This window comes from Ylistrum balloti, unplaced genomic scaffold, assembly GCF_031769215.1.
Source record: "Ylistrum balloti isolate Yb309-2 unplaced genomic scaffold, AGI_CSIRO_Ybal_v1 Utg370108, whole genome shotgun sequence".
Classification (NCBI taxonomy): domain Eukaryota; kingdom Metazoa; phylum Mollusca; class Bivalvia; order Pectinida; family Pectinidae; genus Ylistrum; species Ylistrum balloti.
In genome coordinates, this window is record NW_026782131.1 from 231,120 (window position 1) to 375,298 (window position 144,179).

The 144,179-nt window shown below is 35.4% G+C and overlaps 3 protein-coding genes across 6 annotated transcripts; 1 reads left to right on the forward strand and 2 right to left on the reverse strand.

The window, feature by feature from the left end:
* Window positions 1–9,954: 9,954 nt before the first annotated feature.
* Window positions 9,955–36,833, reverse strand: LOC132550160 (ADP-ribosylation factor GTPase-activating protein 2-like). Of its 4 annotated transcripts, none has more exons than XM_060214175.1 (14): window positions 36,756–36,829; window positions 35,267–35,458; window positions 34,931–35,062; window positions 34,548–34,580; window positions 32,303–32,480; window positions 31,631–31,752; window positions 31,002–31,147; window positions 29,531–29,659; window positions 28,932–29,102; window positions 28,613–28,756; window positions 25,923–26,049; window positions 23,839–24,048; window positions 21,547–21,576; window positions 9,955–13,313 (listed from the first exon to the last, which is right to left on the reverse strand). In XM_060214175.1, exons 1-13 carry the CDS (start codon window positions 36,825–36,827, stop codon window positions 21,571–21,573), a joined length of 1,662 nt encoding a protein of 553 aa, XP_060070158.1. In that variant the 5' UTR covers window positions 36,828–36,829; the 3' UTR covers window positions 9,955–13,313; window positions 21,547–21,570. The 4 variants fall into 4 exon arrangements, with proteins under 4 accessions (XP_060070158.1, XP_060070159.1, XP_060070157.1 ...); XM_060214176.1 differs by having other exon boundaries at window positions 21,527–21,576; XM_060214174.1 differs by lacking the exons at window positions 9,955–13,313; window positions 21,547–21,576 and having other exon boundaries at window positions 23,818–24,048.
* Window positions 36,834–36,938: 105 nt separating this feature from the next.
* On the forward strand, window positions 36,939–42,173 carry LOC132550166 (protein AMN1 homolog). The gene is made up of 7 exons (XM_060214183.1): window positions 36,939–36,985; window positions 38,118–38,250; window positions 38,518–38,662; window positions 39,857–40,074; window positions 40,393–40,449; window positions 41,688–41,799; window positions 42,067–42,173. Exons 1-7 carry the CDS (start codon window positions 36,939–36,941, stop codon window positions 42,144–42,146), a joined length of 792 nt encoding a protein of 263 aa, XP_060070166.1. The 3' UTR covers window positions 42,147–42,173.
* A 14,767-nt stretch (window positions 42,174–56,940) lies between these two features.
* LOC132550165 (synaptotagmin-9-like) lies at window positions 56,941–91,280 on the reverse strand. Its single transcript, XM_060214182.1, has 5 exons — window positions 91,214–91,280; window positions 75,199–76,043; window positions 67,054–67,174; window positions 63,241–63,412; window positions 56,941–57,172 (listed from the first exon to the last, which is right to left on the reverse strand). The coding sequence occupies exons 1-5, from the start codon at window positions 91,278–91,280 to the stop codon at window positions 56,941–56,943; spliced, it is 1,437 nt and encodes a 478-aa protein (XP_060070165.1).
* Between the last annotated feature and the right edge of the window lie 52,899 nt (window positions 91,281–144,179).

Here is a 144,179-nt window from a genome sequence, read left to right on the forward strand (position 1 = left end):
AAACAATAGGATTTGAAAAACACTTGGCACCTGTAATGAGTAGGTGTATGTTGTGTGTGTGGTGTGTTTGGGGTGCATGTATCTTCTAAAATTTGCTAAGCTCTCCATTTTTGTGGAACGTATTGTGCATTATGATACAGTTCTTGGTGTTTTCTGTTTGCATGTTGAAGAGCTACCAAATATTTTCTTATGAACTTCCTTATCCCACTCTCAAGGTCATAGGGGTCAAATGTATCAAAATCTTCAAACAATTCCTCAGTAACCAAAATACTCGGATACTGGGCCTGTAGCATGCTGGGATGAAGGGCTACAAGGTTCATTCAAATGGATAATCTTAATTGGCTTTCAATGTCATAGGGGTCAAATGTGTCAAAATATCTTCAAACAACTTCTTCTTAATAACCAAAATGTCTGTTACTGAATATGTAGCATGTTAGGATAAAAGCTTTCAAGTTTGTTCTGATGAATTACCTTGACTCACTTACAAGGTCATGGGGTCAAATGTGTTAAGATCTTTGAATGACTTCTTCTCCATAACCAAAAGGCCCAGGATGCTGATATTGAGCTTGCAGCATGCTGAAATGAAGGGCTACCAAGTTTGTTAAAATGAATTGCAACACTCTGACCTGGTCACAGGAGGCAAATGTGTCTTTTAAAGAAAATTTTGATAATAATAAAAAAAAGATAGGGGCATAGTATTTGTATGGTAGCCTGCTTAGGAAATTGTCTCTCAAGTTAGCGGAAATTGGCACAGTTAGCAAAGTCTTCTTAAGATGCAGAAAATGTGAGTAGTACATCCCCATAGGTTTTTTTGTTTTCTAGTCACTATAGATAAGACACTGTAGATATACTAACTACCACTTATGTCAAACTTCATGAAATCAGCAAATACCTGATAAATTGGTTTGTTTACTTGATTAGAGAAAATAATGAGTGGTAAATATAACAAATCTCCGACCAAAACTTGACCTTTGACCTACACCAAGTGATTCAATAAGCTGGACAATTAATCTTCCACATCATTGCACCACTCATCAATCAGTCGTAACTTTCTCATCAGGGAGTTAATATTCCTTCCGCGGCTGACCGTATATTGGACAGTTCACACAGGAAGGAGTCGACCAATCACACAATGACATCACAGATTACAATAAACCTCCATCATCATGATTACTGATGACAAGACAGCATCTTTAATACAACATCCTCAGTTTTGTATAGAAGGCAAATATATATCACTACTCTTACACATCCTTCTCCTTAACAACAAATCATCTGTATCAGGACTGTATTTCTAATATATCACTTTGTATGGTATGAGGTTAGTGTATTAGATAAAAAATTTAAATATTTTTGTGTACAATTAATACACTATATACATTTCTTCATATCTTATATTTTCTGCATATTTAAGAAAAAATTCCAAAAATCACCTTTGTATGAAAAATCTCTGTGTCTGATATAAGGATAATAATGCACTGAAATACTAGGTGAATTTTTGAGCGACAGTGGATTTATTTAACTCTAGATATAGTGAGGGTTTACTGAGACCAAGTGATGAGAAATCATACATTTGTAACAGAGGTTATTTCTAAGCCTCGTCTGGGATTCGAGCCCGGGACCTCTGGCACTAGTCTGACACTCAACTGAACAAGCTAAACAGAAGTTTTCTCTAGCTAAGCAGTATATTTTCCCAAGGGTTACAGCAATGCTGCTGGGGCATGGCTAAGCATTATTCCTGAGACCCTACAGTGGAACCGATGTAACAGAAGTCATCATTCAATTCCATGCCTCTCCTGAAATTCAAACCCGGGACCTCTGGCTTAGTAGTCCGAGACTCAACAGTTCGAGCTAAAGAGAAATTGTCTCTACCTGAGCGGTATATTGCCACTAGTTTTTATCAGGGTTACACTTCTCACCACACAGTGAAAAAATTTGTTTTCTTAATAATATACATTTACCTGTATGAGTGAGTATATCTCATGGGTACCAAGGAACTCTTTGTTCAGCATTGATATTAATCTATTATTATACATCATTATGTTGGCTTAACAATCAGCAAAGTCTGATATTGATATCATTGATATTTCAATACAAAATGTTCCCAGAAGATCAAGAAAATTTTAAATTATAAAACCTGGTTAAATGGATAGCTCAAATACCTTATCAGAGAGGGGGAAAATTATAGGATACAAGGGGATAGTCTGTAGGATACAAGGGGGATAATCTGTAGGATACAAGGTGATAGTCTGTTGGATACAAGGGCATAGTCTGTTGGATACAAGGGGATAATCTGTTGTATACAAGGGGTTAATCTGATGAATACAAGGGGATAATCTGTAGGATACAAGGGGGATAATCTGTTGGATACAAGGGGATAGTCTGTTGGATACAAGGGGATAATCTGTTGGATACAAGGGGATAATCTGTTGGATACAAGGGGATAGTCTGTAGGATACAAGGGGATAATCTGTTGGATACAAGGGGATAGTCTGTTGGATACAGTGGACAGTCTGTTGGATACAAGGGGATAATCTGTAGGATACAAGGGGATAATCTGTTGGATACAAGGGGATAATCTGTAGGATACAAGGGGATAATCTGTTGGATACAAGGGGATAGTCTGTTGGATACAAGGGGATAATCTGTTGGGATAATCTGTTGGATACAAGGGGATAATCTGTTGGATACAAGGGGATAATCTGTTGGATACAAGGGGATAATCTGTTGGATACAAGGGGATAATCTGTTGGATACAGTGGACAGTCTGTTGGATACAAGGGGATAATCTGTTGGATACAAGGGGGATAATCTGTTGGATACAAGGGGATAGTCTGTTGGATACAAGGGGATAATCTGTTGGATACAAGGGGATAATCTGTTGGATACAAGGGGGATAATCTGTTGGATACAAGGGGATAATCTGTAGGATACAAGGGGATAATCTGTTGGATACAAGGGGGATAGTCTGTAGGATACAAGGGGATAATCTGTTTGATACAAGGGGGATAATCTGTTGGATACAAGGGGATAGTCTGTAGGATACAAGGGGATAATCTGTTGGATTCAAGGGGATAGTCTGTAGGATACAAGGGGATAATCTGTAGGATACAAGGGGATAATCTGTTGGATACAAGGGGATAATCTGTTGGATACAAGGGGATAATCTGTTGGATACAAGGGGATAATCTGTTGGATACAAGGGGATAATCTGTAGGATACAAGGGGATAATCTGTTGGATACAAGGGGATAGTCTGTAGGATACAAGGGGATAATCTGTAGGATACAAGGGGATAATCTGTTGGATACAAGGGGATAATCTGTTGGATACAAGGGGATAATCTGTTGGATACAAGGGGATAGTCTGTAGGATACAAGGGGATAGTCTGTTGGATACAAGGGGATAGTCTGTAGGATACAAGGGGATAATCTGTTGGATACAAGGGGATAGTCTGTTGGATACAAGGGGATAGTCTGTAGGATACAAGGGGATAATCTGTTGGATACAAGGGGATAATCTGTAGGATAATCTGTTGGATACAAGGGGATAATCTGTTGGATACAAGGGGATAATCTGTAGGATACAAGGGGATAATCTGTTGGATACAAGGGGATAATCTGTAGGATAATCTGTTGGATACAAGGGGATAATCTGTTGGATACAAGGGGATAGTCTGTAGGATACAAGGGGATAATCTGTTGGATACAAGGGGATAATCTGTTGGATACTAGGGGATAATCTGTAGGATAGTCTGTAGGATACAAGGGGATAATCTGTTGGATACAAGGGGATAATCTGTAGGATACAAGGGGATAATCTGTAGGATACAAGGGGATAATCTGTAGGATACAAGGGGATAGTCTGTAGGATACAAGGGGATAGTCTGTAGGATACAAGGGGATAATCTGTTGGATACAAGGGGATAGTCTGTAGGATACAAGGGGATAATCTGTTGGATACAAGGGGATAGTCTGTTGGATACAAGGGTACAAGGGGATAATCTGTAGGATACAAGGGGATAATCTGTTGGATACAAGGGGATAGTCTGTAGGATACAAGGGGATAATCTGTTGGATACAAGGGGATAATCTGTAGGATACAAGGGGATAATCTGTAGGATACAAGGGGATAATCTGTAGGATACAAGGGGATAATCTGTTGGATACAAGGGGATAGTCTGTAGGATACAAGGGGATAATCTGTTGGATACAAGGGGATAATCTGTAGGATACAAGGGGATAATCTGTTGGATACAAGGGGATAGTCTGTTGGATACAAGGGGATAGTCTGTTGGATACAAGGGGATAATCTGTAGGATACAAGGGGATAGTCTGTAGGATACAAGGGGATAGTCTGTTGGATACAAGGGGATAATCTGTTGGATACAAGGGAATAATCTGTTGGATGCAAGGGGATTATCTGTTGGATGCAAGGGGATAGTCTGTTGGATACAAGGGGATAGTCTGTTGGATGCAAGGGGATTATCTGTAGGATACAAGGGGATTATCTGTTGGATACAAGGGGATAATCTGTTGGATGCAAGGGGATTATCTGTTGGATGCAAGGGGATAGTCTGTTGGATACAAGGGGATAGTCTGTAGGATACAAGGGGATAATCTGTTGGATACAAGGGGATAATCTGTTGGATACATATATATATATATATGGTGTCAACTGTGTGAAATATGTGAAACCAAAGATTTGACATGGTATCATTGTAAATCACATGTTTTATATTACGATTAAAATTCGCCCTTTCATCTGTATTATCAACTTCATTATAGATTGTTTCCCCTTTTCTTACAGGTAGTTACTACTGTCCACTGCCCATTCCCTTTCAGTTACATAATCAAAATTACCTATAACAGGGGATTTTCAACAAGTCCATTGAAAAATGCTTAACAAGAAAAAAATACATCAAAAGATAAAATAGATAAATAAAATTGATATAATTCCTCCCCATGGATTCACAGCTGTCGCCTGTCTTACACAAGGAGTCTGCATTAGAACCTGAAAGGCATATTGATGTATACTCGGATACCAACACACAATCACTACTGTACGGACTTCAGTATAACAAACAAGTTCACTATTACGACATAACACAGTCTGTTTAACCTTTTTAGAAATCTTATTCAAATATCATGTGCGAGATTAATAATTTTAATCCAGGTTTTATTTAATTGCATCAATTAAAATGAAGTTATTTAGAATCTTAAAATCTTTATAAATATACTCATTTTTTCATATTGATTCAATACTTTTCAAATTCTTTTTTAAAACAGTTTTTGATTTATTTTCTCTCTGGGATGAACACCTGATTGGGTAATATTTTCCAAGGAATAGCCCTAACCATCCAAATAAGAAAAACGAAACAAAGTGAAAATGAAATTACTACAGTGCAAGTTTTTGCACATTTACCATAGTCATTGTGGTGAACATTCTCAGGTACAATTATGATATCATAAAACCAAATGAGAGGAAATTTAAATGCTTTGTCACACTCTGATTGAATCATACTTCGATATTGGCCTTCTCAGCCAAACCGTTATCTTTCAACTTCACTTGGCAAATTGATTTCTTATGATCTGCTATTAATGAATTTCATTATGCCAAAATATCAGTTATTGAAAATGAAGAATTCTCAAGAGAGAGAAATATGAAAAATCTGGAAAATGTTCATGATTGCTGGTGGCTGTCCTACACAATACAATCTTTCTGAAAGAAAATATTTTTTTCATATATTGATTTTATTATCGATTTACAAAATCTTAAAATTGAAATACTGACTTCATAACCTTCACATTTCAAAGTCTGGAAAGTAATCAAAGAAATAAAAAACAGTACCGCATTATATTTAAATAATATTGATATTTATATAAATAATTGGGCTATAGGTGATAGGATACTGTAAACAGAGTCTGTGTTGTGTCAAGCAGAACAAGAGGTTTAGGCCATAGTATAGTCATTTCTCAGTATTCATATCAGTACTAAAGACCGACTTGTTGATGATCATAGGAACACACTCATGGCCATGAAAAATATTTTCATATAAAATATGTTTTATTGACATCTGTAATAAAAGCACCTTTTCTATCACACAATGCTGTACGTCAGAACCTGTGATAGAATCGTCTGTAAACTTTACCCTTTAGACTTCAGAACACTGCGAGCTTTTATCTCACACAGGGAAACAATCTGTCAATTATAACTAAGAATAACACTGTGACAGTGATTAAATGTATAATACTAAAGCCAACATGAGTTTCCAAAGATTAATTTTATTCAGTTTCAATCTGCTCATTGATTATTGCGACCTTGACTCTATCAACTCAGCCATTAAGAACACAAACCATATAGGGAAAACATTCTCGATCGTGGGACCTCCAAGAAATTAGAATTATATTTCTGCAAGAGTGACATTTATTTGACATCCCATCATGGGTTGGTTTTTACTTGTCACAAACAATGCTGAATACTTTCAAATATAACGAGTCCATTCTCAATTGATTTTTGAAATTGATCGAGGTTACACTGTCTTGGTAACATTATGCACGATATAAAACAACATGCACTGATCAGTTATAATTTACTAGAAAAACAATACAAATAGTTTGCCACCAGATAACTCAAGATGTCACTACTTTAAACAATTTTCAAAGCTGCTGTAACAGAAGCCTCCGGAAATTTATTGGGTTTTATTCCTACTTGTTATACTGTTTGAAAATAATGAACACAATGCTCATAACCATTACAGACATCCCAATCGGTCTATTACTCTCTGTAGGCCAAGGTCATCTCATGTCTGTTTTCAACATTAAACTTTAGAATGTTCCTCATTTCCTGTCCCCTCTTGCCTTGTTGTCATTTGTCATTTTGGGAAAAATATTTCTCTCTCACCATTTTTTTTTAAAGATCTCGATCTCGACTCAGAAAGAAAAACAAGAGGCCCATGGGCAGTAATGGTCATCTGACCAAAATACACGGAGAATGTAGATGCTCCTCACAAAATAATAAATGGAAAAAATAGTAAACATGAACAATTCAGTAAATGTTTGGAAATTATTGTTCTCCCTGTTTTATGTTTCAGGCCAAATTTGGTTGAAATATATTCCGGCATGTCAGAGAAGAATTTTAAACCCTAATTTCCAAATATCCCCTAAAAGTCCTAACCCAGTGGTCCCTAGGGGCCACAACATCTTCATTTATACAAATTATAATTGCTGTCCCCAGTTTCAGGCCAAATTTGGGTTAAATCAAGGCGGCCCTTAAGAAGGAAGAGCGTTTAAAAGCAGATTTATGAAGTTCCCCCTTGAGGCCTCATCTCAAAGTCCCCATGGGTGGAATCAACTTCATTTAAATAAATTAGAATTTTCTTCCCATAGTCTATAATTATTTTTTCAGAATCAATTATCTGGATGAGGATAGTGGCAACATTTAATGAACTACATTAAAACTGTTTGAGTCTGATCTTTTTGACATTAAAATCTATATATGTATATTAAGTCAGTGACCCTAAATTGGACAAATCATATAAAAACACTCCACAGCAGTTGTTCTCTACCTTTTGAATTCTATTAGATACTGTACAGGCAATTCATTCTATGGAATATCCTTTTCGTTTACAACTTTGATGTTTGACGAGCCATTACGCTCCAAATAATCATTAGATTCTCCTCTAACTTGCATAAGTGTAAATTGTATCATAAATCCTTAAAGATTTGCTAAACTCTGCTATCAGCTACAGTTTCTAAAATTATGCAACGTATCCCTCTGAAAGGAACTAGAAATAGACATCCCCCATGTTGCCTAGACATAAAGCTTAGTAGGAATATAACCCAAACTTTGAAGTTTGGTGTAAAGGTCAGAGGGTTTATACCCCGAAAGTTGAAGGTCAGTGTTAAGGTCAAAGGGTTTATACCCCGAAAGTTGAAGGTCAGTGTAAAGGTCAGAGGGTTTATACCCCGAAATTTGAAGGTCAGTGTTAAGGTCAGAGGGTTTATACCCCGAAATTTTAAGGTCAGTGTAAAGGTTAGAGGGATCATACCCTGAAAGTTTAAGGTCAGTGTAAAGGTCAGAGGGTTTATATCCTGAAAGTATAAGGTCAGTGTAAAGGTCAGAGGGTTTATACCTGAAGTTTAAGGTCAGTGTAAAGGTCAGAGGGTTTATACCTAAAATTTGAAGGTCTGTGTAAAGGTCAGAGGGTTTATACCCCGAAAGTTGAAGGTCAGTGTTAAGGTCAGAGGGTTTATACCCCGAAATTTTAAGGTCAGTGTAAAGGTCAGAGGGTTTATGCCTAAAATTTGAAGGTCAGTGTAAAGGTTAGAGGGATTATACCCTGAAATTGTAAGGTCGGTGTAAAGGTTAGTGAGTTTGTACACGAAAATTGAAGATCGGTGTAAAAGTCAGAGGGTTTATACCCCTAAATTTTAAGATCGGTGTAAAGGTTATTATTATTATTATTACAGTCTTAATGGCCCGTCAACACATAAAAAGGTCATTAAGGCCATCAAACGGTAAAACACACAGTGATCCAAAGGAAATAACATTAAACAAACCAAAAGGTAAAAGACAAATGTTAAAAATCTTAAATGGGTATGTTAACACAAAAGATTAAAATGGTACATGAATTTTACAAATCTCATCAGTTTCAAAAAGGGATTTTAGACATGTAATGTTAAGATTCTCGAGTAGACAGAAGGTCAATGCAGTCCAATAAAAAATGTTTAACGGTGAATGGCTCATCACATCCTATGCACCATGTATTATCTTCGCCTTTCAACATATATGAATGTGTAAGGTATGTATGACCCATCCGAATATGGGCAAGCACAACTTCGTCTCAGTGGTTGTCTCTATAGCCTGGAGACCATTCACCGATAACAGGTTTAACGGAGTGCAATTTGCTTTTGGCATTAAGTATTCCGTTCCTCCTGCCACTGAGCTTTTAAATTTGTTTTAATAAATGGTTTAAAATCGGTAAAATGAAGTTTAAACACAACAGGTGGTAGCCATAAAGCTTCCTTTGCGGCACGATCTGCTTTTTCATTGCCTGGTATTCTCATGTGCCCAGGAACCCAGCAAAAAGCAATACGAAAGTTGGAGACAAGTTCATGATATAGTATTAAGGAATTACGAAAGAAAATATTTTCGATATTTCTATTGCTAAGACTTTGTAGAACGAAAGAGAGTCTGAATGGATAACTGCTCTCATTACTTTGTTTCTTTGAATATATTCAAGGGTGAGGTAGATAGCTCGCTCTTCTGCCGAGAATATTGAGGCGTTGTTCAGTAGCCAGCATCCATAGGTTTCATCTTGCATAACCATGGCCGCAGCAACCTTATCATTATCTTTTGAACCATCAGTATATAAATGTAGAAATGTTTCATATTTTAACTGCAATTTTGAGAAGGAGGAATGAAAGGTGTAACTGTCTGTGTCTGATTTAACCATTTCATAAAGTGAAAAGTCAACTTCAGGTGAATTCATGAGCCAGGGTGGAATTTCTAACATTCCAAATGACTGAATTTGGTTAACGTCAATATTTGTGTTTTGTAAATAGCGGAAATTCGAATACCAAATGATGGAATGGTTTTTGGTTTGTGTTGAAACAAGGTTTTATATTTTGGATCAAATACAAGGGAAAAGGCAGGATTTGAAGGACTTGACTTTAGCTGAATGGTGTATTGCACAGCCAATTTGGAAGGATTAAATCCCGAAATTTGAAAGTCGGTGTAAATGTTAGTGGGTTTGTTTTGTCTATTTATCAAAAACATATTCCCAGACATTACACATGACTAGTAACACAACATTAAAGTATTTTGTCACCAGGTATTTCAATGTTGTGACTTTATCAATTTTCAGAGTAAATAATAGAGACTTTTTAATTTACTTTGCTTTCTGAGACATTCTTCACTTATTTGGTGGACAAGAAGAACAACAAAACAGATATTCTATGGAAAGTTGTTTTATTTGACCATATTACAGATATGCTCCATCTTCACCATCTAATCACTGAATAGGTTTAGAGACCAGCTTTAATCATCTGTCTGGTCCAAACTGAACATCATAATGAAAACTAGTTACCCATTTATTTACAGAAAAAAAAGTTTGGTCAATTTTGACCAGACAGTCAATCCTATTTGTTTTAAAGCATGCAAGAAAGTGTACATCATTCCCAGCCCATTAAGTTTTGTTACAGATATACCCTGGTATTACCTAACTACACCTGGTACATGTGATCAGTGTTAATGTTACATCACGTAATATACAACATAATTATATTTGTGTTATAGTGAGACTTCCAATATTTGACCCCAGTTTTACATTTGACCATCAGTAGATCTTCTAAATTAAATAAAAAATTCAAAATTGCATCAAGTCCAAAAGAAAAGCAATTTATAATATCTTGTTTTAAGGCGGTTTATAAAAACACTTTTCTGAGGCTTGAAGTTTTGAATACCTGTGATCTCCAATGGAAAAATATGAAGTACAAACTTTGTCCTCTACGATATATATTACAAATATTATTTGAAGTCTCGTACATCAAGTACCTATCTAAACAGATCTGAAAATTCCTGTTGATTTTTTTTAATGATTTCTGAGCTTCGATACAGGTGGGAACTTATATTACTCCAAATGTACAACAGACAGACAGGCAGAGCTGGAGAGGAAGTCTTGATAAAGTCTACAAGGTCAGAATCAATCGCAGTTTAACTTTAGTCTCCCAGCACCTTAGCAGGACCGAACGGATAGTCAAAAGTAATATACTGTAGGGAAGTGCCACCTAAATATATATAACTGACGATGGTGATTGTGTAGCAGGTACAGTCATAGTATTTAGAGTTTTAAGATACTGAATCAGTAGAACAAGTCCCTTGTATGATATAACAAATCTTTGTAAATAAATACCTACCGCATCAGACATGATGATCAAAAACAAATTCAACAATGGACAAGGAATTACATTTTTAAAAAATCTTTTCTAGTCATCAAATGTCCTTCACCTTTCTGGATATCTGTATACATGGTAAAGTTACAATGTGAAAATGGCAGCATGTACAGCTGTAATACCTCAGATATCATTACAACTCTTCAACACATAACATATTAATATATCATAAATCTCTCCTGTCAAGTCATTTCATATTAAGTAACAACAGCTCATCCAAACATTTTCTCATCATCCATGTATATCTATATTACCTTTCAAATTTAGCCTTGACTTTATGTGAATAAGCATTTCATTCACAGTATACAGATGAATGTCAGTGACAATACCACAATGCATTAAGAAAACAGGAATAGATTTCTTATCTGATGAAGGATAATAACATATTATCATAACTGATAAAACAGATGATTTAGATACAACCTTGATTGCCTAAAGATTCACGTAGGATGGCCTCTATTTGGAATCATAAGATGTAAACTAGATCATACCTTATAAGTAATTCTGTCACAATTAAAAAATGTCGCAACGTTTTCCAAATCCTATTCATAACCACACATTTATTCCTCCTCTTAACAAATTTTTAAAAAACGTAAGCACTAAATATGTTTTATCAGTAAATAAGACAAGAAATTTCCCAATTTGTGTTGAAATGCTAATAAAACATAACTGAATACAGTGCTGTTACATATATTGTATATAAAAGAGCACTTATCCGCTACAAACTGTTAAACTAGCTACCTTCATCTTACAGCTGACATGCGAATTCTGAGGAAATAGGTGATGTAGAATTAACTAAATATCAATTAGAACACTTATTTTACCATGTCTTTTACCTCTCACACAGTGTGACAATTACCTCTGCAGAAAAGCATGAGGTGATAATATGACAAGGGAGATAACTTTCACAAGGATTCACGGTGGACAAAAAAAACCAAGTCACAAAGAAATTTTTTTTAAAAAATGCCATATCTAATATACAATATCATCTGTACCTGACAAATTATCACACACAATCAGACAATCAGTCTGAACAAGAAACGCACAAACTCTCTTGATGTAAAGTAACATCACCACTCTATATATGATACATTATTAAGATTGAGTCACGACTGTCACACTCTCTGTTTGAGATTAAATAAAATTTAATAGCGACTGTGAATACCTGCAAAAGCTTACCAATAGTTTTTTAAACTGGAAAGGACAATACTGTATCTTCTTACTGACTGCAGTACTTTTAAGTACCGATATACAAATTTTACTTCAAAACAAACAAAAATTATAAACCAAAATAAACAAAGCTTTCCCATATTTTAACAGTACTTTGATATACTTTTGTGTTGATAAATCTATACAAGATACTATAATTTAAATGATTACAAGATAAAAACAATGTCCACATATAAATAATGTTAAGACTGATGTCGATCACAGCCAATTGTGTGATCACAAACAAATCTTTTTATAACGTTTCGCCTTTGGTTTCTTAACCGAAGCCTCCAGCCAGTGAGAATAGACCAACTCAATGAGATAATATGACTACCAGTTTTATCATTTGTAACTCTAGACACATCACAAGGTCACACACACAGTTCAAGTCACTCACATTCTCAAAATAACAGATAAATAACTTCTTCTTCCATATTGTGATCATCCTGCAACAGTGATCACTTAACAAACAGAGGAAAAATTTATACATCGCTACACAACTTGTATGTGTTACAGATTTTTTTTTCTGAATCTTTTTATTGTAAATCTGACAGCAGACTGGAATGAATGCTGTTGTTTATAGGTAGAATAAGTATTTGTTAACTGAGCAGTGTAAACAAGAAGTGGGACACACATCTTTTTTTTTACAAACATTGCCTCTCCTTTTTCATACAGATATATTATTACAACAAATCAATCCCTTGTTCTGCCATCTTCATTTTGCACATTGCACAAGTTCAAATGCCCTGGATTGCATTAAACAACAGTCACATGACCTAAAATTTCAATGGTAGATATAAGCCAAGAAACTTCTGGATAAAAAAAAAATGATGGTAATATGGCAATATGTGTTGTGAGTTTCCTAAGGCAACCATGGATATAGCAGTACATAGGGATAGTTGTGGCGGAGATGGTTCCTTCATGAAGGTAACAGACCATAACTCTCCAAAGGAACCCAAATGCTGACTAATCACCATATCCACCAATGGTCTGCTGTATCATGGTAACTGACAGTTCTATGTCTAGGGCTCGAAATTGTTGTGCGATCTTGGTAAGCTCCGATGTGTTCCAATGGCCAGAACCAAATCAAACACTCCTTTTTAATTGGCAGTAATTTATCTCCAGTAGAACATTAACTTCCATATCTATCCTGAAAATACACAAATGAACATGGAATCACAAAGAGCAAAGATCAATGTAACTGCAGAGTTCAAAGCAACGCAGCAAAATATTAACTACCAAGTACTGTTCACTTTCACCATGAGGAGAATCAGTATGTAAATATGTTTTCATTTGTCTCTATACTGTGATCAAATTAATTCTCATTTAGGTTCTTCATCAACCCTATAGTTTTATCATAGGCCTCAGAGAAAGCAGTTTATTTCATCTATGTTAATCGCGTTTGTTTTCTATTAACGATCAGTCTGCCTTGTGTCACTGATCGAAAACCAAAGTGGGATTATCTTTAAAATCATAACACATTATAACAGCTGTAAGTAGTTTTCGAACACATATTTGTTTAATAGAGAAGCTATTTCTTAGCCAGAATGCCTAACAACATACTGAAACTATTGACACACCTACATCACAGTCAAACTTGCCTTAAAGGTCACACGAAAATCTGTCTGTACAGGTCATATTTATATGGCAAATACCTGTTTATACAGGTCATATTTATATGGCAAATAACTGTCTACACAGGCCATATTTATATGACAAATACCTGTCCATACAGGCCATATTTATATGACAAATACCTGTCCATATAGGACATATGTATATCAAATACCTTTCCATACAGTCCTTGTGTATATAACAAATACCTGTTTATACAGGTGACCTGTATATCACAAATACCTCTTTATACAAGTGACCTGTATATCACAAATACCTCTTTATACAGGTGACCTGTATATAACTAACACCTATCTATACAGAACATCTGTATATCACAAATACCTCTTTATACAGGTGACCTGTATATAACAAATACCTCTTTATACAGGTGACCTGTATATAATAACACCTATCTATACAGAACATCTGTATATCACAAATACCTGTTTATACAGGTGACCTGTATATCACAAATGCCTCTTTATACAGGTGACCTGTATATCACAAATGCCTCTTTATACAGGTGACCTGTATATCACAAATACCTCGTTATACAGGTGACCTGTATATCACAAATACCTCTTTATAGAAGTGACCTGTATATCACAAATACCTCTTTATATAGGTGACCTGTATATAACTAACACCTATCTATACAGAACATAGGTATATCACAAATATCACAAATACCTCTTTATACAGGTGACCTGTATATCACAAATACCTCTTTATACAGGTGACCTGTATATCACAAATACCTCTTTATACAGGTGACCTGTATATAATAACACCTATCTATACAGAACATCTGTATATCACAAACACCTGTTTATACAGGTGACCTGTATATCACAAATACCTCTTTTTTACAGGTGACCTGTATATCACAAATACCTCTTTATACAGGTGACCTGTATATCACAAATACCTCTTTATAGAAGTGACCTGTATATCACAAATACCTCTTTATACAGGTGACCTGTATATAACTAACACCTATCTATACAGAACATCTGTATATCACAAATACCTCTTTATACAGGTGACCTGTATATCACAAATACCTCTTTATACAGGTGACCTGTATATCACAAATACCTCTTTATACAGGTGACCTGTATATCACAAATACATCTTTATACAGGTGATCTGTATATAATAAATACCTGTTAACACAGGTCTTTAATTTCTAATAAAGTAAACCCCTAATCAAGGCCACTTTACTCTGTTCCCTATTGTGGCCTTTAGAGACAGGTTTTGACTGCATATCTAGTATACATTATGTCCCATCAAAAAAATTACTGATATGATTTTTTGCAATGTACACCTGCATAAGAGCTGTAAATCAGAGGCAAAATAAAACCAAAGCTGTAGAAGACATTGTCCATGAAGTTATAACGGTGATAGGGACAAATGTCTCAGATGTCTAAATATCTCTACAAGCCAAAAATGAAGCACATTTAGCAAATAATGATTTTGTAGTGAATCTAGCAGAAATTTCTTATGTGTTGTAAACTATCAGCCACAAAACAAGGGTCTACTTGATTAAAGAAAATTGAAAATTTACAACCATATAACAAGAAATAGTTCCCGAGATCCACTTTCACCCAGTGCTGGTCCATTAAAAGGAGCTATGATCATTTTATCCAATCAGATTAAGCCACTTCGGTCAAAATTCTGAATCTTGAATTCAGAAAAATTCCAATTTTTAACACATATTGTGTCCCAACCATTCCCCTAGTTTAACAAGCACTTATAAAGTCAGTGTCACTTAAAACATGTAATTTCCAAATCTGTATCATTCCCTACTTAGTATATCATACACTGACAAGGAATAGCTAACACAGATCTGACACATTCTACATTCCATAATACACTGACAAGGTGTAGCTAACACAGATCTGACACATTCTACACTCCATAATACACTGACAAGGAATAGCTAACACAGATCTGACACATTCTACACTCCATAATACACTGACAAGGAATAGCTAACACAGATCTGACACATTCTACATTCCATAATACACTGACAAGGAGTAGCTAACACAGATCTGACACATTCTACACTCCATAATACACTGACAAGGAATAGCTAACACAGATCTGACACATTCTACACTCCATAATACACTGACAAGGAATAGCTAACACAGATCTGACACATTCTACACTCCATAATACACTGACAAGGTGTAGTTAACACAGATCTGACACAATCTACACTCCATAATACACTGACAAGGAATAGCTAACACAGATCTGACACATTCTACACTCCATAATACACTGACAAGGAATAGCTAACACAGATCTGACACATTCTACACTCCATAATACACTGACAAGGAATAGCTAACACAGATCTGACACATTCTACACTCCATAATGACAAGGAATAGCTAACACAGATCTGACACATTCTACACTCCATAATACACTGACAAGGAATAGCTAACACAGATCTGACACATTCTACACTCCATAATACACTGACAAGGAGTAGCTAACACAGATCTGACACATTCTACACTCCATAATACACTGACAAGGAATAGCTAACACAGATCTGACACATTCTACACTCCATAATACACTGACAAGGAGAAGTTAACACAGATCTGACACATTCTACACTCCATAATACACTGACAAGGAATAGCTAACACAGATCTGACACATTCTACACTCCATAATACACTGACAAGGAGAAGTTAACACAGATCTGACACATTCTACACTCCATAATACACTGACAAGGTGTAGTTAACACAGATCTGACACATTCTACACTCCATAATACACTGACAAGGAGAAGTTAACACAGATCTGACACATTCTACACTCCATAATACACTGACAAGGTGTAGTTAACACAGATCTGACACAATCTACACTCCATAATACACTGACAAGGTGTAGTTAACACAGATCTGACACATTCTACACTCCATAATACACTGACAAGGTGTAGTTAACACAGATCTGACACAATCTACACTCCATAATACACTGACAAGGAGTAGCTAACACAGATCTGACACATTCTACACTCCATAATACACTGACAAGGAGTAGCTAACACAGATCTGACACAATCTACACTCCATAATACACTGACAAGGTGTAGTTAACACAGATCTGACACAATCTACACTCCATAATAAACTGACAAGGAGTAGTTAACACAGATCTGACACATTCTATACTCCATAATACACTGACAAGGTGTAGTTAACACAGATCTGACACATTCTACACTCCATAATACACTGACAAGGTGTAGTTAACACAGATCTGACACAATCTACACTCCATAATACACTGACAAGGAGTAGCTAACACAGATCTGACACATTCTACACTCCATAATACACTGACAAGGAGTAGCTAACACAGATCTGACACAATCTACACTCCATAATACACTGACAAGGTGTAGTTAACACAGATCTGACACAATCTACACTCCATAATACACTGACAAGGAGTAGTTAACACAGATCTGACACATTCTATACTCCATAATACACTGACAAGGTGTAGTTAACACAGATCTGTCACATTCTACACTCCATAAAACACTGACAATGTGTAGTTAACACAGATCTGAAACATTCTACGTTCCATAATACACTGACAAGGAGTAGCTAACACAGATCTGACACATTCTACACTCCATAATACACTGACAAGGAGTAGCTAACACAGATCTGACACAATCTACACTCCATAATACACTGACAAGGTGTAGTTAACACAGATCTGACACAATCTACACTCCATAATACACTGACAAGGAGTAGTTAACACAGATCTGACACATTCTATACTCCATAATACACTGACAAGGTGTAGTTAACACAGATCTGACACATTCTACACTCCATAATAAAAGTAGTTAACACAGATCTGACACATTCTACATTCCATAATACACTGACAAGGTGTAGTTAACACAGATCTGACACATTCTACACTCCATACTAAAAGTAGTTAACACAGATCTGACACATTCTACACTCCATAATACACTGACAAGGTGTAGTTAACACAGATCTGACACATTCTACACTCCATACTAAAAGTAGTTAACACAGATCTGACACAATCTACACTCCATAATACACTGACAAGGAGTAGCTAACACAGATCTGACACATTCTACACTCCATAATACACTGACAAGGAGTAGCTAACACAGATCTGACACAATCTACACTCCATAATACACTGACAAGGTGTAGTTAACACAGATCTGACACAATCTACACTCCATAATACACTGACAAGGAGTAGTTAACACAGATCTGACACATTCTATACTCCATAATACACTGACAAGGTGTAGTTAACACAGATCTGAAACATTCTACACTCCATAATACACTGACAAGGTGTAGTTAACACAGATCTGACACATTCTACACTCCATAATAAAAGTAGTTAACACAGATCTGACACAATCTACACTCCATAATACACTGACAAGGTGTAGTTTACACAGATCTGACACAATCTACACTCCATAATACACTGACAAGGTGTAGTTAACACAGATCTGACACAATCTACACTCCATAATACACTGACAAGGTGTAGTTAACACAGATCTGACACAATCTACACTCCATAATACACTGACAAGGTGTAGTTAACACAGATCTGATGCAATCTACACTCCATAATACACTGACAAGGTGTAGTTAACACAGATCTGACACATTCTACACTCCATAATGCACTGAAAAAGGGGTAGTTAACACAGATCTGACACATTCTACACTCCATAATAAAAGTAGTTAACACAGATCTGACACATTCTACACTCCATAATACACTGACAAGGTGTAGTTAACACAGATCTGACACATTCTACACTCCATAATACACTGACAAGGTGTAGTTAACACAGATCTGACACAATCTACACTCCATAATACACTGACAAGGAGTAGCTAACACAGATCTGACACATTCTACACTCCATAATACACTGACAAGGTGTAGTTTACACAGATCTGACACATTCTACACTCCATAATAAAAGTAGTTAACACAGATCTGACACATTCTACACTCCATAATACACTGACAAGGTGTAGTTAACACAGATCTGACACATTCTACACTCCATAATACACTGACAAGGAGTAGCTAACACAGATCTGACACATTCTACACTCCATAATAAAAGTAGTTAACACAGATCTGACACATTCTACACTCCATAATACACTGACAAGGTGTAGTTAACACAGATCTGACACATTCTACACTCCATAATGAAAGTAGTTAACACAGATCTGACACATTCTACACTCCATAATACACTGACAAGGTGTAGTTAACACAGATCTGACACATTCTACACTCCATAATACACTGACAAGGTGTAGTTAACACAGATCTGACACATTCTACACTCCATAATAAAAGTAGTTAACACAATCTGACACATTCTACACTCCATAATACACTGACAAGGTGTAGTTAACACAGATCTGACACATTCTACACTCCATAATACACTGACAAGGTGTAGTTAACACAGATCTGACACATTCTACACTCCATAATACACTGACAAGGTGTAGTTAACACAGATCTGACACATTCTACACTCCATAATAAAAGTAGTTAACACAGATCTGACACATTCTACACTCCATAATACACTGACAAGGTGTAGTTAACACAGATCTGACACATTCTACACTCCATAATACACTGACAAGGTGTAGTTAACACAGATCTGACACATTCTACACTCCATAATAAAAGTAGTTAACACAGATCTGACACATTCTACACTCCATAATACACTGACAAGGACCAAAAGAAAGAGAGACACGCCATAGTAAACAGAAGTATGATGATGCAGTAATGATGAAATTGGCAAAAAACATAATATATATTAAAGATTATTAAAGATTTCTTTCTTTAGTCAAAAGATATTGACAAGCATTTTACTTTATCACATTGATGAACTGATGACTTTCTAAGTACAGCTAATGTGTTCTATAGAAATATCAGATGTAAATGACATTGATATACATTTCAATACTGTTAAACAAAATGTGAGAGATAGCTAGTGCACTCAGTTGAACAAGTCATGAGAAATTTCTTACAAACACACAATATCTATCTAGCCTTACTTTTTCATTTAAACTTGCTAGGACAAAACTGTCATCCCAAGGATAACTAACACACAATGCAAGTACCTAGTCTGCCTAAACCTTAATGACATATCAATTTACAGATTAATCAACTGACAATGACATATAGACAGACAGAATTGCTGATTTGGTAAAGAGTTTGTGTGAGTGAGGGGAGATGGGGGAGATGGGAGGGGGTTATAAATATATTTCAAATCATTTGAAGTGTAATTGAAAGTAAATATATAGTATAGTTTAAAAATCACACAACATAGCTCATTACAATGAACATTGGACATGTTGCTGAAATCAACATAGTAAACACATTATATCCAGTTTAACAAGAAGCAAGAAGAGGTATTTAAATGCTCTCTAAGGCACTAACTTAGTTGTTGTAATGCAAAAAGCTACCACTGTTTTGTCCTGTTATCACACACAAGTAGGATGAAGGCTGCAGGGTACAAATTACAAGGAAGGCAACCGGGTAGGAAAAAAAACAAAAAGATGGAAGGACAGAAAGATGGAAGGACAGGAGGATAAGGAGAAAAATGAAGGAAAAAGGGAAAAAGAAAGGTCAGGTAGATGAAAAAAGACAGAAAAAAAGGTGAGTAAAAGTATAACAGGAAGAAGAAACAAGAGGCCCAATGGGCCTGCAGCACTCACCTGGAATATATATCAAGCCTCTCAGCCTTTTTGTTCATGAGAAGAAATCATTTTAATGTTTTACCAAATATGACCCCTGTGACCTTGAATATAAGTCAAGGTCATTTCTTTTTGCAAATTTTTTCAGACTTCTTCCCAGAAACATACAAGCCAAATATCAAAACATTTGGCCTATTATTGAGAAGAAGTTGTTTAAAGGAACAACAATGCGCCCTTTTGTCCAGCCGAACTAAAAAAAGGGAGTAGAGAAAGTCAGGTGGGAGGAAAAGGATGGAAAAGTGAAAGGACAAGAGAGTATAAGGATAGTTGGAGGCAAGAATGATGAAGTAAAAGGTCAGACAGAAGAAGGATAGAAATAAGAAAGGACAGGAGATTATAAGGCTGATATAAAAAAAAAAGTGAGAAAACACAGTAAAATGTAAGGACAATATCTGGGAAGAAAAACACAGCAAGATAGAACCAGGGAGGAAGGAAAGTAGGCCAGAGGGAGAAAAGGCATGACAGGAAGGTTTAAAGAAGATAGAAATGTAGAAATGAAGAATATGGATCTGTAGTAGACGAGTGAAGAACAGGAAAGTAAGGAGATAGTAGAAAGAAAATGGAGCAGTGAAAAAGAAGGCCAGGGGTATACAAGACTGTTAAATGAATGGGAAAGGAAGCAGGTGAAGAGAACAGAAGCAGGAAATATCAGCAGAAAGCAGAGTGTTATGAAACATGGTTTTGCATGACATTATAGACATTACACCACTCCATATCATTTCTGATATCATTAACTGTCAATTAAGTGATAAGTTGATTTGTTTATTCTATACTAGCAATTGAATAAAACAATTCACATGGTTAGATCTAATAGGAGTTAGTTATGTCAGAATTGTGAATACAGGACAGAACAGGGTTAAAGCTAAGATAAAACACTACATACAAGATATGAATTATATCTACCATTCATGTTCTGTTGTCTAGGCTCTAGTTCTGAAAGACAAACACAGTACACTTGTGATAACGCATACAGTAGCAAAACACATCAATTTCAACCTCTGTGGAAAAGGCGATCAGTTTGAACAGTAAACGGCAGTTGGTCAAACTTAACACAAAATACTAATGATATTTTCTACAGCGAGTCAAAACTGAACACAAAGTGTTGATGGCAACCAATCTAGCTAAAACATAGTCATACAAGGGTATTAAACACCTACACGTTTATGCATTAAAAAGGATTCAAACAGGTAATCTGGTGCAACAGCTGCAGAAATGTCAATACATTTTTATATAATACAGCTTGTCTACTACATAAGTACATATTACTTTTCAGAATAGGTGTTGTTTGTTTCTTGTGTAATATATAACTACAAGGGTGTCAGTCGCTGTGTACTCTATAAACCATAGATTCTATTTCCCATAGTATTGTAAACTCCTCGGTATCTCTATGTATATAGATCCTATATCATGTACCACATAGCAATGTAAGCTATATTATACATGTATAGACCATCTGCTATCCACTCATTTCCATATAGCATTGTATGTTCCTATACATGTAGAGATGTTTGCCATTGTCCCAGTCTAGGCTAGCTCATGGTATACAATTTTGCAGTTTTCCCAGCTCATTCTTGTTCATGGTTATTTAATTTTAAAGTTTAGGCTAGTTTGTGGGTTTACAATTTCACTGTTGTCCCAGTTAAAACCAGTTCATGGGTATTTAATTTCATGGTTATCCCATGTAACGTCAGTTTAGTAGTATTGAATTCCACAGTTGTTCCAGTTTAGGCTACTTCAGGAATAATTTAGCAGATGTCCCATTTAAGGTTGTCGTTTCAGTTTAGTCTAGTTAATTTCATACTATGTTTATTGATCTTGAAATAAGCAAATTAAATGAAGAATACCAACTGTACAACAATGTGAGCTATTCTGTACCTAGAAATGTACATACAGTCTGTCGGAAACATCCTATTAAATTTAAGCCCACTTGTGTATTGAATGATTTTACAGTGTTAAAATAAATAAACAAAAATTATACAAGAATTTATTTACTTTCAAGAAATGATATACAGGTAAAAAAATATGTAAGAAGTTATTTTTAAGCTGATACAGGATTTGAAAAAGCACAGTAAAGTAAATGAAATCACTTAAAAAATACAAAGAAAATTTTTGAAAATTGCAAATATAAATATGATGATGATGATGAAAGCTTGATCCCAAAGCTATGACTGAACCCATCAATGATACCAAGTACCTCACAAACCTTGAAGGAGCCCTATATGCACCATGCTAGACCCCATAAAACACATTACCTATTTAAGTACGCATGGTCATCATTTTCTCTGTAAGGGAGATACAGGATATTTAACAATGCCATCAACAATGACATTTATATTTATTCACTGTGAATTTGGTATCTTTCAGGAATGCTCAGCACGAGAGTAGATACAATATTATCAGTAACACGAGTGAAATATATTTGTTCCTGAAATTATTTTGCTATTAAAATTTTTTTATTTTCAATTATTGATATATTTTTTGTATTTTATTTTGTTTGGGATTTATTGTTGTTGGTATATAAGGCTTTTTAATTGGTCAATTCTATACCATTGAAAGGGTTTTCTAATTTCATTTATGGAATTCTTCAAATCATTATTTCAAGTAACAACAAAAGAGCTACTAAGGTATTTTTCATTGCAGCAAAAAAAAACCACTTATATCCATCTAATATTTCTCAATATTTCACTGTTGAAAATTTTAAAGAATTCTTTTCTCTCATTTCAAGCGATCATAAACTTTGAAAAACATTTTTTTAATCACAAGTAAACTAAAGTTCTTGCACATATTGGACATGAATAAATTAGAGCCAAAAGCAGTACACGTTCCTATAGGAATACAATGCAAAGCACACATATCAAATCAGTGTCACATCTTACAGACAGCTTTTCATTCAGTATTATCAATATTATAATGTAGCCGACATCACAAACGCTAGCAGTGACATACTATATATACCAAATGTCATTCCCATGTACATTTAAATTAGTAAATCAGGACATCCAAACAATAATGTTTATTGTATAATGCTTCAGCCATGATTACTACTAGATCCTCTTAACCTAAGGGCTCTGTATTAAAGAAAACTGCAGTACCTGAACTTAATTTGATGCTGGACATACAAAACCGTTACCTACAACCATGTACTTATATACTCCTGTCCTCTTGACATTTGACTTAGTGACCCTGTGAGTTTACCTGTAGAGAGTTCATCACACCATTGGCTAATGTCGAGAGTTTGCCGGCCACCTTAGTTACTCCTTGTTTCACACCATCCTTGATGTCCTGAAAGTCTGGCCCAGAATTGTTGTAGTTCTGTGAGCGTTTACTTGATGATTCCCCGTAAAAATCTGCACTTGATATACTGGAGCTTCCCTCAAATCTAGACATATTCTGTTTCATTGAAAACTGTAATGAGAAAAATTATATAATTAATGTTTCAGTTTTAAGCATTTGTAATAGAACTTACTGTCCAAGAAAGCTGCATGATCCCAAGATGAGATATAAAAATACAAAATATTTAACACATAACATTATCTCATTCTCAAGGCATCATCCTTTCATCAAACATAAATTTAAGCAGTTAAACATTAAATAATGTGTATCAGTTATATACGTAATTCTATATTGTTTTTTATTTCTCTATCACTTTTCTCCTTCAGTCTTTACATCAAGACATTAATTTTTTGTTGTTTGAGCATGAAAACAGCTTTCTGAGTCAACAATTTTTTAAATTTTTTCTTGATCAAACAAGAGATCCTAGAGGGATCTTTGTGCCCATTATTGTTTTATCTTTATTTGCTCTTTGAAAGTTGGATCCTTTTCCTTCTTTTATCTTTTCATCTCTGTATTTGCTCTAAATGATAAGAAATTTTAACAATCATTTGTAAAAATAGTGATGATAATCTTTACCAGCCAAATCATATAGAGGTCACCTGGAAACCATTTTGTTTCGTCTGATCAGACCCAAAATCAAACGGGCAAAAGAAGAGACCAAACGGAACTTAAACTTATGTATGAAATTTGAGAGAGATGCATTCGATACTTCTTAAGAAATAAGCATAACAATCTTTACTAGGCGAAATACAAGATGGCTGCCTGGCAGGCATCTTGTTTTTCTGATCAGTCTCACAATAGACACAACTAGGGACTAAGGGGAACCTACATATGAAATTTTAGAAAGATCCATCCAGTACTTCTCAAGAAATAGCAATAACAATCTTTCAAAATAAAAATCCAAGATGACACCTACATAGGAAATTTTGACAGATCCATCCAGCACTTCTTAAGAAATAGCGATCACCAATTTCCAAGTTAAATTCAAAGATGGCCACCTGTCAGCCATTTTGCTTTCCTCATCAGTCCCGAAATTAGATGGACAGAACTAGACACCAAACGAAACCTACATATAAAATTTGGGCGAGATCCATTGAGCACTTTTTAAGAAATTGTGATAATAAACTTTATTGAAAAAATCCAAGATGGCACCTGTCGGCCATTAGTTTTTTCTGATCAATCCCAAAATTACATGGACACAACTAGGGACCAAGGGGAACCTACATATAAAATTTGAGAAAGATCCATCCAGTACTTCTCAAGAAATAGATATAACAAAAACTGTTGACAGATGGATGGACCACAGATGTAGGGCGATTTGAATAGCCCACCATCTGATAATGGCACACTAAAAAAACCCAATAAATAAAACATCTAGCTCTGCCCACATGATGTTAATTGGATGAGTTGATGGCACCATGCCACTTTGCATAGGGTCTGCTTGAATTGTGGGCATTCATTCAGTTTGCAAATATAGGTTTTTCTTTCAAATTATCAAATAACAGGTACCTGGTAACTCCAAATAACTCTCAAAATTTCCAACTTCAGATATACTCAAACCCTTAGACAAACAATAAACAGCAATACTTATATGCGACATTCCACCATCCTAACAGGAACCTGGTAGCTGTATTTTGTAATACACATGAAATACATCACAGACAGTATGTGATGCAAGGACAGACAACTAATGGTTGGTAAACCAACTCTAAAATACCCTTCATTAGTACACGTAGGAGGCTAACTTTACTGCAAAGTTATAAATATATCGCACAGCTTCAAAAAGTTGCTTTCGAAAATACTTAGCTTTTTTTTTCAGATGAGTTTTTCTGGATTTTTTATCTTTTTGTTTGATTTTCAGAAACCTTTGCAGAAGCACACTCTCATCCTCACACAAGTGGTAGGTATAACAAAAAGTCAGATGTTATTATTTTGTTGAAACTTACATCCATGTCCTTGTTACCAAAAAACTGGTCAGATGATATAGACTTGGCACCTGCAAATTTTTTCTGGGCCTCATCAGAGATTTTAGAGGGTGTGTTGTAGTCGTAAGCCTTTCTACTGCGACTAGGTCTGCAAAGCAACACAAACCAAGGCACTTAAACAGCAACAGAAAAAATCTTACTGGGCAATATGTTGGACCTTTCTTTTCAATTATTACTGACAAGTTGTGTCAGGCCTGTGGTTAGCCTATCTTTTTTATAGAGAGGTTATGCTACCCCCTCCCTTCCCCTGGGTTTATTGGGGGATCAATACAATATTTGGAGGCCAGTTTAGACAGGTTATAGGTTATATCATATCTATCATTAACACATAGAACAGTTGGCATGTTGGTGATTCAGGATAACACTGTCATCCTGATGCATGAGATTTTCACAAGAGGGAGTTGACTTTTTACGTTTGATTCTGTCATCACTTAGTAGTTGTTTCTGAATGTAAGTTCTGTCTAAGGTTATATGATCCCTGACAGTGAGAACATTTCAGTCTTTTACTGGTCCAATCATTCTTGGTATCTATTTTTGTGTTATACTGGCTAAACCAATCCTGTGACAAAACACTAGATATACAAAATCAATCAATAACCTCCATTTGTATTGATCTTTTCTTTCTTTTCCCTTTTTTTAAAAATTAATCAGGCATTAGTAATGTTTACATAATGAATAAGATATTAGGATTTTATTGTAATGGTTGGAGTTTTATATGGGGCTACAACGAGACTTCAATACTAAGTTAAGATATCTCAGCGACAGAAACAGATAAAACTGATCAATATCTGGAGTTTATCAATGTCATTCTTCTTAACTCATGCATTGAAAAACATGTATATCACAAAAAAAATAAATATCAATGCGAGTACTAGTGGTGTATAGTTGTGGCTACTTCACCCGATCACCTCCTTAGGACCAAGCCTTGGTTATAACTAATACCATTCACAGTTAAAAACCAATTACTTAATTATAAAATATCTGACAAACTGAAAAAAGTGTATAGTCCTAGCTAAAGGAGGAACTATTCAGGACAAAAGTGGTTTTTTACTTTTTTTTTCTTTATGTATAAAGTCATAACTACATAGGAAAAGTCAAAACAAATGTACAAACTACTTTCCATGATAATTAAATGTGAGTAGTTTCATTGATGGAAATTAGACAATATTTTATGAAAAGGTGTATGGACAGTTTTCATGAAAAGTTGACATAAAAAGTGTGAAACTAATGAAAGAATTATTAAATTATAAAAAGCATTATTATATAAATTGTGCATAATCCTGTTCAGATACACAGGCTCCAGATGTCTTATTATTACTGTACATCATCCTAAGTTAAGTACTGTATTGCTATTTTCCTTTAAGATATCTAACTTACCTGACCTCTGCATCACAACAAGTTTGTGGCAATTTACTTTTGCAAAACATACCACACTCACACTTTAAAGTCTACACAACAGCAATTGATGTTTATCACCCCTCTATTACTTTTGTGAATTTTCTATTACACATGAATGTAATGTTCTTTAAACAACCACATCTAAAAGCCTGTTGTCTTTTACGTTTTTTTTTTTTAAATATTCCAAATATCCTTGGACAGAACTGCTTCTCGGAAAAGATGCTAAGGAATCATACAGGATTATACGGATTATAAATCAAAACCCACTGCTTGCCATCATGATTTTACAAAATTGTAGTTGTTAAAATTGATCAAAAAAGTCTATTCAATATCCTAAACAGCTGATCACAATATTATGTGCATAAAAATTAGAAAATATTCATGATATTTCGTGGTCTTGTGTAAAATCACCATGATCAAGCATATTTAAAGAAGTTTTTTTGAAGTTTGTGTCTCAACAAGGACTACATGAACCAACACATGCCATAACCATAATAAAGCAGGTGACTATATACTCCTACAGTGTTCAGCAGATACTGAGTCAGGTTCAAAGGTCAGAGTATAAGTAGGGTACAAACTAACACCAGGGTTCATATACTGATCACATCTTATGCGTCAATTAAAAAACCAGTAATTTCTGGGATAAACTAATTAAGATCTAAAAACATGTCTACAGCTAATGGGATAAGCATATGATTTGGTGACCACAGTATCAATAAAGCTATAGGACCCTGACCTTTGACCCTGACCCAAAATGTGACATGGAAGCCATGACAATTACCCCTCATCTACATCACCCTGACTCTCATCCTCCTCGACCTCTTGGCTTGGTAAAAGAATTTACACATCACAATCACATCTGGGTAAAGTTTATTTTGTTTGTTTGATATTTATAAACAAAATGAAAAACAAAATATACACATTGATTGTGAGCCACAATAAAGAATGCTTAGAGTCAACTGCAAACCACTGTTGTAAATCTCTTAAGAAAATTTTTTTCCCAAAACATCCAGCAAAAAATTTAATGGCATTATCTACAAATTGTTAAAATATCAAAGAAAAAATTACCCCTTCCAATGCTGCTTCTTATTACTTGTCTAGTTATAAATTTCGACATTTAAAAAATAAAAGATAAATGGCTTAAAAAAGATATAAACTCTGAGGTAATGCACTCGTAAAAATTCAATAAAATGAACATATCAGATATAGGATTATCAGAGACAAGGGACAGATAGACAAGTGACCTGTCCTACCTGTCATCATCCCGCGAAGATGACAATGTTTCAGAAAAGCTTTGCTGTTTAGATTCAAATCGATCTATATCCCAGCTACCAGACTTGTTGCTACTGCCCCAGCTACTGAAGGAATCCTTCTCTTCACCAAATGGACTGTCATATCTGTCAAAACACAGTATACCATGAAAATTATCACAAATTTTGGATTCATTTTCTTTGAAGACTGATGTCATATATACTAGGTAAAGGAATAAGACAGAGTATTTTATTTGATCTATTACAGAAATGAGACAATTTCTTTTATTTTCTTATAACATTTTAAAAAATGTATGCTTACTTTGAAGACGATGATGAAAATCCCATGGAATCCAATTCATCATCAAAGAAATTCTTGGATCGGGCTGGTTTCCTATCGAAGCGGTCAGCACCATTTGAATTGCTTGAAGACTTATTTGGTTGAGACTGTTCAATAGTCTGCATGTCTGATATAGCAGAATGACTGAACTCTCTGGAAATTAAACATCAGAAATACACTCAATAGTCTCACATTTGTGCAACATTTTTATCATTGTGTTTACTATATTAAAGGCGTCATGCTTCCACAGATTAAAAATTAGAGAAAACCCACTTTATCACAATATGTAGGTACAAAAGGCAACTTTTAAGGAATGGGAGCTGTTTATACAATGAGACATCATTCTGTTTAACTTTATAGTAGACTGTAATTTCTTTTTCAGTTGGAATTTGCCAATCATTTTTATCTGATTTAATAATTGTTTGGGACTAAATGTAAAGGACATATAAACTGTAATCCACAAAATTATCAAATCTGTCATGAAATAAACAATGCATAAATTGTCAACAATTGAGAAATAATGATCTACAACAGTAGTAGTCAATAGTGAACTTAATGCCTTTGCAGTTTGTTATACTTACCTATTTCCGACAAAGCCCATACCGAGCCGCTCATACTGTGCAGCCTTCTTAGGGTCAGTCACCTTCAACTTTTCTTCCTCTTTTTTCCTCTGTAAGCTCATATCTTTGTATGCTAATCTCATGGAAGCCCTGCAGAACAACAGCATTAGAATTTACGATCATAACCATTATCTAAAAAGCTTGTTTTGAAAAGACATTTTAGAAAATAATCAACAATGAACTGTACATTACAATAAATGGTGTATGCTTTGTTTCTTTTTACCATGACCCATGGAACACCAAACTGTGGCTTGTCAATATTGTCATGATAAATGTCACCATCTTAAATTTATGGGAACACATTTCTGATGAAAGCTTAAGATGCTAAAATAACCGTTTTTGAACTTCAAGTTTCATGACATGAAATCTGAATTAGGCCTTATTGAAAACGGAGAATTATCACATGTGTCCCAAAAAGCTTCATCTTCCCCGATATCATAATCATTTTTCTTAAATGATTTGTTCTGGGTAAATTACATATCATATAGAATGAAGATTGAAAATCTAATTGGTCATAATATCAGAATGTTGACTTTTTAATCTTTTTTAAATCACTTATTGCTAGAATTATTGCGAACGATAAAATGTGCAGCAAAATGTACCGAAACTGGATTTTCCTTATTCTGTGTTTCATGACATCTGATTGGACATTAAATATAACCACTAACATAACAGCCAATGAAACTTGGCATTTCAAAGGTGAACAAATCACACTCTGTTGGATATTTTTGTCAGCAATCTTGAGAAGCTTTCTTCAGAACACATTTTATTGAAGTTGCAAAGATACACACTATACATAAACATCAACTTTACAATGATGCCCTATTATGAAGCCTATATAGTAATGGATGAATAAATGATACGACAATACATCAGTCGATGGTAGTGTCATGTACAAATCTGACCATGTGTTAACTGTGAATATGACATGATTATACACAATAACTTATGATACCACATTAGATATATTTCAAAGAATAAACAAACAAAAGTTAAGAGAAATTTCCGTTCTAATGGGGGGAAAAAAATCAAATGACAAATTTCTAGTCTTCCAACAATTTCTGTTAGAAACAAGTCAGTTTGACGCATCAAAAAATTAACTTCAGGGTTTAGACGTCAGAAAAAATGTATCAACTGTTAACGTCCCATTCTGCTAATTATCATATATTCAAGTGACAAATGGAACATGATGTTAACCAGGTTTTACTGTAACAGGTTGTCATAATATCCCCTCTCCAACATCAGTAACTGGTTGTGAATAAGATTTCCTTACCCCTACACAATTTCTAACAACAATTTGTCCCACTTGTTGGCACTAATCTCTTCAAGTAATCTGGACTTCAGTGTCTACCTCTCTACTCCATACACAACCCTAACACCAGTAGCTGGTCACCACCAACATCTCCCTATGTGCTATATATTGAATTCTTACATCTGTTTTTCTTGTTCCTCCTTTGTGCGAGCCTCCACCAATGCCTGATTGGCTGCTAGTGTTTCTCTTTCCTGGTCCAACTGCTGTGCACGACTCTCTATCTCATTGAAGTTGGCTTTCACTCTCTGGGCTCCCATACCACTCTTCTGTTTAAAACAATATGAAAATTGATGTAAATAAGTAGCATTAAAATACTTGCTACCAGAAATACACACTGGTACACTCAAAACTTTTTTACCAAAAATATTTTTATGCCAGTAACCTGACTTACCCCATGATAAGCTTGCACATAATATACTGCTGGTAAGTAGAATCACCATCAAATACTTTGTCAACATTCTGTACTAAGCCCATTTGTTGATTGTGAGAGGTTATATCGTAATATGTCAGCTCCCCTGGGCTTATCGTGGGAAAGCATAGGGCAGTTACAGACATGTATATACAACTCTGAGCTTTCCAAGGAAATGAGTGTGATATGAGCACTGTAACATTTCTTAACTGTTTATGCCTAGTAATCTCAACTTTACATATTACACATACTGATATACTTTGCATACAGAGGTCTAAATTTAATATAAAAGAAGTTGATTTCAAAATATGATTAAAAAGGCAGCCCATTGTATACATACCCCCTTACGACCCCCTGCAGGCTTCTTGGCACCAATGATTGACTTTCTGGGCTCTGCATGAGCTGCTGCCTGTGTTGGGGACATGCTCAAGGCTGCCTCCACACTGGGGCCTTCTGATGGGTCTGAAACATAACAGATGATACATATATAACTAACATACACTTACATATCATACCAATCTCTCTTATTATATAAGAATCTCTCAAATCTATAAAAAAAAATTTCAATAACATTGATTCCTGAATAAGACTGCAAAATAAATGGTACACAATTTTTATATCTGATCCAGTTTTCTTAGAGCTATTCCAGTAAAACTTCTACTTAATGCCAAGATTCCAAATAAATCACTCCATGGCTTGGTCCCAAACTTATTATTTTTAAGCAAATGACTGAATAAAGTTTAAGGATGATACCCCTAAAGAAATCAAGGGGTTCTTGGGCAGGATAAATGTTTTATTTGAATAGCCCTCAGATAGCAAATCATTTAGATGTATAATATACATGTTCCATACAGGACATTTTCTGATTGATGCAGTCAATATACTTTATCAAAGAAATTTATCATCATGTTAAAGTATCATGTTATCAGAGGCACATGCTTTAACAGGATTCAAGGAACTCATTTTTATGTGATGTCTTCACTTGCTTCATTTACATTAAAATTGTTTATACCTATTTCCTTGTTTAGATTGCCATTCTTAATGGGCTTGGGCGCTGTGGAGGAAAAGAGCTTGGCACTATCACTAATGGGTGCTGGGGCAGGTGTCGTATCAAATGATTCTGTGTGCTCATCAAAGAAGTCAACTTCCTTACTGACAGGGGAGGTTGTGTCATGGCTGTCTATATGGAGCTGTAATGGATGGTAAATACATTGTGAATAAACAGATGTATTTCAATGTAAAGATAAAGGAAAGCATAACACACTGGCTTTACAAAAACAGGGGAGATAAGCAGATAGAACAGACACAAAGAGATATATACTGGTAACAAATTATAATACATATTTTTTTATAACACATACCTGTCAATCAAGAGAATGCACACAACACAAACAGAATAAAGATGTTCAGTATATCTATCAACATATTTTACGCACAGTCAGGAAATATAGTGATAAGTAGAATTAAGTCTGTGAATTCACACTGGTAATTTCTAATGTAGCAAATACTAGTGACCGTTGCAATGCTTCAATCTGAAAACAGTGAGTTCAATAGTTCCACAGTCTGTTTTCCATCTTTATGCAATATTTACCATTGTATTCAATCACTATGTGCTCATCATAGATATCACAATTTGCAAATTTTGGACTTTCTGATGAGTAAACAATTATATGAAATGTATTTTAATGATTTAAGTGAAAAGGTTTTGTTAGTAGAACCAGCAAACTTGCTGTATTAGGTGACATGCCAAATAACTCTTAAAAAAGCTTGCGCCAAAACTATACAACCTCAAATACAAGTACCAAAGGAAGCTGGTTACAGCACACATATATATATATATACATATCCCTCTTAATACAGCTAGGAGTTTCCTTTAAGGACTAAGAAAAATTAGCTGCTATCAACAAAGTTTGCCTAGTGGCTAAGTAGTTAATTGTATAAATACCACTGACAAACTAAGATACAACCATTGGGTTTTCTTACCCATTTCTTTTCATTACCATTTTAGCTATCATTATTGTCGGTATTCCAATTATTCTGTTAAAAACATTACATGCAATATGTTGACAATTTTTTTCAAACTTAACACTTTTGATACTTAATTTTTTTCATAATTCATCGTTAAAATTATACCCTTCCATGAAAATTTCAAAATCTAAACTTAAACTACATCTTTAATACTGTGTCATAGACTTCAAAATGGGTCTGTAGTCTTCCACAAGAGCAAGGTACCATATCATCTAAATATGATATTCACCGTTGGGATAAGCACCAGGTTTTATCGACAAATAACTATAAATTTATACATAGGGTGACTATACCAAGTCCATACAAAAAAATGGTAACAAAACCCCATATATTACAATACTATTACATGTATTTAGATTTGTTAACCTTAAAAAATTAAATAGCATGTGTAAGATTTTTGAAATATATTTTACACTTATCTTCAACCATTTCAACATTGTATAAGGAAATATTAAATCTTTGATTTCACAGCATTTATGTTCAGTTTTCAAGCCAATACTGACTATTAATACATGTACATGCAGATCAATTTCAAATCAATTTCTCCCATTCTCAAATAAATATTCAGAAAAATAGAAAGAAATCCCACTTGCTATTAATTCAATGTCCAGAGATAACAAATCTAATGGTAGTCAGTGATAAATATTAAGAAAGATGTAAAAAAGTAAAGAAGCTTTAGATTATCAAAAGCACAACAGGGTTTCTTTAAAACCAGACCTGTTTGCAACATGTAAAATAAATTGGTTTAAAGTTTAACTTACAACACTTTCTCTCTAATTACTTAACTTTGGTTTCTTTTTTCAAATTTGTTCATCATCGCTTCAACATCAATTTAATGTTGATTTGAATATATCTAGTTGTTTATATTACAACATATCATCCATCTAGAGTCTTTTAAAGACATCTTGTCAAGATTTTATACAAATATTTTGAATGCTACGTTAAGCTTTTAGTGCATTATTTTTTCAAAAAACTAAACATTGTAACATTTGTATAATATCATCCCTGTATGTCACTTATAACCCTAAACCACTCCAATGATCCAGTCTTTTATGAATCATCTTAAACACATATTTTATCAAATATGTCCATGGGTACAAATTCTGATTTCAAATCAATTGTCAGGATCAACACTGGAAACTAAATAGAAACAGCAACTGTACAATAAGATCAGTGAACATCAAGTAACAAAGTGCAAACAAGCCTGTGCCTGTCATACGACCTCTGACCTTGTTTCCTCGATCACCGGAGTCAAGAGTCAGCTGAACAGACAAAAGGAAGTCACAATATTACAAATGTTTACTTATACCCAATAACAGTTTTATTTTTTTAAGTATAAGTATAGTTAATAACACAGTCATTACAGCCCGCTTTTCTTACTATATGTATATACTGTATATATTTCAATGGCTGTTTATAAGCCTGTCTTGTGAATAAATTCAATTTTGGATATGAACAGACAGATGTGTTCAACTTGGGGAGACTTTTAATAAAATTAGACAGGTTACATTGTTTATAATATAAATATACTCAGACAAATTACAACACAAAAAGATATATTCAGCATTACCATTAATTAAATCCACAATCTTACAGAAGAGAATTTGTGTACCTTTGTGCCGTGTAATCTGTTGGCATTATTGGCGAGGGATGTAAGTTTCTCCTTGTACATCATTGCTGCCCTGCTATGATATTTCTGCTGGGAATCAGATGTTGTACATCCATGCTGTCTGAAAAATGCTACCTGCAACAAGAAAATTACATCATTTAAAGTATGTCATTCTTAGCTTCTGTAATATAAGCATTATAAAAGGAGGCCCATGTAAAAATTCAGTTACAGCAAAGAGTTTGTAATTCATTTCATAAACAAGACAAATATAGCCATCAGTAGTTGAGATTGGGGATTTCTCACTTCTCATTTTCACAGATAGTTATTCAAGAATCTTACAGCATTGGCATTGCCTCCGACTTGCATGGCTCTAAGCTGCAGCCATGTCCAACTGGTGTCCAGCTGGGTGGACCTGATAAAGGTGACATGGACACCCAATGACCGATGGGTGGCGGAGCAGTCTATACACAGAAACACACCATACGTAACACTGGCCCATGTTGGGTTGTTGCTACCACAGTCAAAGCATTGCTGAAACAGAATTAAAATTGATATATTATACCTGGTAAACAGGAATATCAAATAATGACATGAAATTTTTTAAAAAGATCATCACAGAGTTAAAAGATCATTTGAAGTGCATAGAGCTGTGTCAGTTACTACTTGTAAATTAGGGTGACTGTATACCATGCAACATAGATCAATGAAACAAATAATAAACCACATCATGATATCCAAATTACTAATAACAACCCAACCTGTAACATCAGTCAATATTCATAATAGGAAATTTTCAAAAGAATTCATGTGACAATCTACGCAATATATTTAGATGAAGTGTACAGTGTACAACTGGCAATATATGCTATATGGTGGACTGTTTAAAAGTGTTATCATGAAAATTATACAGGGTTTTCCATAGGAGCCGGTCGCCGGCCAATTTGACCGGCTACTTTGATTATTTGGCCGTCTACACCAATCCACTTCCGTAATAATGTTCCGTACATGACTACACGTACACGGCAGGCCAGCCTCCTACTTTCACTACACAGCCTACTACTAACAAAATTATGGAAAACCCTGATTATATTAATAGAATGGAGAAAAACAAGTTACACTTTTATATTTTCAGTCACTACATTACTCCCAAACTCCTGTAGCAACAGGTAGAATAATGGTTAAATTTATCTGAAGTATTGAAGAATTTGAGTAAAATTAATTATGCTTGACAGACGTAAAAAAATTGGTTATTACCCCTTTCTCAAAAATATTGAATTCTACTGATGAACTTTTGGTTCCAATATATTTATTATCTTCGTAATCCCCCCCCCCCCCCTGTTAACCTTCAGATTTAGAAATACAACTGACAAATTGCAAATTGCAACATGAATCTAAAAAAAGTATATAAAGAGCTATTCGCATCTTATGTGTTCAGTATTGAAATTATATTAATAATATTTTCTGAACAAGTGGCCTGATATGATACCGGGCAAATAGGAAGGGGGGGATGGATGTTAAGGTAGCGGTTGTTTACGACAGCTCATGAGACAGGGGCAGCTGGTAGATAAAATCGAACTAGTAGAAATCAAACATTAGGCATGGAATGAAAAGAAAAGTACAAACATTTTATTTGAAAGGAAAACAACTTTGTAATATATTCTTAGCTGTCAACTTTTGACACATGTTATGAAAAGTTAGGAAATTACCAACACGACATATGCGGTAAATAAAGAGTTAGTTTAAACATTTTCTTTCATTTATTTTATCCTAATGAGACCTCTAATTAATTAATAAGGTCCATGTCTTTGTTCACAAAAAACAAATTTACCTTATTTGTAGGTATAGATCGCAATCTTTTGAAAATTGTTTGGATATCTGACTTCGACGGATGATCTGCCATTTTGGTGACGTTTTCTTATGAGTCACATGATCGCCCAAATATCAGGAACGGGGTGGATGTTATGCTGTCATTTCATTGGTCAGTATTCGATAAGTAACTACCATAAACAACATGGCGGCATTTTGCATTTATGGAAAAGTCACAACACTACTTGATGGGTTGGTAGACGCCATATATATTTGTAATCGTTCGCATTCTTTGAAAAGATGCAAAAATATGTTTCATATTTTAACTTTCAACAGATGTATGGATTTTAAAAATAGCATTGATAGATAAGGTTACTTTTAAGCAAATATACAGCTGTAGGATGTAAGTCTTAGTTTAAGGTCCTCTATTAATAACGCTTATCATCATAAAGGCTTATGCCAGTGAAGCAACAGGAACGTGTTATTCATGATTGCCAAAAATCCAAGAAAAGACTTTGGCAGTATCTTAATTTGAAATTAAGAACATATTTTTGTTCTGATACAATGAAGGTTAAATGAGAGAATTCAGTTATAACCAGCTGTTAAAGTTCTATTCTGATTGAATAGCTCCAATGTTCATCTACATAGTTGAATATGGCAGATTTCCCCAACCTATTAAAATTGTAAAGAGCATGCCTGATAGAGTGTGGCCATCCATAGATGGAGGTCCTGTTTCGAATCCCAATCATTTTGTCTACTACAACATGTTCATGTATCTGAATGTAAACAACTGCGAGGCATAATTTCCAGATGTACTTTGAGGCTACTTGATTGGCCCAGATGTCTGACACCCCCCTTTGGATTTACAACCTGAATACATAGAAAAATACTGATAGCTCTCTAGCAGACAAGTTGATTATATTAAAATATTAGCGACAAGGTCATGCATTTTGAAAATGATTGCGTAAATATCCAGATGAATAACACTGACCCTCTTGCATAACTTTGATGCAGGCCTAGGTGTAACTATTAATTGACCAAAGAAAAGCTAGATGGTCCAAATTTGGTAAATGTTTTTTTGTTACTTTCCAGTCAAATTTTATATATTGTTGTTGAACTTGATTGCTGCTTCATTGACATTTCCTCACGTGAGCTTTCTAACTGCAAACAACAGTAAATTGATCTTACTATTTTTGTAGATCTTAGATACAACATAATTGTATTTGTAGTTAAGAACACAATATTCAGGGAAAAACCCCAAAAAATCAAAAAGAGAAAAATACAATATGTTTGCAACCCAAAGTTCACTTGAATTACAAATGTTATTGTAGATATATTTGTATGGGGAGATGCTATGTTTTTTTAGTTTTCTTTTTGGTTGTAGGTGTGTACAATGTCTGGTATGTAACCTGTCTACCTCAATGGAAGGTATAGAGATGTTACCTGGAAACCTCAAGGACAAATGTCTCTATTTAATGTCAAAAAGAGGCTTTGTCTCTGACACAAATATATCAAAGGTTTGTTGTATAGAATTACTAGACTTCTAGAACTTCAATTAAAAATTAACTCTTCCAGTGACCTTGTAAATTGTAATAATTCATGGTCGTTTCATGGAATTTTCCAACATAAATATCAAAATTTTATTCTGGAATGAAAAGTGACATGGCTGCTAATTCTTAGAATCTGATCAACAACATGGTGATACATTATTTGATTGTAACGTTTTGGATCCACATTTTACTATTGTACTGTACTATGCTTGTTTGAATACAACTTTTATGCAGGTTTTACACGAGAAGTTGAAAGTGCTAGACCTGAGTGAATGTGATGTTACAGATACTGGATTGCAACATCTTTCAAAATGTCCACAATTAAAGAAATTAGATCTCAACTCGGCAAAAGTGTCCCGCAGTAATATATCAACAGAAGGTATATCAAACATTTTTGTTCTTTTTTTTTCTTAATCTTTGCTTATGCCATATTTGTGTACAAATATCTGAAATATGCTGAACTAACTGCACAAAGAAGATATGAAGATGTTATCTCTGTTTCCAGTCATCTTCAAAAACTCATTATGTTATAAGAAACTGTGATTTTTATGAAAATGAAATAATGCTGGAAGATTGTTGTAATTTTGGAAATCAGAATATTGGAGAAGTATTTTATGAAATATCTTTCACACAAGACAACTGTAATTCAGTTGCTCTGATTACTTTCGTAGATAATGGATTGTAAATATTTTAAAATCACTTGCTTAATAACAAAATGTTAACATACATGTATACTAGTATATACTTTTGTTGTAGTGGTGTTATGGCTAAGCATTTGTAGAATTTCTTGACTAGGCAAATTAGTGAAGTAGAGTCCCGAACAGGGCTTAGGTAAAAGATTGTCGTCCTTCATCAGTTGCATTACAATGTCTAAGTATTAATAAATAAACACAACACATCATTTACATATTTAACCCATTTAGATATTTGTTGATACAGAGGTTTCACATTTGAATTTATCTGTTGTAATTGTAACACATTTAACATGTTTATGATCTGTATACAGGACTTGTATGACGTTTTTGTGTGACCCGAGTACGTCAGACAAATAAACTGTAAAGCATACATATCATCTTCACGAGCCGAGGGGGTTCAATGAAATACTGTTATCATGAGTGATTGTGAGCCAAAGACGTTTGAGAATACATATGTATATACTAAGGCGTTAACAAAATATAAGATGAAGGTTGAATCAGCCTATTGTTTTAGTTATGTTTTGTGTACTGGCTGCTACATGAAACTTAAGGCCTTTATGTATATATATCTGATAGTTGGCCAGTTCTGAAATAATGGATTGCAGCATTACAGACGGATAATCCTGTGTACAGTTCTTAAAATTCATTTCTACTAAACAATAGTAAGAAAGCATTTCTAAATACATATGTAGTTTTAATTATGACGTTTGAATTCATGTCCCTTTGAATTTGCATAAACATAAATATCTTGTGACAATGATATATGTATCATGGACACCATTTTGATATTGAAAATATTGTGAAAACCATCAGCTAATAATGAAGTTTGTACAATTTTATTGAACTCTTGCTGATATCATCAGATAACTTACTTGCAGGTATCATAAATGTAGCACATACCTGTACACAGCTACAGACAGTTTACCTGCGCAGGTGTATCAATCTGACAGATGAGGCAGTTATAGCCCTTTCCACTTCCTGTCCACAACTCCGACTGCTCAATATTGGAGGATGTCACCTACTCACCGACAAGTCACTGCTGGCTCTCGGACAAAACTCACACTACCTCAAAAGTGTCAACTTCTCCAAGACAAAGGTAAAGCACCATACTTGTGGTAAACTTACAGATTCATCTAATTATTAAACTTGATTAATAAATGGATATTAATGAATTAATTAATTCTTCTACACTAGATTTGTGTAAATAATTACAATAGGTGTTTAGGTGTAAATTTTGTATCTGATTTTATTGTTAACTGATGGGGCAGATTTTGTAAAAATCAATATTAGAACAGATGTATTATTTCTATGTGTGTAAAAGAGGATAAAAATATAATATCCTTTTACCTGACATATATGGAACGAGCATTTAACATAAAGATCGGATTACTAATAATTTGTTATGTTTGACCAGGTGACAGACAATGGTGTGATTGGACTGGTCATGGGAAGCAGTTCGAAAACATTGAAGGTAAAATAACATGAATCATAACAATGCTTTACTTCTGTTGACGTGAACCTTTCATTAATTCAACCACAGAGGCCTGTAACAATGATTGTGAGGGATGATAGCTTGTATGGTATACTGTACATAGGCCCATGTGATTTTAACATTCAATTAATTTATTAATCAATATGACTTCTCATCATAAATCATAAATAAAGTTAGACATTGTGTGTTTATCTCTGTGAATAGCCAGGGTAATTTTGAGGCAAGGTCTGCTTGTAGTAGCTGGTAGCCACCTCACTGAACAAGGCCCAACACATGCATCCATAGCAACAGGGTAATTAGTAAAGCTTGCTGAAAAAATGCAACCACATCAGTACAGACTATTCAGCTCCTCAGCTTACTTAGAAACATAAACTACCACAAGTAGGGAGTGTCAAACCAGCACAAGTAGGGAGTGTCAAACCACCACAAGTAGTGAGTGTCAAACCACCACAAGTAGGGAGTGTCAAACCACCACAAGTAGGGAGTGTCAAACCTACCAACTGAGCTATTTTATCTCTGTATAGAGTAAAGAACTTATAGAGGGTGTGTATACCCATGGCTGACTGCAGCAAGCACTTCATATTTTATCATTATGGTCCAAAGATCTAAATATTCACACAGGTTAAAAAGTGTCTATATTTATTAAGTTAATAATGACAGCCAATTCTCTAACTGATTGTGATATTTTAAACTTTTTTTTCCATTACCACTTTGATCATACACCAAACCTGATCTTATCAATGATTTTGGACTCTTCAACACATGCTGTTATTATTCCTTTTTGTTTTCTAAAAACCAAAATGACGACATGGTGCTTTGACTAACTAAGATTGTGCACTAATTCTTCACTCCACCAGATAAGTTTTAAGACTACAAAAAAACCCCCTGAAAATGGTTTCTGTAATTGTCCTCACAAATTATTTTTAATTTTGTAATACAAAATCTGAGATTGACCATCGAAGTAGATGTCCTGCTTTTCAAAAAAGCATTTCAGTTTTGTTTACTTGTGAATCTTAGAAGACATAACAGGAGAAACAGTCGAGTAATACAGCATGGAGACTCTATTTATACATGTATGTTTAAAAATAATATATATAGTACTAAGTCACACAACTTAATTCACTATTGACTATTTACATAAAAGTCAGGTACTATTGTTTTTGTGTAGAACAGGTTTATCTGTTGATGTACTACAAAACCCACTATTTACAACACAGGAGGTGCACATGGATGGCTGTGTAAACCTAACAGATGAAGCTGTTGAAGGGGTGTTACAGTTCTGTCCTCAAATCTGTATTCTTCTCTTCCATGGCTGTCCCAAAATCACAGGTAAAAGTATACACATATATACGTCAATGTTAGATCATTGTTGTGCAACATTTTGAATGTAAATTTTCAAACTTGAATCATGAATGACCTGTTGGTACCAATTTTGATGGCTTTTTTAATGTTCCACAGTAAGTAAGATAATTTTGTTTGTTTGTTGGTATTACCTCCCTTAGCACATATTCAGAAGAATCCTAGACCTGTTGAACGGATCGATTTTTTTTCCTTCAATGAAAAGTGTATATTATAGGTATCTGTCTTTGATTTCAGAACAATCAAGACAAGCACTAGAACAGCTGACCATAGACAGAGCAGCACCTATGAAACAAGTCACATGGACTATTTACTGACCACTGAAATGAATAATTTTAGTGTTTAACAACAACTGGAAAGCATGGCAACTGGCCATCTAAATCGGAATAAAATATTTTCACCAATAGTGCCTCATATTGAATTTCATCAGATACTTTCACTTGTGTTTGGGTAACAGGATTTTATAATAAGACATTGATTAGCGTTGTAGCTGTAGGTTCCAATTTACAGTACCCGCTGCATGCAACTTCATTGATTTAGTGGGCAGTTTTTTCTAAAAATATTTTTCCAGCTTGGAATTCCATCTTCTTCACTTACTTTTGTCTGCTAGCCAGCAGACATTGTTCATAGAAATATTAAATATCTGCCTGTGAAATTCCACAATTACCCATAGATTTCCTTGGAAATCCAAGAACAATTCAGACACAGGAAAATCTACAGCTTGATGTAATGCATTGTGAAAAGACATGAAAATATTGTGTTTAACATTCCCCCAGACATTACTTAAAATGAACAGTGCTTGTTGGATGTCTACCTATAAACACTTGTTAATTATACTATCACCTGTAGTTGTAACATTACTAGTATTTTTTATCTTGATTTAGAACTTATGAACTGATGTGAAGATTCTGACAACATATGTACAGATTTGTGATATGTGTCTGTGCTTCCACATGTGAGTTTGTGTGTGTAGGTGTGTAGGTGTGTGGGGGGGGGGGATGGGGTTTGAGTGTGTGTGTGTGTGTGTGTGTGTGTGTGTGTGTGTGTGTGTATGTGTGTAGGGGGGTGGGGGTGATGGTGTGTGCGACTTCGTTACGTAGTAAATCTTTGCTCTCTATACAGCCACTCACAAATACTTGGATGCCTGAATTGTTTGTTTTGTTTATTTTTCTCTTCAAATTCAGATGTGGTTTATTCTACCACATATTTTCATATCTCACATTTCAAAATGAAACTTTTCTTTGTAAATAGCCTTATTACAAGTGTACCTTTATGTATGGATGTGTGATAAACATGTTGTATGGATGTGTGATATACATGTTGTATGGATGTGTGATGTACATGTTGTATGGATGTGTGATATACATGTTGTATGGATGTGTGATATACATGTTGTATGGATGTGTGATATACATGTTGTATGGATGTGTGATATACATGTTGTATGGATGTGTGATATACATGTTGTATGGATGTGTGATATACATGTTGTATGGATGTGTGATATACATGTTGTATGGATGTGTGATATACATGTTGTATGGATGTGTGATATACATGTTGTATGGATGTGTGATATACATGTTGTATGGATGTGTGATATACATGTTGTATGGATGTGTGATGTACATGTTGTATGGATGTGTGATATACATGTTGTATGGATGTGTGATATACATGTTGTATGGATGTGTGATGTACATGTTGTATGGATGTGTGATATACATGTTGTATGGATGTGTGATCACCTGACATCCCAACATATTATTTAGTATTGTTTAATTTAATATAAAGTATGTAACCTTGTCTTTGTTATGAAAATCATTGAATGCAGTTTGATTTTTAGATTTACAACATGTATGTATCTCCATTCAACTTGTGAAATAAATGAAATTTATTTTTTTAACATCTATTCTCAGTAACTTTAGTTGCAAACATTATAAGTATAAGTAGTATATTATATTATTATACTATTTATTGTTTTGTTTACTCTAACTGCTCTGGATGGCATGTGATGGACCTCCTGTATGTTGTTCAGTGAGGTAGAAACTAGTTGCTTGGTTGACAGGTTTTCCATCTCCGCGACTCCTCCCCTGTCCGGGTATTGTCTCACTGACAGACATCAGTGTTCTGGCCACTAGTTACTACAAGGAGGTCCCATCTAAAAAGGTCTCTGCTTGAAAGTTCATAGGTAGATAAATGCATCAAACATACAGATCCTATCTAAAAATGTCCCTGCTTGCAAGTTCATAGGTAGATAAACGCATCAAACATACAGATCCTATCTAAAAAGGTCCCTGCTTGCAAGGGCATAGGTAGATAAACGCATCAAACATACAGATCCTATCTAAAAAGGTCCCTGCTTGAAAGTTCATAGGTAGATAAACGCATCAAACATACAGATCCTATCTAAAAAGGTCCCTGCTTGCAAGTTCATGGGGGGGATAAACCCAGCATGCAAACAAAAGTTTTGATGTAAAAATCAAGTTATTGTTACATATGTCATTACACCATCCAAATTATTGGTGTGGTTGTAAATCATACCGTTTATCTCTCTGATTCTGTCCACATATAAATATTTCAGTTTAAGATTATAAAAGAAGTCTTCATCATACATGCATTTGTTTTATGTCAGAGTTACTTCCCTGTAGTTTTGAGAAATTGGCAGTAATTGCACCATCTATAACAACACATCTGGTCCTGTGTTAGCATTCTATTTCAAAATGATAAAGTCATAATCATGATAAATTGTTTAGCCCTTTAGATGATTTCTTCTTTGTCAGACTATTGGAAATTTACAGTCTAATAATCTACAAAATTCAGCTGCTGTGTCGGAGTGTTAAAATTTTATTATGAATTAAATCGATATAAACAAAAAATGTATTTGGGTTATTAAAATGTCAGTATGATATATAACTTCCTCAACTGGAGAACTGTAAATTTAAAATATTAAAAATTGACGAGTTATCAGACTATTCAGTCATAACACAGCCATTAAACTGCTGCCAAACAAAGGAATTTGTCCTCATCATGTAACTGTTACAACAACACAAAGTAAGACAACAGGCCCAATGGACCTGGCTTACTCTCCTGGTAGTCATTGTTTTTCAGAAATACTTGTGTCATATTACATGTGCATCAATATCAAATATGTGTCAACAAACCTTGAAACTTCTACAAATTGTGGATCCCGTCATGAACAAATCTGTCAACACCACTTTTTAGACAGGTGAAGGCAGTTGAGTATTTTAACAAATTAGAATCTAGTGGCCTTAATTACGGGTAAAGGTCATTAAATCAAGCAGTTGTTTTAAGCTTTATCCTAGGAACCTTACAGCCAAATAATGGTTTTAGGCCTTTTGAATATGAAGTTTTTTGAAGGTTTAACAAATTTGACCTTTGGCCTTTGGACCATTGATGAGCCGCAAAATTGAATTAGTTATTGATAGCCCAACTGTGGATAAATGGCCAGGATTATACTACTTCTACTTTTTAGTATCTCATCCCAGGTCTGTGGTAGCAGACTATGAAATAAATTTTGTACTGAAAAATTCCAGAAATCTTTGTTTCAGGTAGAGTTTCTTACTCTTTGTTTGGAAATCCTCAGTAATTTTAAAACATATGGTAAACCATTGTCTTATACACATGGATCTGATGGGAAATTCACATCAAAATTTTCATTTACAATCATTCAGCAATACTTCCTCTGTCTTTTAACATTAACAGAGAATCTTTATGACAGAAACACAAGAAAAAATAAGTAACAACACAAAAACCTGTATTTTTCCTGTTTGATTTAATGTTTCATCGCAATGAGACCAACAACTTATATAACAGATCAAACAATCACAACAAACAGTCCAAACCATGGCAAGTTACATACTAAATCTAGTATTAACTTTGTCAGAGAGCCATCAATGTAACATGAGGCAGTCAACTGTAAAAAAGAATTACCTTGGATATACTCAAACATGAAGGTTAAGTCGAATTGTATAATACAGAATGGCTATCTACATATCTATCTTATCAATAAATGGGCTGCTTTCCCCATCTCAACCCCCACCCCCTTTTTTTGTACCATTTCAACATATTCAAATTTAATCAAAACTAATTTAACATATTTATTCATCAATAAGCCCATGTCTGGTAATAAGCCCACCTATATCTGTTGCAAGTCAGTTGAAATGTCAGCAAATGCTATATCATTGTCCTGCTGTCTACCAAAGCTGTCTATATGTTGGCCCCCTTGGTTCATAACAACATATATATATAATAATCTATAATAAAATCTCTCTGTATATACTTTAAATATTTAACAGTTGGGCATTATTTTGTTGATGATATGATCTTGCATTCATGATGGTCTAGACTACAGACACATGTGTTGTCAGTTTACAGTCAAAGCAGGGGAAACAATTAATGATTTACTACAGACTTGATAATTTGATAAGAGAATAAGACTAAATTATATTTTATGTGTCACATTGCACTTGCCATGGTCTGAACAGCGGAGTCAAGAGGGTATAAACTGAGACAAGTTTACAAAGCTAGGCCTTATGATGTAGGAAGATGTGTTTATCACAGAGAAAGTCCACAATGTCACAAAGGGACACTCAGGTATACAAAATATATCTCATATATACAACGTTATATTTCTGGTAAAAGACGTCAAACATCAACAAGAAGTGAAGAATAAGATATGGTAGGAAACAATAATAAAACTGATATTTTTATGCTAAAAATCTAATACTAATGTTATATCACAACATTTGTATATGGTTCATTACAGCTCTTAAAGGTGCTCACCTACAAAAGTGGTGACCTTCAACTTCAGCAACAGTGACCTTCATTTACATCAGCAGTGACCTTCATCTATATCAAGGGTGACCTTTACCTACAACAAATGCAATCTTCAGCTATAGCAATGGTGACCTTCATCGTCAGCAACAGTGACCTTCACTTGCATCAACAGTGACCTTCACCTATAACAATGGTGACCTTCACTTATATCAAAGGTGACCTTCACCTACTGTAATGATTACACTAAAGGTGACCTTTAACTGCATCAACAGTGAATTTCACCTGCATCAACAGTGAATTTCACCCACAGCAAAACTGATCTACACCTACATAAAAAATTACCTGTAATACAAACTATCCAGCCAGTGACTTGTCACTATAATTACTACAGCATTGAGGATTTTCTTGGCCTATGAATTTTATACAAGGGGCCCTGTTGTTTTGGACTGTGATATAAGAAAATAATCTGTCATTTCACCAATACAAATCTGATGAGGATGACAGCAAACAAGGGAGGAATCTTTTGATGAGCCAAGTATGACAAATATGAGATATTGAGCTTGTGAATGAAGAGGGCAGCTGAAACTTGATTTCAAACACATTACTTAATGGTTCTGACAAAAGACAAATCAAATCAAAAGACTGAAAATTTTCCAGTTTGAGACATGTCAAGTTAATAAATCAAGACATTATATCATACCAAAATACATGGTATAGAAAGATTTTGTTGTTGAGTGATCACTACTGCTGTCCAGATAAACACAACAGGATGTGTCATTCACAACCCATCAGATTCCAAGATGTAGGAAAGATAATATTAATTGAAGATGTTTAAAAAGCAACCCAAGACAGCCATCTCCTACAAAACAGATATTCCATGTATGTCTAATAATGATTATGATATTCATATTTTTAATAGACTGCTTTCATGTGTAACTCAGAAAGTGTTGCAGGCGCACAAGTAAGACAAGGTATTGTATTGAATTCAGTTAAAACAGGAGTACACTGCTGTGTTTGGGTTACAGACAGACAAATAGAATGTTATAATGTTGTGGTTTGTATACAAAGCTGATAGACAGTATACAGTATAACTCTGATCAGTTACAAGGCCATACAAAGCAATAATACATGTATTCTCATTGGTTCTCTAAAGAACAGCACAAAGACATTTCAGCCATGATGTATACAGCCATTTCTGATAGTAATGAGGTGTTATATAGAAGTGACAAAAGTAAGATGATCTCATTAATATCACATTAACTTGTACAATTAATACCTTAGTCTGAGGTGGACATATATCTATACCGGTAAGGTTTTAACTCATTTTACTTACGAAACATTTAAATGTCATCTTTTTTCCAACAATGATAATTGCCGCTGATATGGTTAACATCAAAAAGTCATATTAAACAATTACATGAAACATTATGTATCCATTGTCAACAATAAGCCCATGCCTGGTAATAAGCCCACCCATGGCTAATGCAATTTTAGTGGAAATGACAGGAAAATCATTATGGCATGTAGTAAGCTCACACCTCCCTACTCTGAATCATTATGTAGAGGCTCCCAGGACTTAATGCATGGTAAATATGAATTAGTGGCTACTTAAAAGCATTACAATCTCAAGTACAAATGGCCAGCTTTATGATGCTGTAAAATTCCATACAATCCTTAATTTACATTCAGGTTGTATTTCTACACTATGTGTTATGCTTTCCATGATGAGAAACATATAAATTTTAGCTGTAATAGAATTTTACTGCTTCTCGTACAGAAGGTATTGCACTCAAATATGATGACACATATTTCTGTATGTAAGTGGAAGTATAGCAAATATTGGGGATGCAAAAAAATTAAAGTCATTGCACTAATTTGCCAATAGGTGATAATGCACCAAAAAATATGATTGCACCAAATTAAGTTTATACCTATACATTTATGTTTATAGTATCTGCCCCAGGATCACGACAGCCACCTCTAAATGGATCTAGATGGAGTGATGGGCGATCGCTTTTGGGTTGTGTTGTCTGTCCAGCCCATGACTGTTAATTTTAGCAATGATTCTTTATGAAGGCTACAAAAACTCATACACAGTTCAATGATATGAAAGTATGCAGTCTCAAGTTTTAAAATGTAGAAAAAATTGATTACATTGAAAGTATACTGAAGATGACAGTGATGATATAAAGGTGAGAAATGGCCTGATATGTTACACATCCTATTTTACATCATATCACTGTATAATCTACAAATCATCTAATTATGCATTTATCTCTTGAATTGACTTTTATACCAAATGTACATAAACAGAGCACAGTGCTTTTTAAAACATTAATTACAATATGATATAACAATAGAAACTTTCATTTTGTGAGCAAGATGAAGGGTGAACTTTATAACAACTTTAAAGAAGACATCAAACATTCAGATCATAGCATGTTCTTAAGAGTTACCATTTTCCAAACCCAACAGTTAATTTCTGCTCTTGTTGTTGTTGTTGTAAAAATGGTGACCTATTCATTTTGACAATGTTGGTGCTTAATCCAGAATTGAAAATGTATGCAAAACATAGGGAACCAAAAGGTGACCTTTATAGACAGGTGGCCTTTGTATAAAGGTGGTCTTTAAGACAGGTGGCCTTTGAATAAATGTGGCCTTTATAGACAGGTGACCTTTGTATAAAGGTGGTCTTTAAGACAGGTGGCCTTTGAATAAATGTGGCCTTCATAGACAGGTGGTCTTTGTATAAAAGTGGCCTTTATAGACAGGTGACCTTTGTATAAAAGTGGTCTTTAAGACAGGTGGCCTTTATATAAAGGTGGCCTTTATAGACAGGTGACCTTTGTATAAAGGTGGCCTTTATAGACAGGTGGCCTTTGTATAAAGGTGGTCTTTAAGACAGGTTTGACTGTACATATGTGAACATAACCTTCAAAGTGAAATACAGAAACAGGTGTCAGACAGACAACCTTGCTTAGAAAATGTTGTCAGTATTCATAATTATAAATTTATGTCCAGTTATGGATATCTGTTGATCTATAATACATACATTGACAGATATGTATTAAATATATAAACCAGAGTCAGACATTTAACACATTAACAATAACAACAGAAAATACATTGTTTTACTAGAACACTGCAAACTGTGTTAGATACAGGTTAGTCTGTGTTACACTGATTCTTTACTTAACCCTAAATCTTGAAATATTTCATAATAGATCTCACAATTAAACAAGGTTAATATTGATAAATGAATTAATACATGAATGAGTACCTGGACTAGAGAAAGGATGTAACTAACCAGGTATTCAATCACGATGCACTTTGGGTACATCTTTTATCTGGAAACCATACATCATCTGGATATGAAACTATTCCCAATTCAAATATTTCAGAAAGTTGGACGCACAACTTATGATTTTTCGTAACTGTAATCCAGTAAAATATCCTTCACTTATATTAAACAGACTCTGAACCTCTCAACACAAAAGATGCTATAAAGGATTATAAAAAAACACACCACAAAGCTGCTTGTAAATGGATATGTCTAGTCCAATGCATTTCGTCTAGTCTCCAGTGTGATTATTTACATTTATATCACCCATAAATGACACAAATGTCATTGGTTTTGATGTTTCTTATGGGTTAATATTTCTCAAAATTACATGGACAGTTAAAGCAGTTCAAATGGCTGTACAGTATGGAACCCTGGGATATGACACACTTAGGCCAGGTACAATGTTGTCAGGGCATCCTTAAAACCCACATAGCTTTCCTGGGTCATTAGTGATATCTATCACACATATATCCCACCACACCCACCTCCAAAACATCATTTCAAATCGAGTCTTTTACATGTAGAACTCTCATTTTAATGCATGATCTGAATTTCTGTACGTGCATACGTGCGACATATAAGCCCTTCCACAAAACATTCTTTGTATCACAATACATGTCTCCATTAAATCGGTACATTGTATAAATGCATTGATGTTAGGGCATGTTTTTACATGGACTGTGATGACAAACACATGCTTTATTTATAATGGATGATTTCAAAAACTCACACATCAAATATCAGGTGCAACTAGGTTATAATCATAATACCTGCCACAGCTGACTTTCAGGGTGGTCTCATTTCTAGATCATTACTGTGTTCAAGTATTGACGTATATCGACCACATTGTAAGGAACTCTACAGAATACCTCTGGTATCCATCCAGGAACCTAGTCGCAATCTTAGACAAATAGTGTGTTGGTTCTTCAAGATTGCTTTCTCTTGTTTTCTCTTGTATTCCAAAAAGATGTACTTCGTATCTAGTTTTAAACTAGCATATATCTATCACCTGTCTACATCTACCATCTATCTATAACTATCACCTGTCTACATCTACCATCTGTCTACATCTACCATCTGTCTATAACTATCACCTGTCTACATCTACCATAACTATCACCTGTCTACATCTACCATCTGTCTATAACTATCATATGTCTATATCTACCACATGTCTATATCTATCACCTTTCTATATCTACCATCTGTCTATAATTATCACCTGTCTATATCTACCATCTGTCTATAAATATCACCTGTCTACATCTACCATCTGTCTATAATTATCACCTGTCTACATCTACCATTTGTCTATAACTACCACCTGTCTACATCTACCATTTGTCTATAATTATCACCTGTCTACATCTACCATTTGTCTATAACTATCACCTGTCTACATCTACCATCTGTCTATAACTATCACCTGTCTACATCTACCATCTGTCTATAACTATAAACTGTCTACATCTACCATCTGTCTACATCTACTATCTGTCTATAACTACCACCTGTCTACATCTACCATCTGTCTATAACTATCACCTGTCTACATCTACCATCTGTCTATAACTATCACCTGTCTACATCTACCATCTGTCTACATCTACCACATGTCTTTATCTACCACATGTCTATATTTATCAGCTGTCTATATCTACAGTTTGCCTAAACTACAATCTGTCTATAACTATCACCTGTCTACATCTACCATCTGTCTATAACTATCACCTGTCTACATCTACCATCTGTCTACATCTACCACATGTCTTTATCTACCACATGTCTATATGCATCATCTGTCTATATCTACAGTTTGCCTAAACTACAATCTGTCTATCTCTACCAAGTGTCCACCATTACCTCATGTCTATATGTATCAGCTGTCTACAACTATCACATGTCTATATATATCAGCTGTCTATATCTATCACCTGTCTATATCTACCACATGTCTATATGTATCAGCTGTCTACATCTACCACCTGTCTACAACTATCACATGTCTATATATATATCAGCTGTTTATATCTATCACCTGTCTACAATTGTTACATGTCTATATATATATATCAGCTATCTATATCTACCACCTGTCTACAACTATCACATGTCTATATATATCAGCTGTCTATATCTATCACCTGTCTATATCTACCACATGTCTATATATATCAGCTGTCTATATCTACCACCTGTCTACAACTATCACATGTCTATATATATCAGCTGTCTATATCTATCACCTGTCTATATCTACCACATGTCTATATATATATCAGCTGTCTATATCTACCACCTGTCTACAACTATCACATGTTATATGTATCAGCTGTCTATATCTACCACCTGTCTACAACTATCACATGTCTATATATATCAGCTGTATATATATATCACTTGTATATATCTACCACATGTCTATATATATATCAGCTGTCTATATCTACCACCTGTCTACAACTATCACATGTTATATGTATCAGCTGTCTATATCTACCACCTGTCTACAACTATCACATGTCTATATATATCAGCTGTATATATATATATCACTTGTCTATATCTACCACATGTCTATATATATATCAGCTGTCTATATCTACCACCTGTCTACAACTATCACATGTCTATATATATCAGCTGTCTATATCTATCACCTGTCTATATCTACCACATGTCTATATATATCAGCTGTCTATATCTACCACCTGTCTACAACTATCACATGTCTATATATATCAGCTGTCTATATCTACCACCTGTCTACAACTATCACATGTCTATATATATCAGCTGTCTATATCTATCACCTGTCTATATCTACCACATGTCTATATATATATCAGCTGTCTATATCTACCACCTGTCTACAACTATCACATGTTATATGTATCAGCTGTCTATATCTACCACCTGTCTACAACTATCACATGTCTATATATATCAGCTGTATATATATATCACTTGTATATATCTACCACATGTCTATATATATATCAGCTGTCTATATCTACCACCTGTCTACAACTATCACATGTTATATGTATCAGCTGTCTATATCTACCACCTGTCTACAACTATCACATGTCTACATATATCAGCTGTATATATATATATCACTTGTCTATATCTACCACATGTCTATATATATATCAGCTGTCTATATCTACCACCTGTCTACAACTATCACATGTCTATATATATCAGCTGTCTATATCTATCACCTGTCTATATCTACCACATGTCTATATATATCAGCTGTCTATATCTACCACCTGTCTACAACTATCACATGTCTATATATATCAGCTGTCTATATCTATCACCTGTCTATATCTACCACATGTCTATATATATATCAGCTGTCTATATCTACCACCTGTCTACAACTATCACATGTCTATATATATCAGCTGTCTATATCTACCACCTGTCTACAACTATCACATGTCTATATATATCAGCTGTCTATATCTATCACCTGTCTATATCTACCACATGTCTATATATATATCAGCTGTCTATATCTACCACCTGTCTACAACTATCACATGTTATATGTATCAGCTGTCTATATCTACCACCTGTCTACAACTATCACATGTCTATATATATATCAGCTGTATATATATATCACTTGTCTATATCTACCACATGTCTATATATATATCAGCTGTCTATATCTATCATCTGTCTATATCTACCACATGTCTATATATATATATCAGCTGTCTATATCTACCACCTGTCTACAACTATCACATGTTATATGTATCAGCTGTCTATATCTACCACCTGTCTACAACTATCACATGTCTATATATATCAGCTGTATATATATATCACCTGTCTATATCTACCACCTGTCTATATCTACCACATGTCTATATATATATCAGCTGTCTATATCTACCACCTGTCTACAACTATCACATGTCAATATATATCAGCTGTCTATATCTACCACCTGTCTACAACTGTTACCTGTCTATATGTATCAGCTGTCTATATCTATCACCTGTCTACAATTGTTACATGTCTATATATATCAGCTGTCTATATATACCACCTGTCTACAATTGTTACATGTCTATATATATCAGCTGTCTATATCTATCACCTGTCTATATCTACCACATGTCTATATATATATCAGCTGTCTATATCTACCACCTGTCTACAACTATCACATGTCTATATATATCAGCTGTCTATATCTATCACCTGTCTACAACTGTTACCTGTCTATATGTATCAGCTGTCTATATCTACCACCTGTCTACAATTGTTACATGTCTATATATATCAGCTGTCTATATCTATCACCTGTCTATATCTACCACATGTCTATATGTATCAGCTGTCTATATCTATTACCTGTCTACAATTGTAACCTGTCTATAAACCATATGTCTACAACTACTACCCATCTCTATCTACCATTTATACTATTCTACAGCAATAACTTGTATACAACTAACTACCTTTCTAAGACTTCAACTCTTTAATAACTACCCCTATCTATAACTACAATATACTCGTCTGTATCTACTTGTCAGTAAATACTGCTTGTCTGTAACTACCTGTCTATAACTACTACCTGTCTGTAACTAACCACCTCTCTATGTCTATAACTACTACCTGTCTATGACTACTACCTGTCTATAACTATTACCTGTCTATAACTACTACCTGTCTATAACTAACTACCTGTCTATGACAACTACCTGTCTATAACTACTACCTGTCTATGACTACTACCTGTCTATAACTACTACATGTCTTTCACTATTACTTATCTGTAACTAACCACCTATCTATAACTACTACATGTCTGTATCTACTACCTGTCTATAACTACTACCTGTCTATAACTACTACCTGTCTATAACTACTACCTGTCTATAACTATCACCTGTCTATAACTAATATTTGTCTATAACTGGCTGTCTATACCCTCTACCTGTCTGGGACATATCTAAACAAGATCTACAGCTCAAACATTGATCCAGACAACTAGGAACCAAACACAGACTCCCGTAGCAGGTGGCGTCACACTGTCCATGAAGGCAGCTACCATCAGAAAAGAGAGACAAAATTGCAACAAACAACTGTTAAAGAAGATGTGATTCAGAGTTGGCATGCCATGTTCCTGACTGGAGAACTTGTATCAGAGAATATCACATCAAAACTGCATTGCTGAGATAAACCATTTACGACTTTCCAAATCCAATGAGAAAACCAACTTGAAACACATTTCACTAGATTATCACTGTTTTATTGTTTGAACATCTTTAACAAAGAACGCATTCACTAACATTTTAGGAGACAGTTTTTCATGTTTTTAAAATCATCCATTCTGTGTAGTCTAGCAATGTCAAGGTCAAGATTACAATGGACGTGTTCTGTAGTTCTGTATCCTATACTTAATTGTTAAATATATATCAGTTGTACTTTTCTCGTTAAATGTCATATTGTATCAGTTCTGATTCAAGTTTTTGTTTCCACTCAAATTATCAAACACATTAATGACACCAGAAGTAGTCCAAGTCTGATATCAATTATGCCAACTAATGCATGTTTATTTTTCAGCTTAGTTGATTATATACTAACGGTATTCCATTGGTGTAATGTAACCGGGGGTCATCATTTATTCTGATACCACTACTTGGATTGAACCATTGACCTCCAGCTTACCAGTGGAAGACTCAACCAACTGAGCTAAAGAGGAGTTCTCTCTAACCAAGCTGTTTATGTTCACTAGTTTTTACCAGGTTAACATACTCCCACTAAAAGAAAGAACTTGCCCTCAAGTTTCCAGGTATTACAGCAAAGTTTGTGAAAGTATCACTTTGTATTATCCCTGAATCCCTGCATGGACACCATTGTAAAAGAAGTCATTATTTATTCTCAATTGTCTTTGCTTAGATTTAAACTTGGGACATCTGGTTTTCTAGTTTGACACTGATGAAGATAAAGATGACTTCTCTGTGGTTGATAAGTATATTGCAGCTAGTAATTACAGGATAACAGTAATAAACTATTTTGATGTTTTTATTTTACCACTATTTTAATGCAAAATAATGGTATAGTTATCCTTAAATATACATACCTTAATGTGTTCTTTAGTTGTAAAGAATGACGGGGCAGTTATCCTTAATGCTACATTGGTGTTAGTGGGGTTGACAAAGTCCTGTTATGAACGCTTGTTTAAAATGAAATGCGTTTGGGTTCTATGAAATGAAGAGTTTCTAAAAGTTAACTGTTAGGATGATATTGTATGATATTGTCTCCTGAACCTCTGACTTCAACGTCTGCAGTTTCCATGTTGTTTTTTTTGTTTGTAACTGTGTTCTACAGTCATAGTCACCATTACATCGCCATCCTATTTCCAAGATGCATTTTTCAATGAGCTTTAATAAGATGGCATTTTTAATGAGGTTAAGCATAGACAATGATACATGTTTGGTTAGTGTTAAACATATCTAGGACTACTAAAACAATCAATAGTCTACATATGTGCTTTTTGGTTCTCATGCACAAACAAAGGTTTAGTAGATATTTCAGGATCAGTCAAAATTCTATGTAGATGGAAAGGTTAACAATACAATACAGGTAAACAAGTAAGACGTAGTCTGTTCTCTTGGGTAAACAAAACACAACAATCCTCTAATCAACTGCACACAGCATGTATAACTGTGGGTTTACGTTAAGGAATGTGGTCTGGTCCGATTCCCTAATAATAAATCTGCTAGATGTTTGCCACAGATTGGTCACCATTGACAACGCTTCACCATATAGACATCCAGTCTTCACATCTCCATGTTCCATCTGGGGACCAGCCAATCAGTGCCTGTATCAAACCTGTGTATTGTAACAGCAAATCGAAACAGTTCATGTGAATGCTGTCAAAGGTCAGCTGAACTTTGCACAGCCAATCAAAACCTATCAGGTCACATGACCGATCAGTAGGTACTTCCTTCACTGGAGTCGACTGTGGACTGGCGTGAATGGCGACAGCCAAACTTACATTTGCCATTTGGAGTGTCACTGCAGCAGGGCACATGCTCCTGGAGTGCATACCACTGGGCAACAGGTTTACGGGGTGACTCCAACATCTCAAACCAGTGGTCTCGTCCAACACCATTATACTTGGGCCCCAGGGCACAGCATCCCATCACCTCATTACTACCAATCCTGTCAACACAGAATATACTGATCAGAGAATATATCACATCCAATCTACTAACATTACACTCAGCTCTGTCCCCAGGTGTTGCAACTGTGCCAAATCAGATATTGTTGTCTATAAGCACCTACAGCAGACAGATAAGGCATGATAATTCACAAAGCACTTTTCATTCCAAATTTTTCATTTGCTATCAAATTTATCCTACGTTATATTACAACAAAGCTGTATACATTGTGATTGGGTGAGACAGATCATTCCAAGCCATTATATCAGGAGAATGGTCTACTGTGGATCGGACTTTATGGTATATGTTTTAATCAAACACACATTGCTTATCAATTTTGTCCCTGTGGGAATTAAATGGTTCAACATACAGCATGACATCTATAAATGTCACCTTATTTAATACGTAATCGCTCAAAATGTCTATAGCGTGTCCGTGCCTGATTAGAGGTCAAAGTCTCATTTTTGTCAGATAATTATACTACACAGATATATGGCCTGACAGACTCCCCAGTGCTACCTCTGAATGTAATCATAGCTGATTATATTTGTATTTTGAAAATCAACATATATGATATTAAAGGAGACCTTAACAACATCATGAGAATTCCCAAGACTGCCAATATCTATATACTAAGACAGTGAGTAGGTTTTCCTTGTTCAGGAAAATAAGAAGCCAAGAATGAGCTACCACATCGAGTGTAGATAGAACGCAAGCCTATGTCTATCAAAACTTTTCCTTGTGGTTTCCTTTCAGGAAAAAAGGAGAGAATTTGAACTTTGCTTATAACTGTCTATGGAATCAAAGGTATAAATACAGTCATACGTGTCAGGACCATGGGGAAACCTCACCATAACCGAATATTCAATTTTTGAGTTTGAATGTTTTGTGTATTATTAAGCACAGACCGATGAAATGCTTCAAATAAAAATGGGGTCTTCTAATTATAGGAGTTCAAGATAAGGAGGTTTGACACATGTTTTTAATGATGAACTGATTTGATTCTACAGATATATAATCTAGAAAAAAAGGTTTCATCATTTTTTTTTTGAAAGGTATAAGATTAAGAGTCTATCTTCAAAGGGAGAAGGCTGGCAAATACTGATAATGGTTAACTTTGTGGATTTGATGTTTCAAAGTCAGAACTAATTAACAGGATTTAAATTATGTGTAAAACTACCCATTATATAGATTTAGATATGATGTAATACAACCACAACACACCACAGCTGATTCTTGTATTTAGCCACTACATAGTGGCAGATGACTGTTTGATATCTTTGAAGATGCTTCATGGGTTCTGATGAAGCATCACCAAAGATGTGAAACCAGTCAAATGCCACTATGTAGCAAATAAATACAAGAATCAGCTGTGGTGTGTTGAGGTTGTACATATATATCATCTTATCTGATTCACTGCATACAAGCCCATGCATGCCTACGGTATCCGTAATGACAGTCAAGGACCTCAGAAGAAACCACTTGGCACTGTGGCGTTTGTTCCGAACTCCACATTTCATTTTACATAATTTTGTTATGACTATATATATAATAACACCAGGTAAAGCTGACAGTTCCCATTGTTTCAGATCTGATGTCATAACGTTATGGTGTTGTTTGAACTGAATGTCACCAGAGAAAGAGATAGCGCCCTACCACATAGTATCAATATACCTTGTGGGAACTAAATTGAAAGACAAAATTATCCACCGCATAGTAATCGGTGGAGTGCCATCACCGCGTAGTAATCGGTGGAGTACCATTGAGATACTTGCTGGTGTTCAAGTTGTTTGATAATTGTTCTAGCCTCACTTAACCATTATCCTACTGATGTATGAGCTGACGTGCCAGTGATTTTATACTGAGACACCTTCACAAGATGTACTACAGTAGCAGTATAGTAGTTCTACAATATAGTATTTTATCAATAAGAACAGAAGTGCATTGTTAGTACATCAGCAAGACTATTGGATCACATCAGGACCAGTATGGAATGGTAATTTAGGCCACCATTGAGGCCACCATTGTTTAATTTGGTGCTCTACTGACTTATGAAAAAATATACTGACGATGTCCTGACAATATATTGATGATGTCCTGACAATATATTGATGACGTCCTGACAATATCCTGATGATGTCCTGACAATATACTGATGATGTCCTGTCATTATATTGATGATGTCCTGTCAATATATTGATGACATCCTGTCAATATATTGTTGACATCCTGTCAATATATTGATGATGTCCTTTCAATATATTGATGACATCCTGACAATATGCTAATGATGTCCTGACAATATATTGATGACGTCCTGACAATATCCTGATGATGTCCTGACAATATACTGATGATGTCCTGTCATTATATTGATGACGTCCTGTCAATATATTGATGACATCCTGTCAATATATTGTTGACATCCTGTCAATATATTGATAATGTCCTTTCAATATATTGATGACATCCTGACAATATGCTAATGATGTCCTGACAATATATTGATGATGTCCTGTCATTATATTGATGACATCCTGTCAATATATTGTTGACATCCTCTCAATATATTGATGATGTCCTGTCAATATACTGCTGATGTGCTGACAATATATTGTTGACATCCTGACGATATATTGATGATGTCCAAACAATATATTGATGATGTCCTGACAATATATTGATGACATCCTGCCAATATACTGATGATGTCCTGACAATATACCGATGATGTCCTGACAATATATTGATGATGTCCTGACAATATATTGATGACATCCTGACAATATACAGATGATGTCCTGTGAATTTGATCTTCAAAGAAAACCATCAAATATCAATCACAATGAATATATATCTTGGAATCTGAAACATCACTCAGTCTTAAATTCTAAATCCAGAGAATAAAAAAGCAATTTGTAATTTAATTGCAAATACTAAGAAATAAAATTTCATGATGAATTGTTGTTAGAAATAATTGTATTTATTTTATGTATGTTGTATAAATGTTCTCATTATAAACAGATACGATAGAATTTCCTATCACTTAATATTTTATTGCCTTAAATCTAAGCTGGAGAAATAAATTTAAAATGAAGGAGAAAGACATTTAAAACATCTACTGCTCACATTTATTTTTAATTTGTTAATTTCCGTCAGTATTGATCCGATCCTGATGAACCCAGTCTTGTCTGCGTTATTTGAATGTCAACCCTGACATATGTGTACCAGCAGAAAGTGACATTTAAAAGACTGTGCAGAGGACAGTTATCACTTGTTTTTTATCAAAAATAGAAGAATCTAGCAGAATATGTATCAAAATTTGCATGGTTTATGTTTACGACATTTTGGTAAGTTTTTAAGGCTCTACCATGATTTATAGAACTGTAGGTATATTGGATAAAATCTGATATTGCCTCATCTAGGGGGTCTTTCATCTGATTCATATACTGTGTAGGCATATCCAATCAAATTCTAAAATTTGAGAAACAGGAAAAAAGTATACAGTAAAAACTGAAGTGTCCTCAAATATAATTCAAAGCAATTTTTGAAATAAAGGTAAACATTGCAAAAACATAGAGACCAAAGACAATAGAACTGAGACTTCAGTGAACCCATATAATCACACCATGATGAAAAACATGAGATTGAAATTAAGTCAGCCATACGTTTTAACCACAGAGAAGACACCATCCATACATTCAGATCATGAAAAGAGGCATAAGGCTCAAGTGAAAATGGTCATGCATTCAAATAAAAAAAAAAGCAACAAGACTATAATTTATCCAACAAAACAATCAGAACAAAGGGGAAAGACATGAGTTTACAGTGAAACCAGCCTTACAATCAGAACAAAGGGGAAAGACATGAGTTTACAGTGAAACCAGCCTTACAATCAGACCAAAGGGGAAAGACATGAGTTTACAGTGAAACCAGCCTTACAATCAGACCAAAGGGGAAAGACATGAGTTTACAGTGAAACCAGCCATACAATCAGAACAAAGGGGAAAGACATGAGTTTACAGTGAAACCAGCCTTACAATCAGAACAAAGGGGAAAGACATGAGTTTACAGTGAAACCAGCCATACAATCAGACCAAAGGAGAAAGACATGAGTTTACAGTGAAACCAGCCTTACAATCAGACCAAAGGGGAAAGACATGAGTTTACAGTGAAACCAGCCATACAATCAGAACAAAGGGGAAAGACATGAGTTTACAGTGAAACCAGCCTTACAATCAGAACAAAGGGGAAAGACATGAGTTTACAGTGAAACCAGCCATACAATCAGAACAAAGGGGAAAGACATGAGTTTACAGTGAAACCAGCCTTACAATCAGACCAAAGGAGAAAGACATGAGTTTACAGTGAAACCAGCCTTACAATCAGACCAAAGGGGAAAGACATGAGTTTACAGTGAAACCAGCCTTACAATCAGAACAAAGGGGAAAGACATGAGTTTACAGTGAAACCAGCCTTACAATCAGAACAAAGGGGAAAGACATGAGTTTACAGTGAAACCAGCCATACAATCAGACCAAAGGGGAAAGACATGAGTTTACAGTGAAACCAGCCATACAATCAGACCAAAGGAGAAAGACATGAGTTTACAGTGAAACCAGCCTTACAATCAGACCAAAGGGGAAAGACATGAGTTTACAGTGAAACCAGCCTTACAATCAGACCAAAGGGGAAAGACATGAGTTTACAGTGAAACCAGCCATACAATCAGAACAAAGGGGAAAGACATGAGTTTACAGTGAAACCAGCCTTACAATCAGACCAAAGGGGAAAGACATGAGTTTACAGTGAAACCAGCCATACAATCAGACCAAAGGAGAAAGACATGAGTTTACAGTGAAACCAGCCATACAATCAGAACAAAGGGGGAAAGACATGAGTTTACAGTGAAACCAGCCTTACAATCAGACCAAAGGGGAAAGACATGAGTTTACAGTGAAACCAGCCATACAATCAGACCAAAGGAGAAAGACATGAGTTTACAGTGAAACCAGCCATACAATCAGACCAAAGGGGAAAGACATGAGTTTACAGTGAAACCAGCCATACAATCAGACCAAAGGAGAAAGACATGAGTTTACAGTGAAACCAGCCTTACAATCAGACCAAAGGAGAAAGACATGAGTTTACAGTGAAACCAGCCTTACAATCAGACCAAAGGGGAAAGACATGAGTTTACAGTGAAACCAGCCATACAATCAGACCAAAGGAGAAAGACATGAGTTTACAGTGAAACCAGGTGAAAAAAGGACTAAGACTGCAGCTAACCAACCTATACATTCTGATCATACATCAGCCCATCTTTTCCTAAAACAAAACCTTTCCACCAAGCTGTATAATGCCTGTGATAATTTCATTGTCCCTATTGTAAATTTTCCATTTCTGGACAGCAACTTATCTGCATTCCCAACTTATGGAGTATACATGTCGCAGTTGATTAGATATTCAAGGCCCTGTTTCCATTATCATGATTTCATGCAGGAAGTCATGAAATGATGGACAAACTCATAACACAGGGTTTCAAAAGATGCAGGTTGATGAAAATGATGGGGAAGGTTTACAGTCATTATAGTGAGAAATATTCTATTTCTTTGTGCGTTATAAAGCTAGACGTGTTTGCTGCTCATTAATTTGCCTGTTGGTTCCATTGTAGCATTCCTTGTTTTTATTGAAGTACATGATGTGATGTATTCTCCGTACTTTTTCGGGAGTCTCTGTGTAAATCTTTCTTTTGTCAATATTTTTTGTCTTGTTTTATTGAATTTGTGTTTGGATTATGGATATGTTGACATGATGGTATTTTCTTGGTTTTTAATGCAGAAATATATGAGATTGCACTTCAGAACAAAGAGAAGAGACATTAAGACAACAGCTAATTCATTCATATATTCAGACCAAAGAGAAAATGCGTAAGATTGCAGTAACGCTAGCCATACACTCACATCATTTAGACTGCAGTAAAAACATAGATCCTGTTTAAAGAGACCTCTGTGCTACCTGTTTATGAGGTCAAGATAAAATCCAAACACTTTAGACCTAGCAACTTACCTATCGTAGTCAATCATTTTGATGACCAGATATACATCGTCCACATTCTCCTGAGGAACATCAAACACCATCGCCTCATTGTAGACAGGGTTCAGTGTGTTTCTCTTTACTGATGTCTTCCTCTTCTTTATCCTCTTCCCCTGGCACATCAGTGAAACCTTCACATATGGATCTGTCAAAACGAGCAGCAGAGTGTCATACAATATCTCTCTACAAACACTCATACATTATATCATTTTACCAGTATGTATTACAGTAGTGTCATACAATATCTCTCTACAAACACTCATACAGTACGCCATTTTACCTGTATGTATTACAGTAGTGTCATACAATATCTCTCTACAAACACTCATACATTATATCATTTTACCAGTATGTATTACAGTAGTGTCATACAATATCTCTCTACAAACACTCATACAGTACGCCATTTTACCTGTATGTATTACAGTAGTGTCATACAATATCCCTCTACAAACACTCATACATTACACCATTTTACCTGTATGTGTTACAGTAGTGTCATACAATATCTCCCTACAAACATTCATACATTACACCAATTTACCTGTATGTATTACAGTAGTCTCATACAATATCTCTCTACAAACACTCATACATTACACCATTTTACCTGTATGTGTTACAGTAGTCTCATACAATATCTCTCTACAAACACTCATACATTATATCATTTTACCTGTATGTATTACAGTAGTGTCATACAATATCCCTCTACAAACACTCATACATTACACCATTTTACATGTATGTGTTACAGTAGTCTCATACAATATCTCTCTACAAACACTCATACATTACACCATTTTACCTGTATGTGTTACAGTAGTCTCATACAATATCTCTCTACAAACACTCATACATTACACCATTTTACCTGTATGTATTACAGTAGTGTCATACAATATCTCTCTACAAACACTCATACATTACACCATTTTACCTGTATGTATTACAGTAGTGTGTCATACAATATCTCTCTACATACACTCATACATTACACCATTTTACCTGTATGTGTTACAGTAGTGTCATACAATATCTCTCTACAAACACTCATACATTACACCATTTTACCTGTATGTGTTACAGTAGTCTCATACAATATCTCTCTACAAACACTCATACATTACACCATTTTACCTGTATGTATTACAGTAGTGTCATACAATATTTCTCTACAAACACTCATACATTACACCATTTTACCTGTATGTATTACAGTAGTGTGTCATACAATATCTCTCTACATACACTCATACATTACACCATTTTACCTGTATGTATTACAGTAGTCTCATACAATATCTCTCTACAAACACTCATACAGTACACCATTTTACCTGTATGTATTACAGTAGTCTCATACAATATCTCTCTACAAACACTCATACAGTACACCATTTTACCTGTATGTATTACAATAGTGTGTCATACAATATCTCTTTACAAACACTCAACAAACAATATCAGGTCCAAAATAGATGACATATTCATTGTCAGAGATCTATTTCTGTACTGGACGGGTCAAATAAGCAAATTCCTTGTATACTCAAGGAATTATGCATGATTCTGTAAGTTAAATTTTTTTATCATATGATAAAATTATACGTATATTACTGAGGCTGTATTGCCTGTCCAGCTGATTATACTGAAAATGCAATATTCATTTTAGGTTACCAGGGTTACATTTGTTTCGCCTGGACATGAGAAAGCCACCAGGTTTCACCTACCACGCTCTGTGAAGTTTGCTAGTTACTCTGGTTTTCTCCCACAACACTTAAGGTTATGCACATGCACAATGTTTGGGCCAATTACATTTATACAATTTGTTTTATCATTGTTGTGAAGTGAATAAAGTTTATGTTTGATAAAATTTAAATCATATTTGGACCTAGTCATTCCTTGTACTAACTATATAATTCAGGTATTAGGAAACCAGCCACAATGCAGTTCATTAGTCAGATGACAGTGACCCATAATTCGAGTGTAATACACTGAATTCTAACTATGATGCAATTGTATAGATGCATGAATTTATAAAATGCATGTCTCAACAAAGTTTCTATAAATGTGATTAATGTGCTCATATTCATATGTAGTATTATGACAGCAGACCCCATAACAGACAAACACACTACTTAAAGGCAGCACTTAAACCATACTTATCATGTCAGCTATGTTCATCCTCAATAGGAATTTATTTTGATGCAAACAAAACCATTTATCACACATTTGATGATATTAACACTGTTTATAGCCAATAGATCTGTTCTCTATTGAATCTAAAACATAATTCAAAATTGTGTTAGTTTTATTGTTTATGGTTTTTTATGGATGTGATGACTACAGACAAGCTAGATAGGAGACAGGTCTATATTTATGTCTGTTACAGATCTCTTATGGCCGATCCAAGGATAAATATTAATGGCCTCTGTATATTAATCTATAGAATTCTCAGCAAGTCTTAATAGGTAAAGTGATAGGTCTATGTGTGCTACATTGATGAGTAACTGTACCTTTGCTAAAAATACAGAGTGATTTACTGGAAAACTGAACATGAAATATTTGAACCGTTTCCTTAAGGTATTACGGACAACGCCATGTTGTTTGAAATTTGATAAAGTCATTTTTCTTACAAAATGAATCAATGTCACTCCTTTACACGAATAAGTAGTTCACTGTTTTCTTAATTGCAGATATAGAAGACGACAACATCTGTAGGAAGAATATTCTTGTCTGGTCCTCTATGTTTGCTGTTTACAAATCTTTGAACCACACTCCTATATTCCACTAGGAATCTGTCCTAGGACGACTGCTGATATTACTGAATCTACCAGACCAGACATTGGATCTCGTTTCCTTTGTATTGCAGTTTTCTTAATTATCAAGACCAACATAACTGATGTAAAAAAGTCAGGATGATGTCTATATGTATGTATATAGATATGTTGATAAATATCTATGTATACATTACAATTTTTAAAAATCTACATCTACCACAAAACTTCTATACAGTATACTGTAAATTTTTTATCTCTCAGTCTGAAGGATATACAGAACTGCTACACAAATCATGGTCTGTGTTTTGACCATGATTTAATTTTGTCAAATAAAACATTAATTTTATAGAAGAATTTTAGTATTGTGTCTGATGTATCACTTGTATGGAGCAATTACTGCAAAATTGAGGAACATACTAAAATCATTTGGGAATATATGTACTCATGAGAGAAAATAACTTTCATTTATGAAATATAATTACCCCAGTGATTCTTTATACCAAAATTAGTTAAAAACTGCCAAACAAAGTATCTCTCTACCTCGACACTTTTACTTATAATCAATGTCCTCAAGGGTCCTTCATCCATATGAAACTGAATCTACACAGCATATCAGAATGATTCATATCAATTGGAGATAAATCATTTTACCTATTTTTATGTGTGTCGTGTCAAGACTGAACCCTATATCCTTACTGGAACCTTTAGTCCTTTTTCTCTCTCCTCTCAATGGCCAAACATTTGGCTCCCTTATTGGTATGGTAAGTATCATATTAGATCATAACAACTAGTGCTATTGCACATTGGAGATGGTGGAATGTGGTCACTACCTTAATTTATATACGATTAGAGGCCTGATGATCCAAGGATGTTATGTTCCAAACTTAGTTATGGCATTCTCAGACATCCATAAAGAAAGCTTCATACGTGGATAAACTCTAGTAACCTTTGTTATCTCAGAAACATCTCCATTGGTGTATATGCTAATTATGCTGTATCACCTCACCTGATGAACCTGTAATGTCCATGGCCTTTAGATTACGGGCCTTGACCACAGTCAGCGTCAGTCTTCCAGCCGTAGGGAGATAACACAGTGATAACATCAGCTCTCCAAAGTCAAACTTCTCCTGAAATTTAGAGAACACAAGCATTATAGTCAGGGGAGATAACTGCAAAGTCAACATCCTCCTGAAATGCGGAGAACACAAGCATTTTAGAAAGGGGTGATAACTCACAAGTTAAAATACTCCTGAAATGTAAAGAGCATAAGTGTTATATTGAGGTAAGTCAAACTTCTCTTGAAATGTACAGAATACAACCATATTACTGTCAAGGGGCGATACCTCTGAAGTAAAACTTCATCTGAAATATAAAGAATGTGTTTGTTTAGTCATGGGGAGATAACTCTAAAGTCATACTTCTCCTGAAATGTACAGAATACAACCATAGATAACTCTAAAGCCAAACTTCTGCAATGTATGAAGCACAACCTGCTATAGTATTGAGAAGTTAACCTCTACGGCACTCTTTAAAGCATGGCCTGATGATCCAAGGATGCCATGGGAAGATAACTCCAGAGTAAAACTTTCCATGCAATGTACAGAACACAAATCTATTACAGTCATTGAGAGATCACATCCATAGTCAATTTTTTCTTGTTATGTACAGAATACATAATGGAAAACATTTTGAAAAATGTTACATATGATGTTACAAGAAAAACTTCCATATCCTGTATTTTTCACTTCAGAATTATTTCTCCATAATTGGTGATACATGAGATGATGCATTCAATTAACAATGCATATTCAAATTACCATTCTCTAAATAAACAAGATATTTTTAAAAATATGGTTATAAAACCAAGTGTTCTGAATACAAAGGTGTGCCAGGGTGTGTGTCAATAGATTTCTACCATAAATCTGTCAATACAAAATATCAAAACTTATCTATTTATCATTATGGTAGTATTTTGACTTGGTCTGAATATTGAACAGTAATAAATAAAGAATTAACCAAATACAATGACATTAGCATCCCAATCACCACATCCTGCTATCTGAAAATGATACCGGATATGGTGGGCAAGGGATTTTCATTGGTCAGTGTTCCAGAGGAATCCTGATAAATATTTAATGTCTCTGACATGACAATGAAATAATACATGAGAATTTAGCATACATCTAATTTACTATAGAAAACTGTGTAATATAAATACTCCTCATCTACAACTATATTGTTTATTGTTTTCAAGTACAATACACCTCATACACATTCAAAAGAGAGGCAACAGATGGAGTAAACATGGTGAGGCTGAAACTGATATTGCAAACTTTATCCTGATCTGTCCAGTCAACCTAGATGTACGAATAGACATCACTATACACTGGGAAGAATGATGTCTTTGAAGTCTGGAGCAATTAATTAAAACAGATATGATTAGTTTTCCTATCAATATTGGATGGATAGAATAAACAAATTTTATAATATATAAATCTATCATAAGGTATGATCTTTGTGACAACGTTGTTCAATGATTTCATATCCTTTTCCTTTTCTTGACCCTTGGACTATGAAAGAGATTCAATGCCTATGTGTTTTGATAAACACAAAACAGGCCTTTACATTGACAATATGGACAGACAGATCAGAATTGTGATCTATGATATTTTGTATATGTATAAATGATAAATGTATGTACTAGATATGGGAGCTGTATGTACCAGATATGGGAGCTGTATATACCAGATATGGCAGCTGTATGTACAAGATATGGGAGCTGTATATACCAGATTTGGGAGCTGTATATACCAGATTTGGGAGCTGTATATACCAGATATGGCAGCTGTATGTACCAGATATGGGAGCTGTATGTACCAGATATTGCAGCTGTATGTACCAGATATGGAAGCTATACATACCAGATATGGGAGCTGTATATACCAGATATTACAGCTGTATATACCAGATATGGGAGTTGTATGTACCAGATATGGAAGCTGTACATACCAGATTTGGGAGCTATATATACCAGATATGGGAGCTGTATGTACCAGATATGGCACCTGTATATACCAGATATGGGAGCTGTATATACAAGATATGGGAGCTGTACATACCAGATATGGGAGTTGTATGTACCAGATATGGAAGCTGTTCATACCAGATTTGGGAGCTATATATACCAGATATGGGAGCTGTATGTACCAGATATGGCACCTGTATATACCAGATATGGGAGCTGTATATACAAGATATGGGAGCTGTACATACCAGATATGGGAGCTGTATATACAAGATATGGGAGCTGTACATACCAGATATGGGAGATTTATATACCAGATATGGGAGCTGTATGTACCAGATTTTCGTGAGCTATATATACCAGATATGGCAGCTGTATGTGATATGCACCTGTATATACCACCAGATATGGCAGCTGTTTATACAAGATATGGGAGCTGTATGTACCAGATATGGGAGCTGTATATACCAGATATGGGAGCTGTATATACCAGATATGGGAGCTGTATATACAAGATATGGGAGCTGTACATACCAGATATGGGAGCTGTATATACAAGATATGGGAGCTGTACATACCAGATATGGGAGATTTATATACCAGATATGGGAGCTGTATGTACCAGATTTTTGTGAGCTATATATACCAGATATGGCAGCTGTATGTACCAGATATGGCAGCTGTTTATACAAGATATGGGAGCTGTATGTACCAGATAAAACAGCTGTATATACCAGATATGTATATACAAGATATGGGAGCTGTATGTACCAGATATGGGAGTTGTATATACCAGATATGGGAGCTGTACATACCAGATATGGGAGCTTTATATACCAGATATGGGAGCTGTATGTACCAGATTTTTGTGAGCTATATATACCAGATATGGCAGCTGTATGTACCAGATATGGCAGCTGTTTATACAAGATATGGGAGATGTTTATACCAGATATAGAAGCTATACATACTAGATATAACAGCTGTATGTACTAGATATTACAGATGTATGTACCAGATATGGAAGTTGTATGTACCAGATATGGAAGCTGTACATACCAGATATGGAAGCTGTATGTACCATATATGGCAGCTGTATATACAAGATATGGGAGCTGTATGTACCAGATATGGCAGCTGTATATACAAGATATGGGAGCTGTACATACCAGATATGGGAGATTTATATACCAGATATGGAAGCTGTATGTACCAGATTTTCATGAGCTATTTATACCAGATATGGCAGCTGTATGTACCAGATATGGCAGCTGTTTATACAAGATATGGGAGCTGTATGTACCAGATATAGGAGCTGTATATACCAGATATGGGAGCTGTATGTACCAGATATGGAAGCTGTATGTACCAGATATAACAGCTGTATGTACCAGATATAACAGCTGTATATACCAGATATGGGAGCTGTATGTACCAGATATGGGAACTGTATATTCTAAATAAGAAATAATCCCTTGTATTTTTAGGTCAAGAGTGGACATCTCACATTGTATGTTACCAGAGAAATCATTATACATTTGTTTTACTAATTAACAGTAACATGTTAACACCATCTGGTGAAAATGCAGGATGTTACTATCTAGTAATGGAAACATGATGCTTTTACCCAAAGTTACCATACAACTTGTTACAGAAGTAAAGATTAAGGTATGCAGGAGACACAGAATAATGTGTAGTGTCAAGTGTGTTTTAAGATTCTTCTGGATGAATCTGAGTGATCAATGAATTTTCTATAATTCAAAGAATACACATCATCAACACACAAATGTCTCTTAAAATAAAATTGAAGAAGTTGGTATTTAGAGCTAATTTTTTGTTCTAATAATCTCTTCAATCAATTCTTCTTTTGCAAAGAAAATTTATAAGTGTAGAGTTTAACATCAAAACACTAAACACTAGCTTTTTCAGTTTCAAGTCCTAAATGTATATATGAGCTTGTCGACACAGTTACTGTAAGGAGATTTCAAACTTTTCATTGTAATCAGTACAAAGAAGATGTTTAACAATATATCTAGGAAAACAGGCCAGGTATTAATGTTCCCTGTCAAACAAATATCAAAACATGTTTTGGAGCAGAAGTTTTCAAATATTACAAGAACATAACAAAGTTTGGATGAAAAAAAAAGGATACTAAATATCCTTTCAACCAATAATAAGAGTTTATTTTAGGAATAAATAAAAACAATAGTGACAATATTTGCAGCTTTAAAAACCACTTCAAATTGGAATAATTAACAGCAATGATTATCTGCCATTTTAGCCACAACGAGAACATCCACATTAATTTTCTCATATTTAATCATCCTTGGCGACTGTTTTTATACCAGTAATGATTAAACTTGAGCCATTCTATTTCCAAATGAATTTGTTGATTGACACTCTGTCGTTTTATGACTGCCGAAGTTTTAACGCTGGCTATTTCCTGTTGTATAATGCCAGTTTATAACCCCACCAACAATTTCCAAATACATTCCTCAATTTCAAGTGCCAGTTAAAATCCCCAGAATACAGCACCATAAGACATTATTCTGGATACATTTTTTAGATGTTCTATGTTTGCTTTTACAACTTACAGAGTCTCCTGGTATATCCTTCACATAAAATCAATCCATAATTATTGTCATTCTGGATTCACAGAGCAAATTTTAAAACACATCTTCAAAATGAGTAAAGCAGTTTAAAAATGGAAATTAAAATTTTCTTACATGTGTTTGATGCTCAGTAGAATGTTTGTTGGGTTTCTTTGTTGTTTACATAATGTTCTCATTTGAAAACCTGTCATAACTTAGATTGATTGACCAAGATTTACATGTTAAGTGTTGTCAATGAAGCAGAAAATGCTTACCATGGGTCTCCATGGAAATCTAACATTTGTTCATATTTTGCTTCATCGAATTTAATTTCAAATTAAGAATATGGTGTTGATGTCATTGTTAAAGATAAAGGAAATTCCTTTTTTTCATCAATGAACATTTATCAAAGTATTACTATTATCCAACAGGAAAAAACCAAACAACCCAACTCATGGTAATTTGGTTTCTCCTAAAATTATTTGAATTCTAATCTCTTATTCTTTTTTTTTTTTTTAATTTAATACCACAAATTTGCACTTGACTTGAATCCATTGATCAACTTTTGTAATCAATGAAATACCATTACAAGTTGAAATAAAGAAATTTCACAAAGAACTTATTAGATTTGACAACAAATATGACAGCATTAAGGTTTAAAACCTAATTATGGACATCCATTTATAATCTTGTACATTTTGCAGAGAGAAAAAAATTGTGGAAGAAGAATCACCTTTATTTTTGAAATGGTCGACATTCTTCAAATAACAGACTGCTAAATGAAATACAAAGTGCTATCTCTATGTTTATTTCACCACCATGATGAAAACATTCTGAAATGCCGTTATAACAAGGAGCAAACAGATAAAAAAAGCACTCTAATATATAAACTGTACATATATCAGTATTTCTGAGTACATAGCAGTTTCACTATTTCTGTTTCTTTACTTAAATATTTTCAAATTTTCATTTCTAAAAATATCAATTTTCTGTTATATTCCTGAAATAAATGGCAAATGTACAAACACTTTATAACATTTTCCTAAATAAGCTATAAGATTTGTCAAAATCTACCAGATGTTTTTTATTGTTCTGTACTTTCAATTTTAATATACATTGTACCTGGTGAGTTTTTCTGTTTAATGTTACTTCAGTGAAGTTAAATGTATAGGTAATTTACATTCAGATGCAAGAAAAAGCAATATTTAAATCACATTTCATTTTTTTTTTTTTTTTTAGAGAACTTAATGCATTTCCTGTCAATCCCTCTGTGTACTGAGGTTGGTGCTGAAGAATAGATCACCATCGCCAATGTTGTGTCAATGTTGTGGATGTATCAGAACAGAGCAATGGTGTGGAAATATATTACTGCAACACTATAGGCACAGGAAGCAGGAAATGAGGCACCATTCTTATGCGCTCACATGTTTGGAGCTGACAGAATTATGGAAAGACAAAGAACACAGCATGCCTGTGCCAACAATAGAAGGATTGTGTTATTGTTTCCCTCATTTCCTGGGTATTGTTGTTGGTGTAAAGCAATATTCAGAAGGTGGGGATTGTCCATATCAATTCTGCCCTATACATCAAATTTGAATATGTCTGTGAAAAAGCAGTAAAGGTGGTCAATGAAGTAGCTAATTTATCACCATGAACCTTGTAAATATCCATTCAGCTAGGTTTAATTCAATTCCAAGTCTTTTTTTGTTTTTTTTTACTATTGTTTACAAAAATGCTTGACTTGGAATCTTTGAATTCAACTCTTGAAAATCAATTAATCTCCTTTTGCTACTTCTATTTTTCCTCCATTCTAGCCTGATCTACATATCCCCCTGGCTATATGCTGCCTCTACTTTTCCTCCATTCTAGCCTGATCTACATATCCCCCTGGTTATATGCTGCCTCTACTTTTCCTCCATTCTAGCCTGATCTACATATCCCCCTGGTTATATGCTGCCTCTACTTTTCCTCCATTCTAGCCTGATCTACATATCCCCCTGGTTATATGCTGCCTCTACTTTTCCTCCATTCTAGCCTGATCTACATATCCCCCTGGTTATATGCTGCCTCTACTTTTCCTCCATTCTAGCCTGATCTACATATCCCCCTGGTTATATGCTGCCTCTACTTTTCCTCCATTCTAGCCTGATCTACATATCCCCCTGGTTATATGCTGCCTCTACTTTTCCTCCATTCTAGCCTGATCTACATATCCCCCTGTTTATATGCTGCCTCTACTTTTCCTCCATTCTAGCCTGATCTACATATCCCCCTGGTTATATGCTGCCTCTACTTTTCCTCCATTCTAGCCTGATCTACATATCCCCCTGGTTATATGCTGCCTCTACTTTTCCTCCATTCTAGCCTGATCTACATATCCCCCTGGTTATATGCTGCCTCTACTTTTCCTCCATTCTAGCCTGATCTACATATCCCCCTGGTTATATGCTGCCTCTACTTTTTCCTCCATTCTAGCCTGATCTACATATCCCCTTGGTTATATGCTGCCTTGACTTTTCCTAAGATCAAATCTCTACCATTCACCCTCCTTTTACTGACTTTACTTGTCATTAGTTCAAACCTCTGTATACCCTGTTTTTTTACATCAGATATTGATATATCACCCTCCTTATGCTGCCTCTACTTTTCCTCAGATCAAATCTCTACTATTCACCCTCCTTTTACTGACTTTACTTGTCACTGATTCAAACCTCTGTATACCCTGTTTTTTTTACATCAGATATTGATATATCACCCTCCTTATGCTGCCTCTACTTTTCCTCAGATCAAATCTCTACTATTCACCCTCCTTTTACTGACTTTACTTGTCATTAGTTCAAACCTCTATATACCCTGTTTTTTTTACATCAGATATTGATATATCACCCTCCTTATGCTGCCTCTACTTTTCCTAAGATCAAATCTCTACTATTCACCCTCCTTTTACTGACTTTACTTGTCATTAGTTTAAACCTCTATATACCCTGTTTTTTTTACATCAGATATTGATATATCACCCTCCTTATGCTGCCTCTACTTTTCCTAAGATCAAATCTCTACTATTCACCCTCCTTTTACTGACTTTACTTGTCACTGATTCAAACCTCTGTATACCCTGTTTTTTTTACATCAGATATTGATATATCACCCTCCTTATGCTGCCTCTACTTTCCTCAGATCAAATCTCTACTATTCACCCTCCTTTTTCGCTGCCTCTACATGTCATTATTTCAAACCTTTATATATTGTTCTATTTCTGCTAACATTATTTCATACATCTTCCATATGCTCCAATAGTACCTAATCAACATTTGTACCACAACCAGTAATTGTATGGAACCTGAGTGGATGATGGTCTACATAAAAACATTTCAAAAAGTAAATTCATTCATTTTACTTGGTACACAAAATAATCATGAGATGGTGAACTCACCTGAATGACGAATTTATTTTGAAATATTTGTATATACCTGTTTAAACAGCTGATTGGCTGAAAACAGATTATTCTGAGAAATGTACATAGTATTTTACTCACCTGGTTGGCTGAAAGTATATCTCTCACATAAAATGTTTCTTTCAGCAAACTTCCCTCACTTAAAATATCCTTCACCACAACAGCACCAATCAGATCATGACGAGAAAATCTGTCAAAATCATATATATTAAACTGCAAAGTTCTTGACGTAATTTCCTTATAGGGTACAGAGAATGTGAATGATTCATTGAACTCTGGGTTAAGAGTTTTGCGATGAACTTTTGTTTGACACTTGTGTTTACGATCTGGTAGTAAATATGTTTTTACATATGGATCTGATGTGCCTGAAAAATCTTTCGCAGGTAAATCCTCTGCTCTGTGTATGAGAACCTTTAGCTCCCCAAGGTCATGCTCATACTTGAGACTGAAGAAGATTTTACCACAAAGCATCTGCTCACTTTTTATACTGTCAATGGACACTTGTTTATACAATTCTGGTTTGATGGAACCCAGGTTTGGCTGTTCTTTATGTTTTATACTTTGAACTGTAAATTCAATGTTAGACAAGTCCAACTTGTGGGAAAGTTGTCGCTGAAATGACACGTGTCTCTCGGAGACCGTTGGCAGGGTTGATTGACGTTGGGTATGTTTAAAAATTCCATGTTTGGAGTGACTGATTCCTCCATTTTCAGCCATTAACTGATGCACAAGGTCGGGCGTACTTTGACTGATCTTGAGGTCGTTGGTCACAGTATTCGGAGAATCTTCACCGTCAGAAGATCCGTGCCAGTTTAGATGACTTCGTTTCTGACGACAGTAAAACCACACCAAGTACACCACTATGGCTAAAAAGATACCCGCTATGCCTGAAATCAGTGCCACCAAGTACCGAGCAGGGAACCCACCTGGAGAGAAAAAAATAATATAACATTGTAACTATTTAGAATGATATGATACAGATTTATATACAAAATCAACACAGTGGCTCTAATATTCTCCAATGATGGAAAAGATTCTTAAGGATCTTAACCACAACTAAAGTATAATCATATGTTGTTAAAGTTTGTATGGCTCAACGTAATTCACTAACTGAATCATTTTCACAGATTTTAACATGTAAATATCATTAAAAAAAATCCAGTCTAATAGAACATTTCAGAACTAATTGAACAAAAAAAGGCTATATGAGCCAATGATAACAAAGAACTGAACCGAATCAAAGTGAAATAAAGAGAATGGTTCCAACGTTGGAGAAGTTTCATTAAATTCTACTTAAACTCAGAAGTTTTATCATGAAGTAGCAACTGTTCATGGTATCTACGAGAAACAGATCAGAACTTGAGATATAGATACTGTAGTAAGGAATGGGAGCTGTAAAACCGAGTTTTCCATACTTCAGCATTCCTCCTGATTTTTAACTATTATTGAAAAACCTGTTAGTGGCACTCACTAATGTCAGATTCAAATGTCATTGCATGCCTATACCTGGCTATTAAATTAGATCATTGTTATATGATTCCTCTGTTGACAACTGCTGCAACCTTACGGCCGTAAATTCAGCTGACATTTCAGAGATTTGTTATCAGGATCCAGCAATCTGGCTAGTAGAATTTAATCAAACAAATTATATTAGTATAGAAAAAAACCATATCTCAATCATTTTGTAATTTGCTTGATGTATTATCATGAGTTTCAACATATGTATAACTTAAGTAATAGATCATCAGGCCAGGTAGGTACGTATCTGTACTGGGGAACATACATACATGTAAGCTATTTGATGTTGGTTCTTGGAGAATTTTCTCCGCTGACTGTCAAGGCATCCAAAATCAGATCTTTATTACGGTATCTTTTTGACTTTTCGCCACCAGGCGAATAGACTATGAAATATAATGTTTTAGAGGTCGGTGTCATATCATATTTGAAACCATTGGTCCTTAACAGTCATCTGACAATCAACTTATTCATTTCAGGAATTATTACCATCCCAAAGTGAGTTTCAAATGAAATTGGTTGAAATTCAATTTGGCATTTAGGAATATCAGAATTGGAAAGCAAAATTTTAGCAAAATTACCCATTTTGGCTTTGCCCCTAAGTCCCTGGGGGTTTTGAATTTAAGGAATTACTGACCTTCCCAAGTGATAATTTAGATTGAATTTCACTGAAATCCAATCAGGATTTTAGGGAAGAATATAGCCTATTAAAGCAAAAATTTCAGCCAAACTTCTCAAATGTACACCTTGCTGGTCATCTTGGTTTCAATGTAGTTTATTGTTATACAAGGCAATACTTTATTATCACACCAGCTCCAGCCACAGTTTTTGTATACAATTAAACCTAAATATTGGGAGGTCAGTAGTCTCCCTTAAGAAGCTCTCCAGGGAGAAATACCTCCGCTTTATGATCTATAGTAACAAGTATGATGGGATGATTGGTCCCTCAAGATGACAGCTTCATATATATATTACACAATGAAGGGACAGTGTTAACAGGAAATACACGTCCCAAAAGATACATTCAGCGCATTCTTAAACACAATGGAGGTGTGAGGTCCCCATTCTGTGTAGGTCTTGGCTATAACAGATATCTCTAAGGACAGACACATCCGGTGATATGGTCCCTCATATCAAGTTTGCTGATCAGATGTTTCAAAATGTCTTTCTGTTATACACGATTATCAAAGACAGTGGACTCGAAAGCTGAGATGAATATCCTTATACCTAGCATCCTCGGGGAATAGTTGTCAGGAAAAGTATGTAAAACTATGGAAATAACAAATCTTATAGCCCTCCGAAATCAACCTAACTATCCATTGGCATATTTAGCAGGGAACAGTTTCACCAGTGTAATTAGATTTCTTAGAAAGAGGTCAACCCATTCATGATCACAGAGCTCGCGGACACTTGGCGAAATCTCATTGATCAGTGCAGAACTTAAAGTGAGGCTCTAAATCTCATAACTAGGCTCTAGAGGGATGACGATAATTCTATACCTGAAGACAATAATGTTGAGAATACTTGGAGAAAATGGGATGACTATAACACAAGGATGTAGACTAGCTCAATTTTTCACCGTAATTAAGGACTGCATAAGCTGAAAAATATACTGAAGTTATCTTAAGAAAGACAGAGGTCAGACAGGAAAAATCTATACAATTTTTTTTGTTCTTTTTCTTGTTTTAGGTCAAACTAAGGAAAGATCCTGCTGTGTGTACCACAAGTCAGAAGGTTGCTCAGGAATAAACTGAGCTGCTATCAAATAGTACTATTATAAACCACAGCTTCATAAATAACACAACACTGTTCTTATCCTGACTATACTACAATCAAACTCAGAACAATTCAGTAGATCTAGTCCTGACAGTACTACAATCAAACTCAGAACAATTCAGTAGATCTAGTCCTGACAGTACTACAATCAAACTCAGAACAATTCTGTAGATCTAGATCTAGTCCTGACAGTACTACAATCAAACTCAGAACAATTCTGTAGATCTAGTCCTGACAGTACTACAATCAAACTCAGAACAATTCTGTAGATCTAGTCCTGACAGTACTACAATCAAACTCAGAACAATTCTGTAGATCTAGTCCTGACAGTACTACAATCAAACTCAGAACAATTCTGTAGATCTAGTCCTGACAGTACTACAATCAAACTCAGAACAATTCTGTAGATCTAGTCCTGACAGTACTACAATCAAACTCAGAACAATTCAGTAGATCTAGTCCTGAGAGTAGTACAATCAAACTCAGAACAATTCAGTAGATCTAGACCTGACAGTACTACAATCAAACTCAGAACAATTCAGTAGATCTAGTCCTGACAGTACTACAATCAAACTCAGAACAATTCAGTAGATCTAGTCCTGACAGTACTACAATCAAACTCAGAACAATTCAGTAGATCTAGACCTGACAGTACTACAATCAAACTCAGAACAATTCAGTAGATCTAGATCTAGTCATGACAGTACTACAATCAAACTCAGAACAATTCAGTAGATCTAGTCCTGACAGTACTAAAATCAAACTCAGAACAAACAATTCAGAGTCCTGACAACTACAATCTCAGAACAATTCAGTAGATCTAGTCCTGACAGTACTACAATCAAACTCAGAACAATTCAGTAGATCTAGTCCTGACAGTACTACAATCAAACTCAGAACAATTCAGTAGATCTAGTCCTGACAGTACTACAATCAAACTCAGAACAATTCAGTAGATCTAGTCCTGACAGTACTACAATCAAACTCAGAACAATCAAACTCAGAACAATTCAGTAGATCTAGTCCTGACAGTACTACAATCAAACTCAGAACAATTCAGTAGATCTAGTCCTGACAGTACTACAATCAAACTCAGAACAATTCAGTAGATCTAGTCCTGACAGTACTACAATCAAACTCAGAACAATTCAGTAGATCTAGTCCTGACAGTACTAAAATCAAACTCAGAACAATTCAGTAGATCCAGTCCTGACAGTACTACAATCAAACTCAGAACAATTTTGTAGATCTAGATCTAGTCCTGACAGTACTACAATCAAACTCAGAACAATTCAGTAGATCTAGATCTAGTCATGACAGTACTACAATCAAACTAGTCCTGACAGTACTACAATCAAACTCAGAACAATTCAGTTCAGTGACAGTACTACAATCAAACTCAGAACAATTCAGTAGATCTATCCTGACAGTACTACAATCAAACTCAGAACAATTCAGATCTAGTCCTGACAGTACTACAATCAAACTCAGAACAATTCAAGTTGACAGTACTACAATCAAACTCAGAACAATTCAGTAGATCTAGTCCTGACAGTACTACAATCAAACTCAGAACAATTCAGTAGATCTAGTCCTGACAGTACTACAATCAAACTCAGAACAATTCAGTAGACAGTACTGACAGTACTACAATCAAACTCAGAACAATTCAGTAGAACAAGTACTACAATCAAACTCAGAACAATTCAGTAGATCTAGTCCTGACAGTACTAAAATCAAACTCAGAACAATTCAGTAGATCTAGACCTGACGGTACTACAATCAAACTCAGAACAGATCTTCTACAATCAAACTCAGAACAATTCAGTAGATCTAGACCTGAAAGTACTACAATCAAACTCAGAACAATTCAGTTGATCTAGACCTGACAGTACTACAATCAAACTCAGAACAATTCAGTAGATCTAGTCCTGACAGTACTAAAATCAAACTCAGAACAATTCAGTAGATCTAGTCCTGACAGTACTACAATCAAACTCAGAACAATTCAGTAGATCTAGTCCTGACAGTACTACAATCAAACTCAGAACAATTCAGTAGATCTAGTCCTGACAGTACTACAATCAAACTCAGAACAATTCAGTAGATCTAGTCCTGACAGTACTAAAATACTAAAATCAAATCAAACTCAGAACAATTCAGTAGATCTAGTCCTGACAGTACTACAATCAAACTCAGAACAATTCTGTAGATCTAGTCCTGACAGTACTACAATCAAACTCAGAACAATTCAGTAGATCTAGTCCTGACAGTACTACAATCAAACTCAGAACAATTCAGTAGATCTAGTCCTGACAGTACTACAATCAAACTCAGAACAATTCAGTAGATCTAGTCCTGACAGTACTACAATCAAACTCAGAACAATTCAGTAGATCTAGTCCTGACAGTACTACAATCAAACTCAGAACAATTCAGTAGATCTAGTCCTGACAGTACTACAATCAAACTCAGAACAATTCAGTAGATCTAGATCTAGTCATGACAGTACTACAATCAAACTCAGAACAATTCAGTAGATCTAGTCCTGACAGTACTACAATCAAACTCAGAACAATTCAGTAGATCTAGATCTAGTCATGACAGTACTACAATCAAACTCAGAACAATTTTGTAGATCTAGATCTAGTCCTGACAGTACTACAATCAAACTCAGAACAATTCAGTAGATCTAGTCCTGACAGTACTAAAATCAAATTCAGAACAATCCTGACAGTACTACAATCAAACTCAGTAGATCTAGTCCTGACAGTACTACAATCAAACTCAGAACAATTCAGTAGATCTAGTCCTGACAGTACTACAATCAAACTCAGAACAATTCAGTAGATCTAGTCCTGACAGTACTACAATCAAACTCAGAACAATTCAGTAGATCTAGTCCTGACAGTACTACAATCAAACTCAGAACAATCAGAACAATTCAGTAGATCAGTCCTAGATCTAGTCCTGACAGTACTACTAAAATCAAACTCAGAACAATTCAATTCAGAACAATTAGATCTAGTCCTGACAGTACTACAATCAAACTCAGAACAATTCAGTAGATCTAGTCCTGACAGTACTAAAATCAAACTCAGAACAATTCAGTAGATCTAGTCCTGACAGTACTACAATCAAACTCAGAACAATTCAGTAGATCTAGATCTTAGGTTCTGACTGTTTTATCTGAATAAAAAATGATGCTCTCATTCAAAAAAAAAAAGAAAAGAAAAGAAAAATTCAAGAAATATTTGACCTGCCGAGAACTTTTGTGAAATTTTGTGCCCTGTTCCTTGCTCTATGATGAATAGTTATGTAATGTATTTGTAAACGGTGGATTTTATATCTTAAACAGATTGAGATCTTAATCTGTCCTTCAAGTCAAGTAACATTTGTCCCTAGTTCAATTTTTTATCTATTTTGGTCTTCTTTACACTGTTAAAACAGAGAACAGAGAAGATTGTGGTATAATAACAAAGTAGACTACTACAATATCTGAGGCCTTAAGAGGCAAAAGGTGTCCAATAACAGCTGGGGGCTAGAAATTAAACAAGACAGTTACAAGTGCATACTTTAAGTGCTCAAAAGGCAATACTCTGTAAATCATCAACATTTCAGATCAGACAGTAATAAAATTTAAAGGAAATCAGATAGAAAGTGGAACATTATAAACATGCTGCCAAGTTACCAGGAAATAATAGAAAAAGTACACTACAGACATGTTGACCAGACATGCTTTTAATGCTTGAAGTACACAAATGGTGATGACTTGGTAATTCTGTATTGATGATCAATATGTCTGAAAAACAGGCATAACAATAATGGTAGTCAGGAAAAAAGTACACAAAGGGCAATAACTCTAGTATACCAATGCAAAACATCAAAATACAAAAGAGAAGATGCCACAGATGTCAAATGGAAGCAATAGCCTGCCAAAGAAATACCAGCATGGCATGCAAAAATAATTAGAAAAATATTTATGATTTCTAGTGTTGAATCAAAATTTGGCTTTGAAATTGAGATTGGCAAATATCATGCTGAAAATGACACTATAAATTTGTGACTTGCTAACTACATGTTAATATAAATTAGTTACGTTACTGGAATATGTCTCATGCTATAGCAACAGAATAGAGTATTTCTGTCTCCATCCTGACCTTGGCTTGTCCTTTGTCTAGCCCCTTCATTAGTATTGGCATGGTAACATGAATATCGTCTGCCCTGACCCCATAATACATCTGATTGCCTTACTGATGCAATCCTGTGAAGTGATGCAATTACATAGGGGCCTGAAAATGGTCCAGTCTGACAGTGTTTCCTGGTGGACATAAGAATGACCGATTGAGCAATAATCTGACCGGACATCAATTTCAGAAGCGACAAAGTTGACTTTATGTCTGTAAAATGTGGATGACTAGTCTACCTGTCACTGGAGCTGTATCAATACTGAAGAGCATCTTCTCAGACAGATAACGTTAATGTTTATTGGGCAGTAACACCTGCTGCAATACAGTAATATGGTATAGTCAGGACTTCAGACAGATACTGGGTATTTTATAGAACTATATGGGTGTACCATGCAGGGCAGCACACCATGGTATAGTCAGGACTTCAGACAGATACTGGGTATTTTGTAGAACTATATGGGTGTACCATGCAGGGCAACACAACATGGTATAGTCAGGACTTCAGACAGGTACTGGGTATTTTGTAGAACTATATGGGTGTACCATGCAGGGCAGCACACCATGGTATAGGCAGGACTTCAGACAGGTACTGGGTATTTTATAGAACTACATGGGTGTACCATGCAGGGCAACACAACATGGTATAGTCAGGACTTCAGACAGGTACTGGGTATTTTATAGAACTACATGGTGTACCATGCAGGGCAACACAACATGGTATAGTCAGGACTTCAGACAGTTACTAGGCATTTTATTGAACTACATGGGTGTACCATGCAGGGCAACACACCATGGTATAGGTAGGACTTCAGACAGGTACTGGGTATTTTATAGATCTACATGGATGTACCATTGGGCATCACAACACTGTGTAGGCAGGACTTCATACAAGTACTGGGTATTTTATAGAACTACATGGATGTACCAGTGGGCATCACAACACCGTGTAGGTGGGGCTTCAGACAGGTAATGGGTATTTTATAGAACTACATGGGTGTACAAGTGGGCATCACAAGACTGTGTAGGTGGGGCTTCAGCTACTAACTACGATGCTATGTATTATCATATGTAATGACTGGTTTAACTATTTGAATCCTTAAGCAATCTACTTGATGTCCTGCAGAGCTATATACAAGAATAACGTATTGTATCGTTCATAAATTGGACAGAAATACCATAGAAGTACAATGGTTATTATTATAACAGAGAGAATATCATAACTTACACGTACATATTAATATTGAACTTTGTTAGTCTTTATTTCTTTTCATGTCGACAACATTATTAAAGGAATGTGCACTGCACTTTTAGCTGCGAGAATGTAAGAACATTCACATTAAAAACTTCATATTAAGATATTCTAATTTCTCTTTAAAGTGCAGCAAATGGAATAAAATCATTATTTCTAAGAAAGCATTTCAAAACTAGAACTGGAAACCACTAGCTGCACTCAGTACTACATAAACAAAATAAGAAATGGAATACACATTCATCAATAAATTTTAAATTAACAATATGGCACAGCACATGCCAAATATACAAAATACTGCACAGGTTCGTTTACTGTAAACTGGGTCTTTTAGTGCTGTTTATCTATAGCAAATTTGTGGATGTAATGTTATGGTAAAAATGTTGTATGACCATTAGAGATGTAGGAATTGTTCTATAATCATTAGAGATGAAGGAATTGTTCTGTGACCATTACAGATGTAGGAATTGTTCTATAACCATTAGAGATGTAGGAATTGTTCTATAATCATTACAGATGTAGGAATTGTTCTATAATCATTACAGATGTAGGAATTGTTCTATAATCATTACAGATGTAGGAATTGTTCTATAACCATTAGAGATGTAGGAATTGTTCTATAACCATTAGAGATGAAGGAATTGTTCTATAACCATTAGAGATGAAGGAATTGTTCTATAACCATTAGAGATGAAGGAATTGTTCTATAATCATTACAGATGTAGGAATTGTTCTATGACCATTACAGATGTAGGAATTGTTCTATAACCATTAGAGATGTAGGAATTGTTCTATGACCATTAGAGATGTAGGAATTGTTCTATAACCATTAGAGATGTAGGAATTGTTCTATGACCATTAGAGATGTAGGAATTGTTCTATAACCATTACAGATGTAGGAATTCTTCTATAACCATTACAGATGTAGGAATTGTTCTATAACCATTAGAGATGAAGGAATTGTTCTATAACCATTAGAGATGAAGGAATTGTTCTATAAACATTACAAATGTAGGAATTGTTCTATAATCATTACAGATGTAGGAATTGTTCTATAATCATTACAGATGTAGGAATTGTTCTATAATCATTACAGATGTAGGAATTCTTCTATAACCATTAGAGATGTAGGAATTGTTCTATGACCATTAGAGATGTAGGAATTGACCATTAGAGATGTAGGAATTGTTCTATGACCATTAGAGATGTAGGAATTGTTCTATAACCATTACAGATGTAGGAATTGTTCTATAATCATTAGAGATGTAGGAATTCTTCTATAACCATTAGAGATGTAGGAATTGTTCTATGACCATTAGAGATGTAGGAATTGTTCTATAACCATTACAGATGTAGGAATTGTTCTATAACCATTAGAGATGTAGGAATTGTTCTATAACCATTAGAGATGTAGGAATTGTTCTATAACCATTAGAGATGTAGGAATTAGGAATTGTTCTATGACCATTACAGATGTAGGAATTGACCATTAGATGTAGGAATTGTTCTATAACCATTACAGATGTAGGAATTGTCTATAACCTATAACCATTAACCATTAGAGATGTATTGTTCTGGAATTAGGAATTGTTCTATAATCATTAGAGATGTAGGAATTGTTCTATAACCATTAGAGATGTAGGAATTGTTCTATGACCATTAGAGATGTAGGAATTGTTCTATAACCATTAGAGATGTAGGAATTGTTCTGTGACCATTACAGATGTAGGAATTGTTCTATAACCATTAGAGATGTAGGAATTGTTCTATAATCATTAGAGATGTAGGAATTGTTCTGTGACCATTACAGATGTAGGAATTGTTCTATAACCATTAGAGATGTAGGAATTGTTCTATAACCATTAGAGATGTAGGAATTGTTCTATAACCATTAGAGATGTAGGAATTGTTCTATAACCATCAGAGATGTAGGAATTGTTCTGTGACCATTTGAATGTGTTCTTCTAGCTTTACCTTTTATCAGAGATAAATGAAAATGGACTTAACATTTTTTTTTAAATCATGAAAGGTTCTTGAAAACTTTCAACCTTAAACATGAATGGCAAGCTGCCATCCAACAACTCAGAAATGAGAACTTTTACCTTGCAGGCATGAAATAAGCAATGATGTGCTATTGTTTTTACCTGAACATTTCTTGATACCCACATGTATGAACTAGAGATAAGTGTCTATTTTAATGTCCGAAGATTAATAGTTTTATTACAATATTAGCCTTAAAACACATTCTGAAGACGACAAAAAACCAAAACCAGATAACTTTAACAAATTCCATTCCATATGCATCATTTAGATGGTCTGGTTTCCATGGTAATACTTTATCATTGTAGGAATGGCTATTCCAACCAAAAGTCTCATTCACAAAAATATCTGATTGTCATATTTCAACAATAAGGCCCAAAAAGATCTACTAGCCCTATAGATCAACTACGATATAGTCAAGCGAAAATGTGTCCTGATGTTTTCCAATAAATTGTTAACATTCATAGCTTCACTGAAAATATAATCTGATGTTGTGACACACTAACGAAATTGTCTCTATTTAGCTGTATAATATAGAAGTCTGTGGCTCATAGACAATCACATGAAATGGACACAGACGACTAACCCTATCAATGCAGAATACATGAATGTAGTTAGAAGGAATTATATACATTTCTGTCAATGATTATTCAGATAATTGATCAGCTGTCCTTCTTGATATTTGCCTTATGTAATTTTGCAGAAAAAGGATAAGCAGTTGATTTGTCTATACAAAGACACAAAAACTTCCTTAAGACTTGACAAGACTTTCAGACAGGATATCTTCATTTACAAATATTTCTCTCAATAGAATTAGTAGTCCTAGATATTGTCCGTTTTACAAAAATTGAACATACTTGTTTTTTAAAACTGAATCTTGTTATGTTAAATTTTTCATTCACTAATCTATTTTATTTATCTATCTATGAACGCAAGATTTTTTGTCACAATTAGATACACTGTCCTTCCAAATTTAACTTGAAAAAAATATTTCTGGTCAATCAGTTAATATTTTGATCTGGAAGTGGAAACTATAAAACCGTTCTAGTAGTGATTACATGTGTGTTAAAGGGAGTGAACTCTAGATTTAATCCCTTGGGATGTATTATGACTGCAGTAATTTAAACTCTGCTACTAATAGTGAAAAAATCAAAGCTGACCATGTCATTCAAAATAGATATATATATAAAAAAAATCTAGTTTGTTTAAAACTTAGAACAGACATACAAGTGGCTCATGGAGTGGGCAACGGCATACATTCATTGATATTAGTAGATGATTATTATTTCCAAATCTTGATAAAAAGAAAATGTTTTCAAATCATATGTAAGCTACACCTATACACAATGAGAACTTTATCTGTCATCTAACCCTCAGAACAAGGTTTTTTCCTGTCCTTAACATTAGAAATTGCCTGGTAAGTACTGTCCATATATATTTACATCACACCTTCAACTTTTATCAATAACAAATTTCTTTGACCTTGACCTTCAGATTTGTGAAAGAAGAATGCATAATAGTAGCCTGTTTCAAAGGTGCTTATATACAGATACATCTCCATCTTAGAGAAAGTTCAGTGTACAGCCTTACCTGATAATTAACAGTAACACTTTGTAGCAAAAAACATCAAGGCTAAGGAACATTTAGTGAACAGAATCTCTATTACATACAAATATAGGTAATTATGTTTAAGTAGAAACAAGTTATTCTAAAGTATCTAAAAAAATTCTAAATCATTTTGTCACAAAGTTTAAATGTTTTAACCTGGAAAGTTTACAATTACAAGCATTATATCCCTACAGGGTATGTAACTATTTACAAAATTAGTATCAATTTGTCTGTATTATCGTTACCTTTACTCCATAGAGGGAGAAGAAAACTCCATTACGGTTGTAGTGACCCAGAAGAATCAGTCCTGTTTTAGGTGACAAGTTAAAAAAACTAGGTTGAATTAACTCATGTAATCAGAGAGGCTTATTATACCTTCCAGCCACAGCAGCAGTTATCAAAGTTCTCAAACAATCAGCATGCCTTTCTATAACACAAACGCTGTCTGCTCATGCTTCAGGTTGACCAGTGCCACTAGCAGGCCTCCAAGTTTAGTCTAGCACAATTAACCTTTATCATTCTGAAGTGAACTAAGAATAGATATTTCTCCAAGAGAAACAGTTGCTCTACACCTGCGTCTTAATACAGTGTGTAATTGTAAGCCCTTGCAAGTCGACACACATTGATCACCAAGTTAGAGGTTGAGTGTCAACCCAACGCCCTCTGTGTTGTTACCTCCCACTTAACCAATTATCAGGTACAACAATAAATATCTATTACATAAGCTGAAAAGAAAATTAAGAATTTATGTTTTTTTTAATCATGTTTACTATATGGCATTAACAGAATATTCAGCACCTAATTTTGTCACAATGATTGATAAGCAAGGTCAAATATACAGGCATTCTCTATAGATCATTTTTTGAAAACAAATATATTGATTACCAAGATATTTTTTCATGAAATATTACTCTACTGTTAATGTAAGATATATGAACAAGAAAGAGTAGGATAATCTCTTAATTTGTTCAGATCTTCTCTGTACAGTACTATAATCTCTAAACTAGTGAAGATCTTCTCTGTACAGTACTATAATCTCTAAATTAGTTAAGAACTTCTCTGTACAGTACTATAATCTCTAAATTTGTTAAGATCTTTTCTGTACAGTGCTATAATCTCTAAATTTGTTAAGAACTTCTTTTACAGTGCTATAATCTCTTAATTAGTTAAGAACTTCCTTTTAAAGTACCTTAATCTCTTAATTAGTTAAGAACTTCCTTTTAAAGTACCTTAATCTCTTAATTAGTTAAGAACTTCCTTTTAGAATACAAAAATTGCTTTATTAGTTAAGAACTTCCTTTTAAAGTACCTTATTCTCTTAATCAGTTAAGAACTCCCTTTTAGAGTACAATGCATTTCAATGGTACAATTTGTTTCTATGGTACAGAATATGAGTAAAGCATTGCATTTTCACATTTGTTTTTGACAAAAAAAAAAAAAAATAAACAAAAAAAAATCTCTGTGTCTTACCTTGAGTGGTACAGAGCCTCCAACTTATTCATCATGACCCTCATACATCTTACAACATTGAGATCCCTGGAGACATGGTTTCCATATTAAATATCACACCTAGTTCTATCTCAAAAATAGGGCCATGGGGTAGTTCTAGAATCTGAGGTCTTCATCTTCAATTAAAGATAGAAGCATCTCTAGTGGCTATCCTATAAACATTTCTCAGAAATACACAATGTGTGGTAACTTACTTTCTCTTCTCCGGGACCAACTTTAGAGACATGCAAACTGCTTTCCCCCAAAGAGATGAATGTTTTCAGAACCACCCAGAGCAAATATATATACAGTTATAAACTTGTCAAAAATTGCCAGCCTGCCCAATAAAAATATAAAAAAATAAAATGTTGCAAACACATTCATCATTGAAACTAAAACACTTGAAATTGCTTTATCTGGGTGAAGACAGATAGAGTTGTAGGTTTTTGTAACAAGGCAAGTTCCTGTGAACAATCTACAGGGTCTCCTGTGGCGTGAACGTCTCTGAGTCAGCAGAGAATTCGTAAATGTCACAGCCTGGTGACATCTTGTCTTAGTATGCATCCCATGTCCCCAATTAACTTTTACACAATATCCAATCACAGACATAACATCACACCCCAACATCAGAAATTGTTGTATTGCCAAAGCTGTGGATGATAAATCTCCGCCTCTTGACACTTCAGTGGCACATCTACTTTTGGTACTTAAGATTTTGACAATAAACTCAATTGGTTTCCTAAATAATCATTAAAATTTTCTTGACTGAATTACTCTTATAGGAATATAAATATCATTGTAAATGACAGTTCATGAAAGGCAAGACAATCAGTATATTTAATCGATACACAAGGTATCTAAGTTTTACTAATATATATAAAACATGTATATATATATATATATATATCAAATATTTTGAAAAAAAAAAGTACAAGACATCATATTTTGCACTTACATTTGCATATAACTTTTTGTGTCAATCAACAATTTTTTTAATTAAATTTTTTTTATCATTAGTTCCGATTTCTAAAGTTAAAGCTAAAGTTAATTGAGAATATTCATGTATATACCTGTAAAAAGTCATCAGAACATGTTTTAGTTTCAGTGATGAATGTGTTTGCAACATTTTATTTTTTATATTTAATTGGGCAGGCTGGCAATTTTTTGACAAGTTTATAACTGTATCTATATTTGCTCTGGGTGGTCCCAGTGTCACAGGCCACAGTTAGATTTTTTTTTTTTTTTTAGAAAATTGATATAAAACTGTACATGCCCTCACATTCCTAACAAACGTCAGAAACCAAAACAGATGAAGGGACACAAGTGTGTATGTAAGGAGGTACAAACCTAATTCCAGTTAATGTGTCACTTTTGTTATCTCATGAATAGACAAATACTGTGACAAAATTTGGTAACTAAGTCTAACACTATAATATGCAATACCCTGGGTAATGCAACGCCAGAAGAACAAAGGGACATAACTCTATATATAAAACATCTTGGACTGAAGTGTACATTTTCATGTATGGCTCTCTGCACCACAAGAGTTATATAAATACATGATTTGTCAATTAGAAGAGAATTTGAGATAAAGGTGAATATGACAGAAATTCTTACAGACAGCAAGACAGACTGGTAAACAGATCACACTCCCAGTCCCCTTCAATAGCATCAATGAGGGACAAATTGGCTGATTGGTTAATGTGTTGGCCTTCAAACTTTAGTTAGTGTTCAGTGTGTTAGACTATGGTATGACAAACATGGACACCAACTACAATCTTACTGTTTTTAATCAATATTTGAACATGAAAAAGCAAGAAAACAAAGATATTTTAACTTGAAATACTGTAATGTTCCTGATAGGTGAAAAAGTTCTTCAAACCTTCACTAATGTGGTAGATTTATCGGATAAGTTTGACACTCAGAAATAGGAGCTGTACACTGGGATGTATAATTTCTTTTTCTTGTATGCATGATCACAACTATAATATAAAAATCAAAGGCTTGATATGACAAGTCAAAACTACATTCTTCTCTTCCCAGGTCAATTGTGATTTCGGCATTGTCTGGATTCACTATCAATGTTTTGTTTTTTTTTTATCATGACATATTAAATTTGGTTATTTGTTTATCAAATGTACATTACATCATTGTCATGTACAAGAGCAGGATATTAACCAAATACTATCCTGTGCGCAGGCTCTGAACTGGTTAGTTTTTGAAAACTGACCTGTGCTTGAACCATGCGTTAAGTTGTTGTTTGTCTGAGCAGTCATCTGAGTGGTCAGCAGAGCCATACTGATTTAATGAGTGTAATATATCAGGGTGAGGAACCTCTGACTTGGATATATCTGAGCTAGGAGAACTAACGAAGCACATCAAGGCAATCCAACATGGCTTCCTGTTTTTTCACCCCCTTGTGAATTGCCTAAGATTTGTTTTGGTCATTGAAGTCCAGAAAAGCAGCCATGCAGCAGTACAATAAATGTGATCAAATTGTAGATCACTGGTTTTTTGTAATCCGATCAAGATTCTCAGTAAATCTCTCAAGCAATGGTAAAGTCTCAAGATATGGCTAAACCTGAGTCTAGAGGAATGATGGACAGCTTCTCTCACACAAGATGGTCTGGGATATTCAAGATGTATCCTATGGATTGTCAAGTAGAGAAATTTTACACACATCACCATACAGCTTCTATACAGAATAAATTGCAGAATATAATATATATGTCTATGAATGTGATGTTACTTGTTCTCCATCATATCCATGGATATATGTTACTTTAATGTATACTTAGTTATATACATATGTATACATATATAATTAACTATCAACAGATATTATTGGAATTTTGAAAAAAAAACAAAAAAGAAAAAAAAAAAACATTTGTTCAAGAAATCATGTTTTACTGTTTCCATTACTGTTTATCAGTAAACAATTAACTTAAATTGTTATTGTCCTTACACAAATCTATTTTCAATTTGTTAGAGGTGTACAAAATACTGCTACACACTGTGTTTAGTCATAGTAGCCAGTCATTTAACAAGAGTTAATGGGAATTTCAATTTCCATACAGGTCATTCATGGGATAAAGAAATAATTAGGCGAAGAAAGACATTTATAAATACCTGTATCCACAACTAATATATAAATATTTTGTAAACAACCAACAAAATTATACTGAAGATTTTATCATAATCAAGGGAGATATTCCGTAGTCCAGAAAAAGCATAATTAGGGCAATTTTGGTACTGAACGAAAGTGTTTGGTTTATCAAGCGTCCAATGTATATCAAGTCTGATGGTTTTGATAATGTAACACCTTATACTAATATACTAAACAAAAAAAGAAAAGTAACACTTCTTTATTCTGTGATTAATTAATTAACCCCTTCATAAATCCTTACTAATCATGTACGAATAAAGTAATTGGTTAATTCTGATAAAACTGCAGTCATGGTTCATTATAAAACGTTGGGGTCAATTTCAAAGGTAACACCATTAGTAACGGGTATGGTCACCATTTACGAAGTAAACAGCATTGCAGCGTCGTCACATGGAACTCGTAAACCGGCGGATGATTCGAGGAGAGATGTTGTTCCATTCAGCGATCAAGGCTTGGGCCAGCTCCTGCAAGTTTGACTGCTAATTTTGACATTCTCTCACGCGTCGCCCAAGAACGTCCCAGACATGCTCAATCAGTGACAAATCATGTGATTTAGATGGCCAATCTAACACCTGTACGTTATTCTGCTGCAAGAAAGTTCTGCTGACGCGACTGGTGTGCGCTGGTGCATTATCCTGGTGAAAAATGGCGCTTAAGAATGGCAGAACCACTGGTCTTAAAATTTCGTCCCGATATTGGTTGCCGGTTAAATTGCCATTTTACACAACAAGCCTGGTACGAGTCCCCCCCACAAATTTATTATGTTTAATAACGATTATTACGGTGACGTCGCAACAAATTGGGTCCAGTGTAGGGATGCCGCGCTTTCAATTGGTAGGCACTCAACCTGTTGCGGACTGTTTGGGGAGACACACGACGCCCAAACAATGTCCTTGTAGTCTCTACTGCGGTTATGAATCGATTGCCCAAGTGTATCAATCGTATACGATGGTCATCCCTGGCGGTCGTTTTACGGGGTCAGCCGCTGCGGGGACGATCGGATGTTGACCCAGTTTGGTTTAAACGACTTACCAACTGGCATATTGTCTTAACACTGCAACCAAAATGCCGTGCAACTCGACGGCGAGACTCCCCAGCCTGGATCATGCCTACAGCCCTTTCTCTCTGTACTTGTGACAGACGGGGCATAATGATAAAGTTGATAGATAGCAAGATTCGGTGATTTCCAAGTCCTAAGGATCTAAGGAACAGTTGTCAGTTTGAATGTTTATGAAATTCAAGCGAAGATACAAGTTAGTCGCAGAAAACCTCATGCAGCTCTTTTGCTAATACAGACTTTCACGCTTGAATGATTTTGGTAACCCCCTTGGATTTTGTAATGTAAAACATTACCATTTTCTAATATTGCACAAACATCATTTTGTTTTCACTCATTTACAGGTATTCGCCAAGGAAACATGTTAACCTTTCTTTTTTTGTTGAGTATATCTAAATCTACTCAAGATAGAACCCAAGAGATTGGACATTGTTTGCAAGCTCTCCCTAGGATGGAGACTCCAAAGTTTTGCCACCAGTATCATTATCAGAACACTTTCTTATTTGTTTATTACTACAAAAACTTTATTAGTCAAAAGACAGAGATTAGAGTTTTGGATGCACACAATTTCCACACTGAAATTCCAGACAGTAAGATATTAAACATAATAAGGATTATTAGAGAAATTATTTACCTAAACAGCTTTCTGTGTCAGCAGGATTCTTTTAAGTACAAAATATATGCATTCAGCGAGAACTTGGTGTAATAAATTTGTCAATGTTTATTAAACAAGTTTTTGATCGCATCATCTTTGATCTGACCAATAAGTATACGTTATTGAGCTTTACACCGGCTCAACTGTTGTTTAAATTCTTGAAAAAATAGTAGTAACAACATTAGATCATTCATTGCTTGGAAAATATCTTAAGCAGACTGCAAACCATCTTAATAAGTAGCATATAATTGGGAAAAAGGAATGGTTGGAAAGCACGATTCTTTCTACGTAAAAGATGAAAGCTTTGCCTGATATTGATCTTATGGCTGTTTAGTCAAGTAACATATTCAGAAACACTGCTCACAGAAAAATCTTCCTGTTGTTTTCTTGTCTAAGACAATGATGTCAACTAGAACTGGCCTTGCATTTTTTCCTTGACATCCTTAATTTTTTTTTTAAATGTTGAACAATTTGTTACTTTTTCTATGGCTTTAAATAGCTTTCTTTGTTTGTTATCCATCTCCATCGCTCAGGGCAATGACCTTTGCAGTGACCTTGACCTTTGCTTAGTTGTCATGCCAACCTCTGGGCATGTCACCGTGGAAAAACCCATTGTTAAGGTAATGGCTTCTGTTTAAACATAATGGACAGGAAATTGTCCCTCTGCCTTGATACTACACTATAAAAGGAGACAATGCAATCTTCAAGGTATTCTTGCCAATCTGTCTGTCATACCCAGCTGAGGAAGGTAATAACATCTCAGTGGTAAAGGAAATCTACGAACGGACAGAATACCAATCATGACCATCCTATGTCACATGATACGCACAATATGTCAGAGCCAGATGACAAAGTTTCTCTGACGTGTCCACTAAAATGTCGTTCCATTTTAGAACTAATGAAATTGTGTATGAAACAACTCTCATATTAAACTAAATTTATTTAAATCTTTAACCAAAAAATTATATTTTTGTCAATGAAAACTACATTGATATTTGACAATTTCTATATTTTGCAGTGATCGTGACCATGATCTTTGCACCCTGAAATATAAAGTTATTTTAGATATATACACTGTATTCATAGCTGACATCTGTAAGTAACATAACCATAAGGAGACAAGCACCAACTCTCACCAGTGGTATAGACACTGCTTATTAACATTACAATAAAGAGACAAGTCCCATCTCTCACCAATGGTATAGACACTGCCTAGTAACATTACAATAAGGATACAAGCCCTAACTCTCACCAGTGGTATAGACACTGCCTAGTAACATTACAATAAGGATACAAGCCCTAACTCTCACCAGTGGTATAGACACTGCCTTGTAACATTACAATAAGGATACAAGCCTCATCTCTCACCAGTGGTATAGACACTGCCTAGTAACATTACAATAAGGATACAAGCCCTAACTCTCACCAGTGGTATAGACACTGCCTTGTAACATTACAATAAGGATACAAGCCTCATCTCTCACCAGTGGTATAGACACTGCCTAGTAACATTACAATAAGGAGACACGCCTCATCTCTCACCAGTGGTATAGACACTGCCTTGTAACATTACAATAAGGATACAAGCCCTAACTCTCACCAGTGGTATAGACACTGCCTAGTAACATTACAATAAGGAGACAAGCCTCATCTCTCACCAGTGGTATAGACACTGCCTAGTAACATTACAATAAGGAGACAAGCCTCATCTCTCACCAGTGGTATAGACACTGCCTAGTAACATTACAATAAGGATACAAGCCCTAACTCTCACCAGTGTTATAGACACTGCCTTGTAACATTACAATAAGGAGACAAGCCTCATCTCTCACCAGTGGTATAGACACTGCCTTGTAACATTACAATAAGGATACAAGCCTCATCTCTCACCAGTGGTATAGACACTGCCTTGTAACATTACAATAAGGAGACAAGCCTCATCTCTCACCAGTGGTATAGACACTGCCTAGTAACATTACAATAAGGATACAAGCCCTAACTCTCACCAGTGGTATAGACACTGCCTAGTAACATTACAATAAGGATACAAGCCCTAACTCTCACCAGTGGTATAGATACTGCCTAGTAACATTACAATAAGGATACAAACCCTAACTCTCACCAGTGGTATAGACACTGCCTAGTAAACTAAGGATACAAGCCCTAACTCACCTCAGTAACATTACAATAACGTATAGACACTGCCTAGTAACATTACAATAAGGAGACACGCCTCATCTCTCACCAGTGTTATAGACACTGCCTAGTAACATTACAATAAGGAGACACGCCTCATCTCTCACCAGTGGTATAGACACTGCCTAGTAACATTACAATAAAGAGACAAGTCCCATCTCTCACCAGTGGTATAGACACTGCCTAGTAACATTACAATAAGGAGAGATCTCTCACCAGTATAGACACTGCCTAGTAACATTATCTCTCACCAGTGTTATAGACACTGCCTATTAACATTACAATAAGGAGACAAGCCTCATCTCTCACCAGTGGTATAGACACTGCCTAGTAACATTACAATAAGGAGACACGCCTCATCTCTCACCAGTGTTATAGACACTGCTTATTAACATTACAATAAAGAGACAAGTCCCATCTCTCACCAGTGTTATAGACACTGCTTATTAACATTACAATAAGGAGACAAGCCTCATCTCTCACCAGTGGTATAGACACTGCCTTGTAACAATACAATAAGGATACAAGCCCTAACTCTCACCAGTGGTATAGACACTGCCTAGTAACATTACAATAAGGATACAAGCCTCATCTCTCACCAGTGGTATAGACACTGCTTATTAACATTACAATAAAGAGACAAGTCCCATCTCTCACCAGTGTTATAGACACTGCTTATTAACATTACAATAAGGAGACAAGCCTCATCTCTCACCAGTGTTATAGACACTGCTTATTAACATTACAATAAGGAGACAAGCCTCATCTCTCACCAGTGGTATAGACACTGCTTATTAACATTACAATAAAGAGACAAGTCCCATCTCTCACCAGTGTTATAGACACTGCCTAGTAACATTACAATAAGAAGCCTCATCTCTCACCAGTGGTATAGACACTGCCTAGTAACATTACAATAAGGAGACACGCCTCATCTCTCACCAGTGGTATAGACACTGCCTAGTAACATTACAATAAGGAGACACGCCTCATCTCTCACCAGTGGTATAGACACTGCCTAGTAACATTACAATAAGGAGACACGCCTCATCTCTCACCAGTGTTATAGACACTGCCTAGTAACATTACAATAAGGAGACAAGCCTCATCTCTCACCAGTGGTATAGACACTGCCTAGTAACATTACAATAAGGAGGCAAGCCCCATCTCTCACCAGTAGTACAGACACTGCCTAGTAACTTTTCGATCTGTGAATGACAACCCCTATACCTCTTCTGACCTGTTAAATAATAAAAGTTTGTAGACGTGTGAACTTGAAGTCTTTTAATGAGGTATAGTCTGGAATATTTCCTGACCAAACACAGCTTCATCAATAGTTGTGAGACGGCAGGTATATATCACAGTTCTGCCTGATCTAGAAGTGAGAATTGATGTTGACTGGTGACAGACATGATTACTGATGTCAAGTGCTATCTGTGTGTTGTGATGGACGCAACTTGACAAATGGAGCAATGTTTGATTCAACACTGTCACATCAAAATGCATTAATTCTACAGAGAAAATCCCTTAAAGAGAGAAACTTTCACTTATCAAATGCATCTTAGAGATTTTCACAGGGACCATGCTCAGACCATAGTGTTAATGTATGGATTTTAATCAAGACCTTCATACCATAAAATCATTGAAAGGATTCTCCCAAACCTTCCAGTGCACAGTGTCAACATTTCCTCCAAAGAAACTCTGATTCAAAATTTTGTAAGAAATCTGAGAAAAGAAATATAATTAATATCTAGATATTTCATCTTTCTCTCTCTTTTTATATCTAATCTATTATCTCTCCATTATCTTATTCAAATTTATTTTAAAAATTTATCAGAGGAATTTGTTTTCATAGGAATTCAGACGACGAAAGTATCACAGGATTGATCCTACAAAATGAAATATTTCTACCATTAACTATTTTCTACTGATTAATTGTAAAGTTAGCTGACTGATGATACACAGACTAGGAGATGCCTTGATTCAGCCTCAGATGAGACAGTGCTATGATGGTAGTCATTGATTTGTGTGTTGAAGGTTTCTACCATCACACTACAGTCAGCGACAATAAAAGTCACTTCTATACATTATTCAGTGCAATTTCATGCTTTTGAGATTGATCAGATATGAGAATATTACACAGGTAGGGTAAGCAGGTGCTAACAGGGTTGTACTACATAGTTCAACTCTTCCTTGTTTGTCAACAAACACAATCAAAAGCCAATTGTCACATCATGTTTGTTACGTACATACTTTTCAGACAGAATGCTGTAAAACCATTAACTTTCATGTGGATTTCACTTTTATTGATTTCATTTTGCATTTTTAATCCATGAATTCATATGTCAATGAATTATTAAAAATAATTGAGCTATGTTTACCTACAAAATCATGTGTCTACAAAAATTACAATTTTTAGAAAAAACGTAAAAATTGAGTCCTACCAAAAAAAAAAGATTTTTCTGTAACTCCATCAATGAACTTTGATACAGGATTATCAAGGGGTACATCTTTCATCCTTTTTAAAAATCTCAATATTAGCTTGTAACAATATGGCAACTATACCATTAGAACATCTTCATTTAACGGTTTAAATTTCCTACAAAACTTATTCATTGTCAATCACAGATTGTTCGATCTTCAAAACAAGAAGCTGCACACAGTGTTTTATCATCGGGATACTTAAATTGTTACGTCTGTTTTTTTGTTTTTGTTTTTTTTAACATACCTATATAGAGTCCCTTAAATGTCCATTCATCATTAGACTGATGAAATCAGAAGGGGCACCTACACATGAAAAGTTGGAAAGATCCACCAAATGTTTTTTTTACGCAAAAGCCATAACAAAAAATTGTTTACAGACAAAAAACAATGAACACAGTATGATTTAAATAGTCCACCATCTATAGATGGTAGATTGAAAATCTTAACTGGCCATATTCTAAATTTCTCTCTTTGACGACGTCACAATATATATGATGTCATGAATAAGAATCCAGACATCTTGTGAACCTTAAGGCAAACACAGCTCCCCTAGATCATATGACAAATGTGTAATTAACATTTATAAAATCGGTTCTGTTACATTAACTATTATGTGATAAATATACCAATGTATTACAGGAAGACCCAGACACATCAAAATAACTAAACTGATGTCTCAAATCACATAAAAACTCCTGAAAATCATTTAAAGATTTGAATATTGATGTATTTCTAAAATGTTTGGAGTGAAACAAAACATAAGAAATTTCAAAATGCAAAAGAAAATGAGAAATCAGTTGCTTAAGGAGGTTCACAGAAGATGAAGCTTAGAAATGAATTAAAAAAAATACAAAACAAGACATTGCCATTAGCCTAGAATTAAACATTGTATATGCTCAATTGCATAGCAAACAATGTTTCTCCGAAGGCCACAATACCATAACATAGTCATAGGCTTTCAAATTAGCTAAAAGGTGTTTATCGTCCATAAAACGTAAAGATCTGTTTAACAGTTACAGTGACAATCAGACAACGGGTGTTTTATTGTCAGTATTTACAGGCCAATATAGCCTCCTCTCCTACTACTAGGCCCAGAATGGATCCACGTGTGACAATAATGTAAAAATAATTCCATTCAGATAATATCTATATCACTGGGGTAATTATTGAAATTTATGTGAACAATTAACCAGTTTATTGTCGCTCAATGAATTCCTTATCCATCTGGTACAGAGGAAATGATTTTCACTGAACGAAATGGTGCCTTAAAGCCATGGAAACATAATAAGAAAAGGTTATTGGGGACACCTCATAATTTTTCGTCTTCAAAAAATCTATATGTAATTTTCTGTTGTTTTGAAGTGAGATAAATTTGGGATCCACTGCTATGTGTGAAGAACTAAGGAGTCCCAGAGAGCCAACTTTATAAGACTTCACACTATAAAACTTCAGAAAGCTGAAATATCATTATGGTTCAGACCAGCAATAATCAGATAAGGTTATCCATGCTGCCAAATACGTCAAAGGCCTGAATGTCTGCATACCATATAAAGATATCTCAAAGTGTTTCTGAAAAATTTAATCAATCCAGATATGTTTTTATTCAAATCAACACATAAAAGCATTAATTCTTTTTATCAAATTAATTCTATTAACATTTAATTTTAATGTGATAAATTGTGTTTTGATGCTTTTTGCCTTTTAACATAATTATCTTTGTAAAATTAATATTGATAAAATCAGTTTCACAGTTGCAGATTCCATATCTTATCTTAATTCATTCTGTTTGAAAACTGCCCCCACAAAATAATGGTAAAGCCTTCTCAAATCCTTTCACATCAATTAAAAGTGCTAGCATAACGTCTTGATGAACCCCACCACACTTAGGCGAATTGTCATGATCACATGTATTTTTCTGTACTACAGTTACACTTCAGCACAAATACTTCCTGAAACAATGATCCTCCCTTCCTGAAAAGTTACACTCTAAAAATGTATCTATTTGACCTTACTGAACTTCAATATCAATTTTACACATGGAAAATGACATGACTTAAAGGTGATTAATGGACCTGTTCAATAGAACTAATATTGAGGAGAGAAGGGAAACATTAATCACATCTGTCGGCCTGTAGTTATCCCTGTGAAAGTGAATTAAAATTATTCATAACTTTTCAAATAACCGTTAATTTGCAAATTCATAGGCATTACATACTGAGAAGAAAATTTATGATCACAATTACATGATGCTATGAAACCAAATCTAAGGGAGTTTTCATTTTAGCAACCATTTGATGAGCTAAAAAGAAAATTTTTTGATGAGTTTCATAAATCTAGTCAAAGTAACAGATACACAAATGAACACATATCACAGGAATAATTCTCCCATAAATTTGACATAATTTAAATGAAATGTGTTTCATGTACTATTTACATTAAGTGTATAAGGCTAATTCTGTCGTGTGAGAGAAGAGAGATATTGTCAGACGAGGAAGGAATTCCTTATGAAAAGCATCTAAAAATAGCTTTAATCATTACAAACCAGTAGAACACAATTTTGTTATAGACTTGTATCTGTTAATCTAATCTTTTTAATTTCTGTCATATTAGCTGGAAATCATCTTACATCGATCAGAATACAAAGGTTCCACTGTATTCTTGTTAATGAGGACTTTGTAACTTAGTTAATTCTCTCTAGGAAGTAGCCTCCAGTGTTTTTGACGGAGAGAAGAAAAATCTCTCAGCACATATTACGTGGTTAAAGGTAATAGTCTTCTTTTAGGTGGTACAGTTGCTTAAGTGAAATTTGTATAAAACATACAAAATAAACTGTTATACACTGTCAGCTGTTAATTTCCTACTCAATATGTAATGGTGTGCTGACAGGACGATAGTGCTCCTCGTGATCTATCGTTAGGGAGCGGTCTTATTACTTAATCGCTGTGAACACAACAGCTACACAACAGTCGATATGGATCACATTAACACAATCTAAATACCATTTTCTTTGTAAATCAGCAGATAATTTAAATCTTTAAGTAGAAATTTTCTCCAAGACATTTTAGCAACATCCCACACTTTCCAAATTAGGGCATTTGGAGTAGAAATGCATTTCAAATCAGATGAACTTAACAGAAAACAGTATTAAGGAATTTAAAACAGATTTAAATTAAAGAGAATAGTAATGTTATTTAAGTAGTTGAATGATGTAATGATCACAGTCTCTCTACTTTATATCAAAAACACACAGAATATGTACATTTTAAGATAGCCTCTGAATTTCCTATGGAGCTCACACTATACAACAAATACAGGATGTGGACAGTGAACAAAATTTCCCTTTTTCAGATCATTGCACACTTACAGATATTGAAACACATAAAAGAAACATAAGTAACTGAGTGTACAGACATATTCTGCTCCTTTCTTTCATCTGTTTTTTACACTAATGAATTTCTATGAAATATTATGCACTTTACGCAATGAAAATGTATCACTCTGACCCATGGAAATGAAGTGATAAACAACATTCTCAATTCTGCTTGGGAATTATTTTTGAAAATTTTCACTAACCACTGGTTGTCTCTAACCAGCTGTTGAACAACCAGGGCCAGCAGGCCCCAATATCTCAAAGTTTATTTTAGAATGGGCAGTAGATATAATTCAAATCAGACCACACCAGAATCAAGAATATCAGCTGAGCAATGTACTTACAGAGACAAATCAGAACGGTATATATTTGGAGTGTAAGCTTACTCTGAAAGCCCATTTTTCTTACAGTGAACAAATTTATCTTTCATTCAACAATCACTATAGTTACCTCTAACCAAGTTTTGCACAATAGTAGTCTCATATCATGGTTCTGAGTCACCAAAGATTACATAGTTATTCAATCTCCAACGATCAAGATCTTGAGAGTCTGGCCACCTGGTGAGGTCACGACATTGAGTCACCACAGATTTCAATATTATTTATCTCCAAAGATCTTGAGAGTCTGGCCACCTGGTGAGGTCATGACATTGAGTCACCACAGATTTCAATATTATTTATCTCCAAAGATCTTGAGAGTCTGGCCACCTGGTGAGGTCATGACATTGAGTCACCACAGATTTCAATATTATTTATCTCCAAAGATCATGAGAGTCTGGCCACCTGGTGAGGTCATGACATTGAGTCACCACAGATTTCAATATTATTTAGCTCCAAAGATCTTGAGAGTCTGGCCACCTGGTGAGGTCATGACATTGAGTCACCACAGATTTCAACACTATTTAGCTCCAAAGATCATGAGAGTCTGGCCACCTGGTGAGGTCATGACATTGAGTCACCACAGATTTCAACATTATTTAGCTCCAAAGATCATGAGAGTCTGGCCACCTGGTGAGGTCATGACATTGAGTCACCACAGATTTCAATATTATTTAGCTCCAAAGATCATGAGAGTCTGGCCACCTGGTGAGGTCATGACATTGAGTCACCACAGATTTCAACATTATTTAGCTCCAAAGATCTTGAGAGTCTGGCCACCTGGTGAGGTCATGACATTGAGTCACCACAGATTTCAATATTATTTAGCTCCAAAGATCATGAGAGTCTGGCCACCTGGTGAGGTCATGACATTGAGTCACCACAGATTTCAATATTATTTAGCTCCAAAGATCATGAGAGTCTGGCCACCTGGTGAGGTCATGACATTGAGTCACCACAGATTTCAACATTATTTAGCTCCAAAGATCATGAGAGTCTGGCCACCTGGTGAGGTCATGACATTGAGTCACCACAGATTTCAACATTATTTAGCTCCAAAGATCATGAGAGTCTGGCCACCTGGTGAGGTCATGACATTGAGTCACCACAGATTTCAACATTATTTAGCTCCAAAGATCATGAGAGTCTGGCCACCTGGTGAGGTCATGACATTGAGTCACCACAGATTTCAACATTATTTAGCTCCAAAGATCATGAGAGTCTGGCCACCTGGTGAGGTCATGACATTGAGTCACCACAGATTTCAACATTATTTAGCTCCAAAGATCATGAGAGTCTGGCCACCTGGTGAGTCACCACAGATTTCAACACTATTTAGCTCCAAAGATCATGAGAGTCTGGCCACCTGGTGAGGTCATGACATTGAGTCACCACAGATTTCAACATTATTTAGCTCCAAAGATCATGAGAGTCTGGCCACCTGGTGAGGTCATGACATTGAGTCACCACAGATTTCAACACTATTTAGCTCCAAAGATCATGAGAGTCTGGCCACCTGGTGAGGTCATGACATTGAGTCACCACAGATTTCAACATTATTTAGCTCCAAAGATCATGAGAGTCTGGCCACCTGGTGAGGTCATGACATTGAGTCACCACAGATTTCAACATTATTTAGCTCCAAAGATCATGAGAGTCTGGCCACCTGGTGAGGTCATGACATTGAGTCACCACAGATTTCAACATTATTTAGCTCCAAAGATCATGAGAGTCTGGCCACCTGGTGAGGTCATGACATTGAGTCACCACAGATTTCAACATTATTTAGCTCCAAAGATCATGAGAGTCTGGCCACCTGGTGAGGTCATGACATTGAGTCACCACAGATTTCAATATTATTTAGCTCCAAAGATCATGAGAGTCTGGCCACCTGGTGAGGTCATGACATTGAGTCACCACAGATTTCAACACTATTTAGCTCCAAAGATCATGAGAGTCTGGCCACCTGGTGAGGTCATGACATTGAGTCACCACAGATTTCAACACTATTTAGCTCCAAAGATCTTGAGAGTCTGGCCACCTGGTGAGGTCATGACATTGAGTCACCACAGATTTCAACACTATTTATCTCCAAAGATCGAGAATTGGCCACCTGGTTTGATCAACCTATTATCCTCAAACACCAATTCTTGCCATGCATGGCCAGTACAATAACTTCCTCAGTAAGATTGTTATATTTCTTCGTATAGATTTTTTAAGTAAGAAAATATTTTGTTATGGAAATTTCTGGGGAAAATTGGCAAGTTATGTGCAAATTTATCAACATTACAACATACATTGGCAAGAGGATAAGTTGATGAAACATTAAAAGGAGACGACTGTAACATATATATCCAAAATTTTAAGCAGCACAAGATACAATATCAAATACTGTGCCAAACACAGTAAAGTTAACAGAATCAAAACACATTAGATTTCCATTTATCACAAATCAAGATTTTGGTGTTTTTTTTCTGGAATTAATATAATATAATGCTTCAATTCAAGAAAATGTGCATTTAAGTACTAGAAATGCATATTGATGGAAATAACAAGGAATGAGTATCAACTCATCATAATATCTGTATTATTAGCCATTCCATTACGTTAAACACCATTAACAACACAGTACATAATATAATATTAGATTTGTAATAAATTTGGAGAAGCTAATACCAACACATTTCTCCAGATGAACTCATTCATGTTATATCTTTCTAAAACGTATAAATGGATTTTCCATCATGTTTAAGCTCTATATTTAGTGTTTAATGCAAAAATCATACAGATATGAGAAACATCATTATTTTCATTTTTACAAAAATGAATTATGTATCTGTTTAACACGCCTAGAATTTATTCTAATACACTTTTGAAGATTATTTGTATTAGTAATCTCCCCTGAAGACTAGAAAATGTCATATTTATACAAATCATCATATAATATCATTGATAAAACTAATACCTCGACTAAGACCTATCCTCTGGTGTAGCATTTCAATTAGTCAATTCAGCATCCACCTCACCCTAGAGAGTTTATCATAACATGGCCACCTCCTATATCAATCACCTTTATGTGATTACAAAAGTAGGTCATTGCTATGGTAGCATGTAGGTTGCCATTCTGGATTCTGAGGTACTGTTACTATGTAAATAGTAAAATAGAGCAGGTTTCATATAGCGGTGTGACACAATTTGAATTTAGTCAAAATCAGAAACAGGTGACATTCACAAATAACAATGAAACTGATCTCTTATAGCAGTAGTAGGTAATTTATTATAATAATACTGCATGAGGTTAATTCTACTAGAGAAAGAAAAATTATAACAACATAAGCCTGTGTCTGGTAATAAGCCCACCCCTATATCCCCCATTTTTTGAAAGGGCTTGATATAAGTTCAATCACTTATGCCTTATCCCTTAATGTTTCAATAAAAAAATGTTAATGATATACAGACATTGGGTTTCCTTGCAAATTATTTCTAACAGAACAGTAAATTAATATGACGATCTTCCTGGATCTTACATGTGTGAGGTTAGCCTCAGTCCCATCCTTAGGTCTTAAAATTCCTTTTATATGACAATAATTAAAATGGTAAAAATCCATAAACATCCAATTTCCCATAATTATTTCTTTCGCAATACATGAATTCTTTCAAATTGTTATCTGAGTCAAAGGCAGTGCCTTAAGGTACAGTCATAAGGTGACAATGGAAAATTGAAGCCAATAGGATTATATTGGTGAAATTTGCAGCCTGTTTTACAATGAAGGACTATTCCCACAGGGTTTAGACAAGTGAGGATTACAACGTACTGCAGTAAGTAGAGTGGGAAGTAATATATTTTCAGATGGCTATGGTCAAATCAAATCCCTCCATGCTTTAAAAGAATATTGAAAGGAGATGAACTTATGTAATTATAAAGATTACACCAAACAGCAAATCAGGGAGAAAAAGGACATTGACAAAAAAAGAGTTGTTTCTCATAGAATAATGGGAGACATTTTGGCACAAAACATGTAATATCAAACAACAATAACTATACCCCAGGACCATATAAAAGACCATGTCTTATGAAAAACTGATCCATTTTATTGCAGTTTAATAAAATTATAAACCAATGATATGTCAGTGTCCTGTAATAAGCCCACACCCCAATGACTTAGAGTAGAAATTTGTGTTGACTCCTGGGCCTTACTGCAGGATAAAAACGGTAAGTGATTTTTCTCTACCAAACTCCATTTTTTAAATTTTTTTTAAATTTTTTTCATGTTTTAACATAATAAAACTATCAATGCTGCAGTGTTTGACACATGGAATAGTAAACCAGGAACACTGTCAGAGTTCCCTGTCAGGAATGTGTCAGAAGCTTTTATGAGTTCACAGCCAGCACCAAGTTAACAAACCAAACATGATACTTTACTCATCATGATTCACAACTCCTCATCAGCAGATCTGACATCTTACATTTTGTGGGATGTAAATCTAGTAGCACTTTTGTCCATGTCAGTACCAGCATTAATTGGTTGTGAGAAGGAAGTGAAACAAATGAATTCTTTAGTGTGATATAAACAGAGGCTTGATTGGTGTGTGTAACAAAACATTTTCGATCGAGTTCCACTTTTTAGCAGTTGCGAACATTGCACAAATAACTAAACGTCTTGCTGATTGATCTGAAGACTGTCGAAGTGTCTAGGTACAAGGTGTACCAGAAGTGATAAGTCTGTGACCCAGACAATGGACCTATGTAATGTACATAAATGTTCTCCCTGCTCATCCTCACACAAATCCATGTCCTATAAACTAACAGCAGATTTTGTGGGCCTAGACAACAACACGGTTATTGGGTTGTAGAAGTGAAGACAGTCTACATACAGAAGGAAGGATAAGAATGATTGGTTAATATGAGATGATTAGTTTGTCTTGTACTTCAAACCTATTCAATACGACAAAACCTACATCAATGTCAGCCATTAGAAAAAAAAAAAATCTATATATATTTGTTTACAAACATACATCACAATCTCCTTTCACTTCTCAAGTAGAGCATAATTAAACCAACCTTAATGAGGTTTACATATAAAATACACGGGAAACCAAATAATACACTGTTTGATGTTTGCACGTATTTAGGTACTTTAGTTTCCGTACCAGTAGGTATCCTCGCCAGGCCATTGGCCTTGTCTATAGACAAAAGTGTCATTACCAGCGTAGAAAGTAATACTCCACTGTATCACAGGCATGCATGTCCATTAGCCATAATAAAAATTGTCACGTTTGAACTCCAAGATTCTGCTTCATTAACAGTGTCATATCTGATGACAGGAAAACTTCTCTGCACTTGATAATTGTGAGCGTGATGATTAAAATGTTCAGCGATCATTCTACATTCATTTTGTTGTATCGGTCACATACTGTGCCTTTTCAAAATTTACAGAATGAGTCAAATGAACATAAGAAAAAAAATTACGCTAAAAAAATTCAGTTAGGATAAGATCAGAACGTGTCTTCTGCGTAGGTAACAACAAAACTAACAACAAAACCACCAATCATATGTACAAGCATTAAATGCATCAAAAATACTGCTCATAGAATTAAGTTTTTCCTAATTATGATAGTGATGACCTCAATAAGAGATTATTAGAATCTGTCATGGATCTGTTCCATCTACTGGACAAAGCTTGCCAAGAGCTGACCAGTCAAACTCTCACAAGAGGATTGAGATATCCCTGTTTACCCAACAGACCTTTGCTTGGTTATTTTTCTGACATACTTAAAATGGAAAAAAACAAGAGGCCCATGGACCTTAAAGGTCATCTGACTACAAACACTTTCAACAGGGAGAAGGGCTATTTTTTTCTACTTTGAATGAAATCTTACTAAGAAGCTGTTTTCCATGATGCAGATGGTAGTTTTGGTGTGGAATAGTTATCTTGGAATTCAGACATACCCAAAACATAACAACACATGGTCAGGACCATCTCAGAATCATTTCATGCAAGTTTGAGTTCAATCCCACTGGTGAAACTTGAGAAGTTTGAATTTTCAAAAGTTTAAGCACGGTTGATGACGCATGAAGACAAACGAAAAACAATGGCTGTAGGTCATCATGACCCTTTGGGTTTGGGTTGTTCTGAAACTATTTATCATGGCATCATCAATGAAAAGTGGGTTGAAATTGATGATGTTTTCAACATGTGACATGGTTACACTAAGATAATGACACTACCCTAACACATGCCAGCTGTCTTTCCCTACCCCTTGTGAGATAGAGTTATCCCATCCCTAGCATCCTTGGATTTCCCTGTGAAGTGTGTGAGAATAATTCATCCAAGAGTGGTTAACACAAGTTGATATAACTCAGTGCTTCACCAGTCTCTGAGTGTAATGATAATGTTTAAAATTTTGTAAGTTTTTCTGTCACCTTTTGCCATCTAACACATAACTACCTTGCTCTGGATAAACACTAAGGTACAATATTGAACATGATAGACAGAAAGTATAATGTACATTTAGGGCTAATGAAAGCGTATCAGAGAAAACAGAAAAATGAAATATGGCTGATGAACCAGATAAACATTTTAATGACACAAATCATAGAAAGATCCACTTTGGCCTGAACAAGTCCTGTTCCATACAACAGTACTAAATATTTACAAAAGAGGTCAAGGTCATCAAGAGGGAACAACAGACCCTTATAGACAAAATATTACTACTCTTACATTCTGTAGAACACGCAAATTTAGGTGATGAAATAGAGATGAAATGAGTCATCTATAATTGATGTGTCACCTACTTTGGGTTAAATCTCACCATAAGCTATATTCCCATTAGGCCCATACTATTGATTTTTAGACTAGATTATATGCTCTGTCAGATTAATTTTATTTACAGAGAAAAGAATCCCATTGTCTATCTGGAAAAATGAAACATACCCCTTCTAGAGCCTGATCGATTGTATGTTTACTAAACAAAAACAGGCAGGAGAGGGTATGGGAACACAGCTAACAGAGAGTATGGGAAGGCAGTGGAGGGTATGGGGAGGCAGTGGAGGGTATGGAAAGGCAGTGGAGAGTATGGGAAGGCAGTGGAGGGTATGGGAAGGCAGGGAAGGCAGTGGAGGGTATGGAAAGGCAGTGGAGAGTATGGGAAGGTAGTGGAGGGTATGGGAAGGCAGTGGAGGGTATGGGAAGGTAGTGGAGGGTTTGGGAAGGCAGGGAAGGCAGTGGAGGGTATGGGAAGGCAGTGGAGGGTATGGGAAGGTAGTGGAGGGTTTGGGAAGGCAGGGAAGGCAGTGGAGAGTATGGGAAGGCAGTGGAGAGTATGGGAAGGTAGTGGAAGGTATGGGAAGGCAGTGGGGGTGGGGGGTATGGGAAGGCAGCTAACAGAGAGTGTGGGAAGGCAGTGGAGAGTATGGAAAGGCAGTGGAGGGTATGGAAATGCAGTGGAGGGTAAGGGAAGGCAGTGGAGGGTATGGGAAAGCAGTGGAGGGTATTGGAATACAGTGGAGGGTATGGGAAAGCAGTGGAGGGTATTGGAAAGCAGTGGAGGTTATGGGAAAGCAATGCAGGGTATTGAAATACTGTGGAGGGTATGGGAAGGCAGCTTACAGAGAGTATGGGAAGGCAGTGGAGGGTATGGGATGGTAGTTGAGGGTATGGAAAGGCAGCTAACAGAGAATATGGGAAGGCAGTCAAGGGTATGGAAAGGCATTGGAGAGTATGGGAAGACAGCAGAGGGTATGGGAAGGCACCTAACAGAGAGTATGGAAAGGCACTGGAGAGTATGGGAAGGCAGTGGAGGGTATGGGAAGGCAGTGGAGGATATAGGAAGGCAGTGGAGAGTATTGGAAGGTAGTGGAAGGTATGGGAAGGCAGCTAACAGAGAGTGTGGGAAGGCAGTGGAAAGTATGGGAAGGTAGTGGAAGGTATGGGAAGGCAGTGGGGGTGGGGGTATGGGAAGGCAGCTAACATAGAGTGTGGGAAGGCAGTGGAGAGTATAGGAAGGCAGTGGAGGGTATGGAAATGCAGTGGAGGGTATGGGAAGGCAGTGGAGGGTATGGGAAAGCAGTGGAGGGTATGGGAAAGCAATGCAGGGTATTGGAATACAGTGGAGGGTATGGGAAGGCAGCTTACAGAGAGTTTGGGAAGGCAGTGGAGGGTATGGGATGGTAGTGGATGGTATGGAAAGGCAGCTAACAGAGAGTATGGGAAGGCAGTCGAGGGTATAGAAAGGCATTGGAGAGTATGGGAAGACAGCAGAGGGTATGGGAAGGCAGCTAACAGAGAGTATGGAAAGGCACTGGAGATTATGGGAAGGCAGTGGAGGGTATGGGAAGGCAGTGGAGGGTATGGGAAGGCAGTAGAGGGTATGGGAAGGCAATGGAAGGTATGGGACAGCAGTAAAGGATATAGGAAGGCAGCGGAGAGTATGGGAAGGCATTGGAGGGTATGGGAAAGCAGTGGAGGATATGGGAAGGCAGTGGAGAGTATGAGATGGCAGGGGAGGGTATCAGAAGGCAGTGGAGGTATGGAAAGGCAGCTAAGTGTATGGGAATGCAACAAGGGTATGGAAAGGCAACAAGGGGTATGAGAACACAGCAGAAGGTATAGGAAAGCAACAAGAGGACATTGGAACACAGTAGAGAGTATGGAAATGCAGCAGAGATTATTGATAGGCTGTGGAGTGTATGGGAAGGTAGCAAAGAGTATAAAGAAGGCAGCAGAAAGTATGGAAGGCAGTAGCAAGTATGAGAAGGCATATAAGGGTATCTTCTATCTTAACTTCTAACTTCTCCTAACCCTTACCACTTATTGTAACATCTCTCCTTATCCTCATCACTTATTGCTAAACCTCTCCTTACCCTTAACACTTATTGTAACATCTCTCCTTACCCTCATCACTTATTGTTAAACCTCTCCTTACCCTCATCACTTATTGTAACATCTCTCCTTATCCTCATCACTTATTGTAACATCTCTCCTTATCCTCATCACTTATTGTAACATCTCTCCTTATCCTCATCACTTATTGTAACATCTCTCCTTATCCTCATCACTTATTGTAACATCTCTCCTTATCCTCATCACTTATTGTAACATCTCTCCTTATCCTCATCACTTATTGTAACATCTCTCCTTATCCTCATCACTTATTGTAACACCTCTCCTTATCCTCATCACTTATTGTAACATCTCTCCTTAACCTCACCACTTATTGTAACATCTCTCCTTACTTTCATCACTTATTGTTAAACCTCTCCTTACCCTCACCACTTATTGTAACATCTCTCCTTAACCTCACCACTTATTGTAACATCTCTCCTTACCCTCATCACTTATTGTAACATCTCTCCTTATCCTCATCACTTATTGTAACATCTCTCCTTACCCTCATCACTTATTGTAACATCTCTCCTTACCCTCACCACTTATTGTAACATCTCTCCTTATCCTCACCACTTATTGTTAAACCTCTCCTTATCCTCACCACTTATTGTAAAACTCTCCTTACCCTCACCACTTATTGGTACAATTCAGACCTTCAAACCTGTCCTTAATAACTCACATTACTTACTGGAACAATTTAGATCTTCTTTAAACATCAAATTAACATTAATTAGCCATTGATGATGGCTGTTATAACCTTTGACATCGCCATAATTTTGTCAATTATAAGTTTCTGTAGTAAAGTGAGACCATATGAACATTGATGTTTGATTAATACATTTGAGTTATGTACCCAATTTGTCAAACTTGTTTATTCTTCAGGAGTACACAAGTCCACTGATGAATGTTGACTTGTCTGTAATTAGTTTGGTGAGTATCAGTCAACTCAGTGGATTGTTCGGGCAGAACTAAATATGTTTAGTGATCTAGTTATAAATCTTTATAAATCTGGGATAAAATTCAGATGTTGGTATTGATGAGCAGGTTAATCGGGTCTTAAAGTTCAATATAATCATGTAGATAATCACACATAATAAATTCATTCTAAAACTTGAAATTAATCACTCAATAGAGCAAAAAACTTAATTAAAGTACAAGCAAGTTTCAGCTAATGTAAAAATAATGGCCTCCAACAAGAAGCCATGAATATATATATATACACAGGTTCACAAAACTTTACATATATATACCTGCATGGTGCTTGTCCAAGGTACTGGAGGGAATCATTTTCTTTTGTTACAAATTAAGGCAGCATCATCAGCATTTATGGTGAACCAAATGATGAAGGCATGTCTCATCAACGTGACATGGTCGTGTGCAACGTCACAATCAGACGTCATCAAACTCTCAGACCTTTTTTGTACAGAACAATATACACCAGTATTACTTATATGTGGGTGTTATCACATACTCAATTTCATAGATACACAAATAGTTTATAACAGAGGGGTTCTGATTTCATTTCCAATCAAAATTAATAATTATAATGCCATGTTAGTATTATGTCGACAATGCATAACAAGAGGATGAATTGGAATCTCTGATTCAAAGATTACTATATAGAAATAGCTATAACCATATGTGGTTATGTGTGACAGAATCACCTGACAGATAATATCAATCATATACAAAGTAAGTACACATGTACCTTTAATCTTCTGAATAAAAGATCAGTGATTAAACTACTAGTGTGAATTTCGATCCCTGTAACCTTTGACCTTAATACAAATGATGGAGTCACCTCCAATTTCATATTGACATACCTAACAATAGAGATGTTTAGGAAACAAATAAGGTCTATTAACTGCAAGATATAGTGCATTGGCCAACAGTCAATGTTCAATTGCTACAAGTCATGCATATATAGTTCATGGGCCAATAGTCAAGGTTCATTGACATCCAGTCAAAGTTCATAGGCCAATGGGTCAAGGTTCATTGACATCCAGTCAAAGTTCATAGGCCAATGGGTCAAGATTCATTGGCATCTAGTCAAAGGTCATGGGCCAATAGTCAAGATTCATTGGCATCCAGTCAAAGTTCATGGGCCAATAGTCAAGATTCATTGGCATCCAGTCAAAGTTCATGGGCCAATAGTCAAGATTCATTGGCATCTAGTCAAAGTTCATAGGCCAATGGGTCAAGGTTCATTGACATCCAGTCAAAGTTCATAGGCCAATGGGTCAAGATTCATTGACATCCAGTCAAAGTTCATGGGCCAATAGTCAAGATTCATTGGCATCCAGTCAAAGTTCATGGGCCAATAGTCAAGATTCATTGGCATCCAGTCAAAGTTCAAGGGCCAATGGGTCAAGATTCAATATGGCTCCAATAAAAAATCAAGGGCCCAATAGTCAAGGTTGAATGGCTACAAGTCATAATTCATTGACCACAGGTTCAATACAGATATACAGACATAGTTCAATGCCCACCAAGGTTCAATACAGATGTATAGACATAGTTCAATGCCCACCACAGGTTCAATACAGATTTATAGACATAGTTCAATGCCCACCACAGGTTCAATACAGATTTATAGACATAGTTCAATGCCCACCACAGGTTCAATACAGATTTATAGACATTGTTCAATGCCCACCACAGGTTCAACACAGATTTATAGACATAGTTCAATGCCCACCACAGGTTCAATACAGATTTATAGACATAGTTCAATGCCCACCACAGGTTCAACACAGATTTATAGACATAGTTCAATGCCCACCACAGGTTCAATACAGATTTATAGACATAGTTCAATGCCCACCACAGGCTCAATACAGATTTATAGACATAGTTCAATGCCCACCACAGGTTCAATACAGATTTATAGACATAGTTCAATGCCCACGACAGGTTCAATACAGATTTATAGACATAGTTCAATGCCCACCACAGGTTCAATACAGATTTATAGACATTGTTCAATGCCCACCACAGGTTCAACACAGATTTATAGACATAGTTCAATGCCCACCACAGGTTCAATACAGATTTATAGACATAGTTCAATGCCCACCACAGGTTCAACACAGATTTATAGACATAGTTCAATGCCCACCACAGGTTCAATACAGATTTATAGACATAGTTCAATGCCCACCACAGGCTCAATACAGATTTATAGACATAGTTCAATGCCCACCACAGGCTCAATACAGATTTATAGACATAGTTCAATGTCCACCACAGGTTCAATACAATGCCCACGACAGGCTCAATACAGATTTATAGACATAGTTCAATGTCCACCACAGGTTCAATACAATGCCCACGACAGGCTCAATACAGATTTATAGACATAGTTCAATGGCCACCACAGGCTCAATACAGATTTATAGACATAGTTCAATGTCCACCACAGGTTCAATACAGATTTATAGACATAGTTCAATGCCCACGACAGGTTCAATACAGATTTATAGACATAGTTCAATGCCCACCACAGGTTCAATACAGATTTATAGACATAGTTCAATGACAAACAGATAAGCTTAGATTTGATGAGATTATAAGGCTTTTTGTATGATCCAGACTTCCACTGTTCACACATGTTTCTGAGGAATACATCTTTGTTCTCCCCGTTCATGTATAACGTCAAACTGTCACCTCTTGTCATTTCATCAACACACAATGTTTTCCATGTTTAATGATCCCATCTTTAATAATGCTCTCAATATTTGGTTTTTCCCTTCTTTATCAATTCTCCCATATTTTGTTAAATGTTTCTAAATCATATCTTTTATATCTTGTTTTTCCTTTCATTATCAATTCTTTTTTAACTTTAATATTCCCTTCCATTTCAATTCTCTAACACCTTGTTTTCCCTTCAATTTCAATCCTTTATCAATTTTCTCGCACCTTGTTTTCCCTTCTTTATCACTTCCCTCACTATTTGTGTCCCCTTCTTTATCAATTCCTTCACTATTTGTGTCCCCTTCTTTATCAATTCCCGCACTATTTGTTTTCCCTTCTTTATCAATTCCCTCACTTTTTGTTTCACCTTCTTTATCAATTCCCTCACTATTTGTTTCCCCTTCTTTATCAATTCTCTCACACCTTGTTTTCCTTTCTTTATCAATTCTCTCACACATTGTACACCTTGTTTTCCTTTCTTTATCAATTCTCTCACACCTTGTTTTCCCTTCTTTATCAATTCTCTCACAGCTCAATTTTTCATTGTTTTCCATTTTTTATCAATAATGATACTCCTCAATTTTTTCTTTTCTTTATCAATTCTCTTCAGACCTTGTTTCTTTTTTATCAACTCTCTTCAGACCTTGTTTATTTTTTTATCAACTCTCTTAAGACCCTGTTTTTACCAGCTAATTTTGATCCATGCTTTGCTGGGAACAAAACTTAACAATGGTAATATAATGTCCATGACAGAACAAACAATCAGTTAGGATTATCCTGAAGAAAACAGAATCATTAAACAACAGTAAGACAAACAAAATATAGAAGATTGTTAGTGTTTCTAAAGGCAAAATGCTTTACTACTGTGCCACCTGGACACTACATGTTCTTGGTAATTTGGATGATAGGAATAAAGCTGTTTGGGATTTTTTTTCACAAGTGTTTATAATGTTTCAATTCATCCACAGCACAGACCACAGTCGATGACCTGTCATGTATAGCCTTTGGAGTGATAGTATTATGAAACATTGGAAAATTGGCCATCTAAATCAATTTATAAACAGATATTCCCCAAGTATATACTGTGGAGAATAACATTAATCATATCCCCTGCTGGCATCATCGCTAGGTCCGTGCTCTGGACTACAACATTATTTGATGACCTTTGAAATGACAATAACAGGTATCACGAAAATTAATTTTGCTTCTACACAGAGTCATTTACCATACAGATTATACAAACTGTAATATGGAGACCTTGTGTACAGACATGTGACAGATGATATACATTATCTCTGTGATTGTTTTGTTTGCTTTTGCTGGGTTTACCGAAAATGTGAAAACGTGTTTAATGAATATATATATATATATATAGCTCCAAATTACACCATGATAACAGATTACCAGATATCAGGGTTTCAATAAGGTCAGTGGCGTACAATAACACTAGCTTATTGACCAGCAAAACGAACAATCGCATGTTGTCCATTATATTTCCATCAATCCATATTTAGTGGTTAATGCCGTGCACATAGACAGTAGCATGTGACAATGATGCTGGACACACAATGTATTCACAGGTAAAGTGTATTGAATCCCTTGGTTCTCACATGTATCACCTCACCACTTAACCAGGTATACATCTTATTCAGTAACCGTCACCACTGTCATCTATACCGAGACACCCAATTAACAGTCAGTGAAATAAGAGTGCAAAATTAGCCTGAAACAAACGCATATTGAAGTGGTAATTACGCATGACAGAAATTCTCATCTAATCAACACCAGAATTCAATACATTATTGATGTTATGATTGGTTGATTGATTACAAACAAAAACAGCATTATAATAATGCTTTGAGGGTCTGTGTCATGTAATAGTGCCTAAATCTAGACTTGTATGGAAAACACTCAATTTGTATCATTAACAATACCACAGTTTAAACAAGTGTTACATCATATCATAGTGTGTACAGACTTGTGCTAGAAATCCAGTGGTAGACAAATGGATAGGGTCAGATTAGATAAGTGGACTATAGGAAGGAAGGAATGACCATGTCACTTTCCCTTAGGAATCAAACAAGTGACCATTATACTGTCTAAGACGCTGCTTTACCATTGAGCTATAGGGTGATGATCACCTACTATCAATAAATGCTCAAGGGAGCCATTCTTAACATAAAGCCTAAAGAGAGTCACTCTCAACATAAAGATACAGGGGAGTCACTCTCAACATAAACATACATGGGAGTCACTCTCAACATAAACATACATGGGAGTCACTCTCAACATAAACAATCAGGGGAGTAACACTAAACCTAAATATACAGAGGGTTGAGTCACTCTCAACATAAACATTCAGGGGAGTAACTCTAAACCTAAAGATACAGAGGGTCGAGTCACTCTCAACATAAAGATACAGGAGAGTAACTCTCAACCTTAATATACAGAGGAGTAACTCTCAACATAAACAATCAGGGGAATCACCCTCAACCTAAATATACAGAGGGTCGAGTCACTCTCAACAAAAAGATACAGGAGAGTAACTCTCAACCTTAATATACAGAGGAGTAACTCTCAACATAAACAATCAGGGGAATCACCCTCAACCTAAATATACAGAGGGTCGAGTCACTCTCAACAAAAAGATACAGGAGAGTAACTCTCAACCTTAATATACAGAGGAGTAACTCTCAACATAAACAATCAGGGGAATCACCCTCAACCTAAATATACAGAGGGTCGAGTCACTCTCAACATAAATAATCAGGGGAGTAACTCTCAACCTAAATATACAGAGGGTCGAGTCACTCTCAACATAAATAATCAGGGGAGTAACTCTAAACCTAAATAATCAGGGGAGTAACTCTCAACCTAAATATACAGAGGGTCGAGTCACTCTCAACATAAAAAATAAGGGGAGTAACTCTCAACCTAAATATACAGAGGATTGAGTCACTCTCAACATAAACATACAGAGGAGTAACTCTCAATATTAACATACAGAGGAGCCGCTCTCAACATAAACATACAGGAGAGTCACTTTCAACATAAGAGTACAAAGGAGTCAAACTATTTTACCACATTAAAAATAAATTGTACAAGCTATTAATGAGATATAATTGTTTTTTGTGTTTTAGCAATTTCAATTTGTCATTTAGACATCATTTTTTACATTTGAAAATGAAGTTATTTTTCCTTTGAAAATTCATGTCAGTTTACTGACTTTTTATCTGAAAGATGACGTTCAATCTTACCATCTACGAAAAAGTACAAAACAGAGACTATATCAAATAAATTTTATTTTTATTTTTACAGTTATTTGTAACAGATCTCAATGCAATTGTGAATTTACTTGAATACAGAAAATATCACATTCAAACATTTTTATAAAGGTAGGTTGTGTATATATGTGTCACAGTTCAGTGATTAACACGGTTAATGAGGTGTGACACTAGTGATGGTGGAGTTTTGATGGGATAATAATCAGCCTGCTGTGTTTCAGACATGATGGAATGAGGTGACAATACCACAGTCCACAGAATCAAGGAATTTATGACAACTCCCTACTAAGATGATATAAAGTGTAACAAGAGGGAAATATGACAAACAGGGAATGACACCATGTAATTTTATACCTTAACGAGAGTGATGTATAGCTTACCCAGAGTGGATTTATATCTTACCTGAAATTATTTATATCTTACCTGGCATGATTTATATTTACCTGGGTGATTTATAGCTTACCTGGGGTGATTAATATCTTACCTGGGGTGATTTATACCTTCCTGAAATTATCTATATCTTACCTGGGGTGATTTATATCTTACCTGGGGTGATTAATTTCTTACCTAGTGTGACTAATATCTTACCTGGAATAAAAATTGATTTATATCTTACCTGAAGTGATTTATATCTTACCTGAAGTGATTTATATCTTACCTGGGGTGATTAATATCTTACCTGAAATTATTCATATCTTACCTGGGGTGATTTATATCTTACCTGAAATTATCTATATCTTACCTAGGGTGATTTATATCTTACCTGGGGTGATTAATTTCTTACCTAGTGTGACTAATATCTTACCTGGAATAATTTGTATCTCACCTGAAGTGATTTATATCTTACCTAGAGTAATGTATATCTTACCCGGAGTGATTTATATCTAACCCAGGGTGACTTATATCTTACCTGGGGTGATTTATATCTTACCTGGGGTGATTTATATCTTACCTGGGGTGATTTATATCTTACCTGGGGTGATTTATATCTTACCTGAAATTATCTATATCTTACCTGGGGTGATTTATATCTTACCTGGGGTGATTTATATCTTACCTGAAATTATCTATATCTTACCTGGGGTGATTTATATCTTACCTGGGGTGATTTATATCTTACCTGGGGTGATTTATATCTTACCTGAAATTATCTATATCTTACCTGGGGTGATTTATATCTCACCTGGAGTGACTTATTTCTTACCTAGAGTGATCTATATGTTACCTAGATTAATGTATATCTTACCCGGAGTGATCTATATCTCACCTGGGAGGACTTAAGCCATCATATATTACCTTAGTGATCTGAGTTCACCTTGGATTATATATAAGGTCAATACTTTGGCAGTATATGGGTTTACAATCTAAAGACATTTTACACAAAACTCACACAATTATAAGATCTGAGTGTCACCACATGAACTAGATTCCTCTATAGGGAGTTCACTGACATTTCTACGCAATCTCACAACTGACTAGGTACGTATATACTGTGTGTCAATGTTTTAGGACAGTATATATACAGACATCAGCAAAACAAAACCAGACATATTGAATATCAAACTGGGAAACTTTCTTGAACAGATCAAATCAACTGTCCTCACCCCCGTTCATTTTCTACTTCCATCTTAAATTGATTCTGTCATCATCAACATCAAAACAATAATAATACTTTCTTCTGTCAAGATATTATCTAGTTTGATCACATCTGTTTACTCAAGACAGATATCAAATATGGCATGTCACCCAGTTAAACCATTCTCCAATGAGAACTATATTAGACTTGAAGTATATGATAGTTTCACAATTTTACAGGTCAGCAGAAATATCTCCTCTTGTCTACATTTTTAATCGTAGATTTTGGCTAGATAGAACACTTATTGTATCTCATGTGGCGATAATCCAGTAAATAAGGTACTCCTGGGTGTGATTGACCGTACTGTATGTCTACCTCATGAACAGTTAATAGTTGTTTAATGATACTGGAATGCACTGCTGACAACCCCGTTTTTCCTGTTCTGTTTCATGATCACTTGTCATGATCACCGGGTAAAAACTAAGGAATACTGCTAACTGAACCGTAGTGACTTACAGTTGTACTATAACAAATCTGTAATAGCAAACAGCAGTGTAAAGCATACATGTCAAACAAATAAATCTTGTAGGTTGTGGTTCTAATTAAGAAAAGTTCAATGAATTTCTAATAGACAAGCTGTTGGTGTTACAGTTATACTGATATCTGGTTATAATCCTTTCTACTGAGCTATGAAGCAATTTCACTAAATATAACATACAACTGTAAAATGTTTTCAGTAAAACATTCATCTTCAGGACCATAAATGACCTATTTTCTTTGATGCAATCAAAGCAACTATGCAACCATGAGACCGTGAATGACCTATTTTCTATGACATGATCATAACAACTGTGTAACCATGAGACCGTGAATGACCTAATTTCTATGACATGATCATAACAACTGTGTAACCAAGAGACCATGAATGACCTATTTTCTATGACATGATCATAACAACTGTGTAACCATGAGACCGTGAATGACCTATTTTCTATGACATGATCATAACAACTGTGTAACCATGAGACTGTGAATGACCTATTTTCTATGACATGATCATAACAACTGTGTAACCATGAGACTGTGAATGACCTATTTTCTACGATACTATCATAACAACTGTGTAACCATGAGACTGTGAATGACCTATTTTCTACGATACGATCATAACAACTGTGTAACCATGAGACTGTGAATGACCCATTTTCTATGACACGATCATAACAACTGTGTAACCATGAGACTGTGAATGACCTATTTTCTACGATACGATCATAACAACTGTGTAACCATGAGACCGTGAATGACCTATTTTCTATGACATGATCATAACAACTGTGTAACCGTGAATAACCTATTTTCTATGACACGATCATACCTACCGAGTATCTATATGACCATTAATGACCTTTTTTCAGTGACATATTCACTACCGTGTATCTATTAGACCATAAATGACCTACTTTCTGTGACACAATTGTAATGACTAAGTTCCTAAGAGACCATAAATGACCTACTTTCTGTGACACAATTGTAATGACTGAGTATCTGTAAGACCATAAATGACCTACTTTCTGTGACACAATCGTAATGACTGAGTATCTGTAAGACCATAAATGACCTACTTTCTGTGACACAATCGTAATGACTGAGTATCTGTAAGACCATTAATGACCTACTTTCTGTGACACAATCGTAATGACTGAGTATCTAAGAGACCATAAATGACCTACTTTCTGTGACACAATCGTAATGACTGAGTATCTAAGAGACCATAAATGACCTACTTTCTGTGACACAATCGTAATGACTGAGTATCTAAGAGACCATAAATGACCTACTTTCTGTGACACAATCGTAATGACTGAGTATCTAAGAGACCATAAATGACCTACTTTCTGTGACACAATCGTAATGACTGAGTATCTGTAAGACCATAAATGACCTACTTTCTGTGACACAATCGTAATGATTGAGTATCTAAGAGACCATAAATGACCTACTTTCTGTGACACAATCGTAATGACTGAGTATCTAAGAGACCATAAATGAGCTACATGTACTTTCCGTGACGCAATCAATCACAAAAAATAAATATTTTCCTTACACATCTCAGACTTTTTCCGAACATTGATGGATATCATAATAAATGACAGATATTGACGTTGTCAGCTCAATCAGCCACGTAAGTGATTTAATTCACTGCTGATTAGAGTAAATCTGAAAATTATCTGAGGATCAAATTAAATTGAACATAATTTATTTCCATCCATCAGCAGAAAAATAGATAAACTACACAGAGCTTGAGGTGATTTTAACAGTAAAGCCATGAAGGAGACTGCATCATACTGCTGCGTTGAAGTTGTCCTAAGAGAATACATTAATGCTATCAAAATAGTCAGTATCATGTATAAAATCTCACCCTCATTCTAACATCAGCATGTGAGGGATGAAAGGATTCTCAGTAATGAATGCCCAGAGGCTGGACTGTTACATTAGCACTTGTCATGCTGAAGTGTGTGCATATACAATAATGCATGGTGTGTGAAATACACCTCAGTTCTGCATAAAAAACATCCCATTCAGCATTAAGATCTAGACACTATCTTTAGGGCGGAGGGGGCGGGTAAATTTTTTATATGTATGCCGTCCTTTACAAATGAATAGAAACTACCGCCTAGAACATAATTTTTGGCTTAAAACTGTGATGGCTGAAATAAAATACAATTTTCTATATGGCAACATCCATCTATCAGTGGATGGGTTTGAAATGTTTTTATTTTGTCTAATGTTTAAACATCAGAGTATACGGTAATACACCAACAATGCTGTGTATAGCCAGCACAGGAAAACCTCTAACACTTTAGAATGCAGCAGTTGTCTCTGGGCATATAATTACATTGATGATCAATTAGACATTCTGGGATTCACACAATATAATCAAATGCTGATAACCTGTAACATTTTACAAAGTGCATCAGAAGGCTGTATTCACTCACTTTACCTTAATGACAAATCCATGTTGAATCATAAGATTTTATGGAAAATGCTTTAACAAGTTCAGTCAAACACATAGAAAGCAATTTAAATATCTCATCACAAACCTGTATCTTCTATCAACTTTGTGACAGGAAAATTTACTGTCAAATCTGTCACACCTGTATCTTCTGTCAACTCTGTGACAGGAAAATTTACTGTCAAATCTGTCACACCTGTATCTACTGTCAATTTTATAACGGTAATCTGTTATATCTGTATATAATGTCATTATGTTACACCTGTATATAATGTCATTATCTTACACCTGTATATAATGTCACTATGTTACACCTGTATATAATGTTACACCTGTATATAATGTCATTATCTTACACCTGTATATAATGTCATTATCTTACACCTGTATATAATGTCATTATCTTACACCTGTATATTATGTCATTATCTTACACCTCTATATAATGTCACTATGTTACACCTGTATATAATGTCATTATCTTACACCTGTATATAATGTCACTATGTTACACCTGTATATAATGTCACTATGTTACACCTGTATATAATGTCATTATCTTACACCTGTATATAATGTCATTATCTTACACCTGTATATAATGTCATTATCTTACACCTGTATATAATGTCATTATGTTATACCTGTATATAAAGTGATTATGTTACACCTGTATATAAAGTGATTTTGTTACACCTATATATAATGTCACTATGTTACACCTGTATATAATGTCACTATGTTACACCTGTATATAATGTCACTATGTTACACCTGTATATAATGTCACTATGTTACACCTGTATATAAAGTGATTATGTTACACCTGTATATAAAGTGATTTTGTTACACCTGTATATAATGTCATTACAATACACCTGTTAATGTTGTCAAAAATATGTGACACCTGAATTTTTTTACTGTCAAATGTGTAACATCTGTATTTTTCTGCCACATCTATGACACTAGGGCTTAAGTTGATGAACACAAAATGTATGAAACCTGTATGTACTGTCAAATTAATGATACCGGTCATAAGTGAACGAGAGATCCCAGAGGGATCTTAATATCCACCATTGTTAGATATGTTCTTTAAAAGCTGGATATTTCTCCTTTCATTATATGTTCTAAATGATATGATATGAAAAGTAAAGTTAAAGATGGTCAACGGTTTTGTTAATCTGACAAATCCAAAAATCAAAATTGCATAAAAAGGACAATGGAAAACCTGTAAATGAAATTTGAAAAAGACTCATCCAATATATATATCAAGAAATAGCAAAAACAAACTCAATATCAAAATCCAATCAGCCCATCTGCCAATCCTTGTGATTGACTCATCAATCCAAAAATCAAAAGACCACAACAAGGGACCAAGGGGAACCTATATATGTAATTAAAGAAATATCCCTCTCTACATATCTAACATGTCACACCTTTACTACACAGGTATGTAACATGTCACACCTTTACTACACTGGTATCTAACATGTCATACCTTTAATACACAGGTATCTAACATGTCACACCTTTACTACACAGGTATCTAACATGTCACACCTTTACTACACAGGTATGTAACATGTCATACCTTTACTACACAGGTATCTAACATGTCACACCTTTACTACACAGGTATCTAACATGTCACACCTTTACTACACAGGTATATAACATGTCATACCTTTACTACACAGGTATCTAACATGTCACACCTTTACTACACAGGTATGTAACATGTCACACCTTTACTACACAGGTATATAACATGTCATACCTTTACTACACAGGTATCTCACATGTCATACCTTTACTACACAGGTATATAATATGTCATACCTTTAATACACAGGTATTTAACATGTCATACCTTTACTACACAGGTATATAATATGTCATACCTTTACTACACAGGTATGTAACATATCACACCTTTACTGCACAGGTATATATGTAACATGTCACACCTTTACTACACAGGTATATATGTAACATGTCACACCTTTACTACACAGGTATATATGTAACATGCACACCTTTACTACACAGCTATATATGTAACATGTCACACCTTTACTACATAGGTATCTAACATATCACACCTTTACTACACTGGTATCTAACATGTCACACTTTTACTACACAGGTATATAACTACACAGGTATCTAAATTGTCACACCTTTACTACACAGGTATCTAACATGTCACACCTTTACTACACAGGTATCTAACATGTCACACCTTTACTACACAGGTATATAACATGTCATACCTTTACTACACAGTTATCTAACATGTCACACATTTACTACACAGGTATGTAACATGTCACACCTTTACTACACAGGTATATAACTACACAGGTATCTAAATTGTCACACCTTTACTACACAGGTATGTAACAAGTCACACCTTTACTACACAGGTATCTAACATGCAACTCTTTCACTACACAGGTATCTAACATGTCACACCTTTACTACACAGGTATCTAACATGTCACACCTTTACTACACAGGTATATAACTACACAGGTATGTAACATGTCACACCTTTACTACACAGGTATCTAACATGTCACACCTTTACTACACAGGTATCTAACATGCAACTCTTTTACTACACAGGTATCTAACATGTCACACTTTTACTACACAGGTATATAACTACACAGGTATGTAACATGTCACACCTTTACTACACAGGTATGTAACATATCACACCTTTACTACACTGGTATCTAACATGTCACACTTTTACTACACAGGTATCTAACATGTCACACCTTTACTACACAGGTATCTAACATGTCACACCTTTACTACAGAGGTATATAACTACACAGGTATGTAACATGTCACACCTTTAATACACAGGTATCTAACATGTCACACCTTTACTACACAGGTATCTAACATGTCACACCTTTACTACACAGGTATATAACATGTCACACATTTACTACACAGGTATCTAACATGTCACACCTTTACTACACAGGTATATAACTACACAGGTATCTAAATTGTCACACCTTTACTACACAGGTATGTAACATGTCACACCTTTACTACACAGGTATCTAACATGTCACACCTTTACTACACAGGTATGTAACATGTCACACCTTTACTACACAGGTATATAATATGTCATACCTATAATACACAGGTATGTAACATATCACCTTTACTACACAGGTATATATGTAACATGTCACACCTTTACTACACAGGTATATATGTAACATGTCACACCTTTACTACACAGGTATATATGTAACATGTCACACCTTTACTACACAGCTATATATGTAACATGTCACACCTTTACTACAAAGGTATGTAACATATCACACCTTTACTACACTGGTATCTAACATGTCACACTTTTACTACACAGGTATATAACTACACAGGTATCTAAATTGTCACACCTTTACTACACAGGTATCTAACATGTCACACCTTTACTACACAGGTATATAACTACACAGGTATCTAAATTGTCACACCTTTACTACACAGGTATGTAACATGTCACACCTTTACTACACAGGTATCTAACATGTCACACCTTTACTACACAGGTATCTAACATGTCACACCTTTACTACACAGGTATATAACATGTCATACCTTTACTACACAGGTATCTAACATGTCACACCTTTACTACACAGGTATCTAACATGTCACACCTTTACTACACAGGTATATAACATGTCATACCTTTACTACACAGGTATCTAAATTGTCACACTTTTACTACACAGGTATGTAACATGTCACACCTTTACTACACAGGTATATAACATGTCACACCTTTACTACACAGGTATATAACATGTCACACCTTTACTACACAGGTATCTAAAATGTCATACCTTTACTACACAGGTATATGCTTTGATTAAACATTGATGTGTTATAACAAAAAGCAAAAAAAATGTATTCCTTTCAATAGACCAAAATTTAGTCCTAGATTAAAAACTTACCTGTACCCTGCCTAGGCACCTCTTGTTGGACCATGATAGGGGTTTAAAACCTGTCCATCCTGACGAGTCCTGGTCACAACAAACAGTCCAGTAGAAGCTGTGATATGTTACTATGTATCCACACTTAATCAGAGTCTGATGCGGGTGGGATATGTTAACCTAGCAGAGGGATCCCATGTGGTGCCGCATACATCCAGTGCTGTGTGGGGTGCTTAAGGTCAAGCATCAATAGATGGGGACAACAGAGATGCCGCAAGCTTCCTTCAGCAGCATCAACACAGGCCCAACAGGTGTATAGTGCAAAAGTCCTCATATATCCCAACTATAGACACAGCCATCTAGGCACTCTAACATGATAGCTGCTCCACATTTGTATAGCGACAGCAGCATTGTTCATACTGTCACATGGAGCATGGCTAGGTCAATGCTACAACCACAAAACTCTTCATTGCAAAACATGAATGTTTTATAGCAATCCTTCTTGTAGCATCCCAGGAGTCAGTGTGACAATTCTGTTACCATGACAACGGACTGTCAACCAAAGGATGCCACTTAAGGTTCCAATGTTTTTTTTGTTTTGTTTTTTTTAGGGATGGGGGGGTTCAGGTGAAAATATATGACAGGTCTGTCTGGTGGTGTGAAACAAGTTCATGTAAGTTGTGTGTACTGTGGTGTCCAAGCCAACCAGCTCTTGGTACTGGTGTTAAAACTTGTCAATAATCACTGACAATGCGGTTGGCAGCAAGCACTGCTTATAGTTTAAAGGCTGCAGTGTGCTAATTACTGGGCTTATTATGACAAGTGATATATGAGGCATGTAATGAGGTGTGATCTTCTATATTGCTCTAGATAGTCAGTACCAGTATGAATCTCAGTCAATGTTGATATCCAGACAGCTATTCATATTTGTTTATGCCTACAAAACTTTAATGTTTTCTGTGTTACTTTGTCTCTTTAAGTTGATTTAAAAACTCTCTGTTTGTATTGATTCCTTATACAACTCTCAGCCTGTATCAATTCTCTGTATAACTATCGACCTGTATCAATTCTCTGTATAACTATTGACCTGTATCAATTCTCTGTATAACTCTCAGCCTGTATCAATTCTCTGTATAACTCTCAGCCTGTATCAATTCTCTGTATAACTCTCAGCCTGTATCAATTCTCTGTATAACTCTCAGCCTGTATCAATTCTCTGTATAACTATCGACCTGTATCTATTCTCTGTATAACTCTCAGCCTGTATCAATTCTCTGTATAACTATTGACCTGTATCAATTCTCTGTATAACTCTCAGCCTGTATCAATTCTCTGTATAACTATCGACCTGTATCAATTCTCTGTATAACTCTCAGCCTGTATCAATTCTCTGTATAACTCTCAGCCTGTATCAATTCTCTGTATAACTATTGACCTGTATCAATTCTCTGTATAACTCTCAGCCTGTATCAATTCTCTGTATAACTATCGACCTGTATCTATTCTCTGTATAACTCTCAGCCTGTATCAATTCTCTGTATAACTATTGACCTGTATCAATTCTCTGTATAACTATCGACCTGCATCTATTCTCTGTATAACTCTCAGCCTGTATCAATTCTCTGTATAACTCTCAGCCTGTATCAATTCTCTGTATAACTCTCAGCCTGTATCAATTCTCTGTATAACTCTCAGCCTGTATCAATTCTCTGTATAACTCTCAGCCTGTATCTATTCTCTGTATAACTCTCAGCCTGTATCAATTCTCTGTATAACTATTGACCTGTATCAATTCTCTGTATAACTATTGACCTGTATCAATTCTCTGTATAACTCTCAGCCTGTATCAATTCTCTATAACTCTCAACCTGTATCTATTCTCTGTATAACTCTCAGCCTGTATCAATTCTCTGTATAACTATTGACCTGTATCAATTCTCTGTATAACTATTGACCTGTATCAATTCTCTGTATAACTCTCAGCCTGTATCAATTCTCTGTATAACTCTCAGCCTGTATCAATTCTCTGTATAACTATCGACCTGTATCTATTCTCTGTATAACTCTCAGCCTGTATCAATTCTCTGTATAACCTGTATCAATTCTCTGTATAACTCTCAGCCTGTATCAATTCTCTGTATAACTCTCAGCCTGTATCAATTCTCTGTATAACTCTCAGCCTGTATCAATTCTCTGTATAACTCTCAGCCTGTATCTATTCTCTGTATAACTCTCAGCCTGTATCTATTCTCTGTATAACTCTCAACCTGTATCAATTCTCTGTATAACTCTCAGCCTGTATCAATTCTCTGTATAACCTCAACCTGTATCAATTCTCTGTATAACTATCGACCTGTATCTATTCTCTGTATAACTCTCAGCCTGTATCAATTCTCTGTATAACTATTGACCTGTATCAATTCTCTGTATAACTCTCAGCCTGTATCAATTCTCTGTATAACTCTCAGCCTGTATCAATTCTCTGTATAACTCTCAGCCTGTATCTATTCTCTGTATAACTATCAACCTGTATCTATTCTCTGTATAACTCTCAACCTGTATCAATTCTCTGTATAACTCTCAGCCTGTATCAATTCTCTGTATAACTCTCAGCCTGTATCAATTCTCTGTGTAACTCTCAGCCTGTATCAATTCTCTGTATAACTCTCAGCCTGTATCAATTCTCTGTATAACTCTCAGCCTGTATCTATTCTCTGTATAACTATTGACCTGTATCAATTCTCTGTATAACTCTCAGCCTGTATCAATTCTCTGTATAACTCTCAGCCTGTATCAATTCTCTGTATAACTCTCAACCTGTATCAATTCTCTGTATAACTCTCAGCCTGTATCAATTCTCTGTATAACTCTCAGCCTGTATCAATTCTCTGTATAACTCTCAACCTGTATCAATTCTCTGTATAACTCTCAGCCTGTATCAATTCTCTGTATAACTCTCAGCCTGTATCAATTCTCTGTATAACTCTCAACCTGTATCAATTCTCTGTATAACTCTCAGCCTGTATCAATTCTCTGTATAACTCTCAGCCTGTATCAATTCTCTGTATAACTCTCAGCCTGTATCAATTCTCTGTATAACTCTCAGCCTGTATCAATTCTCTGTATAACTCTCAGCCTGTATCAATTCTCTGTATAACTATCAGCCTGTATCAATTCTCTGTATAACTATCAGCCTGTATCAATTCTCTGTATAACTCTCAGCCTGTATCAATTCTCTGTATAACTCTCAGCCTGTATCAATTCTCTGTATAACCTCAACCTGTATCAATTCTCTGTATAACTATCGACCTGTATCTATTCTCTGTATAACTCTCAGCCTGTATCAATTCTCTGTATAACTATTGACCTGTATCAATTCTCTGTATAACTATTGACCTGTATCAATTCTCTGTATAACTCTCAGCCTGTATCAATTCTCTGTATAACTCTCAACCTGTATCAATTCTCTGTATAACTCTCAGCCTGTATCAATTCTCTGTATAACTCTCAGCCTGTATCAATTCTCTGTATAACTCTCAGCCTGTATCAATTCTCTGTATAACTCTCAGCCTGTATCAATTCTCTGTATAACTCTCAGCCTGTATCAATTCTCTGTATAACTCTCAGCCTGTATCAATTCTCTGTATAACTCTCAACCTGTATCAATTCTCTGTATAACTCTCAGCCTGTATCAATTCTCTGTATAACTATTGACCTGTATCAATTCTCTGTATAACTCTCAGCCTGTATCAATTCTCTGTATAACTCTCAGCCTGTATCAATTCTCTGTATAACTCTCAGCCTGTATCAATTCTCTGTATAACTCTCAGCCTGTATCAATTCTCTGTATAACTCTCAACCAGTATCTATTCTCTGTATAACTCTCAGCCTGTATCTATTCTCTGTATAACTATTGACCTGTATCAATTCTCTGTATAACTCTCAGCCTGTATCAATTCTCTGTATAACTCTCAGCCTGTATCAATTCTCTGTATAACCTCAACCTGTATCAATTCTCTGTATAACTCTCAGCCTGTATCAATTCTCTGTATAACTATCAGCCTGTATCAATTCTCTGTATAACTCTCAGCCTGTATCAATTCTCTGTATAACTCTCAGCCTGTATCAATTCTCTGTATAACTCTCAGCCTGTATCAATTCTCTGTATAACTCTCAGCCTGTATCAATTCTCTGTATAATTCTCAGCCTGTATCAATTCTCTGTATAACTCTCAGCCTGTATCAATTCTCTGTATAACTCTCAGCCTGTATCAATTCTCTGTATAACTCTCAGCCTGTATCAATTCTCTGTATAACTCTCAGCCTGTATCAATTCTCTGTATAACTCTCAGCCTGTATCAATTCTCTGTATAACTCTCAGCCTGTATCAATTCTCTGTATAACTCTCAGCCTGTATCAATTCTCTGTATAATTCTCAGCCTGTATCAATTCCCTGTATAACTCTCAGCCTGTATCAATTCTCTGTATAACTCTCAGCCTGTATCAATTCTCTGTATAACTATCAGCCTGTATCAATTCTCTGTATAACTCTCAGCCTGTATCAATTCTCTGTATAACTCTCAGCCTGTATCAATTCTCTGTATAACTCTCAGCCTGTATCAATTCTCTGTATAACTCTCAGCCTGTATCAATTCTCTGTATAACTCTCAGCCTGTATCAATTCTCTGTATAACTCTCAGCCTGTATCAATTCTCTGTATAACTATCGACCTGTATCAATTCTCTGTATAACTCTCAGCCTGTATCAATTCTCTGTATAACTCTCAACCTGTATCTATTCTCTGTATAACTATTGACCTGTATCAATTCTCTGTATAACTCTCAACCTGTATCAATTCTCTGTATAACTATTGACCTGTATCTATTCTCTGTATAACTATTGACCTGTATCAATTCTCTGTATAATTCTCAGCCTGTATCAATTCCCTGTATAACTCTCAGCCTGTATCAATTCTCTGTATAACTCTCAGCCTGTATCAATTCTCTGTATAACTATCAGCCTGTATCAATTTTCTGTATAACTCTCAACCTGTATCAATTCTCTGTATAACTCTCAGCCTGTATCAATTCTCTGTATAACTCTCAGCCTGTATCAATTCTCTGTATAACTCTCAGCCTGTATCAATTCTCTGTATAACTCTCAGCCTGTATCAATTCTCTGTATAACTCTCAGCCTGTATCAATTCTCTGTATAACTATCGACCTGTATCAATTCTCTGTATAACTCTCAGCCTGTATCAATTCTCTGTATAACTCTCAACCTGTATCTATTCTCTGTATAACTATTGACCTGTATCAATTCTCTGTATAACTCTCAACCTGTATCAATTCTCTGTATAACTATTGACCTGTATCTATTCTCTGTATAACTATTGACCTGTATCAATTCTCTGTATAACTATTGACCTGTATCAATTCTCTGTATAACTATCGACCTGTATCTATTCTCTGTATAACCTCAACCTGTATCAATTCTCTGTATAACTCTCAGCCTGTATCAATTCTCTGTATAACTATTGACCTGTATCAATTCTCTGTATAACTATTGACCTGTATCAATTCTCTGTATAACTATTGACCTGTATCAATTCTCTGTATAACTCTCAGCCTGTATCAATTCTCTGTATAACTCTCAGCCTGTATCAATTCTCTGTATAACTCTCAACCTGTATCAATTCTCTGTATAACTCTCAGCCTGTATCAATTCTCTGTATAACTCTCAGCCTGTATCAATTCTCTGTATAACTCTCAGCCTGTATCAATTCTCTGTATAACTCTCAGCCTGTATCAATTCTCTGTATAACTCTCAGCCTGTATCAATTCTCTGTATAACTCTCAACCAGTATCTATTCTCTGTATAACTATCAACCTGTATTTAATTTCCACATACAACTTTACATACAAAAATCTTTCCACATCAAACTTTACATACAAGTTACTCTACCCTGTAATGATATTAGCTGGTGTTTAGTCTAGAATCAATTGAAAGTTTCATAGGAAAGTTGAGACAAAAGATCCATCTTGTTGCACTTCAAACTAGATGATTGCAAAACAAATTACATTACAAAACACAAGACACACAAAATCAATTCAAATGACTTGGTAAACCAGCCCATAGGGAGGCTACTAAGCACCATTATTCTACTGTCCAAAAGGTTGGAGGTTCCATTTCTCATACTGGTGCCATGTTTGTTTAAGCTTATTTATACAATTAAGAGACAAGACTTTGAGTGCTATAGTCTATGAAGCAGTATAAATGGAATGTGCACCAGCATGCTAGGAAGTCGCCTTGTCTTTTTTTCTTCCGAAAAATACTAGGCATCTTCCCAAAAAATTGCTTCTCGGATTCTATAAACATTCAATCATGTCAAAGTCACTAAAATAATATATTTATTTTCTTTTTTTTTTTTTGCTTTTCCTGACTCCTGATATAAGAAAACATAAATGCCCAGGCCTTTAAATGCCTTTGTCTATGACTAGGCCATGTGTAAAATTTTGGTCCTGTGTAGGTCCCACATATGACTATGCTCTGTGTAAGACATTGTCATTTGCATCATGCCTAGGCCCTAAATATGACTAAGTCCTGTGTATGTCTTTGGTCCTGTATATGTCTTGGCTTTGATCTAATCCAAGTGTGTACAATAGGTTGTGCATAATACTCTAGGCTATGCCTTTGGTTCTGTGAATGGCAAGGTCTTGTGTATGCCTTAAGTCCTGTAGATACCTTTGACCCTGTGTATGGCTTTGATCCTGTGTATAGCTTGGCCCTGTAAATGGCTTGGTCCTGTCAATGACTTTGATACTCTGTGTGTCTTTGGTCCTATGGATGCCTTTGGTCCTATGTATGTCTTTGGTCCTGTGTATGGCTTGGCCCTGTAAATAACTAGACCCTGTGTATGGTAAGGCCATGTCTATGTCTTTGGTCCTGTGTATGGCTTGGCCCTGTGTATAGCTTGGCCCTGTAAATGGCTGTCAATGACTTTGATACTCTGCATGTCTTTGGTCCTATGGATGCCTTTGGTCCTGTGTATGTCTTTGGTCCTGTGTATGGCTTGGCCCTGTAAATAACTAGACCCTGTGTATGGTAAGGCCATGTCTATGTCTTTGGTCCTGTGTATGGCTTGGCCCTGTGTATGTCTTTGGTCCTGTGTATGGCTTGGCCCTGTAAATAACTAGACCGTGTATTGTAAGGCCATGTATATGGATTTGGTCCTGTGGATGGTAATGCCCTTTGTATAAGAAGATCATATACATGACTAGGCCCTGTGTACAGATGACAAAGCCATATATATGCCTTTGGTACTGTATATGAGTAGGTCCTGTAGATGAGTAGGCCATCCATATATGAATATAAGCCAATGTTACTACCATTTGTCATGTGTATGCCTTTCATACCATGTATGTTAGGTCCTGCATATGACTTGACAATTGGTGTGTATCTTTTTGGTCCTATGCATTGGCTAAGCATTGTGTATGGCCAGGCCATGTGTATGACTAAGGCATTGTGTATGACTAAGACATTGTGTATGAATAAGGCATTGTGTATGACTAAGGCATTGTGTATGACCAAGCTTTGTGTATGACTAAGGCATTGTGTATGACCAACCCATGTGTATGTGTATGACTAAGGGATTGTGTATGACCAAGCCATGTGTATGACCAGGCCATATGTATGACTAAGGCATTGTGTATGACCAAGCCATGTGTATGACCAGGCCATGTGTATGACTAAGGCATTGTGTATGACCAAGCCATGTGTATGACTAAGGCATTGTGTATGACCAAGCCATGTGTATGACCAAGCCATGTGTATGACTAAGGCATTGTGTATGACCAAGCCATGTGTATGACCAAACCATGTGTATGACTAAGGCATTGTGTATGACCAACCATGTGTATGACTAAGGCATTGTGTATGACCAAGCCATGTGTATGACTAAGGCATTGTGTATGACTAAGGCATTGTGTATGACCAGGTCATGTGTATGACTAAGGCATTGTGTATGACCAACCATGTGTATGACTAAGGCATTGTGTATGACCAAGCCATGTGTATGGCTAAGGCATTGTGTATGACTAAGGCATTGTGTATGACTAAGGCATTGTGTATGACTAAGGCATTGTGTATGACCAGGCCATGTGTATGACTAAGGCATTGTGTATGACCAAGCCATGTGTATGACCAAGCCATGTGTATGACCAAGCCATGTGTATGACTAAGGCATTGTGTATGACCAAGCCATGTGTAAGCTTCCAAGGTACATTCTTCCATTATCTAACACTGGTTGAGCTCCATCCATAACTTTGATGCATTGATCATGACTTGAAATTAATTTTATAAAAAAGGTAGGAAGAAATAAATATTTTACAATTCAGTTGACTCTGGTAGTGCAATGTTATACCTTACTGATGGAGAGTATAAATCAGGTGTAAGCTTAAATGAAATTAGACTGTAAAATCAACTGTATTTATATGGTTTATTGATCCCGGGCTCCGTACTTCTGAAGATCAGTCAGAAACATGATCTCACACTACATACATTTACTGATTTGGAAATGTATTAAGCCAAACTTTTCATTCAAATATTGAATTACCTTCAGTAAAGACAAATCTAGAATCAGCACAAGAAAGTAAAAGTAGAGTGTTATGTTACTGAACAATAACTGACATTACATCTATCATTATATATATCTACAATACCAGGCAGATCAAATAAAAGTCACTATTATGGCCATAGTAACCAGACACTTTGATTAAAACCTGGAAAATGGGATGAAAATAAAAATCTCCTACAGCCTTAATAAATAAATCATGTTATTAAAATCTGATTTATAAGATAATGAAAAGAACGGTTGAAAAATTGATAAATTAGAAGTAGTGGTGGGGTGAGGGACGGGTAAGTGCTAGGCTTTAGACAGCTAATCGATCATTCTATATAGAGAGCTATTTTATAGAGGGATAAACAATACTGGCCTTTCTATAGAGGGCTAAAGACAACTGGCTGTTCTATAGAAGGCTAAAGACAACTGGCTGTTCTATACAGGGCTAAAGACAACTGAACATTCTATACTGGGCTAAAGACAACTGGCTGTTCTATACAGGGCTAAAGACAACTGACCATTCTATATAGGGCTGAACATTCTATACAGGGCTAAAGACAACTGGCCATCCTATATAGGGCTAAAGACAACTGGCTGTTCTATAGAGGACTAAAGACAACTGGCTGTTCTATACAGGGCTAAAGACAACTGGCTGTTCTATAAAGGGCTAAAGACAGCAGACCATTCTATACAGGGCTAAAGACAACTGGCCATCCTATATAGGGCTAAAGACAACTGGCTGTTCTATAGAGGACTAAAGACAACTGGCTGTTCTATACAGGGCTAAAGACAACTGGCTGTTCTATACAGGGCTAAAGACAACTGACCATTCTATATAGGGCTAAAGACAACTGAACATTCTATACTGGGCTAAAGACAACTGGCTGTTCTATACAGGGCTAAAGACAGCAGACCATTCTATACAGGGCTAAAGACAACTGGCCATCCTATATAGGGCTAAAGACAACTGGCTGTTCTATAGAGGACTAAAGACAACTGGCTGTTCTATACAGGGCTAAAGACAACTGGCTGTTCTCTACAGGGCTAATGAAAACTGGCTGTTCTATAGAGGACTAAAGACAACTGGCTGTTCTATACAGGACTAAAGACAACTGGCTGTTCTATACAGGGCTAATGAAAACTGGCTGTTCTATAGAGGACTAAAGACAACTGGCTGTTCTATACAGGGCTAAAGACAACTGGCTGTTCTATACAGGGCTAAAGACAACTGACCATTCTAAGTGGGGCTAAAGACAACTGGCCATCCTATACAGGGCTAAAGACAACTGGCTGTTCTATACAGGGCTAAAGACAACTGGCTGTTCTATACAGGGCTAAAGACTACTGGCTGTTCTATACAGGGCTAATGAAAACTGGCTGTTCTATAGAGGACTAAAGACAACTGGCTGTTCTATACAGGGCTAAAGACAACTGACCATTCTAAGTGGGGCTAAAGACAACTGGCCATCCTATACAGGGCTAAAGACAACTGGCTGTTCTCTACAGGGCTAAAGACAACTGGCTGTTCTCTACAGGGCTAAAGACAACTGGCTGTTCTCTACAGGGCTAAAGACAACTGGCTGTTCTATAAAGGGCTAAAGACTACTGGCTGTTCTATACAGGGCTAATGAAAACTGGCTGTTCTATAAAGGGCTAAAGACAACTGGCTGTTCTATAAAGGGCTAAAGACAACTGACCATTTTAAGTGGGGCTAAAGACAACTGGCTGTTTTATACAGGGCTAAAGACAACTGACCATTCTATGTGGGGCTAAAGACAACTGGCCATTCTACATACATAACTAAAGACAACTGACCATTCTATACAGGGCTAAAGATAACTGGCCATTCTATACAGGGCTAAAGACAACAATTAAATTTCGACAGTCATGTTAAAGAATGACAATAATGATTTTCCATCATTTGTACATCTGTCAACCTTAGTTTAAAATTTTTAGGAAAGTTTCAAATTTTTAGAGAAGTTTCTTAAATGACAAAATTTTAGTCAACAATGACAATCTTATCATGAATGTTCCAGTTTGTTTTGACTGTGATACTATGAATTTGATTTGTGAACACAAGTTTTAATCATTGAAAATTTTAGACATATTTACCACTCTATTAGGCAAATTTTTCACGTCAAAGATGCTGGGTAAACTATTCAGAAGCCTGAATCCAGTTCAAACACAAAATGTGCCACTTTGGTCACTTTTGCATGCATGTGCTCTAGTGAAGTCATGCTGTGAAATTACCATAAGAATTTGTAAAAGTAATATCCATTTTCTATCATTTACCAGTATTTAATTATGGTGGTATTGTTCCATCCAAAATTAAATTAGCAAAATATTGGTCCCCTTTCCAAAGTACCTATAAATTTAATAATAAGTAATAAGTTTGTATTAAACCTTGGCTTTTGTACTACTATTCATATGGAAGTCATTTCGTGGTTTTGAAGTTGATATTAACTTTTGTCTCCCTCCCATGACTATTCAGCTAACAACTTACTGACAAAGATTTTCCGACCAATTAACTTTGACCTAGATACACACTTAAAACCTTGACCTAACCTAATAATTATTATATTGCCGTTGGAATTGTATCTAATTCAGGAAATGTCAGGACGCAAATCAGGCACTGTTTTCTGACCACGGTGTTGTTGATCACTGGGGCTTTGTCAGCTCTAGTGATTGATGGTCAGCACGCATGTGATATAAATAGTCCTGAGGTCAAGTCAACCAGTGACATATCAGAAACAATCTAGATGTGGTAAGTGTTATCATTTTTGAGATCTAGCTCATTCTGTTTTGTTTCTGCCAATAAGGACATGCCCAGTAACAACCCCACCAAATTTCAGGTGTTCTTTTATGTAGAATTATCAACAAATTTGATTTCAATGTCCTGTAATAAAGTGAATTGAGTCAGAGATGATGTGTTGGTCCCTGTACTTATTGTTCTGTAATAAACCAAGTCACTTTGAGTCAGATGTGATGTGTTGGTCCCTGTACTTAAGCCAAGTCACTTTGAGTCAGAGGTGATGTGTTGGTCCCTGTACTTATTGTTCTGTAATAAGCCAAGTCACTTTGAGTCAGATGTGATGTGTTGGTCCCTGTACTTATTGTTCTGTAATAAGCTATACTTTGAGTCAGATGTGATGTGTTGGTCCCCTGTACTTATTGTTCTGTAATAAGCTATACTTTGAGTCAGATGTGATGTGTTGGTCCCCTGGACTTATTGTTCTGTAATAAGCTATACTTTGAGTCAGATGTAATGTGTTGGTCCCCTGGACTTATTATTGTATAGACTTCAGTACTTCAGTAGCCTGATGGTCTCAAGAAAATGATTTTATTATCTTTTTCAAGACTCAATCGCCAACAATAAGAGTGGCTGTACCATTTATATTGAAAAGAAACATGCATCACACCTGTTATAACACTGACCAGATTACACCTAGTCACACAAGATTTATCAGCAGGAGGGATGTGCTGCTAGCCAGAATGGCTCATAACTTTTACTCTTCTAGATCAACACCAACAGGCAAGCATGGGGAGATTTCAACAGGAGGATTTATGGGTAATTTGACATACAACACTGTAGGGTCTTAATCAATTCTTATCAACCAATCAGCCACTGCAGCCACTCTTTACAGTCAAAGTAATATTTCAGTAACTTACAACGCTGATGACATCAAACATTGATAAATATGCATATTTTCGAATATTGTTCCTTGTTAAACAATCGGACAAATATCGGATTTTCAGAGGTAGACTGATACAATGCCAGACTGACATAAGAAATCCAAAACTTAGCCAAAATACTTTATCAATATCTGTTTACCTCAGCAAACATATATTTTAATGCCGTTTCATGTTTTTGTTAATTTTCTTCATAAGCTTTAAACGAGAGGCCCATGGGCCTTAATGGTCATCTGACTACAAAAACTTTCAGCAGGCAGAAGGGTTATTTTTTCTACTTTGAAGGAAATCTCATTAAGAACCTGTTTTCCATGATGAAGATGATAGTCTTGTTGAGGAGTAGGTAACTGTAACAAGTGTTACCTACTTTTTAATAGTAAAGTAGGAGCTCAATCCAACTGGTGAAACTTGAGAAGAAGTTTGAAACAGATGTTGCACTGAAAAAACCATGATTGCACAGTCATGTTACAAAATGTCTTCCCTGGCTGCTGTATCGAATTTTGACAAGGTCGAAAAATAACATTTTGTTGGCTACCTTTCCTTTAACATTCCCACCAATTTTTAGCTCAATTGCACCTGTGGAACTGGAAGTTTAAAATATGTTTCTCAAGATGGCAATCATCTTGGATTGCAAACATACCCGGAAAATAACAACACTTGGTCAGGACCCTTTCAAAGGATCAATCCCAATGGTGGAACTTGAGGAGAAGTTTGAAATGTCAAATGTTTATGGACATTGGACACTGGATGGCACACCGAGCATGACAAACGAAGCACAATGACATGGCTTAAAAAGCAAAAATTGTTTCAAATGCTTCAAAAGCCAATACCTTGATTCTAATGAACACACACAGTGATTCAATTAATGTTGCTGGCAGCATAAACACAAAAATAGAGCATCACAGATTCTTCCCTGTAGCCTGATTATAATGTGACAGGAATGTCACCCAAGGTCATAGTGTACAGCTGACAGGAATGTCACCTAAGGTCATAGTGTACAGCTGACAGGAATGTCACCGAAGGTCATAGTGTACAGCTGACAGGAATGTCACCCATGGTCATAGTGTATGGCTGACCGGAATATCACCCAAGGTCATAGTGTATGGCTGACAGGAATATCACACAAGGTCATAGTGTATGACTGACAGGAATATCACACAAGGTCATAGTGTATGACTGGCAGGAATATCAAACAAGGTCAAAGTGTATGACTGCCAGTAATGTCAAACAAGAAAAATGTCAGAGTTGCTATAGATACAACAGCTACAGGATTCTGGCATTTACAGGGCTATAGCAGGGCCACCAAAAACGATTTTCCATGTCATCATTTCCGATTCTGATCTGTCTCAACTAAGTTATTGTCTGTTGAATACAATACGGTACCACAAAATGAAAGATTTACGACAGTCTGATCCATATAAATCAAATCAGATTCTGTGCTCGAAGTGAAATCCAGACATTATAGAGAATTTGCTGAAAAGAATGTGATTTTTCATTGGACAGGATCACGATAAGAGAGCAGCATTGTATATCACCGTTAGTGGCTCAGATATCAATAATTACTGTTCCTCATGTCACTGTATCAATCCCTTCATCAACCAAAGACTTGCTGACTGTTTAGAAGAAAACACTGTTAGCTTTTAATGATGGTAGAATTATATAGCCAGTAAGTAATGATAATGGCACCAATGTTGAAATGTTGAATTTTACATAAACAAGAGATTCGAGAGGGATCGTGGTCGCCATGACTACCCATGATCTTGATGGATTCTATACAAGATTGATCTAACTTTCTCATCATTTCCCTCAGAACCCTGCCCTTAGTAAATGAATATGTTGTAACACATTCAAATATTACTCTTGGTTTGTTTGAAATTGACCTTTCAAAGAAGAAAACACATTGCAAAACCTATAATGATTAGAGTAGAAATACAAAGAAACACATTTTATCACAAAGATTCCAAAGGCCATGGTAAGCCATCATGTATATCATATCAAATCACACATAAAACTTTACTCAATATTTCTAAAAAGATTCAAGAAGATTCCGGGTGCAGACCTCGGCCTTGAGAATTAGTAGTAATAAACTTGAAATGTCAAAACTTAATAGCACCAGCAGGCATCTCCATACACTCAAAATGTGATTTACATTACTCTTGCAAACACTGACTATGTCAATATAGTTTCAAAGAGTTCAGTAGCTCTTGATAAGAACTAGTAACAATTTTCGTCCAAATTCAAAATTGCCTATTGACAGTCATCTTGAACAGCTGATTAACCTAAAAATTTGGCGTGCACAACTACATACATTTGAGAAATATTGATAAAGAAGTTTAAATGTCCAATCTCAAAATAGCTGTTGGGGCCCTCTTAAACATTTTTCTAAGTCATGAATACTGCAAGTGCATCAAGGACCCAGTATAGCCATATTTACCAAGTTTCAAGAATATCCTTTCAATTGTGCTTTAGAAATAGTGGTAAAATAAGTTAAATTTCAAAATTCAAAATGGCCAATGGCAGTCGCCATCTTGAATATATGATAAAACTGAAAATTGTAGCATGTACAATAAGGGATTCTTACAGCAAATGCACACAAAGTTTTAGGAAGATGTGCATACACTTTCCAGATAGACAGACAGGCAGGCAAACAGACAGACAGACAGACAAATGTGAAACATTATGAAAGCCAAACATTGATCTAATGAAGGTAGACTAAATTAAGGGGCTGGTTTTTAGTATAGTAAATATCAATGATGTCGTCATCTTTTACAATTTAATTCTTTAAGTGCAAAACATTAATACATTCCCTCCTGAGAGCAATGACACTTGGCTTTGATGAGAATATTAAGTAACAGTGTCATAAAGCTGAAGAAGCTGATATATCCAAAGATCTCAAATGTTACTCAGCATTACTAATAGTATCTACCTGTACTATTTCATAAATTGTTGAAATCACACATTAAATTCTAGCATCAGTGTGTCCTGAGTATTCCAGAGTCTATCTGATGATGATAAAGAGACAGCCATTTTGTTTTAGGTACTCCGGTGATATCAGATGGCCATTAAACTTACATGAACACATTTGTGTCTAACAAGAAATTTAATGGTACTAAGGGCAGCACAGCTTTCAGACATGCATTCATTATAATCATGTTTTATAAAACAACGCAGCATCTATCAGTACAGTATGTCCTGAATTGGGGTTAGGGTTAAGGTAAAATGTTCTTGCAATGAAAATAAATGGGTTTCCGATTCAAATGTTAATGCAGGCTCATAAAATATTGCCTTAGCTCATATATTTTTTTCCCATACTTTTCATCTAATTCCAAAAATTTCAAAAAGTGGAAATATCTTGTAAACATGCTGATTCATACATGTATATAATTCATTTGTTTTCAGGAAAATCTATCTAAGGAAAATGGAATTCTGAGAGACACGTTAAGTAAAACATTCCTGCTTGATTATGGCCATCAGAATGTTGTTACATATTACTTGGAAAATATTTGATATTTTTTGCTATAGCTGTGTAATGTGTTGATTGGTTTACAGTGTTTTAATTGCTTTGATATATAAAGCCATACATCTGTCACCTCAGAATCCTGGCATGTGGTGTAATTTACCATCAATGTACTAATGACCTATTGAAGTTTCTCATCACTGAATGTCAGGTTAGTGTTACAGTGGTAATACAACACAGAAATTATACTCTGGGGATACCATCTCATTTTAGTGCTTTGTCATAAAGTCTTCTCCACATTTTGACATTCGTATTTTGTGCACTTTCACATCAATTAAGATTTTACAGGCATTTTATCCCAGAAAATATGACCAGAGTGTCTAAGCAAGACTGCTGAGCCAGGTAACTGAGTCATCTTAGTTCTGTTGAAGGCAGCTCCTAGAGTGCACCAGACTTCACTGAAGTGTACTTAAATTTCAGACAACAAAAAAAAACACCTGGACTTATCTTGTCAATTATTCCCTAAATCTACTTAATTTTTGTCAGCTTAAATGAATTTCAAGTCTTCTTGTTCTTTGTCTTCATTTTCTAAATGTCATAACACACTTTAGGAGTGAACAAGTCCTGGATAATGTCAGCTGCTGTTTCATGAGTAACACATGTTTAGAAACAATTTCATTGCAAAGAAATTTCAACTTTTGAAAGTTAGTTTTGTGTAAGATCTCCGTAAAGACAAGACCACACTTTCATGTAATAATTCAGAGATGACTTCACAGAAACAAGCATTGATTAAGTGACAATTTCACAGAGAACCAAGTAACTTTTCTGAGAATCTATCAAAAAATCAAACGATACAAATAGTGAGACAATAAAGTAATGATTTAGAAAACTCTTCAGACAGATATATTTAAAGATGATATCACATGATCATATATCAATTTAGAGATAATATCTAATAGCCAAATAGTAATTTAACATCATCAAAAAAGTTGCTGATACATAAAACATACCTGTGAAAGCTTAACTCCATTTGACTTTGAGCTCCACAGCAAATTCAAACAAAATAGAACAATCTTAAAAGATGCTATCTGATGTTTTTATCATAGGAATACAAATCCTTTTATCAGGTGTGACATTACTGTGTTTTGATATCTGAGAATTATCAGATCTTTACAAATGTAAATGACCTAGTATACAGGTTTAAACTAAAGTCACCCTTACAGGTTTTGATATTTTGTAACTTTTTAAAACATATTTCCAGATGAACCCCATATATGAGCATATGTTATTTTTATATCAGGGAGAGAGATGACATTTCCTTGTAAATACCACCAGTAGTAAGTGTTGGATGACAAAAAAAACATTTTTGATTAAACAGGATAAAGCAGGAAGTAAGTTTATAATAGTCAGCAGCATTGAATGGTTCCAATGTTAACCTAGTGACCTAAGTATTGATCATCAGGAAACACTGATGATCAACTTCCTACCAATGTTAAGATGGGATATAAATTAGATTACCAAACCTCTTTAATATTAACAAGGCTATATTCCTTAACATCTCTGAAGATATTTTCAGATGCGTTTTTTTCAATGAAGGATATCCCCTTTTCAAACTTAAAAATCTCCAGCCAGGCAGTTTTAGCATACTTTTGAGAATCTCCTGCCAGGCAGTTTTAGCATACTTTTGAGAA

Bases quoted from the DNA above. Each gene is read 5' to 3' on its own strand.
- LOC132550160 (XM_060214174.1), bottom strand. From the start codon at position 36,827: ATGGCAGATCATCCGTCGAAGTCAGATATCCAAACAATTTTCAAAAGA. The intron at 35,459-36,755 runs GTAAATTTGTTT...ATTCTGTTTCAG, and splicing joins GATCTATACCTACAAATAAG to CAATGCTTTGACTGTGGTAG. The intron at 34,581-34,930 runs GTACACAAATTC...TTGTCTGTTCAG, and splicing joins ACAGATTACACGGCACAAAG to CTGACTCTTGACTCCGGTGA.
- LOC132550166 (XM_060214183.1), top strand. From the start codon at position 36,939: ATGGCGGCATTTTGCATTTATGGAAAAGTCACAACACTACTTGATGG. The intron at 36,986-38,117 runs GTTGGTAGACGC...TTTTGGTTGTAG, and splicing joins GTCACAACACTACTTGATGG to GTGTGTACAATGTCTGGTAT. The intron at 40,450-41,687 runs GTAAAATAACAT...TTTACAACACAG, and splicing joins GCAGTTCGAAAACATTGAAG to GAGGTGCACATGGATGGCTG.
- LOC132550165 (XM_060214182.1), bottom strand. From the start codon at position 91,280: ATGGCTCTGCTGACCACTCAGATGACTGCTCAGACAAACAACAACTTA. The intron at 63,413-67,053 runs GTGAGGTGATAC...TCGTTTTGACAG, and splicing joins GGACATTACAGGTTCATCAG to ATCCATATGTGAAGGTTTCA. The intron at 57,173-63,240 runs GTAAGTTGCTAG...CTGTGTTGACAG, and splicing joins AAAATGATTGACTACGATAG to GATTGGTAGTAATGAGGTGA.